Genomic DNA, 118,805 nt, shown 5'->3' on the forward strand with positions numbered 1-118,805 from the left:
TCCAACTATGTAACAAAAAGGCTTTCTCTGTGAACATGGCTGGTGTCACACTTAACATCTTTTGAACTGTGTTTATAAACTGAGTATCAACAGAAAGGGTGTTGTAATGTCTATAAGTAACTTGTCACAAATAAATAACTATCTTTTAAGTTGTTTGGGTCAATCGGTCATGATGTCTTCCCCACTTCAGGTTGGTGACTATATTCTTATTTCTAATGTTATGGGTTTAATTGAATCTACCTTCGTTTTATATTTTACCCATCAGAATCTCTGCCAACCTTCTCTCAAAGTAACACATTTTATATTTCATATTATTTTTGTTAAATGAAAAACTGTAATTTTAATTGAGGGTTCTTAGGTAGTTAACTCTACAGAAACTGATGTTTAAACATACCCTAATGTTATTTTTTGTGAACACTCACAGCATACTGTGCATTATAGGTGTGAGAGATAATGACATTAAGAAATGAGATAATTCTAGTAATTATTCACCCCATATCTAGCCAAAGAAGTGCATTACAAACAATTATAGAAAGATGTTTTGGAAGGTAATTTTAATATTCTAAATTATAGTCACAAGCATAGACTGAACTTAAAAACAGTAATGTATTGGAACTTTACAGGTGTTTTAGAATCTAATAAAGTGAAGGATTTCAGAAGAAAAATTAATTGTAGTTGGCATAAGTAAAGTGTGAGGTTAAAAGCATGAATATGTGAGGGAGAGGTAAATGTAACAGTATGCAGATAGTTTCTCTGTACATGCTGTTGGAAGAAGCCATTGATTGGTTTGTATAAACCCACAAATGAAAACTTATTGTGTGAAATTGTTCCAATTCATTCCTAATAGAGAAACTTAAAAATCAATATTATGACAATTCTAGTGCCACTCACTACTTACAACAAGAAAAGGAAAGAAAACTATAATTAGCACTTAGGAACCTGTAAACTAGTTGTGTACACTGGAAGTGTACAACATGTTACAATTAAACAACCAGAAATATAAGTATAGGACAAAAATATAAAAATGAACAATTTAACTGAAGATGATAATTGTATAGGCTTAACTACTTTTGTACAGGTTATTACGGAGTTGTTAGGAACGTGGTATGGAATAAATTAAATACTTCCTTACAATACAATGGTTCAATAACTACACATCTTTTAAGTACTAATCCATAAACAGTATCAAAATATAAGGAATGAAACTCGTGAGCAAAATGATTACTTGTTATTTTTATTTCTAAAAATACAAACTTTTATTGTCAACAGAAGCAACTCCTTAACTAACTGTAATTATGTTTAATCTTCTCTGACAACTGGAAGAGTACATATAGACTGATTATGTTTTAAGCGAGAATGTCTGAAAGCTCTCTGAATCACACGGGCAGCATTTTCTCTTTTCTTCATTTCCAAGGTGCTGGTGACAATTTCTACTTTCCTACGAGTTGGGAAAGTCTTCTGGAACCAGTGCTGATCCAGCTGTCTCTGTAACTTTCGGAACTCCTCCGTGTCATCCACGTGTCCCAACACTAACTTAGTGAGAGCATGGAGCACGTCCAGACAGTGGACCTTATTTTCTCGAGAAATGGGCAAATCCATTGCAACCAGTGCTGGTCTGTTTGGTCTAGGGATACCTAATGGAGGACCCAAATTTGCAATAAAATCTAACACTTGATCCAGTTGAATAAACTGGGTTGCCTGAGGATCATAACGTGCCCAGCAAACATAGAACATCTCAATGTCCTCTTCAGTAATTCCTACTTGTTGTTCCTGAGTTGCCTGATTGAGGTTCTCCAACAGGACAGCAATGTACATGTTAATAACAATCATAAAGCTAATGATTATATAACTCACCAGATACATAACAGCCACCAAGGGGTATCCACAATTTCCATTTGGGAGATTTTTGTAGTTCATATCACAGGCAGGTGGTTCGACCATCAAACCATGCAGAACGTCATTCCAGCCTGCCGAAGTAGTCAGTCTCAATAAGAGCAACATGCTTTTAGCAAATGTTTCAAAGTTCACGTACTCCGTCAGGGCACCGCCCTTCTTTACGTGGCTGAACAGGGACATCCCAATGATTGCATAAATAAACATTATAAGTAGTAACAAAGCACCAATGTTGACTAAAGCAGGCAATGAAATAACAAGAGCAAAGAGAAGTTTGCGAATTCCTTCTGCAGCCTTGATGAGGCGTAACACGCGACCAATCCTGAAGAGCCTGATGACTCTTAAAATTGTGGGACTGAAACCTAACGAATCCAAAGCTTCTTCAAAAATTACACCTATAAAACAAGAGTGCAGAATTATACTTTATATGTTTTGCATTTAAACTGTTAGTGGATAGTGTTGACAAACTACAGTGGAATAAATAATGTGTTACAACAGAAAGTATGATTTTAGAGTATACAATTTCACATGATTACTCAACACTTTTATTTATACTATTGGTGGAAAAACAATAGAAAGACTAGTACATATAAAACTATCACTACCACCATGAAGTTAGATTAACACTTCTGGGAAATTGTATGTAGTGGATGAAAACGTTACTGAATATTCTGAGCATTATACTCTAGTTTAATTTAAATAAAACTCCAAGTGTAGTCCCAAAAAGCATTAGAAGTAACATTTTTCATACAAAAATAAAAATAGTTTTCCCTTACATGTAGGAAGAATGTGTATTTTTACATATGTTGTTGCTCAATTACACATTTCTATAGACAAATCAGTACATTCTTTAAGGGGTAACTCATAAACAACCAATATAAAGTTTGGTGAACTTCCAGTACAGAGAGAGTTAAATTCTGAAACAAAGTCAGAGTTTGTTGTTGAACACAATAAGCTATCTGTACTGTGCTCACCACAGGTACTAAAACCTGGTTTCTAGCACTGTCTGTCCAGAAACTTAACTACAGACCTACTGGGGAGAAACTTTAATGCCACAGAGTGAATTTTAAAAAGTCAAATTTCCATGTTGGGAGGTATGACTTCATAAAAGTACAACATGGTGCTATTGTTTGGTATCAAAAGTATGAAATGAAATTAGTACAAAAATTATGAGCTATTCCATAAGGAAAGATCTCAACCAAAAGAGAGGAGTTGTCTGTTATAATTTACACAACTTTTATTCAAACTTTATTTGGTGAATGTTCAACACAAAAACACTTAGAGCCTTAAAAAAATGGATAAATACAATACTTCATAAATTAGTTAATCTAATCTTACACAATTAGTTTTTATAGAACATGTGCCAATCATTGATGTTTAAAAATTAAGTTTTGAAACAGGTTGAGAAATATAATATGTTAATGTTTCCTATGGACAGTGCCGAAGGAAAAGCCTTTACTTTTATTTTGTTTAAATAAGTGGAATACTGTGAAACTCAATAAAAAACAAACCTTAAGACTAAAACAGTTCTTTACTAAAACCTTACTTACCAATAACAGATATTATTGCAATAACAAAATCAAACACATTCCATGACACAATAAAGTAATGCCTTCCAAGGCCGAGAATTTTTATAATTGCTTCTAAAGTGAAGATGGCAGTAAAAATGATATTAAGCACCCATAAGACCAGTGTCATTGTAGGTGACTGTTGGTAGTGCTCAAAAGCCATAGCTGTCATGTTCAGCAGAATTAGAAGAAACACAACCAGTTCAAACCTGTGAAAAAACAGATCTTTATATTTCCTTGAAAGGAAACATTATCCAAACTGATAGAACGTTTGTGACAGCACACCAACATTGCCAAGTGAATAACACTGATTTAAAAACAAAATCCAGAAATAGTTACTTGAATCTCACCTGCGGCTCATAGAAATATCATAACAATAAGCCAACAGCTTTCTTTGTGGTCTCTGAACGATTGGTTGAGGCTTCTTACGTCCAAGCTTTTTCATTGCTGTGTAGTAAGTACGCTGGTTCTCTGTTAAGAACATTTCTAAAACACCAGTTTCATACTGTTTAAAAAAGAATATAAGAGATAAAGTTACAACTATCATCTGAAAATAGAAATTAATCTTTCAATATTACATTTTACCCTGTTAAAATTTTCAGTATAGAATTTAACATTATTTCAAGGTTCTTAGTAGAAGTTTCAAAAAATTGAACTTTTATAATTTATAAACCTTTAATGCTTCCAAATTAATAAACATTAGGGCCTTGAGCACAGTTTTAACAAGACTACAAAACTAATTATACACAAGGTGTAGGATTTTTATACTGATACTTCTGGAAATGTAATTCACAATTTGAAAGTACTATACTGGAATGATACTGTGTGAAACAAATATATACAAAACTGAGTAAAGAAATGCTGGGTTTTACACACTTCTGGCAGAGTGAAAACATGTTGGCATATGAAACAGAAATACGTCCAAAAAAAGTAGACATGTTGGCTTTGAAAACATTTAATAGAGTAAAGATATGTTGACCTGTGAAACAAACATGTCTCTCAGAATAGACGATTAAGCTTGTAAAGACACCTGATAGATTGAAAACACATTGGCCTGTGAAACAGAAACATATCCATCAGAGTTAAAACATGGTCTATGAAACATTCAAACTTCTTAATGAGTAAACTTCTCAGATTTGATCTCTAAACGTGTTTTTTCAGTTTACAACTTGAGACTTAACATGAAACTAATGACATAACATTAATTTTAAGAAACAGGCATTAACAGGTGTTTGTACAATCTAATTACCTTCTTTTTTAGCAGATTAAAATTGTCAATGATGACTCCTATAAACAGGTTGAGTGTAAAGAAAGAACCACACACAATGAAGATGACAAAGTAGAAACATGCTGGTATGTTGGCCTCATGATAGGGCTGACTACCTATTGAAGTGGTGTCCATAGCATTCATCATGACTTCCATCCAACCTTCAAAGGTCGCCTGCACAGATATACAATGATTATCAAAGCACAGAAGGAGATATTTTATGAACATTAATCATAATTAAGGACCTTTAATACTATCATATAGATATTTGTAATGTAAGCTGAAACATGTGTGTATATTAAATGATAAAGGGTTGTGTCTTCTAAACTCCACAGTGTAAGCCATCAATCCGATAAAAGTAAAATGGGAAGATACTGTGTTTATATATATATTCAAATATGTATAAATACCTTCCATCTGCACATTACGAAGCTACTATAATGTTGTCTGAACACGTTTTAATTCAGTAATATGGTATAAAAAGATCAATCAGTTGCAATTACAACTAAAGATTTAAATTTATGTTTTACTTTTTAAGAGTGATTATAAATAACTGTAATAACACCTTGTAAACTAGAAACATATATCTACATTGCATCTAGAATAGCAGGAGTAGCATAGGTGAGAAATTTAAGGCCTGCTATTACCATTCATGTATTTTAAAATACTCTCACACATTAGGCTTACTTCCAAAAATCAAATAATCCACTTCTACTCTGTATTATTACCAGTAAATAAAAACCCCATGGGTTTCAGGTTCTTCTTTGCCAATTAAATTAATCTATTTATTTGTCCTTGTAGCAACTTAAAATTTAAAAAGAGGGTCTTATTTGAAAACTTTATCTGAAGTTAATAGTACATACCACTTGGAACAGAGCCAGGTATGCATTTCCAATGTTGTCAAAATTGATTGGGGCATTAACCCACGTGTAGTTTAATTCCAGACACTGAGAAATATTGGCAGTGACATCTGGTGACAACCTCTGACCCTTTTGATTGACACATGAATAAAAATGTCCTCCAAACAGCTGGACCCCCATTATACCAAATATTAACCAAAAAGCAACACAAACAAGGAGCACATTGAATATCGATGGAATAGCTGACATGAGGGCATTAACAACAATCTGAAATGAAGACAAACAAGACAGTTTAACCTTTTTCATGATACAAACAGAATTACACCAAGAACTATCACATTCATTTACAAATATCCAAGCTCAACAAATACAAAATGTTATTAACTTTTCTATACACCGAAATAATTGCATTTAAACAGAAACAAAACGTTCTTACAATTTTATGTTTTTAATATCTATAAACCATAAAAATATTTCAAGTATTTATATTCATTGTTGAAATTATATTAAATTTCAAACTCAGAGATTCTTATCAACGGGTTACCTTAATTCCTTGCCATCGAGAGATTGCTCGAAGAGGCCTAAGAGCTCGTAATACACGAACGACTCTTAATGCATAGAGTCCACCTGTACCAGTGGTCTGTAACAACAAACTCAATACCGAAACCTAGAAATTGAAGGTGAAAGGTCAATTTGTGGAAAATCATACTTGACAGAAATACCACGTAAAACTATGAAAATTTAACGTACAGAAAATATCACAAATTTAAAAATTAATGCACACACACACATATTAAACACTCATATGAATCCATAAATTAAAATACGCATCACAATAAAATTAAAAGTCAAAATGTTACTTTAAAACCTTTTTATGAAAAGTACTAAGTTCAATAATACAACTCTAAGGTAACACTAATGTAGCAGTGAAAAATAGTGAGGTGTCAGATAATCAGAAGACAACAGGAGTATAGAAATAAAGAATACCTAAACACTTTATGACACTAAACCAATCTGGGAAATCATTAGTAATGTGCCCCATTTGTCTTTGACATTGGAGGATATAATTAACACATAAATGATTAAAGATGTCTTCATAAGTTAATAAACAGGAAAGTAAATGTTTTATATGCTGAAACAAACATGTTAAAGAATTATCAGTAGTAATCCATAAATGGTGAACTACATCAAGACATCAGTGGGTACTTACACCTACTAAAGAATTATCAGTAATAATCCATAAATGGTGAACTACATCAAGACATCAGTAGGTACTTACACCTACTAAAGAATTATCAGTAATAATCCATAAATGGTGAACTACATCAAGACATCAGTAGGTATTAACACCTACTAAAGAATTATCAGTAATAATCCATAAATGGTGAACTACATCAAGACATCAGTAGGTACTTACACCTACTAAAAAATTATCAGTAATAATCCATAAATGGTGAACTACATCAAGACATCAGTAGGTACTTACACCTACTAAAGTATCAGTAATAATCCATAAATAGTGAACTACATCAAGACATCAGTGGGTACTTACACCTACTAAAGAATTATCAGTAATAATCCATAAATGGTGAACTACATCAAGACATCAGTAGGTACTTACACCTACTAAAGAATTATCAGTAATAATCCATAAATAGTGAACTACATCAAGACATCAGTGGATACTTACACCTACTAAAGAATTATCAGTAATAATCCATAAATGGTGAACTACATCAAGACATCAGTAGGTACTTACACCTACTAAAGAATTATCAGTAATAATCCATAAATAGTGAACTACATCAAGACATCAGTGGGTACTTACACCTACTAAAGAATTATCAGTAATAATCCATAAATGGTGAACTACATCAAGACATCAGTAGGTACTTACACCTACTAAAGAATTATCAATAACACTATGTAACACAAATTTTGTTACTGGATAGTATGTGTTATTTCTTAAGTGCTCATGTTGTAAAAGTACAGAAAATGGCCATTGCTCCCTTCAAACTTTGCTTTTGTGACCTAGATAATGAAATTTAGAAAGTAACCTATTTTCTATGTAAAAGTGAGCAAATTTGCACATTTGCATTTACATAAGGTCTGAATAAAACAACATATGAATCAAGATTTACATTTATTTGATACAAAATTGTTTAGAAGTGAGTAGTTTTTTGATGTTTGCAACTGTAATGTAAATCACTTTCACGTATCAGACCCCAAATACAGTCTCCCATCATGTTTTAGTTATATGCTCCCAGGTCACAAAAGCAAAGTTTGAAGAGAAAAATAGGTCTTTTCCATTTACTTTAGTCATAAGCAGTTGGGAAATAACACTTTCTGCCCAGCAACAAGAACAAGTAAACATTTTGTTACACAGTGTAATAATCCACAAATGGTGAACCACGTCAAGGCATTAGTAGGTACTTACACATACTATAGAAAAATCCAGAATAGTCCAGAGGCTGGTGAAATATACAATAAAGCCATGGGCTCCCCACTGTAGCAACATCTCAATAACAAAGAAAACAGTAAACGCCAAGTTGAGTTTGTCTATGATCAACTGCCACATTGGTCGTTCTGCTAAGTAAATATCTTCAAAACACTTGAAAATAAAAAAAACTTTCTAAATCTTTTCATTTTAACATTAACAGGATAATGTGAGAAAAGTACCATTTTTCATTATTAGTACCATGGTATGAAGAAGAGGGAGCCACACAATACATTTAAACCTGGACTGAATAATGAAATTTAAAAAAAATCAGTAATGAAATATAAAATTTCAACTTTTGAGTTGTATACAAAACTCACAGAGCTGCTGTTAGACATGACACAAAAATGGGAAGTTACCTGAAGCACTATAGAAACACTTTGTCTCCAGCTCCAATTTTAAATCATTACAAGAGAATAGAATGAAGTTAATACACATTGTTTCTTTAAGCACAGTGAAACTTTTATTGATATACAAAAGACTTTAAGCAGCAGTCAATAAAGTTAGCAAAACTTCAATTAACAAAATAATTTTATTTACATATACCAACTGTGCATTTGTATTAAATACAATGGCTTTGGTATTATTTTCTAGCATCTTTTATTTACAGATTACTGTCAATACTACTCTGTAATTAGTACCTTTAGTACTATTCTAGTGTGTAATTAGTACCTTTAGTATGTAATTAGTACCTTTAGTACTACTTTGTAATTAGTACCTTTAGTATGTAATTAGTACCTTTAGTACCTTTAGTTTAATTAGTAATTAGTACCATTTTAGTATTTAATACCTTCGCACAAAGCTACATGGGCTATCTGTGCTAGCTGTCCCTAATTTAGTAATAGGTAGTCATCACCACTCACTGCCAATTCTTGGGCTACTCTTTAGTGGGTGAGCATGTTTGACTGTAACATTATAATGCCCCCACGGCTGACAGGGTGATTTGAACCTGCAACCCTCAAATTATAACAACTGGTATCTTTGTTGGTGAGTAAGCTGTAATGGACAGTAATTGCCTGTTGTAAAGTATGCAAGCTTAGAGACTCTCTCAAGAGTCTTCCATCTGTTGCCTCCAGGCCCTTCTTACTGTTTCAGAAACATTACCTTTCTTGTTATTCTGGAACTAGTATTCATTTCTTTTTTCCAGTAACATTTGCAAAATACTTAAATCTAACGATTTATGCAATAAAAAACAAATTTAATGATAATTCAGAGTTTCTCAACATATCTGCATTTTGTTCTTTTTTTTGAAAATAGCAAGATCAAAATATCTCTTACAATTTACAGCAAAACGATTAAGCAGAATAATATGGGTGAAGTAATACTGCACATATTGTACAGTTGGTTGATACCAATGAAGATTTGCCACCTTACTGTTTATATCAGTCATTCTTCATACAATCAATATACGGTCACTTAGTTCACGAGGTTTTGTACTTTTGAACACGTTTCTGTTGATTGGTTTCTTCTGAATTTCACATAAATCTACTCAAGCGCCACCTGTACTAGCCATCCAGAAATACGAAGCAGTAGAATAAATGGAAGACAGCTAGTTAATATCATCCACTGCCAACTCTTTACCAACAAACATTGGGAGCGTCACATCATAATGCATCTACGGCCGAAATTATAAAAATGTTTGGGGTTAAGATTACATTCCATGACCATGTTTTCAGATGGACTGTGTGATACTTGGGTGAGCAAAGGAAATTATGCTATCTTATCTGCAATATTCCAATTACAGTATCTATCCAGCAAAGAGTATTTCTTCTAGACAGAATGGCACTTATAATAAATACACCCATTTCAGAGCTGTAGATATATATGTGTAACCATGTTTAATATGATTATGATTTTGAGACTTTATTTCTGTCAAGTTTAATACAATATTAAGATAATATTTATCTAATTTATAATTTTGTATTAAACAAATTTAGTTCAAACTGTGAAACTCTCCAGTGACACAGTGGTATGTCTTTGGACTTATACCACTAAAAAATCAAGTGGTGGGCAGAGCACAGATAGCTCTTTGTATAGCTTTGTGCTTAACTGCAAATGAAAACATCATATTGTAGATGTCAACTGTAGACACTTTACCCATTTATAACATATAGTCCTTTCCTTTTATAATTCAAAAACAAATTTGAATAGTATGGTAACTATACATACCAACAAGAGACTGCTAGCAAAAATAACCAGAAATACCAGCCATTCAAATATCCTGTTGTCAACAACTTGTCGTATGTTTCTCCTCACTCTGTGAACAAACATCCGGAAGTGGATTAATATTATTTATCATCATTCAAAGTACATCTTCAGAAAAACAACCACATCAAAGAAAAGAATGTTACAGGATTAACACAGTGGCAGAAAATTATATTAAAACAGTTGACAGAAAACAAAACTACCTTCTGTACATGCTCAGCCATTTTAACTAAAAGTCATTCAGATTATTATAAAATTATTTTTACATTATCTGTCATTACTACATCATTTGTCAAAATATTGTTCATCTAGCTTCCCTTAACTTGAGGAACGTGTAGTTGACATCTTTACAGGTATAAACGTCACAAATATTTATCACTGTTACAGTTTTAAGTGTTATAACCAGCTTTAATTTGTTTTAAATCCATAAACAATATTATCTATCCACACTTTATTTTTTCTGTTATATTTAAGTTTATTCTTATACTAATTTGTGATCACTCTCATAAACGTTACCTCTTAACAATGTCTCCTTCCCAGAATCTGGGGTTCAATCCCTGAGCCTATTATTCATTAAAAGAAAAGGTTATACACAATTGGTTTAGAAAAGCTTCCCTAGTCTTTAATGATGTGACAATTACATATACAGTAATCTATTAAAATGTAAAATATATATATTAATATATGTGATGAACATGGGAACTCCTATGGTTTGAACATGTCCATTGTTAATTTTGAGCTACTGATGATATGGAAATGAATCAGTTAACAGCACTTGATGCCTCAAATGGCTACTCTTAACCAAATAGTGTCACTTATTAAAACGTACTCAGAGCTGAAAGCACAAAATCCCACATCTCAAAACAGACCTACTACAGTCTTTAGTGCAAGATGCTAATCACTAGGCTGTGCTCAGGCCTAGAACACAGTGTTATATATGATGCAAATAATTCATTTAACAAGTCACACATGCCATTTTTTAGTGAAAGATAACTAGTTATGAATACATACTTAAAAATCATTTATACACTGTTTTATTTAAGGAAGCCAGTATAAAAAAATGTATTCAAAATAAACTTAGTGTTCTAAAAAAATCAAAAAAATTATTTGAAATAAAATAACTGATACTGAATGTTACTTTTAGTCGGTGCACCAGTGGCACAGCGGTGTGTCTGAGAACTCACACCGCTAGAAATCAGTTTTTGATGCACTTGATGAGATGAGCACAAATGGTCCATCATGTGTCTTTGTGCTTGATATAAAAAAAAACAGCAAATACTTTTAGTTGAATAAATTACAACTATTTATGTTGCTACCACTAGTGACACCTACAGCGAGATGGAGGTACACATTGTTTTGTATTGCCCTGTGATATAACGTGAATTTTCTATATAATCATTACAAATGATAAAAAAGACGTGTGAAACAAATTGGAAATTGTATCCCAAGATGGCTGGTATGGGTATTAAACTTTTATTAAAATAGATAACAGTGTTTCAACTTTCTTAAATTATCTTCAGGTTAACAATGAAAGAGTTAACCACAAGATAGCCTAAAAAGGTCAAAGAGTTGTTCTCTACTTTATTTTCATAACAGTTTTAATACCCATACCAGCCATCTTGAGATACATTTTTACTTCAAGTGGGTTTCTCGTCACCATGAAATTGGAAATTTATGATACTGAGGGGCACCTTACGTGCTACAATAATTGATGAAGCACTGACTTTCCATGATAATTATACACAAATCTCGGTTAAAGAAGCACTTCGCTACAAGGTTGAAAAATTTGTAAAGGATTATGTCCTCAGTGTTCCCCTATAGTTTTAATTATGCTGTAGAATTCAAAGAATTATTTTTCAGATTTTGCATGCATGTTCATTGTGCCCTACCAGAAATATATAAATTGAAAATATTCCTTAAATAACAATAGAAAAATATATTTTACCAATTTTGTTAAAAGTTCATTCAGTTTCAATTAAATATAACAATAAACAGAGGAATTTACAGATATAAGAATATTTTTATTAATTACATCACTGCATGTTACATCTAATATTAATTAATTTTGTTTTTTGTAAATATACTTAATTAGAGTAAAAAATAAAACTATCCAGGTTACAACAGTTTGAACTGACGTTCAAGAGAACATATTAATATATTAAAGTAATTGCTTTTGTAGACTGATTTGGATAAATTATCCTTCTATGTTATTAATTTAAATTATTGTCATCAGATCATGGAGTAAGAAATTATTTTTAATATTTTGAAGTCATTTATTTCTTGAGTTGGATGTTTTATTATTTCAAATTATTTTTGATAACTCAGAAAGTTAGAAATAATTCTAATATTCTGAAGTGGTTGCTGTCTGGGTTAGAATGCTCCCATTATATCTGTTTTATTATTCTAAATTATCCTTTAAACTTCAGTGAGTAAGTAAAATCAATTTTCAATTAGCTCTTCTCATAAACAGAGTTGGATATATTATTCCTCTGTTTTTATTATCTCAAACAGCTGATGATATATCAATTAGCTCTTCTCATAAACAGAGTTGGATATATTATTCCTCTGTTTTTATTATCTCAAACAGCTGATGATATATAAATAACAAATACTTTCTGTTTTTCCAATCTTTCATTTTCCTGAGCAAAGTTAAAGGCATGATCTTTTCTTTTACTCTCAGTTATTCTTTTAACTTGATGAGAGGGAAAGTATTTTCTTATTTAAAATTGGTTGTTTTCCCAGACCAAGTTAGGTGAATTATCCAAAGCATTTCAAACTAGTGTATTTAAATCAGTAAGAAATCCTTTTATTCTCACTACTAAAAAATAACAAACTACTAATGATATGTTTAGTTATTATTACTGTCTCATCTCTCTGTTCCTGAGGTGAAGATCTTACAGCATGTGGAACAAACAACGATTCCTCTTCTGGACTTGTCCTCTGTTCCAATTCTGTTGGTTTAAAACGGAAACTTCAGCATGTGGAACAAACTTCACTTGTCCTCTGTTCCATTCTGTTGGTTTAAAACGGAAACTTCAGCATGTGGAACAAACAACGATTCCTCTTCTGGACTTGTCCTCTGTTCCAATTCTGTTGGTTTAAAACGTGAAACTTGAAATATTTATATTTATAGAAAAATGTAATTAAAATTTTTTAATTTTTCTTGTCTTAACAGAAATACTTATAAACCATTTCAATGGTGTTTCATCTTTGATACTGAGGTATCCCTATAACAAGTAACAGATGTACAGCATACTACAATATAACGGAAACACAACTTGTTTCATAACCCTTCAGAGAACATGAAAGTGCAGCAAAAGAAATGGGAATATTGGTTAACTAAATGAATTCTGAAAACAAGGTTATTATATTTACGTCTCTGATGAGCCACACAATTCACCCATTCTCCAACAGGCAGTAGCATAACTTCAGTGACCATGTGATTTAAGAGATTAGACATGCAAAACAAGCACAACAATTCTTGTCACTTTCATTGCTGTCATGGATCTCAAACAATATTCCAAATAACACAGTTGAATACATATGAATACACACGTTAATATTTTTCTAAAGTGAATGTGTATTTATACACTTAGCTCCTCTCATAAACAGCCTTTCTCGATTAGTACCGCCCCATTTTAACACTATTCCTACACCAATAGATGTGAGACATAACTCCTATTGTAACCAACACCCTGTCCATACTTGCACTCACGAATCACTTTGAGATTTGTCAGAAGACCCATACCACATATCACAGGAAGTGGGGAGACTGGGTGGGTAATGTGAAAGGAGGTAAGTAATTATTGGAAGTACCAGTAATTTACATCTGGAGAAATTCCATGGTGAGAAAAAGCAGTCAGTAAGATACACAGATAGAAAGTTCTGTATGCCATCAACATCTGCAGAATGTGATCACAATACTCTTAACCAAGTGGTACAATGCCTAACTCAGGAGAACAAGCCTCCATGGTCCACCACCCCAGTGGTTAGGAAGTGGTAATTGGTAAAAACTCCAATACTCCATTAGAAGAAAAAAGAAAAAAATGCACTGGAGAATACAGAAGACCACATCACCAGAGACAGTGTAAGAGGGAACCACAATACCTTATTTTGAAAAACAGAGTTTCCATGTCAAAGGAGTAAGTCAATCAACCAACTGGTGGCATTTGAAAGGTATACAGGTCTGTGGTAGGAAGAGTGAATGTCACAGAGCATCAGAGATGGGCAGCCAATGTATACAGGTCTGTGGTAGGAAGAGTGAATACCACAGAGCATCAGAGATGGGCAGCCAATGTATACAGGTCTGTGGTAGGAAGAGTGAATACCACAGAGCATCAGAGATGAGCAGCCAATGTATACAGGTCTGTGGTAGGAAGAGTGAATGTCACAGAGCATCAGAGATGGGCAGCCAATGTATACAGGTCTGTGGTAGGAAGAGTGAATGTCACAGAGCATCAGAGATGGGCAGCCAATGTATACAGGTCTGTGGTAGGAAGAGTGAATGTCACAGAGCATCAGAGATGGGCAATGTATACAGGTCTGTGGTAGGAAGAGTGAATGTCACAGAGCATCAGAGATGGGCAGCCAATGTATACAGGTCTGTGGTAGGAAGAGTGAATGCCACAGAGCATCAGAGATGGGCAGCCAATGTATACAGGTCTGTGGTAGGAAGAGTGAATGCCACAGAGCATCAGAGATGGGCAGCCAATGTATACAGGTCTGTGGTAGGAAGAGTGAATGTCACAGAGCATCAGAGATGGGCAGCCATCTCTGCCTACTGTACTCATTTGTGTCCACAAGTGTACAGTCTGGGACAAACATATTTATGAAGCAAAAGATCACCCAGAAGAACTACTATTGGTTCTATAGAACACCCTATCTCTACAGTGTGTGTAACCTAATCCTGCAATATAACTATTCTAGCAGAGATGGTGGTATCTGAAATTGTGCATCTTATCCACAGTAGAAAGAGCTACAACATAATTGACATCCAGCATGGTCAAAGGATGGACAGTGCAGATTTAAAAAAAAAAGTATACGTGGTCAGGCACCACTTGTTACAGAGTGAGATCCCAGTACGCTAGCAGAAAGGCTCAAGTAAATAAAGCTATAACACAAATATAGTAAAAAAAACTAAGTCTGTAAAGGAAAACACTGAGGAATTTGTGAGAAAAAACAGGAATGTCTGTATAGTACTGCTTCCAATCTCAAAGCAATTAACAGTGCAAATAAGAAGAGGGCACTTTTTACAACAGTGGTTTTTTTGTGCTCCTGTTGGTGAGAAGTTGCTGCATGATCCTTTAAATGAGAAGATGCAGAAGTGAGAGCCAGTTGCAAGTGTTGGAAATTTGTGCCAACAAAGGACAATACTAATCAAGAAAAGCTGTTCTGTGAGCAGAAGCAAGATATCATACCAGAAGTGCACCCTTCTGATAAAATATTATTAATCAGTGACGATAAAACGCAAGGCTAAGCTATGTAATTATACTCTCTATCATCAGCTGAACTTGGTATGACTTTTATTATCTGAAATACACTCAGTGACAGTGTAGACATAAGCAGTCAAGAAGTTGCTCAGAGTAGGTTAAGGGGCCCATAGTTCAGAAAAATGTTTTCCATCAAGTTATTGATGTTTGCATGTTTCAGTGTAATACTCAGTTATAAGATAAAAGTTTTTCCAAAAATGCACCACCCTGTAATGGACAGACATTTAAAAATCACATCAGCAAGATAGTTCCTAGTCAGACACAATGTATATGTGTGCTTTGTGGTTGTAGTGCAATACACACTTAGCATGCATGACTATAGAGAGATACCAGTCCACTGATAATAGCTAGAATCATTAGTATAATTTATTTTTAACAAGTATATTAGTATGTGTCATGCTGGCATATTTCCAGTTTGTGGAAATATTACAATTTGTAGTTGTTTGTTTAATGTAAGGTGAGCGAGGAATCAAAGTATATTACAATGGGTTAGCATCATCCACGAGTAAGCTTATAGGTTTCCATTTTATATTTACACACAACTCCAACAGGTAAAGAAAGCCAAAGCAGACAGAAAACTAAACAGCCTGAAACTTTTACAGAAATATAAAAAACCTTCAAACTTTAAAAGCAACGTTTGAAATTTTAGTTTGCAAAAGGCATCAAAAATCATCACAGGTTTATCAGCAAATACGAGAAACAAAAATTTACAAAATGTTGTTCTAATACTGCAGAATACTAGTTCTGAACACAAGTACAAAATAAAGTATGATGATATTATCAAAATTAGTTTACATAATTATTTAAATAAATACATTTTTATTATCCATGAAATAACATTTATTTTAAACACAACTTTAATTATTTGATCTATAACATTTTAAAAACTAATAGTTGGGTAACAAAAGTAATGCTTTCCACAAATGATACAAGTACAAGCAGTAAAAAAATGTTTACATGATGTGTAGTGAAGTGTTTACGATTTTGTTCTTGACCTCTGAATGCAACCTGCTGAAGATCTGACTCCAGCCCAAACATGCACTGACATCAAAATATTCTGGTTTAACAAATGAGTCCTTTCATAAACATACACACTGAACCAAGTAAAGTTTGGGAATTAATATCAACTACTTTACATTTAATTCACGTAATTATTGTATACTTTATTGAAGAATGGTCATATATATCATTAGAATTAATATGAAAAACCCTTATTAAAGTGTGTCCATACATTCCCTGCAAATATCACCCCCTGCTAGTACAGCGGTATGTTTCCGGATTTACAACGCTAAAATCAGGGGTTCGATTCCCCTCGGTGGGCTGAGCAGATAGCCCGATGTGGCTTTGCTATAAGAAAAACACACACACACACACCCTGCAAATATAAATAGTAGGCATATGAAGTACACCCTTTCTGGTAAGCACGGGTGTTAACAGATAGGTGGTGTTCTGATATATCACTTAAGTATTTAGATCTTCCAAACAAAATAGATGTTCACATTTTAATGTGTGAAAATTTACAATAATGGGAGCACACCTCATGACTGCTCACATGATAAGAAACCAAGTATGTCTTGTTTGGCCTTAAAAACTACATCCAAATCTCTTTCAGCTTCATCCACTTGAAAGAATATAATTAAATGATATGTAAATAATAAAACGTGCTTGAAAAAACACCTTCTATTGATTTACAACTTGGAGGGGTTGGACTCTGGATCCTAATTTCTGGAACTGTTCCTTCAGTTTCTTGTTTGCATGAACAGTAGATAAGAACATCGTCTATCTTTTTTCTCAGTTTTGAAATGACAGTTGGACTGCTTTGTCCCTGAAATTCATTATAGTTCATTGTCATTTCTATCGTAAAATAATCAAATTTTGACCTTTCACTGCAGTAAACTTTACACAAATATACAGTTACTGTTACTACATAATTTAAAAACTGTTTATCAAAGTCACAGTTTTCAACATGACACTAACACTGTTCAGTCACCTGAGTGTCCAAAGTTGTCTTCTCTGGCTAAGGTCTAAAAACAAATATCTGTGAAATCTTTACTGCTTTTACTTCAAAACCTAATTTTGTAACTTCAATAATAATTAGAATTTTACTGAAAAAAAACCTTAGCACCATTTTTTACAGTTACATATACATGTTAGAAATAACTTTTAATAAAATGTTTTCTTTGTTGGTGAGTTTCAGTTGAATTAAAGAAGTTAAACTTGTTCAGGGTCTAACATTTAGGTCTCCAAGCTTCCTTGTTTCCATACCATATAGATATTTTTTAACTAAAATAGGTTTACACCTACTTTGGTATATCATCAAAACAGCTATCAAAGAAAACATGATGTTATGATCCTAAAAACTGAGTAACAGTTAAAGATACAATTACTTTATTTTATTACCCAGAACAGAGAGTAATTATTAAAGAAAATAAGATTATGTTATTACCCTGAATACAAAGTGACTATAGTACAGGAGATATTATGATTTCATTCACCTAACACCTTCAGTTTAGAATAACATCTAGAATGTTTTCTATCCACGGTTCTGTAATCTATCATTTTCTGTTTGATAATAATTTCATCACACATTTATCATACTGACTTGGTTCTCAGTAAAACTACTAATTACACTATGTAACAAAATTTTTACTTTTACTTGTTCCTGGACAGAAAGCGTTATTTCCTAATTGCTTGTACCTAAAGTAAATGGAAAAGACCTATTTTTCTCTTCAAACTTTGCTTTTGTGACCTGGGAGTGTATAACTAAAACATGATGGGAGATTATATTTGGGGGCTGATACGTGAAAGTGATTTACATTACAGTCTCAAATCTCGAAAAACTACTCACTTCTAAACATTTTTGTATAACTTTAGTAAAAATACATGTAAATCTTGATTCATATGTTGTTTTATTCAGACCTTATGTAAATGAAAATGTGCAAATTTGTCCGTTTTTACATAGAAAATAGGTTAATTTCTAAATTTCATTATCCAGGTCACAAAAGCAAAGTTTAAAGGGAATAATGGTCATTTTCTGTACTTTTACAACATACGCAATTAAGAAATAACACATACTATGAAGGAACAAAATCTGTGTTACATAGTGCAATTTATAGTCATTTGTAATGTAAGTCTGTTTCTCTGTTGTTCTATTTGTTTCAGGTACATACAGTATGACTCAGTCTCTCTAACATGGGGCAATTTTAATGTTCTTAGCAATTTGTCTTCACACTTGAAAAAGAGATTTTTTTCTAAATAATTACAAACATTCATTATTGTCAAGCAATATTTTCACACAGTTTTCTTTTTTTACCATTTATTAAAATATAGTACAGTAAGTATGTAAACATTTGTATGTATACAAAATATAATACAGTGAGTATGTAAACATTTGTATGTATATAAAATATAATACAGTGAGTATGTAAACATTTGTATGTATATAAAATATAATACAATGAGTATGTAAACACTTGTATGAATATAAAATATAATACAGTGAGTATGTAAACATTTGTATGTATATAAAATATAATACAATGAGTATGTAAGCACTTGTATGTATATAAAATATAATACAGTAAGCATGTAAACATTTGTATGTATATAAAATATAATACAGTAAGCATGTAAACATTTGTACGTATATAAAATATAATACAGTGAGTATGTAAACATTTGTAGGTATATACAATATAATACAGTAAGCATGTAAACATTTATGCGATATATAAAAAATAATACAGTATGAGTATGTAAACATTTATGCAATTATATAAAATATAATACAGTGAGTATGTAAACATTTGTAACGCGATATAAAATATAATACAGTAAGTATGTAAACATTTGTAACGTGATATAAAATATAATACAGTAAGTATGTAAACATCTATAACGATATAAAAACATAATACAGTAAGTATGTAAACATTTGTAACGATTATAAAAATATAATACAGTAAGCATGTAAAACATTTGTAATGTTATATAAAATATAATACAGTAAGTATGTAAACATTTGTAACGATATAAAAAACATAATACAGTAAGTATGTAAAACATCTTGTATGCATATATAAAATATAATACAGTAAGCATGTAAACATTTGTATGTATATAAAATATAATACAGTAAGTATGTAAACATTTGTATGTATATAAAATATAATACAGTATGTAAACATTTGTATGTATATAAAATATAATACAGTATGTAAACATTTGTATGTATATAAAATATAATACAGTATGTAAAGATTTGTATGTATATAAAATATAATACAGTGAGTATGTAAACATTTGTATGTATATAAAATATAATACAGCATGCAAACATTTGTATGTATATAAAATATAATACAGTAAGCATGCAAACATTTGTATGTATATAAAATATAATACAGTAAGCATGCAAACATTTGTAGGTATATAAAATATAATACAGTAAGCATGCAAACATTTGTAGGTATATAAAATATAATACAGTAAGCATGCAAACATTTGTATGTATATAAAATATAATACAGTAATATGTAAACATTTGTATGTATATAAAATATAATACAGTAATATGTAAAACATTTGTATGTATATAAAATATATAATACACAGTAAGTATGTAAAACATTTGTATGTATATAAAATATAATACAGTAAGTATGTAAACATTTGTATGTATATAAAATATAATACAGTAAGTGTAAACATTTATATGTATATAAAATATAATACAGTAAGTATGTAAACATTTGTATGTATATAAAATATGATACAGTAAGTATGTAAACATTTGTAACGTTATATAAAATATAATACAGTAAATGTAAACATTTCTTATTACGATATATAAAATAATAACATTATAATAAAATATAAAATATAAATACAGTAAGTATGTAAACATTTGTATGTATATAAAATATAATACAGTAATTTCATTTAAACATTTGTAATATAAATATAATACAGTAAAAATTTGTATGTATATATAAAATATAATACAGTATGTAAACATTTTGTATGTATATAAAATATAATACAGTATGTAAACATTTGTATGTATATGTCTCTAATGTTACCATTACCCACAATACTGCAAACAAAACCAAGTACATCCATTAAAACATTTCACATATTGTTTTATCTTACCTCCTTCTCTCAGACCCTCCCTGTTAAACGAGTTCAACAGCAAAGCAAGGAAAAGGTTTAGCACAAGAAAGTTACCCACTAGGAGAGTTGAAACAAAGAATGTAATACACAGTTCTCGTTTATAACTGGACGCCTTCATGCAGTCCCAAAGACACTCAACCCACTCCCCACAGAGTACTCTGAATACCATCAGGAGAGAGTGAACAAAATCTGTAAAGTTCCACCTGAAATAACATGAAACCAACATTTATGATTGGCTGATGAGACACAACTTAAAATACAAACCAATTATTGTACAAACTTTGGGATCCCTCTTCAATCCTAAAATTAAACCTTTTCTCCTACATTTCATTGGGACACCATTTCAATCATACAAGATCCTAAAATTAAACTTTTCCTCCTTCATTTCATTGGGACACCATTTCAATCATACAAGATCCTAAAATTAAACTTTCCTTCCTCCTTCATTTCATTGGGGATACCATTTCAATCATACAAGATCCTAAAATTAAACTTTTCCTCCTTCATTTCATTGGGATACCATTTCAATCATACAAGATCCTAAAATTAAACTTTTCCTCCTTCATTTCATTGGGATACCATTTCAATTATACAAGATCCTAAAATTAAACTTTTCCTCCTTCATTTCATTGGAATACCATTTCAATCATACAAGATCCTAAAATTAAACTTTTCCTCCTTCATTTCATTGGGACACCATTTCAATCATACAAGATCCTAAAATTAAACTTTTCCTCCTTCATTTCATTGGGACACCATTTCAATCATACAAGATCCTAAAATTAAACTTTTCCTCCTTCATTTCATTGGGATACCATTTCAATCATACAAGATCCTAAAATTAAACTTTTCCTCCTTCATTTCATTGGGATACCATTTCAATCATACAAGATCCTAAAATTAAACTTTTCCTCCTTCATTTCATTGGGACACCATTTCAATCATACAAGATCCTAAAATTAAACTTTTCCTCCTTCATTTCATTGGGACACCATTTCAATCATACAAGATCCTAAAATTAAACTTTTCCTCCTTCATTTCATTGGGACACCATTTCAATCATACAAGATCCTAAAATTAAACTTTTCCTCCTTCATTTCATTGGGATACCATTTCAATCATACAAGATCCTAAAATTAAACTTTTCCTCCTTCATTTCATTGGGACACCATTTCAATCATACAAGATCCTAAAATTAAACTTTTCCTCCTTCATTTCATTGGGATACCATTTCAATCATACAAGATCCTAAAATTAAACTTTTCCTCCTTCATTTCATTGGGATACCATTTCAATCATACAAGATCCTAAAATTAAACTTTTCCTCCTTCATTTCATTGGGATACCATTTCAATCATACAAGATCCTAAAATTAAACTTTTCCTCCTTCATTTCATTGGGATACCATTTCAATCATACAAGATCCTAAAATTAAACTTTTCCTCCTTCATTTCATTTCATTGGGATACCATTTCAATCATACAAGATCCTAAAATTAAACTTTTCCTCCTTCATTTCATTGGGATACCATTTCAATCATACAAGATCCTAAAATTAAACTTTTTTCCTCCTTCATTTCATTGGGATACCATTTCAATCATACAAGATCCTAAAATTAAACTTTTCCTCCTTCATTTCATTGGGATACCATTTCAATCATACAAGATCCTAAAATTAAACTTTTCCTCCTTCATTTCATCACCATTTCAATCATACAAGATCCTAAAATTAAACTTTTCCTCCTTCATTTCATTGGGATACCATTTCAATCATACAAGATCCTAAAATTAAACTTTTCCTCCTTCATTTCATTGGGATACCATTTCAATCATACAAGATCCTAAAATTAAACTTTTCCTCCTTCATTTCATTGGGATACCATTTCAATCATACAAGATCCTAAAATTAAACTTTTCCTCCTTCATTTCATTGGGATACCATTTCAATCATACAAGATCCTAAAATTAAACTTTTCCTCCTTCATTTCATTGGGATACCATTTCAATCATACAAGATCCTAAAATTAAACTTTTCCTCCTTCATTTCATTGGGATACCATTTCAATCATACAAGATCCTAAAATTAAACTTTTCCTCCTTCATTTCATTGGGATACCATTTCAATCATACAAGATCCTAAAATTAAACTTTTCCTCCTTCATTTCATTGGGATCCATTTCAATCATACAAGATCCTAAAATTAAACTTTTCCTCCTTCATTTCATTGGGATACCATTTCAATCATACAAGATCCTAAAATTAAACTTTTCCTCCTTCATTTCATTGGGATACCATTTCAATCATACAAGATCCTAAAATTAAACTTTTCCTCCTTCATTTCATTGGGATACCATTTCAATCATACAAGATCCTAAAATTAAACTTTTCCTCCTTCATTTCATTGGGATACCATTTCAATCATACAAGATCCTAAAATTAAACTTTTCCTCCTTCATTTCATTGGGACACCATTTCAATCATACAAGATCCTAAAATTAAACTTTTCCTCCTTCATTTCATTGGGACACCATTTCAATCATACAAGATCCTAAAATTAAACTTTTCCTCCTTCATTTCATTGGGATACCATTTCAATCATACAAGATCCTAAAATTAAACTTTTCCTCCTTCATTTCATTGGGATACCATTTCAATCATACAAGATCCTAAAATTAAACTTTTCCTCCTTCATTTCATTGGGATACCATTTCAATCATACAAGATCCTAAAATTAAACTTTTCCTCCTTCATTTCATTGGGACACCATTTCAATCATACAAGATCCTAAAATTAAACTTTTCCTCCTTCATTTCATTGGGATACCATTTCAATCATACAAGATCCTAAAATTAAACTTTTCCTCCTTCATTTCATTGGGACACCATTTCAATCATACAAGATCCTAAAATTAAACTTTTCCTCCTTCATTTCATTGGGACACCATTTCAATCATACAAGATCCTAAAATTAAACTTTTCCTCCTTCATTTCATTGGGACACCATTTCAATCATACAAGATCCTAAAATTAAACTTTTCCTCCTTCATTTCATTGGGACACCATTTCAATCATACAAGATCCTAAAATTAAACTTTTCCTCCTTCATTTCATTGGGACACCATTTCAATCATACAAGATCCTAAAATTAAACTTTTCCTCCTTCATTTCATTGGGATACCATTTCAATCATACAAGATCCTAAAATTAAACTTTTCCTCCTTCATTTCATTGGGATACCATTTCAATCATACAAGATCCTAAAATTAAACTTTTCCTCCTTCATTTCATTGGGACACCATTTCAATCATACAAGATCCTAAAATTAAACTTTTCCTCCTTCATTTCATTGGGACATTTCAATCATTCCTAAAATTAAACTCTTTCAATTGGGACACCACTTCACATACAAGATCCTAAAATTAAACTTTTCCTCCTTCATTTCATTGGGACACCAATCATACAAGATCCTAAAATTAAACATTTCATTGGGATACCAGATCCTAAAATTAAACTTTTTTCCTCCTTCATTTCATTGGGATACCATTTCAATCATACAAGATCCTAAAATTAAACTTTTCCTCCTTCATTTCATTGGGACACCATTTCAATCATACAAGATCCTAAAATTAAACTTTTCCTCCTTCATTTCATTGGGACACCATTTCAATCATACAAGATCCTAAAATTAAACTTTTCCTCCTTCATTTCATTGGGACACCATTTTCAATCATACAAGATCCTAAAATTAAACTTTTCCTCCTTCATTTCATTGGGACACCATTTCAATCATACAAGATCCTAAAATTAAACTTTTCCTCCTTCATTTCATTGGGACACCATTTCAATCATACAAGATCCTAAAATTAAACTTTTTTCCTCCTTCATTTCATTGGGACACCATTTCAATCATACAAGATCCTAAAATTAAACTTTTTCCTCCTTCATTTCATTGGGACACCATTTCAATCATACAAGATCCTAAAATTAAACTTTTCCTCCTTCATTTCATTGGGACCATTTCACCATTTCAATCATACAAGATCCTAAAATTAAACTTTTCCTCCTTCATTTCATTGGGACACCATTTCAATCATACAAGATCCTAAAATTAAACTTTTCCTCCTTCATTTCATTGGGACACCATTTCAATCATACAAGATCCTAAAATTAAACTTTTCCTCCTTCATTTCATTGGGACACCATTTCAATCATACAAGATCCTAAAATTAAACTTTTCCTCCTTCATTTCATTGGGACACCATTTCAATCATACAAGATCCTAAAATTAAACTTTTCCTCCTTCATTTCATTGGGACACCATTTCAATCATACAAGATCCTAAAATTAAACTTTTCCTCCTTCATTTCATTGGGACACCATTTCAATCATACAAGATCCTAAAATTAAACTTTTCCTCCTTCATTTCATTGGGACACCATTTCAATCATACAAGATCCTAAAATTAAACTTTTCCTCCTTCATTTCATTGGGACACCATTTCAATCATACAAGATCCTAAAATTAAACTTTTCCCTCCTTCATTTCATTATACAAGATCCTAAAATTAAACTTTTCCTCCTTCATTTCAATCCATACAAGATCCTAAAATTAAACTTTTCCTCCTTCATTTCATTGGGACACCATTTCAATCATACAAGATCCTAAAATTAAACTTTTCCTCCTTCATTTCATTGGGACACCATTTCAATCATACAAGATCCTAAAATTAAACTTTTCCTCCTTCATTTCATTGGGACACCATTTCAATCATACAAGATCCTAAAATTAAACTTTTCCTCCTTCTTTCATTTCATTGGGACACCATTTCAATCATACAAGATCCTAAAATTAAACTTTTCCTCCTTCATTTCATTGGGACACCATTTCAATCATACAAGATCCTAAAATTAAACTTTTCCTCCTTCATTTCATTGGGACACCATTTCAATCATACAAGATCCTAAAATTAAACTTTTCCTCCTTCATTTCATTGGGACACCATTTCAATCATACAAGATCCTAAAATTAAACTTTTCCTCCTTCATTTCATTGGGACACCATTTCAATCATACAAGATCCTAAAATTAAACTTTTCCTCCTTCATTTCATTGGGACACCATTTTCAATCATACAAGGGGATACCATTTCAATCATACAAGATCCTAAAATTAAACCTCCTTCATTTCCCATTTCAATCATACAAGATCCTAAAATTAAACTTTTCCTCCTTCATTTCATTGGGACACCATTTCAATCATACAAGATCCTAAAATTAAACTTTTCCTCCTTCATTTCATTGGGATACCATTTCAATCATACAAGATCCTAAAATTAAACTTTTCCTCCTTCATTTCATTGGGACACCATTTCAATCATACAAGATCCTAAAATTAAACTTTTCCTCCTTCATTTCATTGGGACACCATTTCAATTACAAGATCCTAAAATTAAACTTTTTCCTCCTTCATTTCATTGGATACCATTTCAATCATACAAGATCCTAAAATTAAACTTTTCCTCCTTCATTTCATTGGGACACCATTTCAATCATACAAGATCCTAAAATTAAACTTTTCCTCCTTCATTTCATTGGGACACCATTTCAATCATACAAGATCCTAAAATTAAATACAAGATTTTCCTCCTTCATTTCATTGGGATACCATTTCAATCATACAAGATCCTAAAATTAAACTTTTCCTCCTTCATTTCATTGGGACACCATTTCAATCATACAAGATCCTAAAATTAAACTTTTCCTCCTTCATTTCATTGGGATACCATTTCAATCATACAAGATCCTAAAATTAAACTTTTCCTCCTTCATTTCATTGGGATACCATTTCAATCATACAAGATCCTAAAATTAAACTTTTCCTCCTTCATTTCATTGGGACACCATTTCAATCATACAAGATCCTAAAATTAAACTTTTCCTCCTTCATTTCATTGGGATACCATTTCAATCATACAAGATCCTAAAATTAAACTTTTCCTCCTTCATTTCATTGGGACACCATTTCAATCATACAAGATCCTAAAATTAAACTTTTCCTCCTTCATTTCATTGGGATACCATTTCAATCATACAAGATCCTAAAATTAAACTTTTCCTCCTTCATTTCATTGGGACACCATTTCAATCATACAAGATCCTAAAATTAAACTTTTCCTCCTTCATTTCATTGGGACACCATTTCAATCATACAAGATCCTAAAATTAAACTTTTCCTCCTTCATTTCATTGGGACACCATTTCAATCATACAAGATCCTAAAATTAAACTTTTCCTCCTTCATTTCATTGGGACACCATTTCAATCATACAAGATCCTAAAATTAAACTTTTCCTCCTTCATTTCATTGGGATACCATTTCAATCATACAAGATCCTAAAATTAAACTTTTCCTCCTTCATTTCATTGGGATACCATTTCAATCATACAAGATCCTAAAATTAAACTTTTCCTCCTTCATTTCATTGGGACACCATTTCAATCATACAAGATCCTAAAATTAAACTTTTTCCTCCTTCATTTCATTGGGATACCATTTCAATCATACAAGATCCTAAAATTAAACTTTTCCTCCTTCATTTCATTGGGACACCATTTCAATCATACAAGATCCTAAAATTAAACTTTTCCTCCTTCATTTCATTGGGATACCATTTCAATCATACAAGATCCTAAAATTAAACTTTTTCCTCCTTCATTTCATTGGGACACCATTTCAATCATACAAGATCCTAAAATTAAACTTTTCCTCCTTCATTTCATTGGGATACCATTTCAATCATACAAGATCCTAAAATTAAACTTTTCCTCCTTCATTTCATTGGGACACCATTTCAATCATACAAGATCCTAAAATTAAACCTTTTCCTCCTTCATTTCATTGGGACACCATTTCAATCATACAAGATCCTAAAATTAAACTTTTCCTCCTTCATTTCATTGGGATACCATTTCAATCATACAAGATCCTAAAATTAAACTTTTCCTCCTTCATTTCATTGGGACACCATTTCAATCATACAAGATCCTAAAATTAAACTTTTCCTCCTTCATTTCATTGGGATACCATTTCAATCATACAAGATCCTAAAATTAAACTTTTCCTCCTTCATTTCATTGGGATACCATTTCAATCATACAAGATCCTAAAATTAAACTTTTCCTCCTTCATTTCATTGGGATACCATTTCAATCATACAAGATCCTAAAATTAAACTTTTCCTCCTTCATTTCATTGGGACACCATTTCAATCAAGATACAAGATCCTAAAATTAAACTTTTCCTCCTTCATTTCATTGGGATACCATTTCAATCATACAAGATCCTAAAATTAAACTTTTCCTCCTTCATTTCATTGGGATACCATTTCAATCATACAAGATCCTAAAATTAAACTTTTCCTCCTTCATTTCATTGGGACACCATTTCAATCATACAAGATCCTAAAATTAAACTTTTCCTCCTTCATTTCATTGGGACACCATTTCAATCATACAAGATCCTAAAATTAAACTTTTCCTCCTTCATTTCATTGGGATACCATTTCAATCATACAAGATCCTAAAATTAAACTTTTCCTCCTTCATTTCATTGGGATACCATTTCAATCATACAAGATCCTAAAATTAAACTTTTCCTCCTTCATTTCATTGGGATACCATTTCAATCATACAAGATCCTAAAATTAAACTTTTCCTCCTTCATTTCATTGGGATACCATTTCAATCATACAAGATCCTAAAATTAAACTTTTCCTCCTTCATTTCATTGGGATACCATTTCAATCATACAAGATCCTAAAATTAAACTTTTCCTCCTTCATTTCATTGGGACACCATTTCAATCATACAAGATCCTAAAATTAAACTTTTCCTCCTTCATTTCATTGGGACACCATTTCAATCATACAAGATCCTAAAATTAAACTTTTCCTCCTTCATTTCATTGGGACACCATTTCAATCATACAAGATCCTAAAATTAAACTTTTCCTCCTTCATTTCATTGGGACACCATTTCAATCATACAAGATCCTAAAATTAAACTTTTCCTCCTTCATTTCATTGGGACACCATTTCAATCATACAAGATCCTAAAATTAAACTTTTCCTCCTTCATTTCATTGGGATCCTAAAATTAAACTTTTCCTCCTTCATTTCATTGGGATACCATTTCAATCATACAAGATCCTAAAATTAAACTTTTCCTCCTTCATTTCATTGGGATACCATTTCAATCATACAAGATCCTAAAATTAAACTTTTCCTCCTTCATTTCATTGGGATACCATTTCAATCATACAAGATCCTAAAATTAAACTTTTCCTCCTTCATTTCATTGGGATACCATTTCAATCATACAAGATCCTAAAATTAAACTTTTCCTCCTTCATTTCATTGGGATACCATTTCAATCATACAAGATCCTAAAATTAAACTTTTCCTCCTTCATTTCATTGGGATACCATTTCAATCATACAAGATCCTAAAATTAAACTTTTCCTCCTTCATTTCATTGGGATACCATTTCAATCATACAAGATCCTAAAATTAAACTTTTCCTCCTTCATTTCATTGGGATACCATTTCAATCATACAAGATCCTAAAATTAAACTTTTCCTCCTTCATTTCATTGGGATACCATTTCAATCATACAAGATCCTAAAATTAAACTTTTCCTCCTTCATTTCATTGGGATACCATTTCAATCATACAAGATCCTAAAATTAAACTTTTCCTCCTTCATTTCATTGGGACACCATTTCAATCATACAAGATCCTAAAATTAAACTTTTCCTCCTTCATTTCATTGGGATACCATTTCAATCATACAAGATCCTAAAATTAAACTTTTCCTCCTTCATTTCATTGGGATACCATTTCAATCATACAAGATCCTAAAATTAAACTTTTCCTCCTTCATTTCATTGGGACACCATTTCAATCATACAAGATCCTAAAATTAAACTTTTCCTCCTTCATTTCATTGGGACACCATTTCAATCATACAAGATCCTAAAATTAAACTTTTCCTCCTTCATTTCATTGGGACACCATTTCAATCATACAAGATCCTAAAATTAAACTTTTCCTCCTTCATTTCATTGGGACACCATTTCAATCATACAAGATCCTAAAATTAAACTTTTCCTCCTTCATTTCATTGGGACACCATTTCAATCATACAAGATCCTAAAATTAAACTTTTCCTCCTTCATTTCATTGGGATACCATTTCAATCATACAAGATCCTAAAATTAAACTTTTCCTCCTTCATTTCATTGGGATACCATTTCAATCATACAAGATCCTAAAATTAAACTTTTCCTCCTTCATTTCATTGGGACACCATTTCAATCATACAAGATCCTAAAATTAAACTTTTCCTCCTTCATTTCATTGGGACACCATTTCAATCATACAAGATCCTAAAATTAAACCTTTCCTCCTTCATTTCATTGGGACACCATTTCAATCATACAAGATCCTAAAATTAAACTTTTCCTCCTTCATTTCATTGGGACACCATTTCAATCATACAAGATCCTAAAATTAAACTTTTCCTCCTTCATTTCATTGGGATACCATTTCAATCATACAAGATCCTAAAATTAAACTTTTCCTCCTTCATTTCATTGGGATACCATTTCAATCATACAAGATCCTAAAATTAAACTTTTCCTCCTTCATTTCATTGGGATACCATTTCAATCATACAAGATCCTAAAATTAAACTTTTCCTCCTTCATTTCATTGGGACACCATTTCAATCATACAAGATCCTAAAATTAAACTTTTCCTCCTTCATTTCATTGGGACACCATTTCAATCATACAAGATCCTAAAATTAAACTTTTCCTCCTTCATTTCATTGGGATACCATTTCAATCATACAAGATCCTAAAATTAAACTTTTCCTCCTTCATTTCATTGGGATACCATTTCAATCATACAAGATCCTAAAATTAAACTTTTCCTCCTTCATTTCATTGGGATACCATTTCAATCATACAAGATCCTAAAATTAAACTTTTCCTCCTTCATTTCATTGGGACACCATTTCAATCATACAAGATCCTAAAATTAAACTTTTCCTCCTTCATTTCATTGGGACACCATTTCAATCATACAAGATCCTAAAATTAAACTTTTCCTCCTTCATTTCATTGGGACACCATTTCAATCATACAAGATCCTAAAATTAAACTTTTCCTCCTTCATTTCATTGGGACACCATTTCAATCATACAAGATCCTAAAATTAAACTTTTCCTCCTTCATTTCATTGGGATACCATTTCAATCATACAAGATCCTAAAATTAAACTTTTCCTCCTTCATTTCATTGGGATACCATTTCAATCATACAAGATCCTAAAATTAAACTTTTCCTCCTTCATTTCATTGGGACACCATTTCAATCATACAAGATCCTAAAATTAAACTTTTCCTCCTTCATTTCATTGGGACACCATTTCAATCATACAAGATCCTAAAATTAAACTTTTCCTCCTTCATTTCATTGGGACACCATTTCAATCATACAAGATCCTAAAATTAAACTTTTCCTCCTTCATTTCATTGGGACACCATTTCAATCATACAAGATCCTAAAATTAAACTTTTCCTCCTTCATTTCATTGGGATACCATTTCAATCATACAAGATCCTAAAATTAAACTTTTCCTCCTTCATTTCATTGGGACACCATTTCAATCATACAAGATCCTAAAATTAAACCTTTCATTTCATTGGGACCTCCTTCATTTCATTGGGACACCATTTCAATCATACAAGATCCTAAAATTAAACTTTTCCTCCTTCATTTCATTGGGACACCATTTCAATCATACAAGATCCTAAAATTAAACTTTTCCTCCTTCATTTCATTGGGACACCATTTCAATCATACAAGATCCTAAAATTAAACTTTTCCTCCTTCATTTCATTGGGATACCATTTCAATCATACAAGATCCTAAAATTAAACTTTTCCTCCTTCATTTCATTGGGACACCATTTCAATCATACAAGATCCTAAAATTAAACTTTTCCTCCTTCATTTCATTGGGACACCATTTCAATCATACAAGATCCTAAAATTAAACTTTTCCTCCTTCATTTCATTGGGACACCATTTCAATCATACAAGATCCTAAAATTAAACTTTTCCTCCTTCATTTCATTGGGACACCATTTCAATCATACAAGATCCTAAAATTAAACTTTTCCTCCTTCATTTCATTGGGACACCATTTCAATCATACAAGATCCTAAAATTAAACTTTTCCTCCTTCATTTCATTGGGATACCATTTCAATCATACAAGATCCTAAAATTAAACTTTTTCCTCCTTCATTTCATTGGGACACCATTTCAATCATACAAGATCCTAAAATTAAACTTTTCCTCCTTCATTTCATTGGGACACCATTTCAATCATACAAGATCCTAAAATTAAACTTTTCCTCCTTCATTTCATTGGGACACCATTTCAATCATACAAGATCCTAAAATTAAACTTTTCCTCCTTCATTTCATTGGGACACCATTTCAATCATACAAGATCCTAAAATTAAACTTTTCCTCCTTCATTTCATTGGGATACCATTTCAATCATACAAGATCCTAAAATTAAACTTTTCCTCCTTCATTTCATTGGGACACCATTTCAATCATACAAGATCCTAAAATTAAACTTTTCCTCCTTCATTTCATTGGGACACCATTTCAATCATACAAGATCCTAAAATTAAACTTTTCCTCCTTCATTTCATTGGGACACCATTTCAATCATACAAGATCCTAAAATTAAACTTTTCCTCCTTCATTTCATTGGGACACCATTTCAATCATACAAGATCCTAAAATTAAACTTTTCCTTCATTTCATTCACCATTTCAATCATACAAGGGGATACCATTTCAATCATACAAGATCCTAAAATTAAACTTTTCCTCCTTCATTTCATTGGGACACCATTTCAATCATACAAGATCCTAAAATTAAACTTTTCCTCCTTCATTTCATTGGGACACCATTTCAATCATACAAGATCCTAAAATTAAACTTTTCCTCCTTCATTTCATTGGGATACCATTTCAATCATACAAGATCCTAAAATTAAACTTTTCCTCCTTCATTTCATTGGGATACCATTTCAATCATACAAGATCCTAAAATTAAACTTTTCCTCCTTCATTTCATTGGGACACCATTTCAATCATACAAGATCCTAAAATTAAACTTTTCCTCCTTCATTTCATTGGGACACCATTTCAATCATACAAGATCCTAAAATTAAACTTTTCCTCCTTCATTTCATTGGGACACCATTTCAATCATACAAGATCCTAAAATTAAACTTTTCCTCCTTCATTTCATTGGGACACCATTTCAATCATACAAGATCCTAAAATTAAACTTTTCCTCCTTCATTTCATTGGGACACCATTTCAATCATACAAGATCCTAAAATTAAACTTTTCCTCCTTCATTTCATTGGGACACCATTTCAATCATACAAGATCCTAAAATTAAACTTTTCCTCCTTCATTTCATTGGGACACCATTTCAATCATACAAGATCCTAAAATTAAACTTTTCCTCCTTCATTTCATTGGGATACCATTTCAATCATACAAGATCCTAAAATTAAACTTTTCCTCCTTCATTTCATTGGGATACCATTTCAATCATACAAGATCCTAAAATTAAACTTTTCCTCCTTCATTTCATTGGGACACCATTTCAATCATACAAGATCCTAAAATTAAACTTTTCCTCCTTCATTTCATTGGGACACCATTTCAATCATACAAGATCCTAAAATTAAACTTTTCCTCCTTCATTTCATTGGGATACCATTTCAATCATACAAGATCCTAAAATTAAACTTTTTCCTCCTTCATTTCATTGGGACACCATTTCAATCATACAAGATCCTAAAATTAAACTTTTCCTCCTTCATTTCATTGGGACACCATTTCAATCATACAAGATCCTAAAATTAAACTTTTCCTCCTTCATTTCATTGGGATACCATTTCAATCATACAAGATCCTAAAATTAAACTTTCATTGGGACCTCAATTCATTCCTCAAATTAAACTTTTCCTCCTTCATTTCAATCACCATTTCAATCATATCCTAAAATTAAACCTTTCCTCCTTCATTTCATTGGGACACCATTTCAATCATACAAGATCCTAAAATTAAACTTTTCCTCCTTCATTTCATTGGGACACCATTTCAATCATACAAGATCCTAAAATTAAACTTTTCCTCCTTCATTTCATTGGGACACCATTTCAATCATACAAGATCCTAAAATTAAACTTTTCCTCCTTCATTTCATTGGGACACCATTTCAATCATACAAGATCCTAAAATTAAACTTTTCCTCCTTCATTTCATTGGGACACCATTTCAATCATACAAGATCCTAAAATTAAACTTTTCCTCCTTCATTTCATTGGGACACCATTTCAATCATACAAGATCCTAAAATTAAACTTTTCCTCCTTCATTTCATTGGGACACCATTTCAATCATACAAGATCCTAAAATTAAACTTTTCCTCATTTCATTGGGACACCATTTCAATCATACAAGATCCTAAAATTAAACTTTTCCTCCTTCATTTCATTGGGACACCATTTCAATCATACAAGATCCTAAAATTAAACTTTTCCTCCTTCATTTCATTGGGACACCATTTCAATCATACAAGATCCTAAAATTAAACTTTTCCTCCTTCATTTCATTGGGACACCATTTCAATCATACAAGATCCTAAAATTAAACTTTTCCTCCTTCATTTCATTGGGACACCATTTCAATCATACAAGATCCTAAAATTAAACTTTTCCTCCTTCATTTCATTGGGACACCATTTCAATCATACAAGATCCTAAAATTAAACTTTTCCTCCTTCATTTCATTGGGACACCATTTCAATCATACAAGATCCTAAAATTAAACTTTTCCTCCTTCATTTCATTGGGACACCATTTCAATCATACAAGATCCTAAAATTAAACTTTTCCTCCTTCATTTCATTGGGACACCATTTCAATCATACAAGATCCTAAAATTAAACTTTTCCTCCTTCATTTCATTGGGACACCATTTCAATCATACAAGATCCTAAAATTAAACTTTTCCTCCTTCATTTCATTGGGACACCATTTCAATCATACAAGATCCTAAAATTAAACTTTTCCTCCTTCATTTCATTGGGACACCATTTCAATCATACAAGATCCTAAAATTAAACTTTTCCTCCTTCATTTCATTGGGATACCATTTCAATCATACAAGATCCTAAAATTAAACTTTTCCTCCTTCATTTCATTGGGACACCATTTCAATCATACAAGATCCTAAAATTAAACTTTTCCTCCTTCATTTCATTGGGACACCATTTCAATCATACAAGATCCTAAAATTAAACTTTTCCTCCTTCATTTCATTGGGATACCATTTCAATCATACAAGATCCTAAAATTAAACTTTTCCTCCTTCATTTCATTGGGATACCATTTCAATACAAGATCCTAAAATTAAACTTTTCCTCCTTCATTTCATTGGGATACCATTTCAATCATATACAAGATCCTAAAATTAAACTTTTCCTCCTTCATTTCATTGGGATACCATTTCAATCATACAAGATCCTAAAATTAAACTTTTCCTCCTTCATTTCATTGGGATACCATTTCAATCATACAAGATCCTAAAATTAAACTTTTCCTCCTTCATTTCATTGGGATCCTACCATTTCAATCATACAAGATCCTAAAATTAAACTTTTCCTCCTTCATTTCATTGGGACACCATTTCAATCATACAAGATCCTAAAATTAAACTTTTCCTCCTTCATTTCATTGGGATACCATTTCAATCATACAAGATCCTAAAATTAAACTTTTCCTCCTTCATTTCATTGGGATACCATTTCAATCATACAAGATCCTAAAATTAAACTTTTCCTCCTTCATTTCATTGGGATACCATTTCAATCATACAAGATCCTAAAATTAAACTTTTCCTCCTTCATTTCATTGGGACACCATTTCAATCATACAAGATCCTAAAATTAAACTTTTCCTCCTTCATTTCATTGGGATACCATTTCAATCATACAAGATCCTAATTTCATTAAACTTTTCCTCCTTCAAACTTTCCTTGGGATATTGGGATACATTTCAATCATACAAGATCCTAAAATTAAACTTTTCCTCCTTCATTTCATTGGGATACCATTTCAATCATACAAGATCCTAAAATTAAACTTTTCCTCCTTCATTTCATTGGGATACCATTTCAATCATACAAGATCCTAAAATTAAACTTTTCCTCCTTCATTTCATTGGGATACCATTTCAATCATACAAGATCCTAAAATTAAACTTTTCCTCCTTCATTTCATTGGGATACCATTTCAATCATACAAGATCCTAAAATTAAACTTTTCCTCCTTCATTTCATTGGGATACCATTTCAATCATACAAGATCCTAAAATTAAACTTTTCCTCCTTCATTTCATTGGGATACCATTTCAATCATACAAGATCCTAAAATTAAACTTTTCCTCCTTCATTTCATTGGGATACCATTTCAATCATACAAGATCCTAAAATTAAACTTTTCCTCCTTCATTTCATTGGGATACCATTTCAATCCTAAAATTAAACTTTTCCTCCTTCATTTCATTGGGATACCATTTCAATCATACAAGATCCTAAAATTAAACTTTTCCTCCTTCATTTCATTGGGATACCATTTCAATCATACAAGATCCTAAAATTAAACTTTTCCTCCTTCATTTCATTGGGATACCATTTCAATCATACAAGATCCTAAAATTAAACTTTTCCTCCTTCATTTCATTGGGATACCATTTCAATCATACAAGATCCTAAAATTAAACTTTTCCTCCTTCATTTCATTGGGATACCATTTCAATCATACAAGATCCTAAAATTAAACTTTTCCTCCTTCATTTCATTGGGATACCATTTCAATCAATCATATCAAAATTAAACTTTTCTCCTTCATTTCATTGGGATACCATTTCAATCATACAAGATCCTAAAATTAAACTTTTCCTCCTTCATTTCATTGGGATACCATTTCAATCATACAAGATCCTAAAATCTTTTCCTCCTTCATTTCATTGGGACATTTCAATCATACAAGATCCTAAAATTAAACTTTTCCTCCTTCATTTCATTGGGACACCATTTCAATCATACAAGATCCTAAAATTAAACTTTTCCTCCTTCATTTCATTGGGATACCATTTCAATCATACAAGATCCTAAAATTAAACTTTTCCTCCTTCATTTCATTGGGATACCATTTCAATCATACAAGATCCTAAAATTAAACTTTTCCTCCTTCATTTCATTGGGATACCATTTCAATCATACAAGATCCTAAAATTAAACTTTTCCTCCTTCATTTCATTGGGATACCATTTCAATCATACAAGATCCTAAAATTAAACTTTTCCTCCTTCATTTCATTGGGATACCATTTCAATCATACAAGATCCTAAAATTAAACTTTTCCTCCTTCATTTCATTGGGACACCATTTCAATCATACAAGATCCTAAAATTAAACTTTTCCTCCTTCATTTCATTGGGATACCATTTCAATCATACAAGATCCTAAAATTAAACTTTTCCTCCTTCATTTCATTGGGATACCATTTCAATCATACAAGATCCTAAAATTAAACTTTCAATCATCCTCCTTTTCATTGGGATACCATTTCAATCATACAAGATCCTAAAATTAAACTTTTCCTCCTTCATTTCATTGGGATACCATTTCAATCATACAAGATCCTAAAATTAAACTTTTCCTCCTTCATTTCATTGGGATACCATTTCAATCATACAAGATCCTAAAATTAAACTTTTCCTCCTTCATTTCATTGGGATACCATTTCAATCATACAAGATCCTAAAATTAAACTTTTCCTCCTTCATTTCATTGGGATACCATTTCAATCATACAAGATCCTAAAATTAAACTTTTCCTCCTTCATTTCATTGGGATACCATTTCAATCATACAAGATCCTAAAATTAAACTTTTCCTCCTTCATTTCATTGGGATACATTTCAATCATACAAGATCCTAAAATTAAACTTTTCCTCCTTCATTTCATTGGGATACCATTTCAATCATACAAGATCCTAAAATTAAACTTTTCCTCCTTCATTTCATTGGGATACCATTTCAATCATACAAGATCCTAAAATTAAACGTTTCCTCCTTCATTTCATTGGGACACCATTTCAATCATACAAGATCCTAAAATTAAACTTTTCCTCCTTCATTTCATTGGGATACCATTTCAATCATACAAGATCCTAAAATTAAACTTTTCCTCCTTCATTTCATTGGGATACCATTTCAATCATACAAGATCCTAAAATTAAACTTTTCCTCCTTCATTTCATTGGGATACCATTTCAATCATACAAGATCCTAAAATTAAACTTTTCCTCCTTCATTTCATTGGGATACCATTTCAATCATACAAGATCCTAAAATTAAACTTTTCCTCCTTCATTTCATTGGGATACCATTTCAATCATACAAGATCCTAAAATTAAACTTTTCCTCCTTCATTTCATTGGGATACCATTTCAATCATACAAGATCCTAAAATTAAACTTTTCCTCCTTCATTTCATTGGGATACCATTTCAATCATACAAGATCCTAAAATTAAACTTTTCCTCCTTCATTTCATTGGGATACCATTTCAATCATACAAGATCCTAAAATTAAACTTTTCCTCCTTCATTTCATTGGGATACCATTTCAATCATACAAGATCCTAAAATTAAACTTTTCCTCCTTCATTTCATTGGGATACCATTTCAATCATACAAGATCCTAAAATTAAACTTTTCCTTCTTCATTTCATTGGGATACCATTTCAATCATACAAGATCCTAAAATTAAACGTTTCCTCCTTCATTTCATTGGGACACCATTTCAATCATACAAGATCCTAAAATTAAACTTTTCCTCCTTCATTTCATTGGGATACCATTTCAATCATACAAGATCCTAAAATTAAACTTTTCCTCCTTCATTTCATTGGGATACCATTTCAATCATACAAGATCCTAAAATTAAACTTTTCCTCCTTCATTTCATTGGGATACCATTTCAATCATACAAGATCCTAAAATTAAACTTTTCCTCCTTCATTTCATTGGGATACCATTTCAATCATACAAGATCCTAAAATTAAACTTTTCCTCCTTCATTTCATTGGGATACCATTTCAATCATACAAGATCCTAAAATTAAACTTTTCCTCCTTCATTTCATTGGGATACCATTTCAATCATACAAGATCCTAAAATTAAACGTTTCCTCCTTCATTTCATTGGGACACCATTTCAATAATACAAGATCCTAAAATTAAACTTTTCCTCCTTCATTTCATTGGGATACCATTTCAATCATACAAGATCCTAAAATTAAACTTTTCCTCCTTCATTTCATTGGGATACCATTTCAATCATACAAGATCCTAAAATTAAACTTTTCCTCCTTCATTTCATTGGGATACCATTTCAATCATACAAGATCCTAAAATTAAACGTTTCCTTCTTCATTTCATTGGGATACTATTTCAATCATACAAGATCCTAAAATTAAATGTTTCCTCCTTCATTTCATTGGGACACCAGTTCAATCATACAAGATCTTAAAATTAAACTTTTCCTTCTTCATTTCATTGGGATACCATTTCAATCATACAAGATCCTAAAATTAAACGTTTCCTCCTTCATTTCATTGGGATACCATTTCAATCATACAAGATCCTAAAATTAAACTTTTCCTCCTTCATTTCATTGGGATACCATTTCAATCATACAAGATCCTAAAATTAAACTTTTCCTCCTTCATTTCATTGGGATACCATTTCAATCATACAAGATCCTAAAATTAAACTTTTCCTCCTTCATTTCATTGGGATACCATTTCAATCATACAAGATCCTAAAATTAAACTTTTCCTCCTTCATTTCATTGGGATACCATTTCAATCATACAAGATCCTAAAATTAAACTTTTCCTCCTTCATTTCATTGGGACACCATTTCAATCATACAAGATCCTAAAATTAAACTTTTCCTCCTTCATTTCATTGGGATACCATTTCAATCATACAAGATCCTAAAATTAAACTTTTCCTCCTTCATTTCATTGGGATACCATTTCAATCATACAAGATCCTAAAATTAAACGTTTCCTCCTTCATTTCATTGGGATACCATTTCAATCATACAAGATCCTAAAATTAAACTTTTCCTCCTTCATTTCATTGGGATACCATTTCAATCATACAAGATCCTAAAATTAAACTTTTCCTCCTTCATTTCATTGGGATACCATTTCAATCATACAAGATCCTAAAATTAAACGTTTCCTCCTTCATTTCATTGGGATACCATTTCAATCATACAAGATCCTAAAATTAAACTTTTCCTCCTTCATTTCATTGGGATACCATTTCAATCATACAAGATCCTAAAATTAAACTTTTCCTCCTTCATTTCATTGGGACACCATTTCAATCATACAAGATCCTAAAATTAAACTTTTCCTCCTTCATTTCATTGGGATACCGTTTCAATCATACAAGATCCTAAAATTAAACTTTTCCTCCTTCATTTCATTGGGATACCATTTCAATCATACAAGATCCTAAAATTAAACGTTTCCTCCTTCATTTCATTGGGACACCATTTCAATCATACAAGATCCTAAAATTAAACTTTTCCTCCTTCATTTCATTGGGATACCATTTCAATCATACAAGATCCTAAAATTAAACTTTTCCTCCTTCATTTCATTGGGATACCATTTCAATCATACAAGATCCTAAAATTAAACGTTTCCTCCTTCATTTCATTGGGATACCATTTCAATCATACAAGATCCTAAAATTAAACTTTTCCTCCTTCATTTCATTGGGATACCATTTCAATCATACAAGATCCTAAAATTAAACTTTTCCTCCTTCATTTCATTGGGACACCATTTCAATCATACAAGATCCTAAAATTAAACTTTTCCTCCTTCATTTCATTTATTTGAGCTCACTATTATTACTAATAATTGTGATTTTACTAACATATTTTGCTCTTTAACAGAGATCCTATTTAAAGTTTTTGCTAATCATCAATTTTACTGTCCTAATAAAACACCTCATTTTTCATCACTTTTGTGATCCTAAATATTGCTGATGTCTCTAACGATTATCTTTCATTACTCAAAGTTGTTATATAATTATTTCAAATTCATCCCAATCAAAATAAAACTTTTCCCTTTTAAAAAAACCATCTGATAAGCTTAGAGAGCTAAGTTATTGAAAATTCAACCTGATTTCCTTTAATTATTATGAAGTTATCTTTAAAACACTCCTAAGTTTGAACTGCCTAAATTAGATATTTTACTTAAAAACAAATGCTAAATTCCAATGGATTAAAACCCTTATAATAATCAAAGAGCTACTTTATACATAGGTAAAAAAAAAGACCTACATCTGCAAAATGTATCTCTATTAGCTCAATATTCCACTAGTACAGGTTTGCTGGGAGCTATCGATATCCTACAAGTTCACTAATCCAGTTGAAACTTAAACTTTATTAGAAGTATCTGATAAAACTCTCATAGTTACATAATGAGCCAACAAAGACACTCTTCTGGAAATGTAGTTATTATCTTATTTACTTTAATAGAAATTCCTTGAAATAAATGTTAGTTTGTGTTAAATAAAGTTAGAAATACAAACTATTGTGTACAAACCTTGGGATTGGATGAGGAGCAAATCTCTCTGCAGTGTATATATCTGAGAAGAGTTGCATTCCAAGGACAGCAAAAATATAGATGACTAATGCCAGCACAATGGTCATGTGACCAACAGCTCCAAGAGTTTTAATAACAATTTTCAGAAGCAGTCTCATTGTCGGCCAGGAACGAGCCAGTTTCAAAACTCTAAGCTGTAATTGCATTCCATTAAAAAAATATTTTTTTTTTTGCTTAGTTGTAAAGAGAGAATTACAATTACACTCTAAAGAGAGAGAGAGAAAGAAATGACTTGTTTAATTGAGGTTTCATCTTTCCATTTATCAAAGTCAAACCTACAGAATTGCTCGAGAGAATTCCACGAGTTCAAATTACCCTAGTTAGGCTAACAATTTTTGTTATTGTTGCTTTTTCATTAAAGTTTCTGAGGTATCTCTGGGTAGTAACTTTTTTAAGTCATGAAGCATTATAATAGAAACATAGTCTACTGATGAGTTAAAAAGTTATAATAAATAAAAAGTAAAAAAATACATGACATATCTAACTACTTACCAAACGAAACATGCGGAGAACTGACAAGCCACTAACAGTTTCAAGGGCTAAGTCTGCAAGGCTAACAGCAACAATTATCAGATCAAATATGTTCCACTTACAATAGAAGAACTTTACTCGAGGGCAACTAATTTGATGAGAGCCTCTATGGCAAAAACTACAGTAAACACCTGTAGAAACATCAGTTCACATAACAGAACATGAATGTAAATTATACACAGAAATATTAGAGGTAAAGAGATCTTTAACAAAAAAATGCAACCTTAAAACTAATGGCTTTTAAACATACATTTTTTTAAATTGCAAGTACAAATCAAAACATTAAGAAATCTTTTGACAAATGCAGCATTTACAAAGAATCTATATCAAAACAAAACAAGCTACTGCCCAGCTTCAACAATAAACTTGTTGTTAAGTTAAATGGGTGTCAGGCAACATTCACATGTATAAGAACCAAAGTCTCAACAGTATGATAAAAGTGGGTGAGGATATGTATTATATGTGTTTTGTACACACATACACACACACACACACACACAGTATGTATTAAAAAATACCAATGTGCACTTTGACATGTCTAAAGAAAGTAAACATGATCTGTATGCTGCCTTGGATAAATCTACATAAAAGTTAACACAGAGAAAAACTTACCCATTCAGCATGATCATATAGCAATAACAACTGGCCAGGTTTTTCTCTTATAATTATTATGTTATTATCTTCTGATTACAGACCTCCCCTTTGGGACATGAAATTAAAGTCTTTAAGAATGCAATCAGTTATGAGATACTTGTACCTATGGGTATTATGAACATTTAGGGTTGTGAACAATAAAAAACACAATGTATAATAACATGAATATACTTTTAACTTTTTGCTGCACTGCAATGGAATCTCAACCTCACTGTTATAGTTTCAAGTACACAGGATGACAGAATCATTATTCAGTTGGAGAAACCTGCTTGGATAACTTTAATGTTGAAGGAAGTTTAGGTTCACACCTGAAAACCTTCATCACATCCAAATAACAATATGGACGTGATGACTCAAAGTTATTCATGCAGGATGTCCACAAATCTCGTAGCTGTACTCCAACTATTGAAGTACATCTAAGGTTTTACCTTTTTTATTAATGTTTAAAAAACTCATATTGTTCTAATAACTGTATCACATTTCTAAATTAGTACACGTTGCTAATTATGGCCGACTCCAGAAATTCAAGAGGAAAAATCTGTAAATGTCATTTAAAAAACTTATATTTGCAATTCCTTAAAAAGATTAGCTATAATACAATACAGCATGTATTGTATTCTTTGCTTGGGTTTTTAAAAGATGTACAAATGAAAACTAACACAATTGGAACAATTAATTTTCTTTAAAATGATAATATCTTTCAACTTACCAAGTTCCCAAGGCTGAGAGTGTATGCCATACCAGAGGGCATTCCATAGTGTTCGGAAGCAAGAAAAGCTGTGTTGAGTATGATGCTACAAGTGATGCTAAACTCAAAAAAAGGATGTTCAACAACAAGCTGTAGATACCTACGAACCTGAGAACAAAGAGAAGATCTATCACCCTGATCCAGTTTCAACCAAAGATAATTAATAAATTTTAGCTTCACAGACTTCACATTTATTTTGATATGATGGTATAGCACAGCATACAAATAACAGGGAAAAAGTTGATGCCAGTTTGAATATTTAACCTCACATGTTCTGAATTATTTTCATATCAAGCAAAACTTATTTTACTTTCAGAGTTTAAATAGATGCTTCTATAGATTAGAATAGCACAAAATGATTATTCTAATTAAGTGTTTTTCTCAGCAACTAAAAGAACTGCAATTGCTAACGTTATATTTATGGAAAAAATACAAAATATAATTTAAAATGATTGTTTCTGATTTTTCTTCTTATTAAAGCAGTTCTTTTTAGATAATAAAAATAAGACTAACACTATATAATATTAATTCAGTGGCTCTTAACCTGGGTTCAATCGAACCCCAGGGATTTGGTGGAGGTCAAGAGCCAGGTTCGATAAAAAGGCTACTTTGCCTGTTCTCGGCTTTGTACCCATCAACAAACCAATCCTCGTAGTTGCATACTTGATCGTAAAGCAGGGCAAACCACACACCATTGGTGAAGCACTCATAAAACCAGCTGTGTTGAAGATGGCGAATATCATGCTGGGAAAAGCTGCTGAAAATAAGTTATCCCAAATTCGTCTTTCAAATGACACCATCAGCAGCAGAATAAATGACGTGAGAGATGACATCTTGACTCAAGTAGTTGCAGATATGATTTCAAGCCCAGCAAAATTCAACCTTCAACTCGATGATACCACCGACGTTTTCAATCTAAGCCAGCTTGTTATATTCATGCTCTATGTGAAGAACGACGAGATAAAAAAAGATTTTTTATTTTGTAAGCCTCTTACAACAACAACTAAGGCAGCCGACGTGAAGAAACTTGTGGATGACTTCTTCAGAGAGAACGATCTTTCGTGGGATATGGTTTCTGCAGTTTGTTCGGACGGAGCTCCAGTTATGCTGGGACAAAACTCTGGTTTTGGTGCGCTGGTGAAAACCGATGCACCACACATCATTGTAATGCACTGTGTTCTGTACAGGCATGTGTTGGCAACAAAAACCATGCTTTTAAAACTGGCAGAAGTATTAAAAATTGTAGTAGAATGTGTGAACTTTGTGTGAAATAGTGCCCTGAAGCACCGCATCTTCAAAGAGCTGTGTAATGAAATGGGCTCTGAATTCGAGGTACTTCTGTACCATTATAACGTTCGGAAGTTATCCTGGGGAAAGGTGTTGAATTGTGTTTTACCATGCGTATGGAATTAGCCCTGTTTTTGCAAGAGCACCAACATTGTCCTGCAGATTGCTTCAAAAAATCTGAGTTCATTTTCATTTTGGTGTACATGGCTGATATCTTCAATGCTCTCAGTCAACAGATGCAGGGCGGTGGAATCAACATCATCGGCGGAAGAAAACCTGAAGGCTTTTAAACAAAAGCTGCTGTTATGGAAAGACGAGCAGAGGATGATAACTTTGCAAACTTTCCCCTGCTGAACGACTGTGTAAGTAAGATCGAAGATGTGTCTGAAATCGGAGACATTTCTGTACCCGGGGAACTGAAGCAAGTAATTGCCGTGCTCTTAGATGAGCTCGCAAATTCTCTTGATGGATACTTCCCCACCAGAGAGTCACATCCAGCATGGGTGAGACAGCCGTTCATGTTTAGTGTTGTGACAGCAGATGTCAATGATGAATACCTCAACGAAATCATTGAACTTCAGCAGAGCCAGATTCAACAGCAACTTTTCAGAACAGCAACGCTCTCAACGTTTTGGTGTCACCAAATCATAGTGTACCCTCTTATTGCTAAGAAAGCCCTTGAAATACTCATACCGTTTGTCACAACGTATCTTTGCGAGCAATCCTTTTGGAGGATGGTGGACATAAAAATGAAGAAAAGGAACAGACTTTGTTGCAAAAATGATATGAGAGTGGCAGTTGTCAAGATGAAGCCCTGCATTTCTGAACTTATCTCTGAAAGGCAACAGCAGAAGTCACATTGATTTGCAGTAAATATTCATTGAGTTATGTTTTTGTGTGAAATTCATGTTTTGTTGGTTTTGTTCTTTGAACACAGTGATATTGTGTGCAACTGATGCATGGTTCACTAATAAAATATCTACTTATATTTTGAATTTGAAAAAATCATATTTTATTTTTCCAATTATGAAGGGTTCAGTGAATGCAAGTACAAAACTTCCATTGTTCAGTACCTCCAACAAGGTTAAGAACCACTGTATTAATTAAATAACTTAACACTGAAAAGCATAGTAGAAACAAAATAAAGCTGTACTTTTTTAAATTATTATTAATTTCTTTTAAATTATTTAGTAAAATTAATTGCTCATCTAGTGACTGACTCTAGTCCAAGTAACAGTAACAAATTAATTTTATTTTCTCCTTAATGTTTATCTAAAGGCTTTTACACTTGATAAGTTGTTGTAGGCCAACATCTACAGCCATATCATCAGAACTATATTAACATATTAACTATATTAACCAATGTGTTTGTAGAAGATAATTCAATATATGTGACAGCTAACGAAGATCCAAAACTATAAAAACACCAATTGATTAACTCTATTTACTGTTTCACTCCAACCTTACCAGCCAACTGACTGACTCACCCAAACAATTATAATCTAATCCTTGTTCTAGGTATTTCACAAAATTTTTAGGTTTTCATGACATCAGTATTCTATGCCTACTTTTACAGATTTACTTGATCTTAATGTCACGAGCCCTCTAGCTAACATATAAGTTGTGAAATAAAGAATATAGCTTACAACACTATACATAAGTTACCATTTTCAAAGAGACATATGCTGTATCAAAGCACCTATTCTTTGCCTGAATGTCATTCCATGCTTGCCTGGGTTGTGGCCTTATATTACTATTATCCTCAAGCCCTGATATACTAAAATCATCCACATGTGACTGTCGCCTAAGTCTCCATCTTTGAAAACGAGTGTGTCTGTTAGGAAGATGCTCTCCCACACTCATCACCAAGTCAGGTGCAACACCAAATGGATGCGACTGAGCCAGAGCTTCACTGGAAGATGAAAATTGGCCAAGGCTCCACAGCCCTGATGATCTGACATTAGGGATTACAGATGAAGCCCCATCAGAAAGAAAGTATAAAGGCTCTTGGTTAGAATTAGAATTCTCGTGTGTACTAAGACTATGAGACGACGGTAAATCAAGCTCAGTGTCAGTTGCAATCAGCTGCTGTGGTTCTTGCAGAGAGTTGAACTTAGGTCTAAATCTGGACAGTAAAGATGCAAGTGAGGAAAGCATTTTCTTGCATTCTGGTTCCTTGACCTGCAAATGAACAAACAAACAAAAATATCCAGATATCTGGAATACAAGAAAAAATATATACAATTACTATAAAACAAAGAACAAAAACCTTTAACACACTGAAGCTGTAGAACCCATAAACAATAAATCTAACTGAAAATCCAAATTACGGTATACATTCATTTGTAATTGAATAATAAGTATTGCATACCTAAATTAAAGTATCTCCGGGACTAAACAGTGATTGTTGTATGCCATAAGAACACTAACTGTTGCTTACATTATGTATAAAATCCATAATATATGACTGAAAACAGCACACCCAAGTTAGATTGAATTCAGTAAATCATCAGAGTTGTTCATAAAATAATATCAGATAATACAATAAAAGAACTTTCAGTTAAGACTGAAATTACAACATATTAATGTAGTTTTTCAGGAACATATTTTCTCAGCCATATATTACTCAGTTTTATTATATAGTACAATAGGAATAACGTTTCTACTTCCACTAATTAAAAACTTTAAGTTATAAACATTACTAACTTTCCTAACCAGAAGCAAGTGTAAAATAAGTTGCAAGTTCATAGCACCATTTAGTTAGAGACAATTCTGTTAACACTTGTTTTGTTACAAAATTAATATTAATTATTATTTACTTTTAATGTATTTTAAGCTGCTATATAGTACCACCTCTGGTGTTCCTTTAGTTTTCATAATCAATCACAAGTGTTAAAACTAGAATAAAAGAACACATGATCATCCAAACTTTAGGGAATACCTTAAGTACAACCATCAGCCCAAACAAATAACACACCTGAGTTACTGTTTTAGTACTATTCGCTTCAGCTTCATAAGCAATAGCCACAACAGCCAGAGTTAAGTTGACCAGGTAGAAAGACCCAAAAAAAAGATGACCACTGTAAAGAACAGGACACTAGCTGGACCAGTAGCAGCAATGAGCTGAAATATTAAATCCAAAATACATTTAGTAACTATGAAATAAACTAAAAGAACAATGCATCATATTTTGTATTATTGTGCAATTGTAAACATTGTCTTAACAAGTTTGTTCCTAAGGTTATATTTGTGGAATTTTGCTTTGGCCCATTTCATTTCTTATACTGAATAGCAGTTTGTTGCCAGATTTGGGGGCATTAGGTATAAATATGGTTTTTGTTAATTTCAAAAAATGAGTTACACAGGCCTCAGTGAAAGTGGATTTACTTCCAGAACCATGTCACTCACCATGTTTTTGTTCTAATAAGAGATATATTTTATTTTTGTAATAAATAATCCAGTTGAGACATAAAAAAAAATATTATGTTTGACAAGAATTTAGAATCCAACTGTTTGATTTGTAAATATATACAGACACATAAAATCACTTTTCATATTATAATATAATACAGCATATAATCAAGTGATTTTCTGCCTAAACATTACCTTAAAACTATAACAAAAAACATAAGTACAAGACTTATGAATCAGACTTAAATAGCTCCTTGCAAATTAAAGTACTGTGACACATTTGTGTGAAGTGGGTCTAACAACATCACTCATATGTGAGTATATTTCTGTAAGATCACAGTCACGTTACTCATACATGAAAGTGTTATATTGTAATTTCTAATAAATCATAGTTAGGTATACTGCTCTGATGCTTTTAGTTGTTGGGCAAATTCTTCTGTACAATTTAGTAAAAATAATAATAAAGAGTCCACCATACCAACAATAAGTAACATTTTTTTCCTTCTTCATTCTGTGTAACCAAAATTCTCTAATTAAGCTAATTTCACAAGTAAACTTCACCTGAACAGAAGTTCTATTTACTTGTTAATTTTGTATTTCTGTATTTATGCTTCTTTGTTGAAACACATACTCAATGTTCACAGTACTAATTAAATAACCAACAGTAACAGAGAAGTCGATTAAATCATGCTCAGATAACCATTTAATAAATTAACAAACTTTCCAACACAGCTAGTAATACGTGAAGCCTAATCCACCTCTATATACAGTTCAAATAGTTTCCTTAATCAAGCCTAATCCACATTCTATATACAGTTCAAAGTTTCCTTAATTAAGCCTAATCCACATTCTATATACAGTTCAAATAGTTTCCTTAATTAAGCCTAATTTACATTTTAGATATGAATCAAACTGTTCTAAATATGTTTCATTAACTACATAAAAAGCTCTAAACATTAAGATCATACTCATCACGTTACATTTAATTTCCACCTGACTAAACAACAACACAAACTTCTAGAAATATCTCGACTCAGAAAAGAGATTATAAGAGTATTCCAATGTTAAAACATCTTTAATATTCATGTGTTCTAAGAAATTTCTGTAAAATTACCCATTCAGGCTTAAAATCATAACTCAGTGAAACCACAGTTTGGCATGGAGATTAAAAGAAAATGAAATGTATTATTCTTAAATCTAAAAGCCAATTGCAACACCTTCAGCAAAGCTAAACTAAGCCTTCAAAGATCTTCATAAAAGTATTCTCTAGTTTATCACAAATTTTAAATAAGTAAAAAATAAATAAATGTTGTAAGCTTTCAAAGGATGTTTCTGATATAAAATAACAACTGAATGAAAACAAAAATTATTAATTCTTTTACAGTACTGAAAGGTAAAAATATGAAGTAATTCCACTTTGGAATAACTTAACAAGTTACAAATATCTTTATTGTATAATAAATAGTAAACGTGTTGAGAGAAATTGATACAAAGATAGGAGATAAAAAACATTTAAAGTGAGCACAAACTAAACTCCACAACAGAAGCACTACCAAATGAGAAATGACAATTCAGCAGAAGTAAACAGAGGGGGCCACATGCATTAGGAGAGTATGTTACACTCCTATTGGTGGAAAGGTGTTACATGATTGTAAAGTACAAAGGAGCTCAAGACTTGTGTCATGCAAAAAAATAAACCTTTTTTTTTTTCCTATAGAAGGTAGCACTGAACAAGAATAGCTATCTATGTGATGAGAGATGATGTACTGTACAGGAGACAATCCTTAATTTGTTTATACTAGTGAAATCTTTATAAATACTAAGTGTAAACTACAGAAGTCTAACAGAACGATGAATAAAAATATAATATTAAACTAACTCAGTATTAAATTAAATATACAACATGTAATATTACACTTACTCAGTATTAGATTAAATAAATAAATAACATTACTTACCCTATTATAAACATCTTCCCAATAGTCCACAGTGATTAGCTGCAGTGTTGTAAGAACTGACCAGCCAAATGTGTCAAAACTGGTGTAACCATAATTTGGATTCTCTCCCACATCGTCTCGACAAGAAAATGGAGGAGGGCATGATCTGAAAAACATGATATTTACCAAAACACCATTACCAACTAATTATTCCATAAACAATTAAATAAAACATTGTACAAGAAGAACAAACACTAATTTTAATTATCAATGATAACAACAACCTTATATAGAAAATCACTTACTTCATTTTCCTGACAAATGTCATACAACTGTTTAGATTACAAGGTTTCAAAAGAATCAAAACCGAAACCAACTCTTATGTCTTAAGTTAGCTCACTAAGGAAGCAAATACATATTGAAATCCAATAAAAGGTTTAAGTAAAACTCTCGGGGAAAGAAACAAAATTCATCGCTGCATAAATTTAACAATCACTGTATCAAACAAGTTTTACAGAATCTAAACATTAATCAATATTTTCATCCAAGACATTGACATTTCCTCAGGAAGATTTTGCAAAATTATTTATTTAGCATTTGTCTTTAAGTGTAACTAGTGTCCTGACTCAGTCCTAACGAGTCAACTTAAGATAATGTAATTTTTGACTCAGCAAGTACTGTTATGAGACACAGACACTTTACGTATAACATTTTCTGTCCAAACTCTACTAATTAACATTATGAATATGTGATATGAAGTTATGTCATTCTCATTTTATTTCAGAACCTACATTAAATTATATTTATGGTAATGAAAGCAGACATTTTAAGAGATAAAATGGATTTGTAATACCAGTCAGTCATAATGACTAGAAGGAACAATGACTACAGATTGTGTTCATACTGTGATGTACACAAAAACATACCCATTAATCCGTTTATACCCATCAAGTATATTATATTTTAAATTAATAAACAAAAGAGTTTGATATAAATTACACAAGTTAAAACAGAACTTGAATGTGAACTTTAGTGAAAGAAATTAGTAAATAAAGATTTCTTTTATTCCAAAGACAGTTGGTACTGGTATTAAAATTCTAATTAAAATAACATACAGAACAATATTTCAACCTTCCTAGGTCATCTCCAGGTTAACAAAGAGAGTTTGCAACTGACCAGTCAGGAATAACAGTTTGTCACCATCACGTATACTTAGACGATTTCTTCATTTTGCAGTAGGTTGTCCTACAGTACATACTGAACATATATCCACTTGTTGTTGAATTACTTTACGTAGATAAATATTTTCTAGCTTAGTCAGGTTTCTACCACTGTAGAAATCAGATCTGTACATTTCCAAATAAACTCTATTAAAACATAAGATTAAGACTTTTTACTCTAAATACAACTATATCTTTAACATGGCACATTCATTTGTTCTTCTTTCTTAAAACTTAGTAATTAAAAGTTCCAAAAGCCGATCACAGATCTCCTCATCTCTCTCAACTAATCAGTCCTCTGTTTTAATAAATTTACCATTATTTAATTCAAAATGAAGTACAATCTCTGGTGGTTAAAGATAACTTCAGTATGGCCAACAGCAACAAACTCATTACTATCCAAGGACATTTTTCTGGCAACTAGCAACAGTAGAGGTTTTGAGTCTCATCAAAATTCTAAATCCTCAGTAGCTTGTCATGTTTAATTTTCTTTAAAACCTCATGATCTAGCTTCATACTTAAATCAGTTACTTGTCCTTGTTCTATGTATCAACTGTTGAATTCTTCCTTGTTCTTTGTATCAACTGTTGAATTCTTCCTTGTTCTTTGTATCAGCTGTTGAATTCTTCCTTGTTCTTTGTAACAGCTGTTGAATTCTTCCTTGTTCTTGTAACAGCTGTTGAATTCTTCCTTCTTCTATGTATCAGCTGTTGAATTCTTCCTTGTTCTTTGTAACAGCTGTTGAATTCATCCTCGTTCTATGTATCAACTGTTGAATTCTTCCTCGTTCTATGTATCAACTGTTGAATTCTTCTTTGTTCTATGTATCAACTGTTGAATTCTTCCTCGTTCTATGTATCAACTGTTGAATTCTTCCTCGTTCTATGTATCAACTGTTGAATTCTTCCTCGTTCTATGTATCAACTGTTGAATTCTTCTTTGTTCTACATATCAACTGTTGAATTCTTCTTTGTTCTACATATCAACTGTTGAATTCTTACTTGTTCTACATATCAACTGTTGAATTCTTACTTGTTCTACATATCAACTGTTGAATTCTTCCTTGTTCTACATATCAATTGTTGAATTCTTCCTTGTTCTTTGTATCAACTGTTATATTCTTCCTTGTTCTTTATATCAACTGTTACATTCTTCCTTGTTCTTTATATCAACTGTTGAATTCTTCCTTGTTCTTTGTATCAACTGTTACATTCTTCCTTGTTCTTTGAATCAACTGTTACATTCTTCCTTGTTCTTTCTATCAACTGTTACATTCTTCCTTGTTCTACATATCAACTGTTAAATTCATCCTTGTTCTACATATCAACTGTTAAATTCATCCTTGTTCTACATATCAACTGTTAAATTCATCCTTGTTCTACATATCAACTGTTAAATTCATCCTTGTTCTATGTATCAACTGCTGAATTCTTCCTTGTTCTACATATCAACTGTTGAATTCTTCCTTGTTCTTTGTATCAGCTGTTGAATTCTTCCTTGTTCTTTGTATCAGCTGGAGAATTCATCCTTGTTCTATGTATCAGCTGCTGAATTCATCCTTGTTCTATGTATCAACTGTTGAATTCTTCCTTGTTCTATGTATCAACTGTTGAATTCTTCCTTGTTCTATGTATCGGCTGTTGAATTCTTCCTTGTTCTATGTATCAGCTGTTGAATTCTTCCTTGTTCTTTGTATCAACTGTTAAATTCTTCCTTGTTCTATGTATCAACTGTTGAATTCTTCCTTGTCCGATGTATCAACTGTTCAAGTCTTCCTTGTTCTATGTATCAACTGTTGAATTCTTCTTTGTTCTATGTATCAACTGTTGAATTCTTCCTTGTTCTATGTATCAACTGTTGAATTCTTCCTTCAGTGATGTCGAGAAAACCCACTTGTAGAGAAATTTATATGCAAAAACGGCTCGTTTGAGTTGAGAAAATATTTTACATAGAAGAGAAAACAACGTTTCGACCTTCTTCGGTCATCGTCAGGTTCACAAAGAAAGAGGTAACTGACCGGAAGCTGACCACATGTTTGAAAGGGGTTGTGTAACTGAGTGTCGGAATGTAGAGGGCGGTATTAGATGTTTGAATATATAATTTTATTTATTTTATATTAATATAGGTATAAAGACGTTCCTTTATATTGGTTTATTTTGGGTTTAAGTTGTTGTATAAGTAAGGCTTCTTTAATTTTGCATTTGTTTATGTTTGTTTCTTTATTTAGTATTTGAGTGTTTTCTATGGTTATGTTGTGTTTATTTCGACTTGCAGTGTTCGAAAACATAAATATATCTCACGAATCAAAAAATCACGAAACCATATACTGCTGCATACCATATATTCCCGACATCAGCAGAAAAATAACCAACATTTGGCAAAAATTAGTAACAAAATATGACATTCCAGTTAATACCAAATTTATTCAAAAACCAGGCACAAAACTGAGGTCTATACTATGTAAAAACTACACTGACAAACACCACACCAACATTATTTATAAAATACAATGTGATAACTGCCACGACTTCTATATTGGAGAAACAAGTAGAAAAATGGAAACCAGATTCAAAGAACATAAAAAGTCACCTTCACAACCAGTAACTTTCTTAAGTTCCAGTTTTTACAACATCTCAGCAAACGTGATTAAGCTTTTTACTGATTAATACGTCTGGCTGAAGTGTTTACTTTTATTCTGCTCTACCCAAGTTTAGATACTTGATGTATTGAAACAGATAAATGATGAAACTATTTTTATAAGATAACAAATGGGTGCTTTGTTCAGTTGCAATGAATGTTGTAGTGTAAATAGCACAATTGTATTTTATAGAACGTCTCACACAAAATAAGTCGATTCACAGTTTCAAACCTAGTCAAATGAGATTTGTGTCTTTTCTATACAGTAAGGAAGTAGTGATGTCAGTATAATGGTACACCACACCATAATTACAAGTTTTGTATACATCTGCTATTCTCTATTTTTCAAGACTGAGATGTTTCCAAGTTACACTTTTCTTTCCACGTCAAGAAAATTAAATGACTCCTCATTAGCCATGATAATTATTAAAGAGTTAATATTTTTGTCTGAAATCCAAAGGATGGAATTTGAAAAATTCTTGGATCTTAATGGACTAGTCAAATGTTCTAGTTAAGGGTCACTTGCATTATAGAAAATATGCAAGAAAATCTAAAATTAGAAATATGAATTTTTGTGGCAGTGAATAACCTTTTATTTCCTAATTAACTTGACTACAATATTAGTGACAATCAAGTCTGTCATATTAAGGAAACAATTCTCTAACTATGTTATTTGATGAGTACATTTCTGGTCCAGAGTAATTAGTATTTGACAATCAAACATAACCTTCATGTGGCAGAGTTTCAGGGGGAAGACAGTAAATTGGAAGCCAAGAAGAGAAGAGGATTGGCAGATATTTACCCAAGAGAAAGGTACATAAGGAATATCACAGAAGAATCACTTCTGTCACAGAAAATTGGACATGACATTTTAAATTGGTAAAATGCTTACAATTATGGCATACAGTCAGGATGGTCTTGAAGTACAGCTAAAAGAAATAAAATTTATATGTATGAGTTTGATGCAGATGTGTGGGGGGGTGCATTTTATCTTTGTCCACATCCAAGAATCATCTATGACCAATCGTGGTGAAACAACACATTCACTGGTATATAAGTGTATAATTACCTCTGTATTCAAAATTTTATATTACATTTATATTTTAAACAATAACCGTTTGTTATTTAACATTTTAAATGAAACTCAAGTCTAAAAACGTCCATCTCAAAGACCCACAAACTAAGCGCCTGGTGGAACACCAAGTTCAAGAAGAAAGATGAATTCATTATATATAAGAGTGCTTATGTGCAGTAGCTTAGTGTTACACAGTTAATCTGCATTCCAGTAAGTTTAAACGACTATAATACAGGAATTATTTCAAAGATGCATAACGTAACATAACAAATTTGTTTAGATGGACAGATGCTGATAACAATTTGAAGAATGAGTCAGATATGTAGGTATACAGAAATATTGTTAAATACTACAAGAGGTATGTTTTTAAAAAGACATTCTCAACTACACACAATTGCAAGGTTATACAAACATGGTTATTTTAGTATTATAACCTGCGTCATGTAGAAAAATTAGCTTTCAGGCAAAAATGGAAAGAAACCTTTGCTGATTACATCTGTATAACTGAAAGATTTTAAGCAATTAAGATCCGTTGTTACCAGAGAAACCAAACAGTTTTAATCTGAGAACACACTGAATCTATATTACAAAATAATTTAATCATATCAGAAAAGCACACAGAATTTAAAGGCTTAATATAATAACCTTTCTTTGTTATCAATTTCAGAAACTCTTTCATGAACTAGTTTCAATATAAAGCTCAGTATAAAAGTTGTTTAAAACAAACTTACCGGAGGGTTGATGAATTATCACAAACACGAGGCTGGCCTCCTCCATCAACTAACCAAACAGTGACGTTATCCGAAGCAATACCTTCTGTATAACCCACTGCTGAATCATTCCAATTCTGCACATCGACTAAGCACTTACGTCGCAGTACACCCATATAGAGCTGTTCAAAGGAAGAAATAGTAACATGGTAGTTGATCAATACACTTAAGTTGATGTTTGTTGAATTTCACACAAAGCTATTCAAGGACTAACTGCACCAGTCATCCCTAATTTAGTAGAGAGGGAAGGCAGCTAGTCACCAGTACCCACTATCAACCTTTGAGCTACGTGTTATCAATTAAAAGTGGGGAGAGACCACCATATTATAACACTACCAAGACTGAAAGGGCAAGCAGACTTGGTCATAATATTCTAACTAATGACTCACAGATCAGAAGTTAAGCACCTAAACCACCAGACTTGTGTACTGAAGTTCAGAGCTATAGAATACACATAGTAAACTAAAAACAAATTGCAGTGACCAAATTCTCAAAACCACATTTGTTTCTCCGTTTTCACATCTTCTTTGTCTTAATGAAAACAAAACTACAAGAACACAATGTTTTATAAGCATACACATAAAAATATATTTATATCAAGGGACAGAATGCTACAGGAACTGTAAAATTAAATGATCATAAGTAAAGAATTGATTTTTGGTGTCGGTTATTCTGACTAAACTAATCTTTCCTCTTTAATAAAGATTTCATTCAATCTCTAGGTCTCTGTTTTTCACAGTAAAAACTTCAAATTTTAAGAAAAAACAGAATTTTCATCATGACACTGAATTTATACTTACTAACTAGAAATAACATTCAAACTAAAACACAGTCTTTTACTTGGCCCAGCATAGCTGGGTATTTGAAGAGCTCGACTCACAATCTAAGGCTCATTGGTTCGAATCCTGTCACACCAAACGTTTTAGCTCTTTCTACCATGTGGACGTTATAATGTCACAGTCAATCCCACTATTTGTTGGTAAAAGAATACCCCAAAACATAGTGGTGGGTGGTGATGACTATCTGAATTCCTTCTAGTCTTACACTGATAAATTAGGGATGGCTAGTGCAGATAGCCCTCATGTAGCTTTTCAAGAAATTTAAAAGAAAAAATTTACATAGCTAACCAAGAACACTAATAATAATAATAATAATATCTCTTCAAGTAATAAAATGTGTACTAAAATTGAATAGTAATAATAATAATATCTCCCTTTAAGTAATAAAATGTGTACTAATATTGAATAGTAGTAATAATAATATCTCCCTTTAAGTAATAAAATGTGTACTAATATTGAATAGTAATAATAATAATATCTCCCTTTAAGTAATAAAATGTGTACTAATATTGAATAGTAGTAATAATAATATCTCCCTTTAAGTAATAAAATGTGTACTAATATTGAATAGTAGTAATAATAATATCTCCCTTTAAGTAATAAAATGTGTACTAATATTGAATAGTAGTAATAATAATATCTCCCTTTAAGTAATAAAATGTGTACTAATATTGAATAGTAGTAATAATAATATCTCCCTTTAAGTAATAAAATGTGTACTAATATTGAATAGTAATAATAATAATATCTCCCTTTAAGTAATAAAATGTGTACTAATATTGAATAGTAGTAATAATAATATCTCCCTTTAAGTAATAAAATGTGTACTAATATTGAATAGTAATAATAATAATATCTCCCTTTAAGTAATAAAATGTGTACTAATATTGAATAGTAGTAATAATAATATCTCCCTTTAAGTAATAAAATGTGTACTAATATTGAATAGTAGTAATAATAATATCTCCCTTTAAGTAATAAAATGTGTACTAATATTGAATAGTAGTAATAATAATATCTCCCTTTAAGTAATAAAATGTGTACTAATATTGAATAGTAATAATAATAATATCTCCCTTTAAGTAATAAAATGTGTACTAATATTGAATAGTAATAATAATAATATCTCCCTTTAAGTAATAAAATGTTTACTAATATTGAATAGTAGTAATAATAATATCTCCCTTTAAGTAATAAAATGTGTACTAATATTGAATAGTAATAATAATAATATCTCCCTTTAAGTAATAAAATGTGTACTAATATTGAATAGCAATAATAATAATATCTCCCTTTAAGTAATAAAATGTGTACTAATATTGAATAGTAGTAATAATAATATCTCCCTTTAAGTAATAAAATGTGTACTAATATTGAATAGTAATAATAATAATATCTCCCTTTAAGTAATAAAATGTGTACTAATATTGAATAGTAGTAATAATAATATCTCCCTTTAAGTAATAAAATGTGTACTAATATTGAATAGTAGTAATAATAATATCTCCCTTTAAGTAATAAAATGTGTACTAATATTGAATAGTAGTAATAATAATATCTCCCTTTAAGTAATAAAATGTGTACTAATATTGAATAGTAATAATAATAATATCTCCCTTTAAGTAATAAAATGTGTACTAATATTGAATAGTAATAATAATAATATCTCCCTTTAAGTAATAAAATGTTTACTAATATTGAATAGTAGTAATAATAATATCTCCCTTTAAGTAATAAAATGTGTACTAATATTGAATAGTAATAATAATAATATCTCCCTTTAAGTAATAAAATGTGTACTAATATTGAATAGTAGTAATAATAATATCTCCCTTTAAGTAATAAAATGTGTACTAATATTGAATAGTAGTAATAATAATATCTCCCTTTAAGTAATAAAATGTGTACTAATATTGAATAGTAATAATAATAATATCTCCCTTTAAGTAATAAAATGTGTACTAATATTGAATAGTAATAATAATAATATCTCCCTTTAAGTAATAAAATGTGTACTAATATTGAATAGTAATAATAATAATATCTCCCTTTAAGTAATAAAATGTGTACTAATATTGAATAGTAGTAATAATAATATCTCCCTTTAAGTAATAAAATGTGTACTAATATTGAATAGTAGTAATAATAATATCTCCCTTTAAGTAATAAAATGTGTACTAATATTGAATAGTAGTAATAATAATATCTCCCTTTAAGTAATAAAATGTGTACTAATATTGAATAGTAGTAATAATAATATCTCTCTTTAAGTAATAAAATGTGTACTAATATTGAATAGTAATAATAATAATATCTCCCTTTAAGTAATAAATGTGTACTAATATTGAATAGTAGTAATAATATCTCCCTTTAAGTAATAAAATGTGTACTAATATTGAATAGTAATAATAATAATATCTCCCTTTAAGTAATAAAATGTGTACTAATATTGAATAGTAATAATAATAATATCTCCCTTTAAGTAATAAAATGTGTACTAATATTGAATAGTAATAATAATAATATCTCCCTTTAAGTAATAAAATGTGTACTAATATTGAATAGTAATAATAATAATATCTCCCTTTAAGTAATAAAATGTGAACTAATATTGAATAGTAGTAGTAATAATATCTCCCTTTAAGTAATAAAATGTGTACTAATATTGAATAGTAATAATAATATCTCCCTTTAAGTAATAAAATGAGTACTAATATTGAATAGTACTAATAATAATATCACCCTTTAAGTACTAAAATGTGTACTAATATTGAATAGTAATAATAATAATATCTCCCTTTAAGTAATAAAATGTGTACTAAAATTGAATAGTAGTAATAATAATATCTCCCTTTAAGTAATAAAATGTGTACTAATATTGAATAGTAATAATAATAATATCTCCCTTTAAGTAATAAAATGTGTACTAGTATTGAATAGTAGTAATAATAATATCTCCCTTTAAGTAATAAAATGTGTACTAATATTGAATAGTAGTAATAATAATAATATCTCCCTTTAAGTAATAAAATGTGTACTAATATTGAATAGTAGTAATAATAATATCTCCCTTTAAGTAATAAAATGTGTACTAATATTGAATAGTAGTAATAATAATATCTCCCTTTAAGTAATAAAATGTGTACTAATATTGAATAGTAATAATAATAATATCTCCCTTTAAGTAATAAAATGTGTACTAATATTGAATAGTAATAATAATAATATCTCCCTTTAAGTAATAAAATGTGTACTAATATTGAATAGTAATAATAATAATATCTCCCTTTAAGTAATAAAATGTGTACTAATATTGAATAGTAGTAATAATAATATCTCCCTTTAAGTAATAAAATGTGTACTAATATTGAATAGTAATAATAGTAATATCTCCCTTTAAGTAATAAAATGTGTACTAATATTGAATAGTAGTAATAATAATATCTCCCTTTAAGTAATAAAATGTGTACTAATATTGAATAGTAGTAATAATAATATCTCCCTTTAAGTAATAAAATGTGTACTAATATTGAATAGTAATAATATCTCCCTTTAAGTAATAAAATGTGTACTAATATTGAATAGTAATAATAATATCTCCCTTTAAGTAATAAAATGTGTACTAATATTGAATAGTACTAATAATAATATCACCCTTTAAGTACTAAAATGTGTACTAATATTGAATAGTAATAACAATAATATCTCCCTTTAAGTAATAAAATGTGTACTAAAATTGAATAGTAGTAATAATAATATCTCCCTTTAAGTAATAAAATGTGTACTAATATTGAATAGTAATAATAATTATATCTCCCTTTAAGTAATAAAATGTGTACTAGTATTGAATAGTAGTAATAATAATAATATATCCCTTTAAGTAATAAAATGTGTACTAATATTGAATAGTAGTAATAATAATAATATCTCCCTTTAAGTAATAAAATGTGTACTAATATTGAATAGTAGTAATAATAATATCTCCCTTTAAGTAATAAAATGTGTACTAATATTGAATAGTAGTAATAATAATATCTCCCTTTAAGTAATAAAATGTGTACTAATATTGAATAGTAATAATAATAATATCTCCCTTTAAGTAATAAAATGTGTACTAATATTGAATAGTAATAATAATAATATCTCCCTTTAAGTAATAAAATGTGTACTAATATTGAATAGTAATAATAATAATATCTCCCTTTAAGTAATAAAATGTGTACTAATATTGAATAGTAGTAATAATAATATCTCCCTTTAAGTAATAAAATGTCTACTAATATTGAATAGTAATAATAATAATATCTCCCTTTAAGTAATAAAATGTGTACTAATATTGAATAGTAATAATAATAATATCTCCCTTTAAGTAATAAAATGTGTACTAATATTGAATAGTAATAATAATAATATCTCCCTTTAAGTAATAAAATGTGTACTAATATTGAATAGTAGTAATAATAATATCTCCCTTTAAGTAATAAAATGTCTACTAATATTGAATAGTAGTAATAATAATATCTCCCTTTAAGTAATAAAATGTGTACTAATATTGAATAGTAATAATAATAATATCTCCTTTAAGTAATAAAATGTGTACTAATATTGAATAGTAGTAATAATAATATCTCCCTTTAAGTAATAAAATGTGTACTAATATTGAATAGTAGTAATAATAATATCTCCCTTTAAGCAATAAAATGTGTACTAATATTGAATAGTAATAATAATAATATCTCCCTTTAAGTAATAAAATGTGTACTAATATTGAATAGTAATAATAGTAATATCTCCCTTTAAGTAATAAAATGTGTACTAATATTGAATAGTAGTAATAATAATATCTCCCTTTAAGTAATAAAATGTGTACTAATATTGAATAGTAGTAATAATAATATCTCCCTTTAACTAATAAAATGTGTACTAATATTGAATAGTAATAATAATAATATCTCCCTTTAAGTAATAAAATGTGTACTAATATTGAATAGTAGTAATAATAATATCTCCCTTTAAGTAATAAAATGTTTACTAATATTGAATAGTAGTAATAATAATATCTCCCTTTAAGTAATAAAATGTGTACTAATATTGAATAGTAATAATAATAATAATATCTCCCTTTAAGTAATAAATGTGTACTAATATTGAATAGTAGTAATAATAATATCTCCCTTTAAGTAATAAAATGTGTACTAATATTAAATAGTAATAATAATAATATCTCCCTTTAAGTAATAAAATGTGTACTAATATTGAATAGTAATAATAATAATATCTCCCTTTAAGTAATAAAATGTGTACTAATATTGAATAGTAGTAATAATAATATCTCCCTTTAAGTAATAAAATGTGAACTAATATTGAATAGTAGTAGTAATAATATCTCCCTTTAAGTAATAAAATGTGTACTAATATTGAATATTAGTAATAATAATATCTCCCTTTAAGTAATAAAATGTGAACTAATATTGAATAGTAGTAGTAATAATATCTCCCTTTAAGTAATAAAATGTGTACTAATATTGAATAGTAATAATAATAATATCTCCCTTTAAGTAATAAAATGTGAACTAATATTGAATAGTAGTAGTAATAATATCTCCCTTTAAGTAATAAAATGTGTACTAATATTGAATAGTAATAATAATATCTCCCTTTAAGTAATAAAATGTGTACTAATATTGAATAGTAGTAATAATAATATCACCCTTTAAGTAATAAAATGTGTACTAATATTGAATAGTAATAATAATAATATCTCCCTTTAAGTAATAAAATGTGTACTAAAATTGAATAGTAGTAATAATAATATCTCCCTTTAAGTAATAAAATGTGTACTAATATTGAATAGTAATAATAATAATATCTCCATTTAAGTGATAAAATGTGTACTAATATTGAATAGTAATAATAATAATATCTCCCTTTAAGTAATAAAATGTGAACTAATATTGAATAGTAGTAGTAATAATATCTCCCTTTAAGTAATAAAATGTGTACTAATATTGAATAGTAATAATAATATCTCCCTTTAAGTAATAAAATGTGTACTAATATTGAATAGTAGTAATAATAATATCACCCTTTAAGTAATAAAATGTGTACTAATATTGAATAGTAATAATAATAATATCTCCCTTTAAGTAATAAAATGTGTACTAAAATTGAATAGTAGTAATAATAATATCTCCCTTTAAGTAATAAAATGTGTACTAATATTGAATAGTAATAATAATAATATCTCCATTTAAGTGATAAAATGTGTACTAATATTGAATAGTAATAATAATAATATCTCCCTTTAAGTAATAAAATGTGTACTAATATTGAATAGTAATAATAATAATATCTCCCTTTAAGTAATAAAATGTGTACTAATATTGAATAGTAATAATAATAATAATAATATCTCCCTTTAAGTAATAAAATGTGTACTAATATTGAATAGTAGTAATAATAATATCTCCCTTTAAGTAATAAAATGTGTACTAATATTGAATAGTAGTAATAATAATATCTCCCTTTAAGTAATAAAATGTGTACTAATATTGAATAGTAATAATAATATCTCCCTTTAAGTAATAAAATGTGTACTAATATTTAATAGTAGTAATAATAATATCTCCCTTTAAGTAATAAAATGTGTACTAATATTGAATAGTAATAATAATAATAGTATCTCCCTTTAAGTAATAAAATGTGTACTAAAATTGAAAAACAAAAGGAAAAAAAGATTTTACACATAAAAAAAATTTTCATTAATAAAATACACAATCTTTAAGTAGACTAGCACTAACATTAATTTTAAAGTTAAGTATACTTGGTTTAAACAGATTAATTGAAAACAAAGACAAGGTAACACAATGCAAGCAATTTTGTTTAAGTCATCAAATTACTGACAAATTACAGAAATGCTTAAAATTTATAGTTTCCTTTAACTGATGTGAACTTGGAAACTAAAATGTATACACATACCAAAAATTGGTCCTTACTATGAAATTAGTATGGATAATTTTAATAGAATGACTTTTTAACTTAATTTTTTTCAAGCAAATTAAAGAACTTTCATACAAAAATAAATAAGTTAAAAAGACATCACCATAGTAGCCCAAACAAAAACGTACATATAATAATTAATATCTTTTTCTTACTTATAACTTCTGTTAACATCAGTATTACAGATGGAGTCTACATGAAACCCACTCACCTTGTTAATACATTTTTCTAGAAAATTCAATAAAAAAATAATTTGTGAGTTCACGATTTTGTTTGTTACAGAAATCAATCTTTAATGACGTATAAGTCGCATACATGTCCAAAGTGGCTTCAGTGTTGCAACTATGGTTTGACTTATTACTGTTGTAGGTAAATATTCTACACAGTGAATAACTCCACGATGAATTCTTCATTCAGTTTGTTTGGTTACTAACTGTTGTAATAGACAAAAGTATGAAGTTACACACTACAATGTAATATATGTTCTCCACTGGCAGTGAACACACTACAATGTAATATATGTTCTCCACTGGCACTGAACATTATACAACATATCCTAGTCACAGTAACTGGTATAAAAAGTAGTTTGCCAAGAGCTAAGTAGAATCAGTAGTTACTAGCAACTAACCTGAAGTCCAAGAAGTGCAAACACCAGCACACAAAAAACAGTCAGAGCCAACACCTCTGCTAACATCCGGACAGAATGAAGCATTGTATTGACAATTATTCGCAAACCTAAAAAGTGAAAAACACTGAAATGAGATGTTTTCTAATTACATTTTAGAAGTTTATAAATCATTTTCATTTGTTGTAAACAAGTTTCAATTTAATATTTAAAAAAGAAAACTAAAAAAAAACAATGTCCACTGTTTATTTTTTATTTCTAAAAGATAGATGAACAGTATTCATATAATAAAGTTTAGAAATTGTATACCATTCAATTCGAAATTTATCTTCAAAGATAAGTAAACAATGTGCAATCTTAGAAACAAACTTATTATGGTTAATTTAACTTTTTTTTCAATTTCAGTCATTATAAAATTATTTTCATACTGTACATTCATAAGATATTTTTAGTTTGTTTGCCTGTAGTTAAGCACAAAGTTACACAATGGGTTACTGTGCTGTGCCCACCATTGGTATCAAAATCTAGTATGTACCAGTGAGCTGCCGGGTGACATGTGGAGCAATATGTTTGTCACAGCACAGTTCTATCACAAAATCACTACCTTCATTAACCCTCTATGACATAACCCCTAAGGTGATTATCTTCATCAAATCTATACAACTTTACCCTCAAAATCACTACCTTCATTAACACTGTATGACATGAACCCCAAAGTAATCATCTTTGTTAAATATATATAACTTAACCATCAAAGTGACAACCTTGATTAACCATCTATGATATAACATACAAGCTGTCACTGAAGAAAAACTGATTGATCTCTGAGTAGCTTGACCACTAATAGAGATAACATGGTGATTCATTTACTGTTACATGAAAAGTGCCAAAGTTAATATAAAACTGTATCACCTAGGATGAGAGGATATATTTTTACACAGCAAGATTTACATTAAAAAAATTTTTTTTTATAGCTGATGCATTTGAGTTCAATAAAGGTTTAAGTTTTTCTTTATTGTTGTTAAAGTTTCTTCTACATGGACATTTGTTCATCGTAGAGTTGCATATTACGGTGACATTACTTACGTCATCAGCTATAAATCTTTTACAGATATTAAGCACATTTTGTAGAAAGAGCTAATATTAACTTTGTTTAAAAAACAAAATACAAACCTAGCATTAGTAACACCAGTTTTAGAAAAGTTCTCACACACCTGGCATTACTGACATGGTTTTTAAGGCTCTTAGGACCCTGAAAGTTCGTAGTCCAGCCAAACTTCCTATTTCCACCATTCCAAATGCCTGCACACACAAGGTTATATACCTGTCCACAAAAAATATATTAAATGGTTTCCAAGAATCTTTTCATTTCCAGTTTTATATTACTTTAATGAGTCAGAGTGAAGCAGAGATTTAGTTTTAATTCATAAATACCAGTACCATTTGAGAATCTGGTGTTTTTCAGCATTCAGATTTATCTCACGACAGTTAGGGCTCACTAACTGAAGGTTCAAGGAATACCAAGTTTTCAAGCATGTTTGTGTCTGTTTATCTCTCAGATGTTTAACCAAGTTTATCAGGAAGAGAGAGCCAAACCATGTGAAGAGCATAACAATAATTATAATGTTTAATAACAGCACAAAACACAAACACAGTTAATAAACACAAGACAACAAGCATGGTCATCATGAGAATGTGTGACTGGTAAATTGAAACCTTCTGTCAGCACTCTCTCACCAGATCATGTTGTAAGTCCTCATAAGGTAAACAACATATTAATATTGAAGTTAAGCCCGAAGTTAAGTTGAAATAAAACACCTCACACTCCAAGTAAAAACAGTACTACAGTAAAAACTCTAAACCAAAATTACATTTATAGGTAAAATCTCATAAAAACTAAAAGAAAAAACAGAGAGACAACCTTCCCGATATTACAGTTCAGCTACATTATATATTCAACATAAATTAAAAACAACAGTTCAAGTCTGAACTTAAGTTCAACCAAATCTTTGAAAAAAATCTACTAAACAAAACAAAAATCTGGCTTTTAATTTAATACAAAACACATAATAACAATGTATGCTTGGTTCACATTCGAAACACTATGCTACATGTGACCTCTATCCTCTCCTGCCAATGTGCTGGAACAAAAAAAACCCAAATTCACTTAGAGAAAGGACATCATGTACTATCTCCCTTGCAAGAAATATGGTTAATTGCCAATTAGAAAATGATGCTCTAGAAGGAGCCAGGAAAAAGCAGGGTTTAAATGTATTTACTTGAATCATTTTCCATATCTAAAATAAAATGAAAAAAAATACAGATATAACAAAACTGTTTACATAATAACTAACAGAGTAGAAAACACATGGAACTGTCCTGTACTGCAAAAAAATGTTTGATGTACATAAACAAAAACAAAGAATAACATCTTATAAGAGCTGAAAACTATCATATTTTTCATACTTATCTTAATGAAATATGTTGTTCAGTTAGGATCCACAACTTAAAACTTAAAATTTTCAAAATATATTTCACTACTGGCTTTTATTTTTTCTCTCACTACTTTTGAAAACTGTCTTATTGAAAGAGAAACTAAACCTATAGAACCTAAAGGCTTACTCTCAGCTTTCTCCATTCTAGGCTTCTAACAATAATGATGAAACACTGAAATTAATAATACTTAAAAACCTTTCAACCTGAAATATCTACTTCTAAACACAATTCTGTTATATTTTCAACCACGCAATGTCTAGAAGGTAGGTAAATGCAACTGGTAACATAGATTATAAATAAAGTGAATACAACAATTACCCTGCCAAGACAACAATGAAGTCTAACCAATTCCAAGGATTACGTAAGTATGTATACTGTGAAAGTACAAGTCCTCTTGCTACAGATTTAACAATCATTTCCATGGTGTAGATAGCCAGAAAGACAAATCTGTGAAAGAAAAGTATGTATTATTTAAATAATTTACATAAAAATGTTTATTTACTCAAAATCTATCAGGAAACTTTACAGAGTAATTATACAAGTACTTCAAGTGAGATTTAATAAGAACAACCCATAAAAAATACTTCATAAAAACAAACTGTAGAACATAGTTCATACAAAACAAGCCAAGGAACAAACTCACAAAAACAAATCACAAGACATACTACACAAGAACAAGACAAACAATAACCTTAGCAAGAACAAGAACCAACATCACACTTAACAAGACAAACAAATTACTTCCTAAGAACAAATCTCAGTACATACTAAACAACAAACCTCACATGAACAACCCAAGTATCATATTCCACAAGAACAGGTTATACAATAATAACTAGTACAGTATAGGAGGAGTCACATGTAAGACATAAGCCTTTTATGAAAAAAGACAGTTTTCATCAAAAGTTATCTAAGCATAGGATATCAATGTACAGTTCATGTTAGTGCAAAACAGAATTTTTCAATCAGTTCCCGATTATTTCATTTATAATAAACATTTTTACATAATATATCTACCCTAACTTAACACTACTGAACAATAAACTTCCTAAAAAAGAAACTGGTACCAAACGTACATAATTTCAGTTAATCTAGAGATTTAAATTAACATATAAAGGACATAAATATTTGATTTAAACATCATAAACAAATGTAATATGAAGACGACTCACTCAGTTTCTTCTATTGGATTTGTCATTGCCAAGAAAATGCAATTAACCAAAATCGTTATCATGACAAAGTAGTCGAAGAAACTATAAAACAACACGAAAGAAGCAGTTTTTGGTAAAATATACTCTCTGGGAACTTCTCCTAACGTAGTACAAAAAACAAACACTGATAGCGTTTAACAAATAGCAATGATTTTCAACTTAAATCACAGAAAAAAAAATGTATATTATCAATTATTATAAATTAACAATTTTATGAATTACTTAATAAAATAAAAACTCACTCGTATCTAATGGGAAACACTAATACATGTATATATGTATACAATATTAACTTTATCTGTTTCACCAAATAATCACACCTTCAGTTCGTTGGACTACCTACATGCTGGAGAAGAAATATTGACTACAATCCCAAAATTATTGTGTGGAACTACACAATACGTAACAAGTTTTTAGAAAAATTTAAATGTATTTTGTATATAAAAATTCAGATGAGATAATAAGGTATTTTCTAACTCGAAATATGTCTAAGAAATTAAAATTTCAGTCTAACCAAGACTCTAATGTTCATGTAAAAAGAATGAAAATACTGTTGTCCATTATACAGTTTGCATACTTCATTTGCCTAAATGCTATAACTTATGAAATACATATATACAGTTCTTTCCAAATCCTGGATATTGTATTTCGAACTCCCTCTCTTCAACCATGGATGCTTATTAAATCAACAATATAGAATAAAATTAATATCTAATAACTCTGATATCAAATATATAATACCATATTATATAGCACTCTGTAAAAGGATGTGATTTGTGCACTTTGACCCCATCCATGCACATAAGGTTAAATGAATACAAGATCATTTGCAAAAATATCATCCATATCTTGAGTTTTTGAAAGAAAAAAAAAGTTTCCTGAACATCCATGTATTTACCCATCAATAATTTATTCCATCCTTGTATATTACTCCAAGTTTCTTGCCAACATTTGATAGCTGAAAATGCTGCTGATTAATTCATCCTCACAGCAGCTCTCTACATCTGGTTGGTAACAAATGAAACCTCCCATTATCAATCCAGTTTGGTCCAATTTCAAAACTAGTGTCTTATTTCATTCCTAAACCAAACTTGTCACAGCATCATTTCTCAAGATCCAGAGCTTTACCACTGGTAAATAAATCCTAATTCACCTTTCAGTACACTTAATTAATGTATACATCAGTACATGAATCTCAGTATCCATTTCCTACCTGGCTGTACTTAATATAGGAAGGTATTTAGTACAATAGCTTCACAGAGACCTACTTATCTCGTCTTTTAACACAATCACAGCGTTTTATTTTTTCCCCTTTTCACTCACAAGCATAACGTTCTTTTTCATATTATCTGCTCGTTCATTAATTATAACTCCATTACTTAATGTTCTTCACTTCAAATGTAATCATAACAAGCATACTTTACATACAAACTGTCTCAGAGTGTCACTGTCTACATACTATTTGTTTGTTCAATCTCAATACTATAAATCATTATGATAACAAAGGTTAACATCCCAACCACAAAGTAAATGTCACAACCAATATCACTGGATACGTACAATATAACATCTCGGGGGCTTGTTCAAAACCATTTCTCGTTATCCACTTTATATTCAATACAATGCATACAGCAGCATTACTAGTAGGTTGTACAAATTTTAATAGATTCACTTGCAAATGTATAAGAACAACATTTAAACAATACATGATACACGAAGAAAACATGTTTAACTGGAATTATTTCTAAACCATAATTATAATAATAGTTACTTTCTGATGAATTGCTTACAAAACTTAAACTCATTCTAAGTTAAAGACAGAGTTTCTACTATTAACAATAATAAGGTTTCACTTTACACTTCTACCATTACCTGTGTGTTGCCACTCGGACAGCAAAACACCGAAACTGACTCCAAGGACTCAGGATAAAAAATGCCTTGGTTGAAGAAAATCTGTGCAAGTAATACTGGGACCATCTTCTACTTATCACACAAAATACCTTTAAATAAAATTAACGTTTTGTAGCTTAATGAATGTTTCAAAACCTTTGAGATTACATCGTCTATAATTTTCTAGGTTACAACAACTCATAATCTAGAAACTATTCTATGGACCAAATGAAAACACCTATCACACACTCACGATACCAATAAATCAACAAACATAAATAAAAACAAATTCCTTGTCTAATATCCATCCCTGTGAATTACATTGTACAAATATACATACACGAAAAAGTCAATATGTAACCTGTTTTGATGAAACTCATTCATTTTGCCCTTACATATGTAATCCTCTCTTATTGTCAAGTTTTATATCACTGTCGCATTTCTAATTCTTTTCGTTTAATTAGGAAATGAGAAAATTATAAAATAACACAAGTACCAAAGAAATATATATGTAACAAAATTTCTAAAATCATAATAATAAACTTGGAGTATATTTTCAAGTAGAACAAGATAGTATATAACAAAAATGAGAACCTAAGTGTCTTAGAAAGTCAATGTAACGGAGAGCCATCTAACCAATCAAGATCACTCCTCTATCTAGTGTGATTAACTTCTATACAAATTAAAATAAAAAATTATAAAACAAGCAAAACGTCAGGTTATAAAAAAAAAAGATTTGATACTGTTTAAACTACCAGAGCAAGATAATGTACACGTTAATGGATTCTAAAAACTTTTCGATTTATAAACTAAAAATAGTTCATACAAGTACAATAACCCGGTGATTAATTCCACTATTTGTTTATAGAGAATAGGTGGCCCAAGAGTCAGTTGTAGATTCTATCAGTTGATTGCCTTCCCTGTGGTAAGCAGTTTAAAATTAGGCAGTGGCGTAGCTAGGGTGGGTACATATGTCCCCGGGCGCAGCATTGGATAGGGGGGCGCCAAACTGATGTTACATAATTAGGAATTATGGCTCACATGTTGTCGCGAGAACTGACTTTGTCCCCGGGCAGTGAAAACCCCAGTTACGCCTCTAAAATTAGGGGCGTGTGTGTTTTCTTACAGCAAAGCCACATCGGGCTATCTGCTGAGCCCACCGAGGGGAATCGAACTCCTGATTTTAGCGTTGTAAATCGGGAGACATACCGCTGCACTAGCGGGGAGCTGAAATCAGGAGCAGCATTCGATTGATTTAGTACTAATAGTGATATTAGTTTTGCCAGCAAGCAATCAAACTTTACAAATATCCTAAAAAATAAAATACTAGCATTCCTAAAACTCGTCTATTTCAAAGTATTTCCAGAAGAATACAGCTATAAAATAAATAGGGCTTAACATCGTCAGTTCGATAATATACTCTATTAGCAACTTGCAGGTCACAGGATTGAACCCTTATACTTTTAGCGAAAGGACGTTATAAATCGATGTTCATTCACAGTACTTATTAATAAAAAGTAACACAACAGTAAAGTGGTGGTTGTTGATTAACTGCCTTCAGTTTGATATTTATCTTCAAAATTAGGCCACAACCAGCAAAAACAGCCCTCAAGTAAATAAGCAATAAAAGGTAAGTGCTTAATATAGTCTTCAAAATTTATACATTTTATATTAAGTACGCACACTGACATACTCAAGTATAAAGTTATGCTGGTACTAAATAGCGAAATTTATTTGAAAGTCGGAACTCAGTGTCGCGGTTTAATTGATCGGCTGTTCGTCTGACTCGCGGCTTCCTTTGTACTGCCAAAAAATAGATACGTCACGACTCACAGGATCAAGTCGTTCAGTGTTCTTCCATGGAACCAATAAATGACTTAACAACATTAATTCCGGGTGGGAACAAGTTCATGATGAAAAGTTATTTACGCTGTCCCTTTGTTGTTAAACACAAGGTTACACAATGGATTATCTGTGTTGTGCCCAACACGATATCCGATTTTTAATGTCTTTAGTCCTGCTTGGCCACATGGGGATTAAATTATTTAGCACCTTTGATGTCAGTCACTGTCATTAATGAACTACGTAGTCTAATTTCATCATGCAGTTTTTATTATCGGTTTATTGATTAGTAACAGTAAGTATAACCAAATGATGTTTTTTAATTAAGTGATGAGCTGTGATCGGTCTCTGCCTCTGATACTAATTCCAATATAACATATTCTTATCACTCAAGGAAACTGAAGCACAATTAAAATTAAAAAGGGCTTTCGAAGTAGGTTTACAATTATGAGACAGTTAATTTCCCACAAGACATATTTGAATATATAAAAACCATGGAGACAACAGAAGCACTTTTTTAAATATTTACTTAAGCAAATTCTTTTGATGTGTGTTTGTTTGTTTGTCTGTTTGGGAATTTCGCACAAAGCTACTCGAGGGCTATCTGTGCTCGCCGTCCCTAATTTAGCAGTGTAAGACTAGAGGGAAGGCAGCTAGTCATCACCACCCACCGCCAACTCTTGGGCTACTCTTTTACCAACGAATAGTGGGATTGACCGTCACATTATACACCCCCACGGCTGGGAGGGCGAGCATGTTTAGCGCGACTCGGGCGCGAACCCGCGACCCTCGGATTACGAGTCGCACGCCTTACGCGCTAGGCCATGCCGGGCCTTGATGTGTGTACACATGTGAATACTTGTTCATATGTTTTTGTTTTTTGAATTTCGCACAAAGCTACACGAGAGCTATTCACGCTAACAGTCTAATTTAGCAGTGTAAGACTAAAGGGTGTGTGTTTTCTTATAGCAAAGCCACATCGGACTATCTGATGAGTGCACCGAGGGTAATCGAACCCCTGATTTTAGCTTTGTAAATCAAGACTAAAGGAAAGCCACCTAATCATCACCACCCACCGCCAGTTCTTGGGCTACTCTTTTACCAGTGAATAGTGGGATTAATTGTAACATTATAATGCTCCTACGGCTGAAATGGTGCATGTTTGGTGTGACATGGATTCAAACCAGCGACCCTCAGAGTGCCATAACCACCTGGCCATGCCGGGTCCTGTATGAATACCGATACTTCATTGTTGAAAATTTCCCTCCAAAATGTATTATATTCCTCAAGTATTTTATAAAGCCAGCTGACAACATTCACTGTTCTTTAACAGCATAAAAAAGGCAAAATGAACGTATACTTCATCCCAATTAAATACACCTATATTTGTTTGAGTTAAGACTACTTATATACATTATCTTCCAGTTTCGCTCCCAAACTCATTGAGGCACGTGTGTTAACTTTATCTACATGAAACTAATCTTAACACCTTCCTCATATTTCATTTTATTTGGTCAATTGCCAGTTTGCTCCTGACGAGGAAAAAAAAATCATCCGCCTTTCGAAAGCTCCCTGGTTATGAGTCTCGTCTTCATATAAAACATAAGTATCGTCTTTGTGCCCGTTTTCTCGCCTAGAATTACATATTTAAATTTGGCACGCATCCTTAAGGCCTTTCGAGGATTATTATAGGACTCAGTGTTCAGATTTAACCCTTTTAGTGGCGTAAGTACACCCTCACAGCCACCGAGAGGCATACCCCGAGGGGCATGGCAAATGTAAAAATTGTCGTAAAGGAAAATGAATGTGGGAGACACAATTACATTTTTCTTTTGCAGGGGCTATCTTTTGTAGTTTCGCGATTGTCACATGTCACTCCTCAAGGAGACACTGTCTATGGCGCATCTTTCTTTCACGCCTAAACTTATGACCCATATCAACCAAACTTGGTGTGCCCCCTAGCATCCTAAGAATATCCTATGGAATCATTGTTAAGATATGATCGACTATCACTTTCTAGAGAGCCCTTGTCTCTGTGTGTGTACCCGCCTTCAGTTTTTGACTAATTTCAACCAAATCCAGCATCTAATCTTAGGGCTAAGGGTAACATAGAGCGTCCATGTGGGAGACCTTATTTTGCTTCAGACATAGCCAGTTCAAATTTATCGATAAACTATCTAATATAACATTGAGAGTGTTAAATTCCTCACAAGGAAATGCCCACAATGAGGAAGTTCCTTACTTCACCAGTTTTGTGAGAATATAAGCTTGCACTTCTGTTTATACGAACAATAATTATGTATTCATCTTGCTGTTTCATAATATTTATAAAGCCTAGATAAGTACGAAAAACGAAACTGTCAAATACAGTAAGGATTATTTCTACATTGATTTATATCTAAATTTTAATCTCAACCAATGTGTCAGGTAAAATATTAATTACGAAATCAAACTTTCAAGCATCTTATTAAAAACTTTAAACACCTTTCAAACATGCTCGCCCCTTCAGCCGTGGGGGCGTTATAATATGACATTTAATCCCACTATTCGTTGATAAAAGAGACCCAGAGTTGGTGATGGGTGGTGATGACTAGCTGTCTTCCTTCTAGTTTTACACTGCAAAATTAGGGACGGCTAGAGCAGATAGCCCTCGAGTAGCTTTGCACGAAATTCAAAAACAAACAAACAAACCTTTTTTAAAAAAATATGATATTTTAATTGTGAACAATTATCACGTGATCACATATACATGTTTTCAAATTCACTCGATTATTACTGTGGTTGGTGGACTCTACCTATGACGTGCCCTGTATGTGAGCCCGAAGTTTCGTGATGTACGTTATTACACGAACGTGCTTGGTACTCGGGAGTCGTAACTGAATCTTGTGACAGACTATTTTATCACATAAGAGTAGCCCAAGAGTTGGTGGTGAAAGCTCTTGGTTAGCTGTCTTCCATCTAGTCTATCAGTTCGAAATTAGGAACAGTTAATGCGTAGATAGATCTTTTTTGTAACCTTACGCGAAAATTCTGAAACAATCTCATATAGTCTTCACTGTTTGGTGATTTTAAGTTCATGCCCGGAGAACGGATTATGCTAACGCTGCATTAATTCTACTATTGTAAAACATATATATATATATTAAATCGCTTCATGATATCTGTAAGACTAAATGTTCGCTACTATAAACGAACAGCGGTCAGTTAGATGTGAAACAAACACAGAGTAACACGTAACTAATATTTAATGAGATAAAAAACATGACAAGTCAAGACCAAGTTAATTATATGGAAACTGGAGAAAACACATTTTAGTGTACGCAATGGTTAATTATAACAAGAACACTTTCCAAGAACACTTTCTCTGACAAAACTTACAAGTAAATAGATGTATCTAATTATGTGGTAAGTTATACCATGTGCTTCACACACTATCAGTGTGAACTGAAAGAAGTTAACAGAATTAGTTGATTGAGTAGAATGTTTGTTATAGACATGCAAACTGAAAGAAGTCATTAAACTCAGTTGGTTGAGTTATAGAGATGTTACAGACGCATTTAGTAAAATAATCAGTTGATTTATTCAAAGAGCTGTTACAAACATATTTACAGAAAGAATATATTACAGTTAGATGATTGATCTAAAGAGTTATTACAGACATGTTTACTGAAAAAAGACATTAGAATTAGTCGATTGGGTTAAGATATGGTCTAGACATGTTTACTGAAAGAATGTATCAGAATCAGTTGATTGGGGTAGAGAGCCGTTAAAGATATGCTCATTAAAAGAAGTTATTAAAATCAGTTGATTGGGGTAGAAAGACGTTAAAGATATGTTTATTGAAAGAAATTATTAAAATCAGTTGATTAATTGACTGAGTTAACTAGCAGTAACATAACTACCTGATCTAGACTGGAATGATCCAAATCTTCTAAAGGCACACCACAGAAACTAGAGATATTCAACACATTAATATTATTCGTTGCTAATGGTTCACAACTTGGTTTAAAAGTTTTTCTCTTTGGAATAAAACCGTATTCTTTGAGCGTTTTTGCTCTTCTTTGTTCTAATTTGTGGAACGAATCTCGAGTGAAGTGATGCAGACTCACTTCTGATGTTGAACGAAGTATCTCTGTGGGTTTGATGTTCATCTCTTTCTTGAGCTATACGTATTAGAGAAGTGACATTTCCTCTTGAGAACATCAATAGTGAAACTATTATTATTTTAACTTCTACTGCATCTAAATGGGTCACAAATATATAAACAAATATTGCAAGTTTTAACACAATACGGTTACAGAATTTTAGTAAAATACATTTAGGTTTTTCTTCATCAACTACTAATTGTTTGTTTTTTTCGTAACAAGACTCTTCTAATCTTATATGTCAAACTATCACATCAAAATGTACCACAATATAAAAGTAAAATCAACATATAATTTTTGTTATTCGAAAGTAACACAAGTAAATAAAACATGTCGTTGAAATGTACATTTACCGCAGTAAAAAATAAACTACCATACAGTGAAAATAATTGAAATAAGAAGTTCCTAACCTTCAAATGCTTGGGGTTTAAGTTTGTAACTTCTTAGGAACACATCCTTGTAAAGCTGTCGTTATTACAAAGAAAATATTCATATCTAAAGCAGCTAGGATCAACAAGGTTGTCTTCCCTGTGTTGAACAAGAAGTTGGTTTCCTTGGTCATAAACAGTTTGCAGCTGGGTCACCACTAGCAACGATCTACTTTAAACTAATAATAGCAACCCCGTGCCTCACACGGCTTTTAGTTGGCGTTCTGTCAACACCACACGAGGACATAAGATTCTATAACAAAACATACATTTATGCGTCAACAAAACCAGCACAGAGTTTAGCACATTTTAAAAATTATTTGTTTTAAAAACACTGTAAAAGGAAATGACATATCATATAACATATAATTACGATCTAGGACAAAGTTTAAACAAAGAAAATGTTTAACTATTTCTGTTCATTTTCAAAGACCAACGGAATATATTCTAAATGTGAAACATATAAAGTGATATGTCATGTTTAAAAATGCAATTTTTCCATTTAACAGAAAATGAACCAGTTTTGTAGTTTTGTTTAACAGTGTCTGAAAAGCTATCTTTCATGGATATAAACAACAAATTTATATGAAACTTATTATCCTCTCTACATAACCATCTCTAATTTTGAACTGAAAGAACCCATTACAAACCTTTGAGCTACTCTTTTACAAACAAGTAGAATAAAAATGGCTGAGTGCGTTATGCAACTTTAAGAAGGGCCGGCATGGCCAGGTGGTGAAGAAGTTCGACTAGTAATCTGAGGGTCGCGGGTTCGAATCCCGGTCACACCAAACATGTTCGCCCTTTCGGCCATGGGGGCGTTATAATGTAAACTTGTAATTGGTAAAAGAGTCGCTCAAGAATTGGCGGTGGGTGGTGATGACTAGCTGCCTTCCCTCTCGTCTTACACTGCAAAATTAGGGTTTGTTTGTTTGTTTGTTTTGAATTTCGCTCAAAGCTACACGAGGGCTATCAGCAACCTAACTCTGTTTTTATTATGGTATGGAAGGCAAGGCTCCATCCTTATACATCTAGATTTCAAAAGATATTTGATTTTGAAACCTTAAAATTTTAGACTTTTGTTAAGACTTTGAAATATTCGTTACTTGTATCGATAAATAATTTTACGTCATCATAAATTAAAGGGATTTCGTTTCACTTTAAGTTTTAACTTCATATTTCTTTTCACTTCAGGGCTGCTTTAACTAACTAATAAATAATTTTTATCTCTTCAGTATATTACAAACGCAAAGCGTTTAAATCGTTTTGCTTAGTGGTTAGGGGGCGAATCTCCCTCACATCAAACATGCTCACCCTGTTATTTGTGAGGATGTTATAACGTGACGATCAATCCCACTATTCATTGGTAAAAGAATAGCCCAAGAGTTGGCGGTGGGTGGTGATGAGTAGCTATCTTCTCTCTAGTCTTACACTACTAAGTTAGGAACGGCTAGTGCAGATAGCCCTCGTGTAGCTTTGTGCGCGAACTTATACTACTAAATTAGGGACGGCTAGTGAAGATAGCCCTCGTGTAGCTTTGCGAGAAATCTCGAAACAAACAAAACATTTTGTTTAACTCTAATATGTTTTTTCTTTAATAAAGCTTGTTGATTTGTGCACTGTTTATATTGTTCCTTTTTTGTAAAGAGAAATCTGTACTCTATAATATAGTTTTTGGTTGACTTACACACGCCCCCCGCTAGTACGCCGATAAGTACGGATTTACAACGCTAAAATCAGAGGGTTCGATTCACCTCGATGTTACTTTGGTATAAAAAAAACACACACACACTCTTACCCGTTTATTTTACAAAAAAATCATTGTACATAAAAATACTGAACCACATTTCCGCTGTATTTCAGAGAAAGAGGATCCAGTGAAACAGTGTATAAATCACTGAAATCGAGGCTCACTGAAAACCCTGTTAATTGATTTGATTGGTTGATACTGACATATCGCCCGATATGGCTTCTAGAAGAAATAATATTAAGTTTTCAAATAAGATTTTCTATTACAAACTTACAGAAGGTTCATAAACGATCCTATATTTAAAGATGTTTTTCACTACTACCGACACAGTATCAAAAGGCGCACGCTAGGACAGCGATAAATCTTCGGATTTACAACGCCAAAATCAAGGGTTCGATTTCCTTCGGTGGATACAAGAGACAGCCCGATGTGGCTTTGCTATAAGAAATATATACACACAGTACTGCTAACATAATTTAGTGAAATTGTTATATAAAATTTGCAATTTAAATAACAATTAAAAACAATCTGGAAGTTATCTGTTGACATTAATTAACAACACACTGTTTGACCAGTTCTCTCCAACTAAAATATTGGCGTGGCTGGACAGATGGTGATGGTGCTTGACTCGCAGTGTGAGGGTCGCAGCTTCAAATTTCCGTCCTCCAAAGGATGCTCTCCCTTTCACCCGTAGGGGTGTTATGATGTGATGGACAATCCCCAATATTCATGACAGTTGGTGGTGATGGTTAGGTGTAGCTTTGCGTGAATCATGATTAATATTCCAACTGTTATTTATCCATGATTTGACAATAATCTTTCAGTATAGTCTCGCGCAAATTGACAAGAGTTTGATTAAAATAAGACTGGCCCACTGATCTCTGGAAGTATTAGAAAACAACTACACCATTTTAAATTTTGTGGTTGCTTTTCTGTAGCTTTAAGCAAAATTATGAAACAAAAATATTTATTTATATTTACATTTTAAGCAGCAATTTTTGTATTACGTATCTGAAAACATTTTTTTATACATATTGGTGTTTTTTAATTTTGTCTACAAGCAATAGAGGCCAACTTAAAATAATTAAAAGTATTTAAGTTGATCAAGGCGACTATAAAACAAAAATGAGAACATATTTTTGTTGTTATTTTAAAGACTGAGAATGTGGCATGCATTTTCTATCCCATTAATTGATGTACACCTTTTTTTTTAATTCTGTGCTTTTTAACTAATTTGGTCTTAGTATTGTAAGTCAGTTACTCACGGAACTGGGTCAGTCAACAATGAGATCACGTGTGATCCCAAATAGGAAAGAATACTGTAGCATAATGTAGCAGATTGAATGACTAGAAACTGCCTTACCAGGAATCACGAAGAGTTAGCCTTTTGTTTTAACTGAGAGAACATTCAACTAGTGTGTGACAGGTTTCAGGCTATAATCCGAGGTAAAAAGAAACTATTTGGCTTAAACGACTATAAAAATTGAATAACTAGAAGACCGTATCTTATATAGAAAATGACAATGATCTTTTCTGCTAGAAAGTTTGTTGATATTCTAAGTATATAACATCGCTAACTTTAAAGTGGGAGTAACCGTTAGTCACGTGAGTAGCGTCTGCAGTCTAATACGAACATCAGTGTTACTGTTAGAATAAAATATCACGTTTTCTGAGACTGGAACAATAGTTTCAGTTTAACTTTTCAACACCTTCAGGAAACATTTAATAGTAAGTAACATTTGATATAATATAACATTTAATGGAATATAATATTTAATATAATATAACATTTGATAGAATATAATAGTTAATAGAATATAACATTTAATAGAACAGGGGTGGCCAAACCTCAGCTTTTTCACACATAATGTGCGGCTCGAAGAAATATCTTGTCTGAGCTCATTAATAGGAAAGGAAAACAATTCAAGCTTTATAATTATTTATGCCTGGCATGACCAGGTGGGTTAAGGCGTTCGACTCGTAATTCGAGGGTCGCGGATTCGAATCCTCGTTGCACCAAACATACTCGTCCTTTCAGTCGTGGGGGCGTTATAATGTTACGGTCAATCCCACTATTCGTTGGTGGCGATGACTAACTACCTTCCCTCTAGTCTTACACTGCAAAATTAGGGACGGCTAGCGCAGATAGGGCTCGTGTAGCATTGCGCGAAATTCAAAACAAACAAACAGTTATAATTATTTACTGGATATAAACTGAGAGTCCACTGGATTAAACCGTAAGTTTTATGTTCATATTAAATACTATATTAAATCTTAATCTTAATGTTAGAGTTGAGTCAAAGATTAAAGAAATTCCTGATCAGCAAGTATTACAAAGGAATTGTACTGGATCAGTAATCATACAAACAGGATTACAGAGGAATTGTACTGGATCAGAAATCATACAAGTAAGGATTACAGATGAATTGTACTAAATCAGTAATCATACAAGCAAGAATTACAGATGAATTGTACTGGATCAGTAATCATACAAGTAAGGATTACAGAGGAATTGTACTGGATCAGTAATCATACAAGTAAGGATTAGAGAGGAATTGTACTGGATCAGTAATCATACAAATAAGGATTACAGAGGAATTGTAATGGATCAGTAATCATACAAGTAAAGATTACAGAGGAATTGTACTTAATCAGTAATCATACAAGTAAGGATTACAGAGGAATTATACTGGATCAGTAATCATACGAGTAAGGATTACAGAGGAATTGTACTGGATCAGTAATCATACAAGTAAGGATTACAGAGGAATTGTACAGGATCAGTAATTATATGAGTAAGGATTACAGAGGAATTATACTGGATCAGTAATCATACGAGTAAGGATTACAGAGGAATTGTACTGGATCAGTAATCATACAAGTAAGGATTACAGAGGAATTGTACAGGATCAGTAATTATATGAGTAAGGATTACAGAGGAATTGTACTGGATCAGTAATCATACATGTAAGGATTACAGAGGAATTGTACTAAATCAGTAATCATACGAGTAAGGATTACAGAGGAATTGTACTGAATCAGTAATCATACAAATAAGGATTACAGATAAATTGTACTAAATCAGTAATCATACAAGTAAGGATTACAGAGGAATTGTACAGGATCAGTAATTATATGAGTAAGGATTACAGAGGAATTGTACTGGATCAGTAATCATACATGTAAGGATTACAGAGGAATTGTACTAAATCAGTAATCATACGAGTAAGGATTACAGAGGAATTGTACTGAATCAGTAATCATACAAATAAGGATTACAGATAAATTGTACTAAATCAGTAATCATACATGTAAGGATTACAGAGGAATTGTACTAAATCAGTAATCATACGAGTAAGGATTACAGAGGAATTGTACTGAATCAGTAATCATACAAATAAGGATTACAGATAAATTGTACTAAATCAGTAATCATACAAACAGGATTACAGAGGAATTATACTGGATCAGTAATCATACGAGTAAGGATTACAGAGGAATTGTACTGGATCAGTAATCATACAAGTAAGGATTACAGATAAATTGTACTAAATCAGTAATCATACAAATAAGGATTACAGATAAATTGTACTAAATCAGTAATCGTACAAGCCGGTGCTGACAATGTTTGTTTTAGTGGGCGGTGCTTACGATCGCGTGATTGTGTCGTGTGTGGCTGAGTTGCAGGAAGTGAAATTATCGAAATATGATACTGGAAGCTGTAGAGTTTGGTTGTGTTTCGCGTGTTGGAGCTTGTTGTTTATTTTCACTTTAATTTCTTGAAGTGTCTGTGAAAATTTTGTAAAGGAAGGTGGCGTCATCAAATTGTAAGAAGCGAAACTATGAAGATGAAAACAGAAATTTTAACCCAGTGTGGGAGGAAGATTTTGTATTCATCGTTAAAGGAGGTAAACCTTTGTATATTACCTGCATCGTCTTACTCAGTCATTACAAAGCCAGTAACTTGAAACGCCACTATGAAACAAATGCCAAAAAGTTTTGTGTGATTATCCACCTGAATCAGAATTACGGAAAAACAAGTTAACTGTGTTAAAATCATCATTTAATAGCCAGCAGACACTGTTTACAATGCTCAGTAAGGAAGTTGATACAACGACTGTAGCTAGTTTTGTTATATCATGGAATATTGTTCGTGCTAAACGTCCATATTCTGATAGTGAACTTATTAAGAAGAATATAGCTGAAGTTTTTACAGTGTTAGCTCCAAATAACACAAAACTTCAACGACTAATAGCACAAACACCAGCTTCATGCCATACTACAGATCAGTGCTGATGTTGCAGGCAAAATGCAAAATGGCTTGAAGAATTTCCTTGCATTCAGCTTAGCCCTTGACGAATCTACAGACATACAAGACAACCCACAACTGGCGGTATTTGTTCGTTATGTTTCCTCTGATGTGACTGTGAAACAAGAGATGTTGGACTTAGTGGCACTAAAAGAAACAACTCGTGGTGTTGACATTACAAATCCGCTTGACAGAGCCTTAACAAATGCCAATATTCCACTGTATAAACTCATCAGTGTTGCAACAGATGGAGCACCTGCAATGTTGAGGGAAAATGTAGGATTAATTGCACTTATAAAAAGTGACCCCAGCTTTTCAGAGTTTCTCCCTGTTCATTGCACTACTCATTGTGAACATCTGACAGCTAGATACTTAAAGTATAAAATTTGTTCTTGAAATTGTCAATTTCATACACTTAAATGGGAAGACCCACCGATAGTTGAAAATTTTATTGAAGAACTGGAGCTTGAAGATAAACCCAGTGATGTCTCTTTCTACTGCATTGTGAGGTGACTGTCAACCAGTGATGTCTCTTTCTACTGCATTGTGAGGTGGCTGTCAACCAGTGATGTCTCTTTCTACTGCATTGTGAGGTGGCTGTCTACCAGTGATGTCTCTTTCTACTGTATTGTGAAGTGGCTGTCAACCAGTGATGTCTCTTTCTACTGTATTGTGAAGTGGCTGTCAACCAGTGATGTCTTTTTCTACTGCACTGTGAGGTGGCTGTCTACCAGTGATGTTTCTTTCTACTGCATTGTGAGGTGGCTGTCTACCAGTGATGTCTCTTTCTACTGCATTGTGAGGTGGCTGTCAATCAGCAGTGTTTTAAATAGGTTTGTGGATCTGTTGGAGCCTATTATTACTTTTCTTGAAGAAAAGAAAAGATTCTATCTTCAACTGGAAAATGATGAATGGATGCAAGATCTGATGTTCCTTACTGATATAATGAATCATCTACATACTCTCAACTTGGCACTCCAGAGGAAGGATAAGATTGTTTCTGATCTTACTCAGATAATTTTCAGCTTTCAGAATAAAATAAGACTTTTTCAAAGAGACATATTGTCAAGAAACTTCAGTTACTTTTCCAATATCAAAAAAAGAGTAAATATATTCCCTAATATTGAAATAAAAGACCACAAACTGGAATAATACAAAGATAAATTACAAGGACTGCTTGATAAGTTCCTAGACATATTTGAGAACTTGCAGAAGCTGAAGCCGTGCTTCGTCTTTCTTGTAAATCCATTCATGATTGATGTGATCATTGATGGTTATCCAATTCTCGAACCTCTGGTGACGTAATCATCTGCTGTGGAAATGTAACTAATAGAACTACAGGAAGATCTGGATCTTAAGATGATCCATAAATCTCATTTTACAATTGCGTTCTGGAACAGTTCTAGAAATAAGATATCCTGAATTGAAGGAAACCAATGTGCAACTCATCTCAGTTTTCAGCACAACACACTGTATTACTGTACACTGTAATGAAGCTTGTCAAGTTGTGCAATCCTTACAAATCAACACCTGATGGGGCTAATTTGCACAGCCTTGACAACATATCAGCTGAAATTTCAACAACTCACAACCAAGATTGAAACTTGCAAGACTTCTACTAGCAGTAAATAGTCTGATTATTGTTCCAAGGTCTTTTGTGTTAGAAAAATATTATGATAAAGCTAAAATTTTGTAAGGTGGTATCTGATTAAAATATCTGTAATTTTATTGTTTTACATATTTTCCTCCATGTTATGACCAGATAAATATCATTAAAAATATCTGCTTTTACCCCTTTTATTTCTATTTTTGGCTGTCTCATTTAATATTAATGAAATGCAAATTTGCATATTTTTCTTAGATGTTTCCGTAGTTCATTACCGTATTAAATATAGTTAAAACAATAATCAGCCAGGATTTTGAAAACATTTGGTATATATATATGTATACTTTGTGATCATTGAAACTAGTTCAAATTAACAGTTTTAAAACTACGTACATTAATTACATTATATTAATCGATTAAGTTGAATTAAAAATATCGAATTTTTGAAAACAAATCACTCAGTGAGAAATAAAATATTTTAACATCATTATGTGAAATAAATAAAGAATAACAATGTATTTGTTATATATATAAATTTATATAGAAATGTGTAAATTAGATATATGTGAAAAGATTCTGCTTACATCTTTAAAAAAAAGTTTAAAACAATTATGAAATATTATTAAAAATAAAACTCGCGATAATTATACAATCAATGTGAAGTCTCGATATCTTATCGAATGTATTGTCTTAGGTAGTTTGCAATATCAATTATCGATAAAACAACTTTACAAACAAGAGAAAAAACATCTCGTAAGGTTAACCCGGTACTGCTTGCATTCGTCTGTTTTTTTCATTGTTGAGCGTTTTGCAACAACAACAAAAAAAAAATTGTAAGCGACAACGTCGCTAGGGGTATGAAGCACATTAAATAATAAAACTCATGTTTTATAAATAATTCGAATTGAAATACACGGTTTTAAATTTATTTTTTTTTACAGTGCATGAAATAAAAGTTACAACGTTATTTTGACAGAAGATAGAGTACAGCGAAACATAAAACCAACATATGATTTACTTATTATTCTGATTTTTTTTGTTAATTAATTTTCAAAACTTACATGTTTTTTTTTTATTTTCTTACAGTTCTTTCATCCTTGTGGTGTAAATAAAGCAATATCTATATTATGATCCTCTCGAGACTGTGTCTCAGTTTAATATTACATACAAAGTAAATGCTGTCCAGAATGATTATGGTTAAGCCTAACGTAATTCCAAGTCTTTTCGATCAAATGCCCTAGTTTTGAAACTATGAGATTCAAGAAGGCTTAAGAACGGGTGCCGAAACGTAGAATGTTGGTAAATTATCGATACTATATGTATCTTCAAGATTCAGCAACTTACAAAGGAAATTTATATCCAACTTATCAACACAATTGTTGGCTTCAAACTGGCAGTATGTCGTCGTGTCTGTTCATTTGTTTATTTTGTTTTCTTTTTCTGAAACTCTGTTTTGTAATCATTAAAGGTGAACTTTTTTTGCAGTTCTGAAATGTTGACGTGACACAATTATTTATATACTACGGGATATAATTACAGAAATGAACAGCTAATGGACATAGAAAAATAAAAAAATTAGTAAATGTGTGGTACGTGTATTAATTGTTTTATTTGAAAACCGAACACTTAGAGTTCATCTCAGGCATTTTATTCGGCTGTGATTTAAAGGGAATAATTTCGTAACATCGCTTAAGTAAAAAGCGTTGCTCAAGAGGTACAGTAATTTAAAATGTAAGTGCGCGGCCAGAGGCTTTGATTTAGTCAAGGCCATGTATCTCGAAGAAGGCTAACAGAAATAAAATGTCTCAATTAGTTATTGAGGTCGGTCTGTTTCAATTACACTATGTAATACAAATTTTGTTCCTGGATAGCATGTGTTATTTCTTAATAGCTTATGGTGTAAAAGTGCAGAAAATGGCCATTATTCCTTTCAAACTTTGCTTTAGTGACCTGGATAATAAAATTTAGAAATTAACCTATCTGCTATGTAAAAACGGACAAATTTGCACATTTTCATTTACATAAAGTATGAATAAAACAGCAAATGAATCAAAATTTACGTGTATTTATACCAAAGTTATACAAAAATGTTTAGAAGTGAGTAGTTTTTAGAGATTTGCGACTGTAATGTAAATCACTTTCACGCATCAGTCCCCAAATATAGTCTCTCATCTGTTTTCGTTATACGCTCCCAGGTCACAAAAGCAAAGTTTGAAGAGAAAAATAAGCCTTTTCCATTCACATAGTGTAATCAGTGTAGACATCAGTACTTCCTTTTCTTTCCGTTAACCTAAGATTCTGTGTGAAAACCAGACAGTAACAAAGGGGATACATGTAAGTGAAGAAGGCAACTTAAAGATGGGAAAGCCCAAAGCTAATTTGACCAAACAAAATGAAGGAATGTCCACCATTACAGACCCACCAGTTATGGTTTGGGTCTAAAGCTTGCTTTAGAACTCTGGAAGTTCTTGGATTTTGTATTAAATTCTGTGCATTCTCCTGCACTTCCTGAGAGTAATTTTCCTAATTCTGATGCATTCCTACTGCGATGGATTCAAAAGTAGGTGGGTGAGACGCCCTGTTCACACCACTGTGTCAGTTGTCGTCAATGTAACAAAAACACTGGGAAGCCAAACTAAGTGTCTTGCAGATGTGAGAATATTGTAAGTGATACGTTTATTGGATGCAATGTACATGTGACTACACGTAAGCATGTAAAAATGTGATTTGACCAATGTAAACATTTTTACCTTTTGTGTCTAAAAGCAGTTTTAGACGAGAAATTTGTTGTAATCAGGCCATAAAAAACTAAAGCATAAAGTTCTAGTTGATCATCTGACCAATCAAAATGAAACTAACCATATCCGTGATGACGAGAAAACTCACTTGTAGAGAAAATTGTATGTGTAAAAACGGCTGGTATGGGTTCACAAAGAAACCCGACGATGACCGAAGAAGGTCGAAACGTTGTTCGCTCCTCCACATAAAAAAAAAATTCTTAACCCATACCAGCCGTTTTTACATATATAAAACTAACCTTATGTTTCTAACATTGTCATTTCTTATATAAGATCAAATCCTTGACCATTTTGGCTATCTTGCCTACTCGTCCAGCTAATTCAGTTAATCTCATTCATATAACTGGCTGGTCATATAATGGATGGTAACCTTTTAGATGTTACTGACTATTCTGCCATCCCCAAAACTCCAGAGATCAACCTAAAGTTTGGCACAGCAAAATATTTTAATAAAGTTAATTCTTCTGTAGCCAGTTACAACATGTAAGCTCTGACTGAGTCCACTGACAGGCTGGCCCTGAAGTCTCCCGAAACGTAACAACCCAGTAAACTTCTGATCAACTACAAGTATCAGGTCTACCACAACAGGTGTTTCTGTGACACCTAGCCTGCTAGTGAAGTTGAACTTGTCATTGTATCAGCTTCAAGAAATAGTACAGAAAATGGAATCTTTTTTATCCCAACCAAAGTAAAATCAATATAACCTTGAGAACAGTCCAATAAAAGCATGAAATGCCACATTTGAGGACGCACCATCACAAACAATTGATCCATCTTATATGTCTCCACTTCAGAAGGATTACTATATTCCAAAACGCATGAAGACATTATCACAACTTAGCCCCATTGAAATGTTATTTTAAGAATTGGAATAGTTTATCTCCACCAGAGTGAGAGATACTATCTATGAACCACCAACAGTAGAAACATCACCACTAACTAAACAGGCCAAAGCTTGTGCTTGTGTACAGAAAATTGGTTGCTGAAGTTGAATAACACGCCAGCAGGAGGAGATGCAGTAGTTTTATACCAAAGTGGCTTAACCCCCCCCCCCCAAAAAAAGAAAGATGATTTGGTAACAAAGCTTAAGAAATAAGGTGTAAAACCATGGCAGGAAGTCACTTGCCAAATTGGAATACATCCTATTAGAGCTCCAATAAATGTAAGATAGCTCTAACTTTCCGTTACTTTGTACAGTTTGTATTTTTTTGTTTCGGTTTTGTGTTTCATATTGAAAATTGTGCACTGATATTATAATTTTATGTGCAATATTTGGACTATGTCACATTTCTACTGTGGTCCATTTTTTATGTACTATGTTTGCTCTTGATTCAGGAACATTCTTCTGGACTGTTTATCATTGTACAGTGTGGCTATAGTCAGAGAGAGAGAGAGAGATTTTCTTATGTCCTAATATAATTTATGTTTCACCATCTTTGCATGTTTATACATTTAGTGTATTAAAATAATTTTAAATAATTTATTCTGTATTTTTTAAAATTTACATGAAGAGTATATTTTGCTTTTACATTGACAGTGTGGATTTTGTTCTTAAATGGTTTATTTTTCGTCTTATTTTATGTGGAACGTAGTTTTTATATAATAATGTTTCTTTCATCTGCACGTGTTTTAAATGCTTTGGTTTCATGTAATGTGTTAACAGATTATACTACATCTAATCTGAGTTTGTTGATATTTCTGTGAAGTAATCCTACTTGTTACGACTATTTTATTGTGTAAGATGTTTCAAACGGGCAAGAGTAAATTATCACAAATTTTATGGTGAATGCACAAATTTAATTTAATTTTAAAATTATAGAAAGCAGAGAAGAATTTCAAGGTAATCCAGAGAGAAAATGTACAGTATACAAGCATGCTATATGTTTTCCATCTTCTTTACTAAGTAAGTTATAATTTAGAGTTCATCTAAGATATTTCAAAAGTTTTGTGCCAACACGTGAATGTTGTTTTAATATTTAAATGTTGAAAAACGAATATGGTTAAACGTTTCCTGTTCTACTTTCACCATTTTTCTGTTTATTCAGATTTAATGTCACGTGCTTTCTTGGACAAATACTGCTGCAGAAGTAGTCAGTAAGCATTTTGACTGGAAAGTCAAATTATCAAGAAAGGGTATTAATTTGTTCATTATTTGATTAGTTTGTGTATTTGTTTTTTAATTTCGCGCAAAGCTACGCGAGAGCTATCTGCGCTAGCAGTCCCTAGTTTAGCAGTGTAAGACTAGAGAGAAGGCAGCTAGCTAGTCACCACCACCTACCGCCAACTCTTAGGCTATTCTTTTACTAACGAATAGTGGGATTTACCGTTACATTATAGCGCCCCCACGGTTGAAAGAGCAAGTATGTTTGGTGTGACGGGGATTCAAACCGCAACCCTCAGACTATGGATCAAGTGCCTTAACCGCCTGGCTATGTCGGGCCTATATTATTTGAAAAGAATGTTCAAGAGTGATGTGGGTAGAAAACGCACACACTAAGATAGATATCATGACAAGAATATTTATATAATGTTGTGCTTTCTCAGTCCACAACGTATTTCAAACACATTTTTAAACTTGTTATACATTTTTAGTATTTTTTTTACTCTACTTAAAATCCACTGAGCTTCTAGTTTTCATTTAGATTGTTAAATAAAGATTATTTCTACTGCTCGCCCTTTCAGCCGTGGGGCGTTATAATGTGACGGTCAATCCCATTATTCGTTGGTAAAAAAGTAGACCAAGAGTTGGCAGTGGGTGGTGATGACTAGCTGCCTTCCCTCTAGTCTTACATTGCTAAATTAGGGACGGCTAGCACAGATAGTCCTCGTGTAGCTTTGCGCGAAATTCAAAAACAAAAACAAAAAACAAAGTATAACATTATTATCACTATTTTTCTTCGCCACATCTCAGTACAACTAAGAAAATACATGTTTACTTTACAAAGAAATTCCTTTCCAAACTTCTTGTTATTAGTATAAACTAACGACTTTCTTGAGGAATACAGTTTATTTGGTGACGTAATTCTTGATAACGTGAAACCCACTTGCAGTGAAAATGTATTTCTGTACGGCTGGTATGGGTATCAATAAATATTACGATTAATATTAATAATATTTACTAATAAATGTTAGTAAAAGTGTTAATACAATACCATATCAACCGTTCTAAGATACAGTTTATTTGGAAGTACCAGCATTGCAAGTAACTGATCATGTTATACAATACACTTTTACAGAATGTGTTCCCCGTTGGTACAGCTGTAAGTCTATAAATTTACAACGTTAGAATCAGTGGCTCGATTCCTCTGAGTGGACTCAACAGATAGCCCGATGGGGCTTTGCTATACGATAAAAACGCACACACACATTACAGAATGTATAAAAACAAACGAAAATGAGTTGTGTAATGGACTAGTGTTTGTTGTGAATAGGACAGCACACCTTGTGTTTATATGGTTTATCAATGTATGATTGTGAAATATTGTCCTGGTTTACTCTTTACATCTCAGCTAAAGTTTTAGGATGTCATTAACATACTCAGCTTCTGTTTAAATGTATGAAACTTTAATATTATTCATATTAAAACGTTTTTGAAGACCAAACAATTGTTATAACTATTACATCAGCTTATTCTACTCCCAAGTATCGCTTCACTACATCTGTGACATCCTTAGGATCATTATCTTTGCATAACGGTATTATTCCTGAGGGACCGATGCAACAGATAAGAACCTAATTTTACATGTCAACATCAGGTGTAAGATCTACAACAACATTGACTTAAATGTAGCACACAGTTGTATTGCTTGCTAGCATTCTTTATTATAGATGTGCATTGACTGTGGTATCTTTCCCTTCACTGGCATTGATGACATGTAGTGTGGATAAGGCTCATTCCTGTTCACCATTCTCCTGTAGGTTTATTGTTTCATCTATAATGCCCATTTACTATTTTTGATTCGCTCATTTTTAAGCACTGGTTTCTGAGCAGATAAACATTCAACAGTGCTTTTTGTCTTAATGTGTATCTTAAATTGTAAGGGATAACATTCACTTGTATACTTAGATATAGGTCTTTGTCAAGCTCTCTAGATTTTGTTAGGATCAAAATTTTCATATTTGAGTTTTTATGCTTGATTGGTACTAATATCAACAATGCCAGTTTCGAAGTTACAAAACAACTCCTATTGAAACATGAACTTTCACTTCTATCCATCGCATAGACACATAACTGGGGGTGTTCAGAAAGTCACTTTCTTTTAGCCCCGCTCATGTTTTAAAGGAACTTGGGAGGCTTAATTGTGAAGAGACGTGGTGGAAAACAAACAAACAAAAAAAACATTTAGATAAATAAACAGCTGTAATTGAGCACAAGCAAAGTATGACTGTCTGTACTTTTATAGTTATTATGGTGGTATGGCACAGTCTGCTTGGTTACGTGAGAGTCAAAGACTGTATAAACTATCATCACGTGATTGCACTCTTGAACAGTTCATTTTTTTATGCGATAAATTGGGAGTAATCAATTGATATTTTGTACATATTTCTTTCACTATTCTCTTATATATTTCCTATATTATATATGTTTCCAATTTTATAAAAAAAAATACATTTATGAATAACATTTAGTTTATTTTAATAACTGTTGATATTGATTGTAATTACCATCTAATTTTGTTTTCAACTGGTTTAGGGTTCCTGTATAGAATATTAAGACTTAATTGTTAATAGATGGCGGCACATGTCAACTTTTACTGTACACGTGACATCAAATAACAAGGTAACTCGTGTATCGTTTCATCATGTCGGACGCTGAGTGGGGTAAGTGGAAGAACAGATTCATTTCAGATATTAAAAAGTATCAAAAGTTTTGTTTTATACACGTAAAAATGAATTATTAACGATTTTCTGATAGAAAACGATGACTTCGAGCCTCCTTTAATTGTTACTGGTCCACTGATGAATGACAGATGGGAAGGAGAAGACGAAGACGATGTCAAGGTAAGCCTAACTATGTTAACGTTATTTTTATAGGGATTGTATAGAATGTCGTTATTGTTGGTATAATTTTAAGCACTACCAAAGTCTCAAGTAAGGGTAAACTAACCTTTCCACTTAGGAGTAAAATAATGCAGAAAATCACGTCTTTGAACCATTGGAGGTGGTAATGTTTACCTTTTTGGTGAGTGCAGTCAAATCCTTGCAAGGCTTGCTTTACGACACTGACAAACAGTCTTAAGTAAATCTTGTATGTCACACCTCTGTATTTACACGAAGAGCTTAGGAACGTTTTTTAACAAGTATATTTGTATTTCAATTATGAAAGAAAATATTTTAATTTTAAGGTGCATACTGCTAATATTAATAGTAACATTATCACATGGTCAACTCAGTTATACCACTTTCAGAATTTTATAAAGTGAGTCGTGCAGCACATTTGTTTTTTCCAAGATAAATTATATCACATTGAAGATTCATTTTGTATACAAGAATGGCTATTTAACACTTATATTTGTAACCCTTACATTTGGCTTTGTACTGTGGTAAACGAAAAAACAAATTAACTCTATCTACATTATAAACTGTTTTTCCCCAAGCTTTCAGAACATTGGATAACATTCTCCATGGATAATTTCAGTTTCTTTTCTTTTTAATTCTAAGACACTTTCTAAAAATGATTTGATTATTTCACACAAGGATATCACCATAATATTAAATATTCAATAAAAATAGCATCAAAATTGCAGCATAATGGTGGTGACCAATGGAAAAAATGCAGTAATATCATGTACTGAAAATGGGAGTTTCTGTGGACAAAATTGTTGAAGCCAATTGCACTTGTAAAGCTGGGTAAGTAAATATAATTCTAAATGTATATTCTACATATATTAATGGGTAAATATATTGTTAACTTTATTAAATATGATATGTAATGTAAAGAGACAAGGGTATACTTTTGTCCCAGTTTAAATAAGTGCAAACCTACCATCACAACAGGTAATACATAGAGAAAATGTGTATATTTTACTGACCTGTCTAAAGTTTTTGACCACCTTAATTGATTCAAAGAAGTCTGGAGTAAAGCATACTGTGTCATCTAATTTATTTGTTATTATTATGGGCACATTACTACTCTTGTGCAAGTAAAACTGAGTCATCACGAATCATGTTACTTAAGATGCCTAGTTATGGGCTGTTTGTGTTATATCCACACGGTGTTTATGTTTTCTAAGTCACAATCTCATTCAAAAACAACTGTTGATTTTATAGTCAAATAATTATAAGTTAAACTTAGAACAAATTGCAATAACAAGATTTGGTATATTATGTCTACTTCAAGTAGACTTCCAATTTTGGGGTAAAAATCTGGGTTTTTGATGAAGATTGAAAATTAACTAACCTTTGTGTTAATTTGAGTAAAAACAGTTTATCCTATTTGTATGAGTGTAATAAAAAATAAACATTCTTTTTTATTATTCTGCTATTTTTGTAGTGGTCAGTAGTATAGTACAATGTGTATATTTACAATTTTACACATGGTTGTACATCACTCAAGGAATGCTGTGTAACAACAGACAGACCAAATCTATTAATTTTTAGAAGATCTTGATAGCTCAATGAACATCTTACTTTTGTAAGATATGGATAGTTTAATGAACATGCTACTTTTGTAAGGTATGGATAGCTAAATGAACGTTACTTTTATAAGATATGGATAGCTTAATGAACGTTACTTTTGTAAGATATGGATAGCTTAATGAACGTTACTTTTGTAAGATATGGATAGCTTAATGAACATCTTACTTTTGTAAGATACGGATAGCTTAATGAACATCTTACTTTTGTAAGATACGGATAGCTTAATGAACATGTTACTTTTGTAAGATACGGATAGCTTAATGAACATGTTACTTTTGTAAGATACGGATAGCTTAATGAACATCTTACTTTTGTAAGATGTGGATAGCTTAATGAACATCTTACTTTTGTAAGATATGGATAGCTCAATGAACATCTTACTTTTGTAAGATATGGATAGCTTAATGAACATGTTACTTTTGTATTCACTTTTTATCTATAATTCTTTATAGGTGAATTATTTATTTTGTTGTTTTTACATATCATTTTAGTTTCAATTGTAATTTGGTAAGGTATTTTACAATGTCATAGCTTTTATCATCCATATTGACTTGTTCTTTAAGATAGCCTTCAGTTTTCAAGTCCTTAAGTAAGTCTAGAAAGTCATTTTGTTCTGCAGTTACGTTATGTGACATTTAACCCGTAAATAGCTGGGACACAAATGTCAGAGATCCATTTTACTCTGTAGATATTAAACAATTTAATGTTGTTTTTTTTATTGAACTTGAATTTTGAATTCTGTTAGTTATTGCTAAAGTTTGCTCATAATTCATTTTTGAAGACTTTGTATCTTTGTTATTTTTACATGGCCAACTATATACAGTTCAACTATTGAAGACAAATGTTACTTAAATAAAAGTACCAAACCTCAGAGAAAAAATCTTTTGTTCCATAGTTGTGTTGGAACTTACTGTAATTTGAATCCTCATTTTTTAATTATTTGTATTCTGACAAATTCACTTTGTTTCTTGACATTTAACAACAGTTCTCAGCACTAAAGCTGATGCTTCTAAGTGCTGAATCCTTTAAAACAAACACAGTTAAATTGTATTTAAAACACCCAAACGTTGTACCTCTGATGTTAAAAACTTTTATATTGCAGATAAGAAATATTAAAATTACTAAACCATCAACAAAAAAATCATTGTTGACTGGAAACACTTGATCAGCAGCAGTTTAATTACCACCTGATTTTAAAGTATTGAACAACGACTTTTCACATTTCAAACCAGAGGACAAAGCAGAAGTGGATTAAAGACAGTGGATGGTAGAATCAAACTTAGCATAATTTTAATTAGAGAAACTGTTCACTCCACAGTTTTTTTTAGATTAAATAATCCATTCAAAAATAAAGTAATTAAAGCTAGTTCATGAGATTATGAGAAGTGGAATGAAAGAAACCATTCAAGATACTTAACGTTAGTATATATTTATAGTTGTAACAGTTCAGCTACTTCAGGTGGAAGAATATGTCATGAAGGCAGAACTGAAACCAAGTATCCATACACAACAAAGAATTCCACAGTAACTTGGAGATATGATCTGTTACCAGATTTGTTTCACAAAAATAAACTATTTTGTTAAATATATATAAAACTAACTCATGACATCACTATTAAATATAATTAAAATTTGTGCAACAACTCTGATACCAGATTAATGATGGTGTAATGTGTCATCATGTGGTGTTTATTTTATCTAATTTTAGTTGTTTGTAATTTTTTAAAGTATGCAAGATTGCTAGGTTACTTACATAAAAAGTCATCTAATCTTAAATGAGGCTGAATAGAGTGAATTTTTTTTTTACAACAAAAGGTGTCTTCATTAAAATAACTTTATGAGATATTCTGTCTTCAAAATACAAATGAGTTACTTTTTATAGTTATATGGAAAGTTTTCCTTGAGCAAAACAAAGTAAACATGAACTTAAGTTTTCTTTGAATTTAAGTTCTAGTGTTTATTTGAAATGTATTTATTCATTTGTGTTGTCTGCTGCTGTGAAGAAACTATGATCAAAAAATTTTTTTTTGTAAAAAGAAATGTTTCTATTTTTAGCACTGTTTGTAATTTATTTAATAGAATTAATGTACATGTTATATAAGAAAGTAAATTATTTTTGTCTGTTTGCATTTTTATTCAGTTGTTGCCTTGAAGAATTCTAAACTTTTAAAGTTAAGTAAGTCTGTTACTAACATGGTTGTCAGCAAGAAACATTTTTGGTGGTGTTTCATGTGGAATGCTTAAATATTCTTATGCTGGTTTATGAATCTAACAGTTGCTGAAAAAAAATATATATGTGTAGTTAGATGGACTTCAAGGGTGTTAATAACTTGGATAATGCAGAATTTTGTAGTAAATATGGAAAATTAAATATGCAATCAATTTACGCTTGAGATATAATCAGCTTGTGAAAATTTTTCAGCAGAGCATAACAAGGAAGTATTTAATGTTGGACTTCTTAATAAAACCATGTCTAAATGACAAAAGTTTGTGTATTTTATGTAAAGTAATCTTCTGTTGTACAATACACTTGAAACTCTTGAAAATTAGGCCTATATGGTAAAAAAAATATTAACAGATCTTATGTCACACTTAACACACTTCCTTTCACATCGTCAGGTTCATAGTGAACAGAAGAATTGATATAAATATGCAAGTTTTTAGTACTTCAGCACAAATATGAACTGAAGTGATTGAGACTTGAAATACTAATTTGTGGTTATTGAATTTTCTGTAAATAGTTTTCAGGTAATGTTTTGGTGCTTGGAACTGGCATGAAGTAACTGATAAAATGTTCAGAATTGTAATTTCTCCATGCACAACCGTTTATCATTATAAAACATTAAGAGCTTGTTCTGTGATCCTTGTTTCTGTGGCGCCTCATGGAAATTTCTGTGCAGCAAATGAAAATCTACTGTAAATGATAAAAAAAAAGTTATTTAGCAAGGCTAGGAATATTTACTGTCAATGTACCTACCTATTGATTCAAAGATGCATTAGCTCTTCATGGAAGAATAGAGTTAAAACATGCATGTGAAAGTTATTACTATGGGTCATGAGAGTAACTTATATCTAAAACTATCATTTGTGCACTTGAAATTAGTATTTGCGTAATATAGAAAAGTTGATTTGTGGAAATATAGCATAAGTATTGATAAATAAAACTCATGTTTTAAAAGCAACACTTTCATGTTTTTGAATGCATTCAGCAGTGTTTGTGTAATAACTGTCTCTACAACAGAGTTGATTATATTCAGCAGTGTTTGTGTAATAACTGTCTCTACAACAGAGCTGATCATATTCAGCAGTGTTTGTGTAATAACTGTCTCTACAACACAGTTGATCATATTCAGCAGTGTTTGTGTAATAACTGTCTCTACAACACAGTTGATCATATTCAGCAGTGTTTGTGTAATAACTGTCTCTACAACACAGTTGATCATATTCAGCAGTGTTTGTGTAATAACTGTCTCTTCAACACAGTTGATCATATTCAGCAGTGTTTGTGTAATAACTGTCTACAACACAGTTGATCATATTCAGCAGTGTTTGTGTAATAACTGTCTACAACACAGTTGATTATATTCAGCAGTGTTTGTGTAATAACTGTCTCCACAACACAGTTGATCATATTCAGCAGTGTTTGTGTAATAACTGTCTCTACAACACAGTTGATCATATTCAGCAGTGTTTGTGTAATAACTCTCTACAACACACTTGATCATATTCAGCAGTGTTTGTGTAATAACTGTTTCTACAACAGAGTTGATCATATTCAGCAGTGTTTGTGTAATAACTGTCTCTACAACACAGTTGATCATATTCAGCAGTGTTTGTGTAATAACTGTCTCTACAACAGAGGTGATTATATTCAGCAGTGTTTGTGTAATAACTGTCTCTACAACACAGTTGATCATATTTAGCAGTGTTTGTGTAATAACTGTCTCTTCAACACAGTTGATCATATTCAGCAGTGTTTGTGTAATAACTGTCTACAACACAGTTGATCATATTCAGCAGTGTTTGTGTAATAACTGTCTACAACACAGTTGATTATATTCAGCAGTGTTTGTGTAATAACTGTCTCCACAACACAGTTGATCATATTCAGCAGTGTTTGTGTAATAACTGTCTCTACAACACAGTTGATCATATTCAGCAGTGTTTGTGTAATAACTGTCTCTACAACACACTTGATCATATTCAGCAGTGTTTGTGTAATAACTGTTTCTACAACAGAGTTGATCATATTCAGCAGTGTTTGTGTAATAACTGTCTACAACACAGTTGATCATATTCAGCATGTTTGTGTAATAACTGTCTACAACACAGTTGATCATATAGCTTTTGATAATTCACTAGTTAATTTTGTAATGAAAATCATAACATTTGATTATCTGAATCTCAGTTTGAACTACAACTATTAATATTCTTCTTCTATTCCATTAGCTTTATCGTTGTTAAAGTAGTTAATAACAGTTTTAAGAGGTGTTTTTTGTGTATTAATTTTAAGTTATGTAACCTGCAAGCTATAATAGATCAGCTTATGTTAATATCCTGTTATTTTGATATTTGTACTTTATTTTATCTCTTCAACATCTGTAAAGTTAATTAATTTATTTTATATTTTGTTTGATAAATTAATCCTTGTATACAATAATTTTTAATTTGTCACAAATAGTTTTAATATGTGATAATTATGCATGCAGTTTTAGTTTATTTAATTAGATATTCTCGTTTAAACAGAACAGATGAGGTTGTTAAAGGATAGAAAAGTTAAAAACTGTATAATATAAAGAACATAAACATATGCAGTATTTCTCAGCATATTATAGAATTGTTACAAGTGATTTTATTAATATTTAGAAAACTCCAAAGAGCTTGCATAAGATACAAGAAGTATATTGTTTTTCAGTTTTTGACCAGTGAGGTCAATAATAATGAGTCGAATATATTGTGCTTTGATAATTTATTCATAACCAGAAAATTGTTCTTCAGATTGAAACATAATTTCCTCGGTTATATTTTGTGTTTTGATAGGGCTTGTTTTTTGAAATTGGTAACTTGTGGAATAAGGTTCCCAGTTTTATCAGATGTGTCCTGAAAAGGCTTATTTTTTCAAACTGTTAATTTGTGGAATATTTTACTCCATTTTCTGATGTGCCTTGATAAGTTTATTTCATCAGATTATTTTATTGTCTTAGAACTATGTTGTGAATGAAATTGGGTTGTTTATTGTTTGTGTCATTCCATCAACATTTATAACTTGAAAGTCACAGGAATTATTCAAAATTCCATTTACCAATTAGTAGTTTTGTTGCTTGGTTGTGTTAGTGCTTGTAAGTATCACATATAAAAACATAATTAAATAGTAATTTTAAAAAATGATCCAGTTAAAGTTATTGGTATTTAAAAAAGATCACAGATGAGAAGTTGTCCCAGACCTAGTGTTTGTGTTGTGAAGACATTACAATATCCACATACTGTTTGATTGATGGAAAATAAGTCAATTTGTCTCAGAACAAGTGTTTGTGTTGTAAATATACTACAATATCCACATACTGTTTGATTGATGGAAAATAAGTCAGTTTGTCCCAGAACAAGTGTTTGTGTTGTAAATACACTACAATATCCACATACTGTTTGATTGATGGAAAATAAGTTAATTTGTCCCAGAACAAGTGTTTGTGTTGTAAATATACTACAATATCCACATACTGTTTGATTGATGGAAAATAAGTCAGTTTGTCCCAGAACAAGTGTTTGTGTTGTAAATATACTACAATATCCACATACTGTTTGATTGATGGAAAATAAGTCAGTTTGTCCCAGAACAAGTGTTTGTGTTGTAAATATACTACAATATCCACATACTGTTTGATTGATGGAAAATAAGTTAATTTGTACCAGAACAAGTGTTTGTGTTGTGAAGACATTACAATATCCACATACTGTTTGATTGATGGAAAATAAGTCAGTTTGTCCCAGAACAAGTGTTTGTGTTGTAAATATACTACAATATCCACATACTGTTTGATTGATGGAAAATAAGTCAGTTTGTCCCAGAACAAGTGTTTGTGTTGTAAATATACTACAATATCCACATACTGTTTGATTGATGGAAAATAAGTCAATTTGTCCCAGAACAAGTGTTTGTGTTGTAAATATACTACAATATCCACATACTGTTTGATTGATGGAAAATAAGTCAGTTTGTCTCAGAACAAGTGTTTGTGTTGTAAATATACTACAATATCCACATACTGTTTGATTGATGGAAAATAAGTCAGTTTGTCCCAGAACAAGTGTTTGTGTTGTAAATATGCTACAATATCAACATACTGTTTGATTGATGGAAAATAAGTCAATTTGTCCCAGAACAAGTGTTTGTGTTGTAAATATACTACAATATCCACATACTGTTTGATTGATGGAAAATAAGTCAGTTTGTCCCAGAACAAGTGTTTGTGTTGTAAATATACTACAATATCCACATACTGTTTGATTGATGGAAAATAAGTCAGTTTGTCCCAGAACAAGTGTTTGTGTTGTAAATACACTACAATATCCACATACTGTTTGATTGATGGAAAATAAGTTAATTTGTCCCAGAACAAGTGTTTGTGTTGTAAATATACTACAATATCCACATACTGTTTGATTGATGGAAAATAAGTCAATTTGTCTCAGAACAAGTGTTTGTGTTGTAAATATACTACAATATCCACATACTGTTTGATTGATGGAAAATAAGTCAATTTGTCTCAGAACAAGTGTTTGTGTTGTAAATATACTACAATATCCACATACTGTTTGATTGATGGAAAATAAGTCAATTTGTCTCAGAACAAGTGTTTGTGTTGTAAATATACTACAATATCCACATACTGTTTGATTGATGGAAAATAAGTCAGTTTGTCCCAGAACAAGTGTTTGTGTTGTAAATATACTACAATATCCACATACTGTTTGATTGATGGAAAATAAGTCAATTTGTCTCAGAACAAGTGTTTGTGTTGTAAATATACTACAATATCCACATACTGTTTGATTGATGGAAAATAAGTCATTGATGGAAAATAAGTCAATTTGTCCCAGAACAAGTGTTTGTGTTGTAAATACATTACAATATCCACATACTGTTTGATTGATGAAAAATAAGTCAGTTTCTCTCAGAACAAGTGTTTGTGTTGTAAATACACTACAATATCCACATACTGTTTGATTGATGAAAAATAAGTCAGTTTCTCTCAGAACAAGTGTTTGTGTTGTAAATATACTACAATATCCACATACTGTTTGATTGATGGAAAATAAGTCAATTTGTCCCAGAACAAGTGTTTGTGTTGTAAATATACTACAATATCCACATACTGTTTGATTGATGGAAAAGAAATCTTCTATTGGAGGTGAGACTTGGTTTTGTTAGGTAAAGATTTGTTGATGATAAATAGGAAAAGACAAATGTGGTTGCATTTTTTATTACATTTACTATTCTAGATGTGCATAAATTAATTTTATAAATCGGTGTTTTTGCATGTAATGGAAAATATTCTTAGTATTCAAAAGAATAAATAAGTTTGTTTTAATTTCAAAATGTTATTCTCACATATAATTCTCTAAGTTCCATACCTTATATTCAATGTTATTGTACCATTTTAAAAGCTTATCACCTTTCGTAACTGTTAACTCAATTCATACATTTGTATACATGAACTTGTATTTGTAATGAAGTAAGATCAGCAGACCTTTTGTTGTTGATTTTGTTTGAACTGATCTGTCACTTTATAAATGTTAAGATCATCTCTCACACATTCTGCCTTCAGTTATAAAAATATAGTGTCACATCATAAAGCAAAATACACCTTGCTGAGCTTTAACATGTTGGAACATTGAAGAATAAATAGAATGTTAAACAGGTTCGTTCTAATATCATGAAAGTTTTATAGTTTAAAATTACTTTTAGTTTATCTTGCATGTTGGTTGTCTGTCACCAAGTACAAACACAATAAGGCTTCACAATGTTTTCCACTTTTGAATTTTAGAGGGGGGGGATGACAGTAACCATCCCCAATTTTCCAACTTGGAAATCCTGTATCCTGTAACTTATTTAATGAAAATTATGCTATTTTTCCAATATTAAGTGGCATTAAATATTATAATTACTGGCAGTTGGATGATGATTTGGAACTTGTGAAGAAATTAAATTGTGTTATTGTGAAATATGATACGTCAACCATTTTTTGGTCATTAAAGAGTCCTTTCTTCAAACACACCACACTTAGTATTAAAGTAACTTTGTACATTTTACAGGGATCTCAGTATTAACACGATATTCACGTGATGTTACAGGAAAATTGGGAAGATGAAGATGAAAATGATGAAAGTAAAGATGCAGAAGAGAAAGAAACAGAACCAGGCAAGTTGGTAAAAGTAACATTTTATATTTGTTTAGGTTTTCTTTGTCTGTTTGAACAGGTACTTAGGCTGATAGGTGCTAATGAGAAATATTGTCAGAATAACAAAATTTGATGTATGGTTGAGTGCATGATGACTAATTGTACCTCAACTTGTTCCACAAAAGACATTTCATGTCATACTACAATATCACAGTTCATATAAAGTATAAAAATGATAAAGGAAAGTTTTTGAAAGTTATAATAATAAAAGAACAATAAACGTGGGACTGTTAATGTGGTGGCAGTTGGCTATAAACCTAATTTTTTCAAGCAACATGTCACCTGAATCTTAATGTGTCCAGGTCACTGGCCTAGGACTTTTTAAAGCTAAAATATAGACAGTTACTTCGCATGAAATGGTTGGTTGCTAAAGTTAATAAAACTACACCTTTTACTGAAGATTCATACTGGTGCTGTTTTATCCAAAACTTTTCAGTTTCTCATTCTTTGGGCTTCAAAGTCTGTATTAATGTTCAGGAAATTCACAAATACTAGTGTTTTTTCATTCAAAGCAAATTGAAATCAACCCAAAGTCCAAATATGTGCATTTCTTCTGATTTTGTGAATAAAATTAAACAAATCCTTTTTATTATGTAAACTTCAACTCTGATATTTATATTTGTTTTTTGTTGTTTTTTGTAATGGGTGGATTTTTTTTTTCTGTAATTTATTTAACTTAGTAGTTCAAATTTGTCTTCTTTGAGACAGGATGCATCCATCTCAGCAAAAGTTTGGGTTGTGATCCATGCAGTGGGCGCAGCACAGATGGCTCATTGCGTAGCTTCATGGTTAAACAAGTAAACTCTTACAGTTTGTAGGAAAGCATGTCGAACTTGGGTTGAACTACAAATATGTACATACTAGTATCAAAGTCCATCAAAAATGTGATATTGTTAATAGCTCCTTCCCAGCATCGATCCTTGACCCCATGTTCATTGGTCACAGTTATTTTCTAATCACATCAATTGTAGTATTGCAATAGTTCTCTTAAAACCACATTCCTTGTAAATAAACCTTTGGTATAACAAGTTCCTTCTTCTCAAGCTGTTATATACCATAAAAAGTTCCAAAATGTAAGAGGTGTTTTGACCCAATGTTAGGGATTGAATCCAATTAAAATGGGAAAAGGTAATCTGAAGAGAAAATATTATAAGAGTAAGAAAATGGAATTGGACTCATGTAACTCACAAAATTTGGACCAATTGTGTGTGACTGACCAACACTTGTCTTTTGTGATTATATGTCAATAATGTTACATAATTTTTTTTCTTCAAGAGGAACTACAGTAAAGAATTGCTTATCTTGGAAAGCTTTGACAAAACGATTAAAACAGAAAATATGAAATCTGTCTATCATACAATAAAAAAGGTTGAAATAGAAAGTATGAATATCTTGGTTAAATGTTGTTTGTATGATAAGTAAAATTTTAAAAGTTGTTTTTAAAACATACGAGACAGTTTTGTGAAACACGTTTGTGGAGATGACCAAAAAGTGAAACTAAATATTTATGTTGTTCACATACAGTAAAAGCCATCCAACCCAAGAAGAAGAATAAATTTAACCAGATATCAGCTGACAAGAAAGGGGAGGTTCAGAAAATGGAAGAAAAGATAAAGGTATTTGAAATTGTTGTTCTTTGTCTGAAGGTTCTATTTTTTGTAGCTGTGTTAGTCATTACATAATCTTAAATTTGTACCCTTTCAAATTAACTCAGCCTTTTTGTTTTAATATTAATGTGATTTAAACGTGTCATGAATCTCCTGGGAATGTATATAGGAAGCAAACCTTACCACCACATTCCCTTTTGTTTTATTGACAACAAGACATACCATTGTTTTTATCTTGGTTTCACAAAAAAGTTTTATCAGCAAAAGAAGTGACTAGTGGTATAGGAAAAATGTAAGTGTTACATGGTTCATGGAATAACTTTGATCTGGGCTCAATACTCATTTGATCTAAAGTATCTCAGGACTAAATAAAATTCTTAATCTGATTCATGACTTGTACCCATGGCAACAAATAAAACTCTTGTAAGTAGTGTTAACCAAGGTTGTGTTATTACACAAGAAGCTGTACAGGCTGAACACAAGGTTTCTAGTTCTTTTCAATTCAATCACAACATATGAAACATTATTTATGTATGCAACAATTCGATTGTGAATTTTTCATGGGTTGGCAAAATGATGTGTGTTTGGCAATTAGTTTGGGGTTAAGTAGACTTTGTCTTTATTGTTAAGTTGAAATAATATAGTGATCAATAAATTTTATTTAACTGTGATAACACACTTGATAAGTTTGTAGCTATAGTACTTGGGAGAACTGTGCAAGTCTTTATCACTTGATATTAAACTGAAGTTGGAAACTGCTGACGCGTAGTTAGAAGAACGTAAGAAATGAATTCTTTAACACTTTGTCTTGAAGTGTACAGTTCTTTAGAATTTCTTTTAATTGCTTGTTTTGTAGTCTATGGAAGAAGGTCTTAAATAATTGTTTTTTCACGTGTTGATGTTATTGCTAGAATATTTTAAATGCTGATACTGCATCTATTATAAAACGTAATAAAGCACTCTAATTTTAGTGGAGTTCATGTTGTGTTCAAGTTGGTTCCTTCTGTGTTTTTTCAATTAGCTCATGTGAACAAAATGTGCAGCTTGTGACACTTACTATCAGAAAATCCAACAGATAAATGGTTAAGTTCTGATGTTTGGTTAATCACCATAAACATGCAAACAGTTACATAAACAGAGACTAATATTAGAAATTTGTAACTTCTTACTAGCAACATGTAAAGTTTTCTTGAACTATTAACTGTATCTAAAGGAACCGGTGTGTATTATAAACAAACTGCTTTTTCAGTCATATTGATGGTAATAAAGTTAATTTGAACAATGAAACTAATGTTCAATTTTTTATCTTTTCAAATTTTGTGAAATTGTTGCTGTATGAAAAGTGTTGTTAGAATTTTAGAAACAGATTCTTACTTCAATTCTTTGTTGTTGTTTTACAGAAAGAAGAAGAAAAAAAGGAATTAACGCCAGAAGAAATATACGCAGAAAAATTAAAACAACGAGAGATGCAAGAAGAATCAGATTTGGAATTAGCAAAAGATGTTTTTGGTGTGTAAAGTGTTTCAGTGGCTTGTTTATCTGCAAATAGCAGTGCTAATTTCATCTTGTTAACAGGATGTTATATTTATGATGTTGATTGTCTGTACTACCATTGGGTGGCATAACTGTGAAAACATTTGTAAGTGTGCTCAGATATTTCACACAAATAAAGTAAAATAACGTAATTGAAGTAAGTGTTCTTAGAAATAACATTTTATAATATTTCTTTTTAAGTAATAGTACTCAGTATCTGTTAACATTTTCTCGAGATTCTAAATTTTGAAGTGACTATATTTTATCATAGAGATTGTTTTTAAAGATGGACAGACTTAATTTCATTGTGTCCAAGTATGTTGCTGGTGTTTCAAAACAACAAATCAGGTTTACAAATTGTGAATAATTAATTTCATGTATTAAGACTCAAGATTTTTATTTTCTTTATACAAATCTGTTCTATTTCCTCCAAAATTTAGGTGAGAAAGAAATAAGTCAAAGAATAATAGATTCAATGTCACCATCATCAAAGGAAGAGTTTGATGAGTTTAGAAAAGCACTTGTAACAAAAATCACACAATTTGATGTAAGTGCTGTTTGTTTGTGTAGTTTTTAGCAAAGAACAATACTATAACGTTTTAATGGAGTTTTAAATTATTGTGCGTCATTTTTTTAAAACTTACATTTATGCAGTTTGGGAAATAAATCTTTCATGAAACTGATCTACAGTTACGACAGAAAATGTTCGTACCCCTGCTTCGTGAGTAGTTTTTTCCTCATAACTTGAAAAGTATCAAGATTAGGATAATGAAATTACAGTATATTATGAATATCATAGTAACACACATCTACATAAATTTTTATGTAAATTAAACGACAAATAAATTGTTTATAAACAAATAACCAAACATAGGAGGGGCAGAAAGTGTTTGTGTGTCTACTTTAATGGTCAGTTGTATAGCCTTTCAGGTGAATTACTTGGTGCAATCTTTCCTCATAGCCCTCCATGATTGTTTGACAGTACTCGACTGGTATATTCTTCCATTCTTCTTTACAAAAGGCCTCCAACTCTTGCAAGTTTCTCGGATGACGCTGATGAACCCTGGTCTTCAACTCATGCCAAACGTTTTCAATTGGGTTGAGATCAGATGATTGCGATGGCCATTCCAGAACGCTTATATGGTTCCTCTGCAACCAGGATTACACATATTTCGATGTGTGCTTAGGGTCATTGTCATGCTGGAAGATCCAACGATGCCCAAGCTGCAAGTTCCGAGCATCATTCTTGATATAAGTGCCTAATATATCAACGTACTCTTCTTTTTTCTTGATTCCATTGACGAGGTGAAGGCTGCCTACACCAGAAGAGCTGAAGGAACCCCATAGCATGATCAAGCCACCTCCTTGTTTAACTGTAGGGATGGTGTTCTTTGGAAGATTTCTTCCCCCCCCCCTTCTTACGAAAAATATTGCGAACATCATTGTGGCTTTAAATATGGAGTTCTACGAGGACAGCATGCTTTGAACCCATAAGAGCATAACATGTTCATAACTGTAGAGGTGCTTACTTCAACCCCAGTTTCCCTTACCAGTTTCTGTATGTCATTACGTGTTAAACAAGGGTTCCTACTAACTTCTCTGAGAACCTTCCTCTTGGTTCTCTCTGGAATTTTGGTGGGGCGTCCGGAACGAGGGAAGTTAGCAGTTGATCCTGTAAGCTTAAACTTGGCAATTATGCTTTGAACAATAGATTTCGGCACATTAAGTTGTTTAGCAATATTGGAAAGAGACACAAGACTTGTATTTTACAATAATTTTGTTTTTTAAATCACTGGACAGTTGTTTCCTATTCGCCATGATGACCAAGCAGATAATGACAGAGACGGTGCTAAATTGCCAGAAGTACATTTTTTGCTGCCTAAATTCCAATAATTATGAACCCAGTGTCTAGTTCTGGAATGGTATAATGTAGTTTATTCACCAAATTAAAGAAAATTTTTACGGGAATATTAGTTTTTTCACACATTCTGAACTGTACGAACACTTTCTGCTCCTCCTATTTTTGGTTATTTGTTTATGAATAGTTTATTTGTCGTTTAATTTACATAAAAATTTATGTAGATGTGTGTTATTATAATATTTATAATATACTATACTTCTATTAGCCTAATCATGATGCTTTTTAAGTTATGAGCAAAACACTACTCGAGACGCAGGGGTATGAACACTTTCTGTCGTAACTGTACTTTGGTTAACTAAGCTACTTAGGATAAACAAACATAGTTTTCTGTTACAACTGGAAGTTATACTAGAAAGAAGAGTTTAATTTACATTTGTTTTGATTTTGTTTTTGGTGGTTACAAGGTCAGTCAAATTGACCAACCTTGTATAGAGCTAGAATAGAGAAAATAACATATAAAGTATTAAGTTTTACTGAAAATGAACCTTAGAAGTGTATGTAGAAGGTTTTAGAGATTACACAAATCAGATTTTTCTTAACATGAAAAATCACTTTGCACATGGAATATTCAAAACAAATCATCCATATACATATATATTGTTTATTAAAAATATTTCTTTATGGGAAAGACAATGTTTAATGAAAGACTTGTACATTTTGTGGAGATATACACACTATTAAAAGATAGTTATATTAAATCTATAAAGAGTGTGTAAGTACGAAGAGGCCATATGGTCAGTTAGATTAACCAAGACAACATTGAGAGGGTTAAATGTCTTAAATTAATCCTTATGTTCATGTTCTTTAGCTTTTGAATGAACATTGGTGACATTTTTTGTGTTTTCAGTTTTCCTATTCAAGTAATTTTATGTGAATAAATAATTTAAAAGTTTTTCTCATTTCAGAAATCAACTCATTACCTACTATTTCTGGATGATCTCTTTAGGGAATTGACTGTAAATTGTAAGTTGTTTTTTGTTACTTCAGTACCCTTAAAATATTATAATTTGTTTCCAACTTACTAAAGATGGTTGTGTGATGACATAGGCTTCTCATATATGTTGATACATAAATATTTCTACACGTACTTGCAGTGGAAGCAGATGATGTGAAGAAGTTAATTAGTACCATGAATGCAATGGCAAATGAGAAAGTGAAAGCACAAAAGGTAAGAACTATTTACTGTTGTCCAGTAATACAGTTGTAAAACTTTAACATACTACAAGCTTCTTATTGTAGTTATTGTTGACATGTTCATTCCATAACTGTACATATAAGCACCATTGTCTATGTGAAATGCAACTTAAATACCTTTACAAAGCAATAGATGACGTGACAGTCCATTTTCTCTGTGTTCTTTTTTTTTCTGGTATTTTTTTAATCTGACATCTTTTGTTAGGCCTACAAAATTTTCTTTAACCTAGACATTCTATGCCATTGAATTAAAATGATGTTATGGTATTTCTTGGCCACAGAGCTTACGATGATATTACAGATTTATTTTCACCAAAGTTGTGATTTCAATCTGTGAGACTTAATCTGTCCTTATAAGAGAAAAAAGTTTGTACAGTTACCTTACACTGGTACTGTTCTTTTATTTTTCAGTTTGATATGTTTTTACAGGAACATGTACACAATTATATGTCCATTTTGCATTTGAGGTTAACTTTTCCATTTGTCCTTGTTTTAACATGTTATACAGCTCTTTCCACATGTTCGTGTTTGTTAAATTGAAGTTATGTTTTTAATTGTGTCATCTTATTAACACATAAAATATCAAAGATGTACACACATACATGCAATAACGAAATATACACAAAATGTTTTTAGTAAAACAATAAAAAAGATAATTTTTTGTAAATGTTATAATGTAATTAATTTTACAAAATTATTAATTGTTTGAAACAATTTTTCTGTATCAAAATAAGTGTTTACTGTCATGTGATGGGCATTTGGCTTGTTCTGAATAACTTTCAATAGTACTTAGGTCTTACAAAGATATTTTTTAAAAAATATTGATTCTTCATACACGGGCTCAATCCTTTTCATCAACCTTGTAGCCATCAGGTAACTGAGGAGCTATATACACTGTCAGATTTTATAGTATGTATGAGCTGGACTATTTACACTAGGTGACTCTTTGGTAACAACTTTGAATAATAAACAACTTATTGAGGTATAATATTGGTTGTCTCAATAGCATCTGAAGCTTTAATTATTTGTCTCTCTTTGTCAAAGTCCACACAAGCTAGTTTAATTACCTTAAAGCACAACTGAGAGAATAAACTATTTATTTATACTCTGTTATTACAATACAGTCTATGATACTTTTACTTTAAAATTTGCTCTATCTGCTCTTTATGGCTGAACTCACAATCACACATCCTAGATTTTCCAGAACTATTTTTAATGCATATTTATACTCCAACAGAGATCTAGAATGTTCCACACACTAGTAGATATTGCTATGCAATAATACTCAATTAAAACAAGGAGAAAAACTTGGAAGATTCTGCTAGTATGGTGCAGTAATATAACAGTCACCAATACATCACTGTTGAACTTGTGACTTGTAAACAGTTACATAAAGAAACTTCCAATAAACTTTTGTTTCTAAAAGTAATTAATTTTAATATTTGCACTATATAAACTGTTCAAATCATGACACGCATGAAACTTGCATGGAAAACTTTGTGTATATCTAACATGTATATACTGGAAGTTTCAAAGTGTTAATTGTAATTTCATGGACCACATTAAGCATTTGGTAAACATCACAAACATTTCTGTACACAGGAAATCAGTTTGTTTTTAAAGTATTTGTCTTTAAGTTTCTGGAGTCAGAGTCCAATTCACACTGTAAATATCTGTGTTATTTTCTTGTTAAGATAAAGTACTTTTCCATTTTTCAGATTTCATTTGCATAATTTCTTCTAGAACCTCCTGAGTGAATCTGAAAAGTTTTTGACAATAAAACTTCGTACCTAGTTTTTTCTCTACCTGAACACTATATGTGCTTATTCCATTTATGAACTTGTAATCACCACAAAAAAATAAGTCTAAAACACTTTTTAGAATAACTGCATATTGTTACAGTCTTTATTGTTACATTCGAAGCGAATAAAGTTGCATGTACTCTTAATTTAGAACAAGTTGTGCTTGTGAAACTAGCTTGAACTATTGAATGTTAGTTTCTTTTTTTAAAATAATTATTCTTATCTGTCCTGATAAGTTTCAGATTTTTATATTTTAGTTATTTTTATTAGTGATAAATAAAGAATACAAGTCTTCTACTTTGTACTTTCAAAGTTTTGTTAAAACTTCACCCTAGGATGTGGTAATGATGCTTTGTTTTAAATTCTTTAAAATGTGCAATTTAATAAAACATAAAACTATTATAATTTAACTAGTTTTGTAGTTAAGATAACTTCCTTAACTGGTTGAGGTCATCACAGCATAGTAAACTATGAAATTAATGCAAATTAACTCAGAACTCATTAGAATGAGATGGCCATGTAAGTAATCCAGTATCAATTGTCAAAGGGAACTATTCACGTTTTTCAAAGATGTGCTAGGAGATGTGCGTTATGTTTATGGTATTTAATTTATTGGAGAAAGATAAAGAAGCAATGTATGTTTTCATTTTAGCTTGGGGGGGGGATATTTAATGTATAAACATGTAAATTAACTGTACTCATATCTTTAATAACACTATGTAACAACATTTTTACTTTTTCTTGTTCCTGGACAGAAAGTTATATTTCCCAGTTACTTATACCTAAAGTAAACGGAAAAGACCTATTTTTCTCTTCAAACTTTGCTTTTGTGACCTGGGGGCGTATAACGAAAACATGAAGGGGGAGACTAGATTTGAGGGCTGATACGTAAAAGTGATTTACATTACAGTCTCAAATCTCGAAAAACTAATCACTTCTAAACATTTTTGTGTAACTTTAGTATAAATACACGTAAATCTTGATTCATATGTTGTTTTATTCAGACCTTATGTAAATGAAAATGTGCAAATTTGTCCGTTTTTACATAGAAAATAGGTTAATTTCTAAATTTCGTTATCCAGGTCACAAAAACAAAGTTTGAAGGGAATAATGGCCATTTTCTGTACTTTTACAACATAAGTAATTAAGAAATAACACATACTATCCAGGAACAAAATTTGTGTTACATAGTGTTATCTGTGTCACTTTGTTTTAAAGTGCCCATTTGAGATTATCTTTCTCAGTTATGTGAAGTTTTAAGTTTTTCACAATGTTCAATAATGGTAATACAGGTAGATTTAAGCTAAACATAGATCGGCATAAGATAAAATGCGAACTCAGTCATCATTCTTCAGTTAGATATAAGCAGTAAATGAAATATGTTGCCTCTCGTTTCGTAGCACATCCTGTTTGTAATGAATGTCAACAATTTCTGTTCATGACCAATACAAAGGAAGAAGTTTGTCATGAGGCTGTCTCTTTTTTATGACAGCCTTAGAATTATCTGACATAAACGTCATTGTTCTGTCAACGAGGAATTATTGTATGAGCCTTATAGCTTAATTAGAAAGCTAGTTAAAATATAATATCTGTGGGACATAATATTCTTTGTTACTTACGTTATTTTGAGTTCTAAACAGCATATTTGAACTAAAAAATTAAGTGTTAGCAACAATGTGTCAAAGACTACAATTAACTTGAGACTTCAACAGATAAAAAGTAAGACCCACATGTAATTACTAAATCTATATACACACACACACATGTGAACTTATTAGGTTAGACAAGAAAATGTAACAAGAAAATTAAACAAAATAATTACTACAATTAAGTAATATGATATTCTGTTTAACTTCAGGTCTTTCGGTTGAGGTGATTTTTTGCTTTATGAGACATGGTTCGGACGGCAATGAAACTAGATGTAAAACTGTAAGGCTGTTTAGGATATGTAGTTGTAATTGTTTAAAAAAAAATCTGTTTTTAATTTTTTAATTGTTTATACATGTAATTTCCATACAATTAGCTCTAGGGTGAAGAAAATGGTAGATAACATATGAAGTTGTACTCTCCAAAATAAACTGATATTTATGATGTTTTAAAGTATAAAAATCAAGATAAAAGTGTTTTTATTCATAACAATAAAAGCACAGTGTATTCAGAGTCAGACTGACTCTGTAAAATCAGTGACAAAACTTTTGTAAAAGTAATTTATTCAAAACTTGGCATTTACTAAAAACTTGACAAAAGTCTTGAAGATGTGTAGTAAATTCAGAATTATTATAACCATTATTTCTCCAGTATAAAGTTGATCAACAAACCAAATTTGTGTAGGACTAAACCTACAAATAACTAACGTAAAGCTTATTGAATGACAGTAAGTAAGATGATGATACAGAGTTAATTTTACCAATTTAAAATAAATAAAGCAAATGTTGTAAAGTGTGTGTTTCAAAGCCACTCTTTAAAGTAATTGTAATTTGGTGTTGTGAATAACTGTGCAGTATATGTTGTCCCACACTTGAAATTTATTAACTCTGAAAAAAAAATGTAATGCTTATATTTAGGAAGTTAAAGATAAAATTGCTTCATAAATAATTCCAGAACTAAATGTCATAGTTATGAGCAGCCTAGTACCAAGTTTAAGCAGGTGACATATAGGAAATTAATATGGTTATTTTCATTCCTTAGGCTGGAAAGCATAAAAAGAAGGCAAAAAAGGCAACTGTCAATATAGGAAAAGGACTTGACGATCTTGGATATGCAGATTATGCTGATGAATATGATGATTTTATATAATAAACTGATGATCCACGAGGTTCTCTCTGAGATGCACTACTCAGCGTTGTAATATTTTCAAAAGCAGTGATGAATCGTTTCTTTAACTAATAAATTTATTATTAAATACTTTGATCATTAGAAAGTCTTTTTGAGTATGAGGTACAAGAAGCAACGTGATGTGTTTCAAACTTAGATACACGTGTTCTCTAAGTACATATTTTTATAGAGAAAGCAAAAATTAAAAAAAAACGAAACAAAACAAACCCTTCCTCATTGATACCTGCACAGTTTTGTTTTGCTTGAGATGGTGGTACTACTATTTTAACTCAGCTTTGAAAAACCCGTAATTTAACACAGTGGAATTAAATGTAACTAAAGAATAACTTGATGGTATTTATTATTCTGGAATAAGTTTTAAACTCGTGTCTGTGAACAGTTTTTATGTTGACGAAAAGTTGGCATAATGAAGGCTTGTAATTCAAAAACTAATAAATTTAGTTCAAAATCTTGTAGTCTGTAATCACTGAAGTCATAGATTTATCAATTGTGGAACTTACATGTGAATAGTAAAAAAGTCAATATTTGTAATAATTTTATATATTCTGTAACAACAAGCGGAGTTGGAAAACAACCATACTTTACAAGGAGAGAAGGCCTTGTTCTTCTGTTGTAATTTTGGGAATTTAATTTTTTTAGATCATGGTGGAATTCTGTGTTTCTTTGAACACTTTATCAGCAAAACAATACATTGAGAAACTTACATTCAGTTCCCCATGATGGAGAAAAGTGTGCAGATTTAGTGTTCATGATTGTAGTTGGACTTTACCTTCTGATAGCCCTTCCAGGTCCTCACCTAGAAGGAGTAGAATTTGTGAGCTGTGATAAGTTAAGGTACTCTAAATTTATTTTTATGTACCTTCCAGTTTCATTTAAAACAGTTGAAGTAAGTGGGTAAATACGGCTGTTTTCAACTAAACTGCATTGAGATGATGTTTAGGTATTGTCATAATTATGAAACCGCTCAAGATAATTACAAATATGCTCAGTTACCTTCGTGATTGTGTCAGTGTCTTCTGTACGTTGGGTACAACATGTAAGCTTGTACTTGGTCATGATGTAATTTGCTTCATTCGTTCTGAGCTTGTCGTCTCTAATGTTTAACAAACAGATTGTAGACGTGATCCTGATAGCTATAGATGGCAGGTGAAGGTAATACTCTTGAAGCTGTAAACGTGCTGCTCTCCTATTACTGGCATATTTGCTAAAACTTGGACCTATTCTGAAAAAATAACACCCGTTTTCATGCTCTTTCATGGAACCAGTTAGGTCAGTAGTTGTAAACACTAGGATATCTAAAACATACCACTCCACCTATCAAACACCTTAAGCCTCGTGATTGACTAAATTGTAAATATTCATGGAGGAAGTTGAAAAATGAATTACAAAACCAAGTATAATTTTTTAAAAAGTTTTTTTTCACCAGAATTGTACTTCAGGAAAACTAAATAATATTTAACTTGAACTTGCAAGTCATGTGATATGTCTTTCAGTATTACTCTATTTTTTCAGAGTGGCCTTTGTGAAACCTACCATCCAGCACAAGTAGCAGTCCAAAATTATTAATGAACTTTTTATTTGGACAAGAAATTTATCAATGAATACTTTCATAAGGCTAAACCATTTCTATATTGGAATATATATTAACATCTTTCAGAATAATTCTCAACCAATTATCATTCATTCTAGAATATTCTAACTATTTATGTGTAAAAACGGATGGTATGGTTTGAGATTTTTTTTTTTTTATGTAGAGGAGCGAACAACGTTTCGACCTCCTTCGGTCATTGTCAGGTTCACAAAGAGAGAGAGAGGTAGCTGACCACATGTTTGAAGGCGGTTGTGTAATTGAGTGTAGGAATATAGAGGACGTGCTTAATGTTGGATATATTTATTAATATAGCAATAAAGGTGTTACTTTGTATTGGATTATTTTGGGCTTGAGTTGTTGCATCAGTAAGGCTTCTTTAACTTTGTGTTTGTTTGTTTGTTTGTTTATTTAGTATTTGGGTGTTTTTTATGGTTATGTTGTGTTTATTTGAGTTGCGGTGTTCGAAAACGTGTGAAGGTGACTTTTTGTGTTCTTTGAATCTGGTTTCCATTTTTCTACTTGTTTCTCCAATATAGAAGTCGTGACAGTTATCACATTGTATTTTATAAATAATGTTGGTATGGTGTTTGTCAGTGTAGTTTTTACATAGTATAGACCTAAGTTTTATGTCTGGTTTTTGAATAAATTTGCTATTAACTGGAATGTCATATTTTGTTGCTAGTTTTTGCCAAATGTTTGTTATTTTTCTGATGATGTCGGGAATATATGGTATGCAGCAGTATATGGTTTCGTGATTTTTTGATTCGTGAGATATATTTACTTTAGTTGGTTGATTTTGCTTTCTGTCTAAGTGTGTGCGTATAATGTTTTCTACGGTTTGTGGAGGAAACTTATTGATGTTGATGTAGTATTGTTTTATTTTGTCTAATTCATCGTTAATTTTATCTGGTGAGCATAGTTTTATGGCTGTGTTTATTTGGTTTCTTAGTATGTTGAGTTTTGTTATTTCTTTTGTTTCGTGTGCTGAGTCCCAAGGAATGTATAGTCCAGTATGAGTGATTTTTCGTTGGATTTCTGTTTTGAACTGTGTATCGGTTTTTGTAATTTTGAGGTTAAGAAATGATATTTGATTGCTTTCTTCCTGTTCACATGTGAAGTTAATGTTGGGATGTATAGAGTTAATGTGATTAAAAAATTATGTGTGTGTTCTGTAAATGCTAATCCCGCAATCATGTCGTCTGCATATCTGTACCAGTATAGTGGTAAATGTAATCCTGTGTTAACTGCTTGTGTTTCAACTTGTGTCATAAAAATATTGGCTAGAACTGGTGATACTGGGTTGCCCATGCTTAGGCCATTTGTTTGTATATAGTTGTGGTTGGTTGCTGAACGTGAAGTTTGTCATCATGGTGGTGAATTCTATGAGGGTTGCTAATTGGTTGCTGGGAATGTCTATAGTTGGGTTAGGGTCTCGGATATAGAGTTCTAAGGCTATTTTGCAGGCTTCAGCGGTTGGGACTTTTACACGCACACTAAATGGACCCTGAGGATTTACATCTGGGTATTATTACTTAGCCACATTTGTGCAGATCTTTTGGTGACGTAAGCAATGGAAAACCCACATAGAAAAGAAGTGGTTCCATGTATCACAGATAGTCACACACTTGTGCACACATACATGTGATATGTGACTGCTACAGCTCCAATAGGAAAGACTCTAGACACCTGAAATTTTGTACCTGTACTAAGATGTCCATGAGAGTTTACACCCGGGAATTATCTTCAAGTATGAACAATCATTTATGTGAAAAACCACACAAAAAGAAATGGTTCCTTATGTTAAACTTAGACATCACAGACTAACGCGAATGTGTGTGTATGTGCATGTTTAAGTCTATACATTTTTTTGCTCCCACAGCTCTTAAGAAGAAAAAATCATAAAAAACAATTTTTTTACCCATAATAAGATACCCTGAGAGTTTTCATCTAGATATTATTATTTATCTATGTACTTGTGCACCTTTTTATGCAAAGTATTAGTTCCTAAAATAACTTATGATATACAGAAAAACCAGTGTATTTTTGTAACAATGTATTCCACCAATGGCTTTTATATCATGTTGCTTAGCAGTAAAAGTGTAACCTAATATTGTTATGAGGCTATGTGCTGAAATTATAAAATGAAATGTATAAGCTACAAAATTGGAAAAAAAAAATATTTGTTGTTTTCTAATTTATAGGATTTGTTAATTACAAATATTTGTTTTTATCCTTTAAGTTTAAAACTGGAGGACAAGTCAAAGGGAAACTTTTTCTCTAAATGGATTCAGGATATAGAGATTGACATATTCATCTAGAATAAACCAAATGAAGTCGGGTACTTTCACTTGTGTATATAAATGAGAGAAGGGAACGAACTCATACTACATTGTACAAATTTCTGTTTCATCCCTTACTCCACTGTAGTAAGTAGACATAGAGTTTAACTGAAAAAAGTGTTTGTGAGATAGCTGTTGTAATATTTAATTCTTATCCTGTAGGAGAAAATTACACTATGTAACACAAATTGTGTCCCTGGATAGCATGTGTTATTTCTTAATTGTTATGTTGTAAAAGTAGAGAAAATTGCCATTATTCCCTTTAAACTTTGCTTTTGTGACCTGGATAATGAAATTTAGAAATTAACCTATTTTATATGTAAAAACGGGCAAAGTTGCACATTTTCATTTACATAAGGTCTGAATAAAACGACAAATGGATCAAGATTTACATGTATTTATACTAAAGTTATACCAAAATGCTTAGAAGTGATTTATTTTTGGAGATTTGCGACTGCATTGTAAATCACTTTCACGTATCAGCCCCCAAATATAGTCTCCCATCATGTTTTCGTTATACGCTCTTTGGTAGCAGTGTTCAAAGTTCAATATATCTTGGTGAAAGCACTCGCCTTGATCCTCTGAGTGTGCTCCCATCTCCTCTTTGAATGTAACTCGTTGAGGCTCTGGTGAAGAAACACGACAAAATAGGCTGCAAGATGTCTCTGAAAGTCCAAATCCTTGACGCTCATCTTGATCCTCTGAGTATGCTACCATGTCCTCTTTGAATGTATCAAGATGAGCGTCAACGATTTGGACTTTCAGAGACATCTTGCAGCCCATTTTGTCGTATTTCTTCACCAGAGCCTCAACGAGTTTCATACAATTGTCGGCCTTGTCATTACCCAAGAAGCACCGAACCACTGCGATAAATCTGCCCCAAGCTTTTTATTTTCAGGATATTCTTTATTTGTGGTCCAACAAAGACACTAGCTTTGACCTATGCACCAGACAGCTTCGGGAAGAAATCTCGGAGGTACTTGGAGGCTGCAGATTCCTCATCAAAAGGTTCGGATACATGATAGCAGATGCATTCTTGCCAGCTCGACGTTTGGAAGTGTCCACCATGCAGAAGTGGCAATTGTTTGAGTGGTCACTGGGTTCACGCCAAATTCTTGGAATAGCGAACTTCATGGCTCTCTTTTTCCCCTCTGTACCATCCTGCAAAAAAGCAAAATAACTTTATTATGTGATGTTTTTCTATACTATTGCAAATTAGAAAAAAAAAAAACGGGCCTGGCATGGCCAAGCGCGTAAGGCGTGCGACTCGTAATCCGAGGGTCGCGGGTTCGCGCCCGCGTCGCGCTAAACATGCTCGCCCTCCCAGCCGTGGGGGTGTATAATGTGACGGTCAATCCCACTATTCGTTGGTAAAAGAGTAGCATAAGAGTTGGCGGTGGGTGGTGATGACTAGCTGCCTTCCCTCTAGTCTTACACTGCTAAATTAGGGACGGCTAGCACAGATAGCCCTCGAGTAGCTTTGTGCGAAATTCCAAAAAACAAACAAACAGAAAAAAAGACATTTAAATTTTAAAAGGTCTAAAATTTGTATAATATAAAATCTTACTATTCAAACAAGTAAAAATTGTCCGTCTTACCTTCTAGAGTTTTTTGCAGAGCTCGTAGGTAAAATGAGGTGCCCAGGGTTTGTCTTGATCTCCGACAGAAGATCATGCCGAAATATGCCTTGTAGGTTTCTCACATTTTAGCAGATCCTGTCACATAGTACTTTTTCGCTTTTGTCTTGATAAACTGTTCACGTACATAGCAGAATGCACCTGGAGAATGCTCGCAGCTTCTTGA

General features: G+C 31.5%; 2 protein-coding genes across 3 annotated transcripts; one reads left to right on the forward strand and one right to left on the reverse strand.

Moving 5' to 3' along the window:
* Positions 1-1,207: 1,207 nt before the first annotated feature.
* On the reverse strand, positions 1,208-76,782 carry LOC143231320 (sodium channel protein 1 brain-like). Its single transcript, XM_076465869.1, is given in 30 exon segments — positions 1,208-2,288; positions 3,444-3,670; positions 3,812-3,966; positions 4,711-4,902; positions 5,592-5,855; positions 6,133-6,255; positions 8,026-8,199; positions 10,255-10,342; positions 10,807-10,853; positions 13,153-13,261; positions 14,447-14,832; positions 15,490-15,662; positions 17,472-17,633; positions 20,931-21,154; positions 41,815-42,008; positions 42,367-42,485; positions 42,488-42,536; positions 43,769-43,915; positions 46,760-47,275; positions 48,072-48,164; positions 48,167-48,217; positions 50,464-50,608; positions 56,106-56,266; positions 64,611-64,717; positions 65,822-65,931; positions 67,422-67,550; positions 68,276-68,356; positions 70,187-70,314; positions 75,949-76,209; positions 76,602-76,782. Coding segments are annotated over 29 exon segments (5,592 nt in total). The 5' UTR covers positions 76,198-76,209; positions 76,602-76,782; the 3' UTR covers positions 1,208-1,299.
* A 14,987-nt stretch (positions 76,783-91,769) lies between these two features.
* On the forward strand, positions 91,770-113,527 carry eIF3j (eukaryotic translation initiation factor 3 subunit j). 2 transcript variants are annotated; one of them, XM_076466391.1, is made up of 9 exons: positions 91,770-91,903; positions 91,998-92,083; positions 102,074-102,140; positions 103,705-103,796; positions 105,188-105,296; positions 105,761-105,867; positions 108,147-108,204; positions 108,336-108,409; positions 112,926-113,527. In XM_076466391.1, the coding sequence occupies exons 1-9, from the start codon at positions 91,885-91,887 to the stop codon at positions 113,031-113,033; spliced, it is 720 nt and encodes a 239-aa protein (XP_076322506.1). In that variant the 5' UTR covers positions 91,770-91,884; the 3' UTR covers positions 113,034-113,527. The 2 variants fall into 2 exon arrangements, with proteins under 2 accessions (XP_076322506.1, XP_076322507.1); XM_076466392.1 differs by having other exon boundaries at positions 91,849-91,903; positions 102,035-102,140.
* Positions 113,528-118,805: the final 5,278 nt, after the last annotated feature.

This window comes from Tachypleus tridentatus, chromosome 11 (assembly GCF_004210375.1).
Source record: "Tachypleus tridentatus isolate NWPU-2018 chromosome 11, ASM421037v1, whole genome shotgun sequence".
In the NCBI taxonomy this organism is placed as follows: domain Eukaryota; kingdom Metazoa; phylum Arthropoda; class Merostomata; order Xiphosura; family Limulidae; genus Tachypleus; species Tachypleus tridentatus.

Bases quoted from the DNA above. Each gene is read 5' to 3' on its own strand.
- eIF3j (XM_076466391.1), top strand. The intron at 92,084-102,073 runs GTAAGCCTAACT...GTGATGTTACAG, and splicing joins AAGACGAAGACGATGTCAAG to GAAAATTGGGAAGATGAAGA. The intron at 105,868-108,146 runs GTAAGTGCTGTT...TTCTCATTTCAG, and splicing joins CAAAAATCACACAATTTGAT to AAATCAACTCATTACCTACT.